Raw genomic sequence first — 111397 nt, 5'->3', positions numbered from 1 at the left:
CACATGAAGCAGTGCCGGCCAGCTGGCGCCTGTGCGTCGCATGCATGTTGCGCTCAATCTCTCGAGCGCTCGCAGCAGCCGCCCGCGCATAGTCAACGGAGCTGTCGCCTGCCTCTGGAACCGCCACGCGCCACCACAGCAGGGCTGCCGGGCGCTCGACTTTGCGCGACCTGACTTCGCTTCCTCCTTTACATCTGTCGTGGTAGCCTTTGGCCTAGAAGGAGAAGCACCGTCCTCGATGTGTCCCGGATTCCCTGTGCCCGGCGTTGGCACCGAAGAAAAGTGGTTAGTGCATTTTGATTTATTTTTTTACGTTGCACGTTGCAAACGGTGGTTCTACATGCCGCCTTCACCATCTTCTTCTTCTTGCAACATCGCCGGCCTGGCCTCGCAGCACCGAAGGTCACCGCCTCCAACAACGATGGTCCCCGCTCGCAGCACCACCACCTTTGCCTTACAGTACCGCCGGTCAGTCCTCGTAGCATCACTGCCTGCCACTCGCAACATCGCCGCCTTCTCCTTCCAGCATCTCCGGCCTGGCCTCGCAACACCGGCGGCCACAACTTGCAACACCAAAGGTGACCACTCGTAGCACCACCACCTTCTCCTTGCAGCGACATTGGTCTGGCCTCACAGCATCACCGCCTACCGCTCGTAGCACCGCCGCCTTCTCCTTGTAGCATTGCCGGCCTAGCCTAGCGGCACCGGCGGCCACCGCTGGCAACACAGACGGACCCCGCTCGCAGCATCGCCGCCTTCTCCTTGCAGCACTCTCGGTCTAGCCTTGCAGCATCTCCGCCTACCGCTCGCAACACCAACAGCCACCACTCGCAACAACACCGGTGGTAGCCATGGCAGCTGGATCGAGAGAAGGCCTGAACGGTTGGATCCGAACAGGTTTGTTTCTCGAAGAGAAAAAAGTGGAGGAGAGTGGTGTCACACAGGGGGATAAAAGGATAATAATGTGGGTCTTTTTTGTCGCAAAAGGCCACACATTGAGCGTAGGAGGCCCAGACGCGTTCGATCCATCGGTGAGCAACAATCATTTTCCCCATTGTTTTGTAAGAAATCCTCAACAATTCTAATAAATCTTGAGAAAATGAGTTACAAATATGTTATGTCCGATCGTTGCGACATCAAACACCCACATGCAACATTTTTCTATATGGTTGCAACATAATTGTGACACGGGTCTTTCAAAAAACATCCCAAATCTTGAAACATTTTAGCAGTGCCCGTGTAGCAAAGAATTATATGCGACAAATTCTGATTCATTGACAAAAAAAATTAGCCATGCCCATGTGGCAAAAGAATCAAAAGAAAAACAGGTGATGTGGTCACGACGGCGACGGGCAGGTGTGGCTACAGCAACGTTCCTCCTTCCAGCCTACTCCCTTCGATCTAGATTAGTTGTCTCAAATTTCCCCAAATATTGATGTATCTATATCTAAAAAGCATCTAAATACATGTGATATTTTGACAATTAATATGGATTGGAGGGCTATTTAATTTCACTTTGCCGTCAGTAAAACTCAATGCACTAGCACCAGTTTCATTCATAGCATCATCCCTCCAATGCATGGCGGCAGTGTTGGTTTCCTTTCTTCACAACATCAGCGATTTCTTTTCTCAAAGCCATCTACTAGGGTAGGGACTAGATTATCCTAACGTACCATGTCGATGCGAAAAACATGGTTATCTTTGTGACAACTATTCGGATCATCGGCGTACAAGGCATTGCAAAGAATGGGCGTCCAAAGATAAATGGCGCAAAATCAATAGATTTCAAAAGTACTAGGGAACAATGGTTGTTCTGGCAATTGGTGGTGGATTGTTATACATCCAAACATGAGATGGAGAAAGAACGCCTCCGGCCAACAACAGAATCCATGCATGATATTGTAGTTGCCAAGAATGGGTGTCCAAAGAGAACCGAGCGATAGCTCGGGTGGCCAGCTTTACCGCCCAGGTTCGATCCCCGGTTGGGGCGTTCCTGGGTGTCTCACCGGGATTTACAATCCCTTATGCTTTCGCCTCCCCACGCCTGTACCTTAGTGGTAGTGCAACGTACCTGTTGCCGACAGAGACTGGTGACTCTGGGAATCTAGTAGCATGTAATAGGTTGGAAAGTCTGCCTTGCGCACTAGGGGTAGGGTGTGTGCGTGTGGTGTTCGTGTAGTGTGTTAGTGCGTGAGTTCAGATACTACAACTGTATTGTAAGAAAGGCGTCAAAGAAAGAAAGAAAGAATGGGCATTCAAAGATAAATGGCGCAAAATCAATAGATTTTAAAAGTAGTAAGGAACAATGGTTGTTCTGGCGGTTGGTGGTGAATTTTTATACATCCAAACACGAGATTGAGATAGAACACCTCCGGCCAGCAACATAATCCATGCATGATAGTGTAGTTGTTTGTAGCCGATAGGCTGGTAAGGGTGAGGGAGAAGATGGAAATTACAATGTGTAGCAACTTAGATCGTAGTTTAAATCACATATAAAAATGGGTTTTTTATTTCTGTGTCCCTCGTTTCTTACCTGTACTAAATTATACCCGAGGCCAGAAACAGTGCTTGCCGCAACACTTGTTCGTTTCCCGATTCCTCGCAAATGCCCTCACGGAGCACCTGCTAATGGTCAAGCCCCTTTGACCGTTTGCTTCCGACGGGTGGGCAGCGGGGAGTGCTGACAGGTGGGGCCGGAGCCGCATTTCTGGCGTGTGGGGCTGCGAGGAGACAGTGCAAGCGGGCCACGTCCTGACAGGTGGGGTCGGTCCACTTAACTTACATGTGGGGCTCTGAAAAAAGTGACAGGTGGGTCCATCACCTATCTCTCCTTTCCCAAATACGCCGCCGTCCCCGCCAAATACACCTCCGTGCTCGCCCTGGCTACGCCACCGCCAGATACGCCTCCGTGGGCTCGCCGACGAGACTTGCGAAGGGAAGTCTATCTCCCTCATCCCTTTCCCAAATACCCTGTCGCCCCCGCAAAATACGCCTCCGTGCTCGCCCTGGCAACGGCGCCGCCAGATACGCCTCCGTGAGCTCACCGGTGAGACTTGCGAAGGGAAGCCTATCTCTCTCATCCCTTTCCCAAATACGCCGCCGCCCTTGCCAAATACGCCTCCGTGCTCGCACTGGCAAAGGGACCGCCTGATATGCCTCCGTGGGCTTGTTGGCGAGACTTGCGAAGGGAAGCGGTGTCTACATAGCCTAATCGAAGAAAGCAAATTCTACCCGAGGCTACACTTGTTCGTTTTGCACAGAAATAAACTTTACAATCACAATTATGGAAGCGATCACATCACAGGCAGTTCAATAAAGCTGTTCATCATTATAGAACAATTCATCATCATAGAACATGCAGTGCAAATTCTATCAATTAACGGCATTCATATAAAACGACGCGGCCGATCACTCCTGGCCGCCGGCTTCCTCCTCCGCTGCCACGCCAAGCTCGGCAGGCCCCTCCATAGGCGCCACCTCCGGCACGACGTACGGGATGCCGTGCATCTGGCCGGCGTGGGGGAACGTGTTCGCCGTGTTGGTGTACACGTTGTACAGCATGAATGCGATAAACTCGCATCCACACCAGTACACGCGGCCAAGGAGGTACTCGGCGTCGTGGCTGTTGGTGAGGAGCACTATGATGGCCGTGTCGACGCCATCCTCTCGGAGCTGCTCCACGCGGTACATTGGAGGGCCTACGGCCTCCCGGTGTAAGAAACCGGTGTGGAGGAAGTCTCTGACTAGCGCCATCGGGCTCCTGCTGCGCGACATCGCCCACACCTGGAGCGTACGCTCCACAAGCATGCTCGATGGGAACAAGCACAGAAGAAGTGGAAAGAGGTCAAGATGTGTAGAAGAAGGAGAAGAATAGAAAAAAATAGTTAAATAGCGATGGTAAGGGGAAGGGGAGTGGTTTCCGGTGATGAGTGTTGGGTGGTGGGCTTTGAAAGCGGTTTGCATGAAGGCTCGGGGACTCTACGCCGAAGCGTTTTGACTTGCAGAGGCGTGCACGGCGGCCTTGCATGGGAAACCGGCGTGCGTGGGCAGTTGCAGGGACTTGCATGGGACACTGATGTGTTCCGGTGCGCCCTCTAGCCTTCAATATTCCTTAATTAATAGGAAGCTTGACTTGCGGAGGCGTGCGGAAGTCTCTCAAAAGAGCTCTGTGCCTATATTTTCCGTGCCATCATTACGGCCTTTCATCTAGCCTTCTTCCCTCATACCAAAGATTCATCGACATGGCACGGTGGTATGGGGACTCCTTCCAGTGCTCCTCCATTGAAGCACTGAATAGGGAGCTCGACGTAGAGAGTCTGTACTGACGGACGGCATTCTTGACTTTATCGGACGAAGATGAAGTTCGTAGTAGGCGGCGCTGCACTGGCCGCCGTGGTCGTGGACGCCGCCGGTCTCCACCACGGCGTCGAACTGCAACGCCGCCTCCGCCTCCGCCAACGTCTGGCATCAAGCGAAGCGCCCGTAAAAGGAAGGCCGTGTCTCCATCGCCGGCCCAGCCTGCTCCTCCGCCAGTGGTACGTCAACCTGCCCCGCAACTTGCACATCCACCGCCTCCTCCACCGCCGGCGCCTCCAGCAGCTCCTACGGCCCCGCCGTCGCGCCGTGCGTCGCCGCCACCGATGTTGCCAACGCCGCCTCCGCCGCCACCGCCGACGGTACAAGTCTTCGTGGAAGTGCTCCGATCGTTAACCGGTACTCTGGAGACATGTACCAAGGCTTTGGAGAAGATCACCAGGAGAGTGGAATACAATTCCATATGTATTTTTCCTTTTTTATATATTTCTATATGTAATGCTGGAGAGATGAAATATATATGTATGTATGTATGTATGTATGTATATGTATGTATGTATGTATGTATGTATGTATGTATGTATGTATGTATGTATGTATGTATGTATGTATGTATGTATTTTCAAGGTCCATTCGAATTTCTATATGACCCGCAGGAATCGTTGATAATGCAAAAACACTGAAAATAATAATGCAAAAACACTGAAAATATAATAATGCAACAAACACTGAAAATAAGAATGCGAAAACATTGAAAATAATAATGCGAAAACACTGAAAATAATGATGCAACAAACACTGAAAACAAGTGAGTTTGATTACAGAACCGGAAGGAGTTTGATTACAACATAGAGTCACTGACATGTGGGGTTGTTAGGCATGAGGCCCACTTGCCAGTGACCAAACTGCAGGGTAACGTACGACAGGGGATCCATGTCCGAACCGGCCATAATTATCAGTGGCGGGTGGCGGGCTTACATCAATGGCGGGCTTTTCTTGACCCGCCACTGATAGAGTTTCATCCAATTTTCAAGTGTTGGGTCCAAAACGTTTGTAAATAAAGGTTTAGCGCATATAAGAATTTTTGTTTGGTAACCTTACATGTTACTTGTTCTTCTCAAAGAATTTCAGAATTTCTGGAGCAATTTTACTATATTTCGTAAATATTTTGGATTTTTTCAATACATTTACGACAAGAAATTAATTTAAGAAAGGTCCATTGGACCCATTGTAACCTATTAGAACGCAAACACATAGGTTTCAATGAAAATTAAATGTTTTATACCTTGATTACTGTGATTTGTACTTAACTCAATAGTATAATAATGTTAATAATATGAAATATTTGTCCGAAAATTATGATTTTCTGCAAGTGTCAATATTTAGTGATACATTCATCACGTAAAAAAAACCAGAGCTTTATCTAAATTTCGCGATATACTTCATGTACATTGCACCACATCTCCCTGAGGTGTTTCTGAAACACCCAGGGGGATGTTGGAGAAATGAACTCATTTTGACATTTGGATTTAAAACTCTGTCCAAATCTTGTAAAATTTGGCACACTAAGCACATTTGGTATTTATTGCATGTATGCAAAAGCATTTTCAATTTTGACGTGTTTTCATATTTTTTTGAATTTCAAATTCAGTTATATTTGTTGTGTTTGGGCCAAAATGATACGGCATACATGATTTTAAGTTGTGGAACAGCTATTGGAAGTATGCAAACATTGTTAATACTTGACTCCTTGAAGAAAAGTTCAAAAAAACTCTTTACTTTTGCAGATTTGAATGAATTTGAGTGGATTTAAATCCTGGTCAACGCTAAGTCAATTTTCTCAAATGGGTTTGAAATTTCACCAGTGTTCTTAACTTTTGATGTATTTTCTATTGGTGCAATCAGAAAATAATTTGGAGAAGGTCGAATCTTGAGGGGTTTTCCATCTGCAGCCATTTTGGTGTGTTAGGACAGCCAAATGTGGCTATTTTCCATTTGTGCAGTCTGAAATCAATTTGGAGCAAGTTCACTTTCTAAGCTTTCTCCAAAATTGCCCATTTGGGTGGGCTGGGACAGCCAAATGTCGCTATAAATTTCCTGGTCAAAAAAAGTCAACATTGTCAAAACATATTGAAATTTGGAGGAAGTAAAATTGCGAAAGAAATTCATAAAAAATGATTAGTGCCGATAACAGTACATGCCCAGATTCAGATAAAGAGCAACAACCTGCTCTTGATCAGTACAAATAGGTAGTTTTTGAACAACATACATCAAAATCAACATGGATTAAACAGAACACAACATCAACATGGATTAACCCCTCCTTTTGGAGGACCTGAGCCATCTACAGCACCAGCAAAACAGGGGAACTCATGGAGGCGAGTGAGATCTCCTCGCGGTATTCCAGAACCACCATAGTCCAGATAAGCTTCATCATCTGAAGAAGAATCAGAGTAGTTCCTGTTGTTGTGGTCAGAACCATCAGTAAGAAGATGAAACCTATCGACCACTTCATGGACGTGGACGATGACCCCCGAACGACACATTACGTCTGGTTTCTGGTTCTGCCCCCGCTGCAATTGAATCATCAATGAGCTCATCAGCATATTCAGGAGCTGGTTGTGTGGCCGAACAAGGCACTCTCATCAGCAACTGCTTCGGGATGGCACAAGAATCACGGATCCATGCCCTGAGCTTCACGCAGCGCGGATCAGTCGTACACAGAATTACCACGAACTCGCCTCCTAGCTGATTAATCAACTTCTTCACAAGTTTAAGCTCTTGCGCATCCTCCATCAGTCCATCCAAGCTAAGAACACAGCTAAAAGACAGTTTTGATTCCTCTCCACGGAAGATGGAGCTCCAGGGACGAAACGAGATGTCGCCGGCAGGGCACCTGATGCGCATCGATTGCATCATCGCTGCCGTGCAATCATCACTCGAATCAAAGCGAATCAGAAAGTTGTCGGGCGCAAGACATACCGTGATGTGCACTCCCCTTTTGTAGTTGCAACGCTGCTTCAGAGCTACCATGACCTCTTCAGCCGAAGTGGCCGGCGGATTGAGCGCTGATCCTGTATGGATGGTAGCAACAATGGCTTTACCTCGCAGCCTCAACGCCTTCTCTTCCATTCCGGAGGTGCAGGAAATCACTATCTCGGCACATCAGACCGGATATCAGGCTCCCCGCGGCAAAATATCTCCTCCTCGAATCGGCGGCAGCTACCGACGTTGTGGTACGGAGGTGGGTAAGTGCTCGCCATCGCCGCCTCCGTCCTCCGCCGATTTACGGTTCTGGTCAGGATTTGGGTGAGAGTAAAGGAGAGCAAGTAGGCTCCACATGTAAGGAAAGATGACATTGGCCCCGCCTGTCATCTGAAGCCTCGTCCCACATTTCATCCTTTGGCTCGGCCCACCTGTCATCCTATGGCTCGGCCCCAGCGGTCCGCCTTTCCTCGGTCCACCCGTCATTAACGATGACCACCCCACCTGTTAGGACGCACGGACGTGGCCCGCATGTAAGGTAACCAAACCCGTTAAGACCTGCCCGCTTGCACTGTCTCCTTGCAGCCCCACACGCCAGACACACGGCTCCGGCCCCACCTGTCAGCACTGCCCGCGGCCCACCCGTCGGAAGCAAACGGTCAAAGGGGCTTGACCGTTAGCAGGTGCTCCGTGAGGGCATTTGCAAGGAAGCAGAAAGCGAACAAGTCTGGAAGCGAGAACAGTTTTGAGGCCTGAGTATTCTTGAGTACAGCTAAGGGATGAGAGGCACAGAAATAAAAAAACCCTATAAAATCTTGCCAATTAAGGAGAATCCATACAAGGCGTAACAACAGAATCCATAACAAAAAGTAAATTGTGACAACCATAGAGCCCATGGGTGGATCACAAAATAGATGAAATATGAGACCACTCCTAACTTAATCTGCCAATTAAGGAGAATTTGTTTTTGCTACACTTAGTCTCCTGCCGAAACTTAGTACTCCGTACTTGTTCAAGTGATCATCGTAAGTGCCGAGGAATCACCCAGTCATAGATATGATCATACTGAAACCCTGTAGATAGAAAAAAAAACGCTCAATCGATATTTTGTTTGTCCATCTGTACTCCATCTTTTTTTGCACCATTAAGCCATAGGAGCGATGTTTAGGGCTTTAAGTCCGAAGCATGCAGAAAACATAAGTAAAACTGAAACCCAACCTTTAAGAATAAAAAGGTCCCTGAAGATTCTCCTAAGATAGAGATAGTCAGGCTCATCTTCGAATCCCAGTGAGCGGCAGTAATTGAGGTAAGTTGCAAATTCAGTAGGATGCGTGCCGCAAAGGTCCTGAAATCGAGAGGAAAATATTGGGAGAAGAAAACAATCATGTCTCGAATTGAAGCTAGCAAATACGGATTGAAGGAACGCAAAAAATGTTTACCTCAGGTGAAGTAGAAACTTTCATATCCTTGATTGCCTCATGAGTCTGTCTCTGGTTCCCAGCTTCTAGATCCTGCCATGGAAGGCTGATAGTGTGGTAGCAAACAACACCATGCGTTAATTAATTGAAAAAAAAAGGTAAAGGGGATAAATGCAAAGAGGATTAGGTCGAACAACCTTCCTCGTAGCAAGTACAACAGCACATATCCAATAGATTCCAGGTCATCCCTCCGGCTTTGTTCTACATTTGGAGAGGTTGGAAATCAGACTAGGCTACACCGAAAAGAAAAACATATGGAAAGGCAAGAGAAGTTTACTACTCTCTACGTGTAACAAAAGATGTCTCAAGTTTATCAAAATTTGAATGTATTTAAACATGATTTAGTGTATAGTCAAAGTTGAGACATTTTTTGTTGGACGGAAGAAGTATGAAAACAAAACACTAATCAAGATGCCAATCTAGGAACTGTTGCTGAATAAATAAAGGATTTCATGTCAGAACTTACCAATACCAAGATGGTTGTTTATGCTTGCATACCTTGGTGTCCCTACCAAGTTCAGGTCGTTTCTGTGATGAAACAGACAGGCGTCATACGTTCTATTGTGAAGATATTTGTTTACTATATTGTACAACAGAATAAGAATACATTGTCCACCAATTTTAATGTCTATTGACTGATGGCATAGACTTCAAGCATGAACAGTAAAATATATAATGCCATCCACATCCATTGTGGCAGCATCAGAGAAAGAAGTAGAGTGATAAGTCTTGATAATATTAATTACTGGGTCACTCGATTCTCGTAAATGTGCATGGGTAAATAAACAACTGAAACGTCACAGCACAGCTACAAGTTCAAGTAAATATACATCAACAATGAAAGCTTTACCTAGATGGAATGTGCTGCCAATTGCGTGTTGACGTATCCCTGTACTTCTTTGCACATCCAAAATCTATAAGATGAACCTGTGTCGAGAGATTGAGAGACGTGAAGAGAAACAAAATCTGCAACGGATACGATCAGAGCAAGGGAATTTAAAGCCATTACCAGATGTGAAGTTTTGGCAAGACCCATGAGAAAATTCTCTGGCTTGATATCTCTGTGTAGGTAGGACTTGGAATGGACGTGCTCGACCAGTTTGATCTAGCAAAAACAGAAGAAACTGCAGCTGCAACAATGCTAGTACGTACGTAACGGTTTTCAGAGACAGCTGCCTGTCGCGGGAATGGAAAAGATCCCCGAGGTTTGGGCCCAGCAAGTCCATGACCAGAACACTGTAATCGCCTTCTATACCAAACCACCTGACCTTTGGGAGTCCAGCTGCAGAAGAAGCAACAGAGAAGGAAAGAAAAATGTCGATCATTACATGCTTGAAATAAAATACTCCATTGCATAGGAGATTGGTGATAAAGAGTATTATTGTTATTACTGTGTCCCTGAAGCTTCCTGTATATCTGGGCCTCGAAGAGCAGCAGAGGAAACCGTGCCTTGACATGTTCCTGCGGTTAAGAAGAAATTGCTTGTGACGAACACAAGAGCATGCATTGATTTGCAGTGTTGAGAGTATGGACAGAAGATGATAAAAGGGAGGAATTAACCCACGAGCTTGATCGCGACCTCCTCTGTGGTCTTGACATTGGTGCCTGCAGCAGTGTGGAAGGAAATCAGTCCCTAAAAAGCAGAGATTACAGCCAGATCGAGTATGGATCATCGGCCGGCCGGAGATGGTGACGAACCGTGGTGGATCTCGCCGAAGGCGCCGGTGCCGATGATGCAGCCGAGGCGGAAGCCGGCGCCGTCGTCGCCCGTGGAGATGGTCTCCGGGACCGCCTGGAACTTGCGAACGTGGGAGGAGCTAGGGCTCGCGTTGGGGAAGGCGGCGGTCATGGCGAACGTCGATCAAGCACTTGTGAGCTTTCCCGACTAGACTCCTTCCTAGAGGAAGTATTGCTCGGCAGAAGAAGGCCCGGATAGTATTTATCGCCAGCCCACTGGACCAAATATGGCCCGATTAGATTAGTGGTCTCATTGTCTCGTGATAGCAAAATGTGGCCCAGCAGCTAATCCTCCAAGTATAAAGGATCTCATTTTTTTTTATCTAGACATGATGCAGTGTATATTAATCAAAATTGAGACATCTCTTTTGTTGCACGAAAAAATATCATAGTTTAAGATAAAAGTCATGAACATGGAGGACCGCCACAATGACTTGTCGAAACACACACATCACGAGTTTTGCGAGCAACTCATGTTGGACTTTTTCGTTGACCAACTCCAACTGCATTAGCTGGGAAGCCAAAACTTTGGCTATTTAGGAAAAAAAAATCTCCATCAAAACGTTCTACAGATGACAACGACACAACGGTAACCATAGGTCTCTAATCTGCACCGCTTGCTCGTTCCTGACACACTGGGCAGGTATACATAATGCTGCTGATGGTGGCATGCTACGCTCAGGTTCGACAGGACTGCAACAGGGAGCCCTTCGTGTCCATCGAGCCTATATTCCATTATCGTTCTGATAGTGGAATTCGATCCGTTGATTGCATGGAAAAAAAATGTGGATATACTCAGACATCTTGCCCCCTTTTTTTTGGCCCCCTTTTTTGCTGGGGCGGAGCGGTGAAGAAGAGAGAACAAGAAGAAAGCACGAGGAAAGAAAATACAAGAAAGAAGAAGGGAAAATCGAGAAAGCGCGATGATAATAATAAAACAAAAAAGAAAATGAGCGCAGCCGAGCCGAGGGTGTTGTTGTGTGGATGAGAACGCCCCCCCCCCCCCCCCCCCCCCGCCCCCCAGCTAGGGTAGGCCAGCCAGTCAAAAACCAAACCGAAATCCCTTTCTTTGCGTTTGCTTTCCCCTCCATCCGTTCCCCAATCCCAGCTGCGAGCTGCTGATATCTCTCCCTCCCTCCCAGCAGCGGCAGATCCGAGTTCCGCTTCTCCCGTGCTCCTCCTCCTGCTCCTCGCCAGGGCAGCGGGGGATCGATCGGATTTTTGTTTCCTTGTGGATTTGGAGTTCCGGATTCGTGGATCTTCCTTCACCCTCCCTCTGTTTCTCCTGTATATTTATCTGCTCGCGGCCGCGGAGCCTAGACATGCTCGCGGGGTTGCGGCTCTAGGGAGAGGGAGAGATGAGGAGGGGCGGCGGCGGGCCGGCGCCGGCGGGGAAGGAGGACAAGGTGATGGGCCCTCTCTTCCCCAGGCTCCACGTCAACGACACCCTCAAGGGCGGGCCTCGCGCGCCGCCCAGGAACAAGATGGCGCTCTACGAGCAGTTCAGCGTCCCTTCACAGCGCTTCACGCCGCACCGCGCATCCAGCTCCGCTCTCTCCTCCGCTTCCCCCGGACAGGTTCCATTCTTTCTTTCTTTCTGTGCCTCTAACCTCCCTCTATCTATATTATCTCTTGGAATTTATTACTCCTAGCTAGCTGGATTGCAATTTCACATGCCCATCCGTATGCTAGTGGATTACTAGGTGTATCTATTAGTATTATTTTTGTTATTATGCGCTGAGTGCTACATTTATTGTGGGTGAAGCAAATCCTGCTGTTTGTTTGATTCCGAGTGCCGCCAGATGCTTACCTAGTGTTGGCCCTCGACCGAAAGAAATGCTCCTTATGTTCGGTAGATACTTTATCTTTACGTACTAAAATTCAAAGCTAATTGGACCAGTAACTAGGAATTAATAATTTAGCTATGTCTCTGTTTATCTAAAGTCCTCACTTGAAAGATTATATCTTTCTTCCCCGCAAAAAGAAGAAGAAGAAAGATTATAACTTCTATGTACACACGGACACGGCAAAGATAATGAGGTGGAGGTAGCAGAGGATTCCCCTTGGCTACATATTACAGTTCAACAAACCCTTCCATTTTTTTTGGGCCGAAAGAAATGTTCATGGCGGAGGAGTTTTTAGTTGGATATGGCTTGGCAAAGTTTTTGTTTATAATATTCTGTTGCATCTTTCAAAATATTAACTTGCACCTTTTCTTGTAGATTGGTGGGAGCGACAGACCTCTCTTTCCATCATTTTGTGTGCCCTCAAATGAACCTGCACGCTCGTCTGAACATATCAATACCAACTCGAATGGGCGGGATGGCAATGCTACAAGGGTAGAGTCTGGGAGGCATTCCACCCAGCTTAAGAGCAAGGATACCTATGCTGCAGGATCAACCGCCGAATGTAGTTCACAACGTAGAGAGAACAGCGTGAAGAATTCTTCTGGGAAGAAATTGACTAATGATGATGATTTCACGGTTCCTTCTGTCTTCTGTTCTGGAGTGCCTCCTCATTCCACTCAAGAAGTAGTGAGGATCCAAGAGAAATCCACAGCCTTCCCTAGTACAAGTCCATATAAGAGTGGGCCCACAATGTCCAAATCATCTGCAAAGTGTTCCAACACCGACAAGAGATACTTGGAAGGAACGAATGTGTCAGACATGAGATCAAGGGATTCTCCAAGTATTAAGGACAAAGCACCACTAAAGACAATGACAAACCTCGATGTTGAAGAGAGAAGCTCATCATTTCAAATATCTAAAGAGAAGGCTGGGAAAGCAGACGATAAAATATCTTCACACAGGGACAAGTTGAGTGATCTAAATGTTTTCGATAAGCAACATGCTAGAACCGAGGTGCATCAGGCTAGAAGAACGAATGAGAATGCCGCCGAGTCTCAGAATGCTCCAAAAGCTGGAAATGGACCATCCTCTACTAATGTCGAACGCAATGGTGCTTCTAATCTGTTGGAAAAAGGCTTAAGGGTGACTGGTGAAAAGAGAAAAAGGTCAGAAGGACATCACAATGTGCAAAAGGATGATTCCTCAGATTTGTCTGTAGAGTCTCTTCCTGGATTGGAGATTTCTCCGGATGATGTTGTTGGTGCTATTGGTCCAAAGCATTTCTGGAAAGCAAGAAGAGCTATCGTCAAGTAAGTATTCTCGACTTAGATCTTTGTGTTCTTGAAAGGTCTCTGAGCACATATTGTTGTTCAACATCTTAGTGGCCCCTGTACCAGATTTTTATTTTTGCTGCCTAGGCCAGTTAATCTGGAGTGTATTCATGTTTCTGCCTTCCTGCAATGTTCCCAGATTGCTGCTTGAAAACAGAATGTTGATGTTGTCAAGCTTAATACTCGGCAAACGATTTGCTCAGCTGCGTAGATTATTAGACGTTCCCTTTTCTACATACTGCCTCATCTCAAAACACCCCGCCACACAAGCACGTTAGACTTCGCACACAAAATTTTCATACATTGTGGATGTCTCTTTTCTTTTTCATTAGACTGATGCTAAGCGTATTATCTCTTAATCACTATAATTTCGTTGTTCTAAATCACTTTTCTTTGAACTCTATACAGTCAGCAGCGGGTTTTTGCGGTCCAAGTATTCGAGCTGCATAGGTTGATCAAAGTGAGTCTGCGGCAAATAAATAAATTTGCTTGTGATTCTTACTAACAAGCATGTGGTTATTTTATGGATATATTTTGTGTTGGGACGCTGGTATAACCATGTTCTGCATTGGGTTGCAACCAGGTGCAGAAGTTGATTGCGGCATCTCCACACCTACTTATTGAAGGAGATCCGTGCCTTGGCAGTGCCCTGGCGACAAGCAAGAAGAAGCTGGCTGCAGGAAATGTGGAAAAACAGCCTCCATCAGCCAAAAACAAGGATGATGCACAGCTAACCCTTCAGCAGGTAGAGTACTCGAAAGATAATATTGAAGGAAACCAGGCATCACCATCTCAAGATGATGTAGTTGTGGTTCAACACAACAATCAAGCTGCATCAAATGGTGGGGATACCAGTAACCCTCCTGCAATTCCTGCTGCTCCTGACAACAAGCAGAGCAATTGGTGCACTCCTCCTCAAAATCAGTGGCTTGTCCCAGTTATGTCTCCGTCTGAAGGACTTGTCTACAAACCTTATACAGGGCCTTGCCCTCCAGCAGGAAGCTTCTTAGCCCCATTTTATGCAAGCTGTGCTCCTCTAAGTCTCCCATCTACAGCTGGCGATTTCATGAACTCTCCATATGGAATCCATATGCCTCATCAGCCACAACATATGGGACTTGGTGGCCCTCCACCCATGCCTCCAATGTACTTCCCACCTTTTAGCATGCCAGTGATGAATCCGGTGGTTTCAGCTTCTGCAGTTGAACAAGTGAGCCGTATCGCTCCGGCACGGCCTAATGCACACGTTGAACATTATTCAAGAAACTCGTGTAACATGAGGAACGAAGCCATGTCAGCCGGCATCTGGAGATTCCACGCATCTAGGGACAGCGAGCTGCAAGCCAGCAGCGCAGCTAGCAGTCCTTTCGACAGGCAGCAGGGTGAAGCGAGGGGTCCTGCTGCACCACCACCCATCCCTACATCGTCAGCTGGAAACGGCCAGCCTCAGCCCTCCACCGGCAGCAAGGAGAACCCAGCAGGCGTCATCCGGGTCGTCCCACACACCGCGCGGACCGCATCAGAATCAGCGGCGCGGATCTTCCGGTCCATACAGATGGAGAGGCAACAGAATGATCCGTAATCCGCGAGTGTACCTTACTCGATTACTAGAATTTACATCTGGTTTGGTTAGCCAAAAAGCTTAGCCAATTAGTGCTAGCTTCTGAGTATGTTATTTTTGAGGAGTAATAGCAGTTACATATACTATCAGCGAAAGTAAACCGGCTGTATTTTGCCACTGTAAATATGCAAGTCAGGAGTATGTTGTCCGATGCTGGGAAGCCCAGGCCTTATATGATGTATAGCTAGCTATGTTGTTGGGTTACAGGAAAGTGGAATGCAGGTGTATGTCTCAGAATGATGGCCTGGCCTGGCCTCTGTATGATGTGCAGCTATCTATGCTGGATTATATATATATGCTGCATACAGAATCTGCAATTTGCTACCCTTGCCTGCCAAAAGAATGGCATATGTATAAATTTTACTCACCATGTGTGTGCTGCAAAATTAAATGTTCCATCTCAGGCAAGTACTCTGAATAGTAGTATAAGACTAGCTAGGCAAGTACTTGGCTTTGGCTGAATAGTAGTATAAGACTATCTACAAATTACTCTTTCTGATCTGCATGCCAGTATAGGCAATTGAATGCAATAACAAACATGTGGATGATCAGAATATACGATACATACACATATTCCAAATGCCTCCTTATTCCCCTTCCGTTAGTTAGATGGATAGATGGTGCTCAAAAGACTTTCAATCACAACAAAGAGCAAATATAAGATACTCTCCTTATCAACATCTAGAGAGGACATGTACAACAAACATACAGGGTCAAGGAGCAGAGCAGAGCTGCTGCCGAAACCCATCCTGTCTCAGCAGATCATCCCCCCTCTCAGAACCGACAGATACGCCCCCCAGCTCATTTAGCTGAATAACTTAACGCCTCGTTGATCCTGCTGAAGACAACACGGAGCGGAATGCATGCGACGGCTGTCCCGCAGAACTTCCCCACCAGAGTCTTCCTGTCTTCACCTCCTCTCTGGCTTGTGGCGAAAGACGAAAGCCTCCGCATTTTCCTCGGAGAAGACACTGGATTCTTATTATGCGGTCGCCATGACTTGTCCATGTCATCCTCCGAGGTCTTCCTGCGGCTTCTCGCTTTTGCTCGCCCCTTGTGTGAAGACGGCATTGCACACTGTGGGACTGCAGTTTCCTGCTCCTTCACTAGTCCATTAGCGCTGCTTGTTGAGGGATGGTCATCATCTATACTCGACGCTGGAGGGCAATACACGACATCTAATACCTCCACGGAGACTGGATACCCCACAACGGGTCTTCTACTGGATCTACTCATAAGGGAAACAAGAGGTACATGACGCCCCTTGTTGTTGCTGCTGCTGCTGCTGCCCTGCACACTTAACTCCACATCATAAAGTGCAGAATTCAATTGCAGGGTCTTAGTTGCCTTCACTGCATGGCAACTTGCAACCGCAGGGTCCGTGTGTTGGGGCGGCAACTCAAAGGCCACAGATGAAACTGAAACATTCTCACAGTATGAATTGTTGCTTGTGGTTTCAGATGGTTCTTCATGTTTGTGCTTGCTTTCAGAACATTGCTGCAGAACTGCATCAACACGATCCAAATCATTAGGAAGTATTGCAAGGTCCTTATCATCATCAGGTGCAGCAGTCTTGTCGACAGTACTCCTCTCCAACCTTTCTTCTAAGAGGACACCCTCATTACTTGGTGCTTTATACTTCACTACCCTTGATTTGCAGTGTTCACGCTCTAACACACTCTTGGCCCTATTACTGCCCTCCTGATCAACAGAGCTTATGGTTTTCTTCTTATGATTTCTGCCATCACATTGGGAAGACAGGTCTGCTTTGCTGCTATCCGGATCTTGCTTACTACATTCCCAGGAAGGATCCTTCATCAAGGCGCCAGGTTGGTCCACGTGCAAACGATCTGGCAGAAATTAGTTGATAAGTAATGCATTCCTTGGAAGTACGACAAAATATTGCAGGATGTCAAGCAGTATTTACGAAGGTATAAAACACGTCGGACCACAGTTTAAAAATCTTTGTAATAGATAATTTCAGTATTCCCAAAAGGTTGTCGAACATTTGAGATTATATGCCAGAACTGTGAGTGGTCCATACTTGTCAACAGATAACATCAGGTCAGGATAACTTGAAGGCTAAGTGACAGTGAGTCATGGTATCCCCATACTAAGTTCAATAAGTTTTCCGATACAAGAGAAGTGAGAAAAGGTTACCATGGCTCTCCTTTCACACATTATAGCGTAGTGCCATGCATATTCAAGAAGCTGTAGTTGCAGCTCAGAAACAACTAATGAAACAGTGTGTCTATATCTAGTCAGTGAACTGAATGATGGAATCATTGTTGAAAGTGGAACACGTGGCATTACAAGAGAAGTGCCACAAAGTTACCATCACAATACTCTCAGACATTATAGCGTAACTATCTATAGTGCCATTTATACTCAAGAAGCTGTAGTTGTGGCTCAGAGCCAACTAAGCAAACAGTGTTTCAATATATGGTCGGCGAATTAAATTATGAGTGGCATTATTCAAAATGAAACACATAACGTTACATAAGGATGTTGCACCTGGAAAAAAAAAGAGAGGAGATAGTACTGCAGTTCACCTGCTTTAAAGATACTTCCCAGTTCATCGCCACGGGGTAAGTCATCATTGGGTAACCTTGTGATGCCCTTTGCTTGATCCGTCTTGAATAGAGCGGTGGGATGAGAGCTGGACTTATCCGCTAGTGTATCCAAGCTTGAAGAGGCGGAGGAGCTTCCAGAACAGGTGCCCATGCGCATCAATTGCTGATCATGATCAGCCCTTTGAGCATTTGGTTTGAACCCATTCCACATGTCTCCATTGCATAGCTCCGAGAGAGGACGGGACCTATCCTTCTTTCTTAACATCCCGCAAGGTTGGTCCTGGTCCAAAGTAGGGTGCTTCCTCTTCCCAGAATCATGATGAGATTGCCTACTCCTTTTCATTTGACTAGCACTAGCTGGCAGACAACAAGTCGAATCAGGAAACACAGCTGCATCGGATCCGATTTCGGTGAGGTCCCTCATACGGCGGAACCCCTGCGGCACATCGTCCTCGGAGTCATTGGGCGTCCTGCGCTTCCTCTTTGGCAACGGCGGCGGGTTGGCAGCAGCGGGAAGAGAAGAGGGCTTCCTGCTGGACTTGGCCCCCTGACGGTTGTTGGTGGCTCTCTCGATCTGGAGGGCCTGTAGAACGGCGTCCTCCTTGCGGGCATACCTGGCGCCATTGGCCGTGTTGCAAACCCTCCTCCTGTTGGTGCTAGTGCTGCCGCGGCGGCGTGCGGCCTGCTGTTGTTGCGCCTTGCGGATGCAGTCATCCAAGTCCAAGTCCCCGCATCGGAAGGGCTTCACCCGTTTGCTCCTCTCCAGGTTACACCAATCGCTGTTGCAAAGGGAAGGGAAGCAAAGAAATCATTCATCAATTCCTCCGTTTGCCTTGTGCAGAAGGAATTGAACCGAAAGCGAAATCAGTTCTAGGGTAGAAGAAGAAGGAGGATGAGGAGGGCATGCGCACGTACACGAATGCCGGGCCGTCGCGGCGGCCGAGGAGCATGATTGGGGTAGCGGGTGACCTCGGTGGCGCGGGGCAGCCGTCGGGGACGTCGGCGCGGGACAGGACCTGGCCTGGCCACCACGACCCGTTGGGGCGGCGGACCCAGACCAGGGTCCCGGCCGCCGACACATCCACCACCTCCGGAGCCGCCTGGGCCTCCAAGCCCCCCATCAATTCGGTCTCAGGCGCCGGCGCCAGCCGCCGGCGAACTAAAGCGAGCAGCAGCGGGGGGGGGGGGGGGAAGAGAAGAGAAGAGAGGAGAAGAGAGCCGTCGGGGGATTTTGGGAGAGACCGAGAGACAAAGGCAAAGCTACTCTCTCTTGTTGGGTCTATCTTCTTGGGCTCTACTGGGCTGTGAAGCCCACTCGTCCCAACAGGGTAACACTCGATCGCAGGCTTGGAAGTGTGTGAGGCCACTGTGTCAGTCAGGCCGTGAGTGTTTTAAGCAAGGTTTAAAGAGCCCCTTTCTTTTGGGCTTCCACGACGGGCTTTTCTAAAAAGCTGCTCTCCCGTCTCCACTGGTTTTCTCGACGTGAGATTTTGCTATGCTTTCCAAACTACTCCCTCCGTCTCATATTAAGTGACTCACTATTACATGTATCTACGTTTTTTTTTAGGCATAGATACATTCATATTTGGACAAATTTGAGTCACTTAATATGAGACTGAGGGAGTATTTGGAATCGTCCTAGCTAGCAACCCCCAGTTAACTAACGTTGTCCACAATAGGGTTTGTTGAGTAGGTACATATGAAGAACGATGGAAGCAGGAGAGCTCACGGGCCTCCTGTGGGTGTCGTCAAGATAAATTCAGATGGGGCTATTCAGGAGGAGAACTGTCGGGCAACGAGTGGGCTAGTTGCGAGGGATTGCCATGGCTTCATTATTGCAGCTCGCTGCAGAATATATCACGGGATCTCAGACCCGTTGATCATCGAAGAGCTTGCGCTAAGAGATACTTGTTTGTTTGCCGGGGAGAAGGGCTTCACAAGAATTACCTTTGAGACGGATTGTGAAGATCTGGTGCGCCTGTGGGACAAACGGAAGAGTCATCGAGCATCCATTGCTCCTATCATCCATGAGATTTCAAAGTTATGTCAAGGTTTTCTTAGTTTTGTCATTTCTTTTGTTAGGCGTGAGGCCAACAATCTATATGCCGGTTTATTGCGTGATGGAAGTAGCAGAACCCACGAGCCGATGTAGAGGGGGGGAATGAGTCTCCCTCCGCTACCCACGGCAGACCAATTAATCCTTAATTTAGGTTGCAGGAGCCGCAGCAATGGAATCTTCCAACAGCTAAACCATCATATATAGCTAATCAGACCTCTTCTCATGGCAAGTCATGTGTGCAGAGCTCCACGCACTGGCATCATACGGAGTATCAATTATCAAGAGTACACTGTCATGCTAGAAACATGCCTAATCTGTGGACATTAAACCACACTATTGAAGTTGACCGAATGACTCGCCAAATTTTTGGACATAAACAGCTCTATCAATGATTGGCCGATGATCAGAAGTATGCATTGATCGTCCAAACTTTGCTATCCATATTCAAGTCTTTGATCAATCCATAAAATTAAATTACTGTTCGGTCATTCTGCTAATTAAGACATAATATCTCCTTTCAAAATACATCTAGATAGATATAGATACAGTTTCGTGTAGACTGCGTGTCAAGACGTACGGCAACAGTCTGCCTGTCGTTTGGAAAATCTATAATGCTGGCTATTGATTCTATCTACGAATAAACTTCATTAATCTTCGTATGCCCACGCTAAAAAGACATGGAACGAAAAAGCATCGCAGCAGGAATTAAGACGTACGTAATCCTCACCTTGGTATATCCTAGTAACAAATTACAACGATTTGAGATCTGTGTTGCGCGTTACTTACGTCTTTGGATGACATGCGAATTGAAACTGGGGATCACCCACGGGCAGGCGTCGCATGCAAAGCGTACTGCGTACGCAGGTGCTCCGGTTAGTCGATCAGGACAACTGTGTGTGGGGGCCACGCTGGCTGGGTGATTAATAGCGCCTCGCTGAGCTACGGAGGATACCGTTGCGATGTCGGGCGCCGAGTAAAAGGATTACATATGTGAAATAGTTTTGCGCCAAGCTCATTTTGTGAAATAGTTTCACCTCAAAGTCTATTTTGTCGAAATCGACTATGGCGTACGGAAGTACATATGATGGGATTGGTACAATGGAATCATTATTCAGTGACTGTGCTCGTTAGCAAGGACGAGTGTACGAACGCGTTATTCAGACCGACGTGGAGGGAAACTGGTTCCCGTGAAAAATGGCCCATGTCCACAGTATTTGAAATTATAATCGACGTGGTGAGAGTAGTACATGATGCGACCGAAATAAGTACTCCCTCTGATCCTAAATTCTTGACTCAAATTTGCTCAAATATGGATGTATCTATTCTTAAAAAGCGTTTAAATACATGTAATATTTCGACAACAATTTAGAATCGGAGTGAGCCAGGAGTAATAACCAATCTTTGTACAGTACAACGAACCTAATCCTCGCAGGCAGGGGTAGGCAGCTATTTAGCCTTGATTGCACTAAGCTCGGCGAGAAATTCAGGATTACTCAATTCATCAAACACGTTTCTTTAACGAGCTCAATACCGAACTCAACTCTTGAGTTGTGAGTTAAATTTCCAGCCCTAATCCTAGCTAGGGGATCTCAAACAAATTTTCTAAAATTCCCTCCTAATATGTTGGTTTTGCTCAAGTTCTCTGTTCGAGCCATGCATGGAGGAAGAAGGTAAGGTATATTTATTTTTGTCCATTGAGAAACAGGAACCACGACGCAGCAATGAAGTGGACAGCCCTAATTAAGATTGAACATAGTCTATTTCTTTAGATACAACACTTAGAACACGAGAGGAAATTAAGTTGTGTATATAAAGCCATGAAGAAAGAAACAACACCAAGATCTAGATCTTGTAAGAAAGAAAAGGAAAGCTAGGCGATGGATTGGAAGGAGACGGTGCTGTTTGGCGGGTTGTAGAAGGCGACGGAGCGGCCGTTGAGCGGCTGCGCCGGGCGGTTGTCCTTCCCCGGCAGCGCGCCGGTGAGGAGCTGCAGCTGCTCGGCGCTGATCTCCCTGACCTTGCCGAGGATGTTCCACGTCACCTTCTCCGTGCACGGCGGCGTGGTTAGCGAGCCTGAGTAGCGAAAGTAGCTCCCCGTCCGCTTCTGCAACGACCGAAGCTCCACCATGCCAGCTGCCACCACGCCGTGGGACTCGGACCTCCTCAGCTCCCGGAGCTTGTCGGCGATCTGGTCGTAGAACGAGTCCGGCTCGCCGAGACTGTAGAGGATCCCGATGACGGCGATGTCGCCGTTGTCGCTGACGTGGACCAGGTGGAGCTCCAGAGGGAACCGCCGCCCGTCGATGGTGTGCTCCGACGGCGAGTGCCAGTGGATCACCTTGAAGGTGAAGACCTTCTTGGAGCCGTCGGCGGCGCTGGTGATGTTGATGGTGCCGACCTAGTGGCATGCATGGTTTTTCAATTTCGGTTTCAGAATTATTTCGGCCACAACTAAAATTCAGTGAATTTCGATTTTCATTTTGACCAAATGGCCAAATGAAATTGAATAAAATTCCAACCATTGAAATGTATTTTGAATTTATCTGTATTTCTGAAATATTTTGACCGAAATTGAAACGGCAAGAAAAGCGAGAACGGTGCCTGTTGATTGTCTGGGAAGGTCATGGTGATATCCTTGCCGGTGTTGATGAGGGTGGCGTTGGAGGCGGCGTAGACGCGGGCGAGCGTATCCAAGTTAGGGTTTGGGATGGCCTGGGCCGTCACGATGTTGATCGGGGACTGCTTCTTGCCCTCGCCGCAAAGCCTGTATTTCGGGCTCAGCTTGCCCCAGTTCTCTGGGCCGTCCCAGCTCCCAGGCGTGTACCCGTAGCCCGGCCCACTCCAATGGTCATCCACTGCAATTAAACCAAATCACAAAAAACCTCTCTATTTTTCATCAAACCAAACCAAACCAATCCATCCACCAGAATTAAACATTAACACTACCTCTGTTAAACATTAACACCACGTTCTAACTCGAATTTCTTAAGTAACTAATTTCAAGTTGCACATGCTACTAGTAACAGACTTGGTTAACAAATTTGATCCAAGACCAAGCTAGAACATCGATTATGTCAGATGTAGAAACGGAGGGAGTACTTACGTACAATGAGAGAGAGCAACGGCGAGAAAGGAGGCAGCAGCGACCACCAGGATCAAGGGAGACGGCGCCATTTTTCAACTAGAAAGAAATTCGATCTGGAAGATGGTTGCATCCATTGCACACACACACACACACACACATATATAGCAGATGTTGGAGTGGGCAGGAGCGGCTCACGCCTAGACTTGCGCTCATCCTCCTCTTCTGAATACTATATAAATTGCATGCTATGCTTGTCATCCACACATCTGCTAGCAATTCATGCTAATAGTGATTCGTGAATAATTTCATCACAAGAGACTTGGATACATTTCCAATATATCAGTTGTCTGAGTCGTGACAGCTAACAACAATACCCCTAGAACAAAAATGCCTGCTCTGCCCCAGCAACAACAAGAGCAACTGCAGTGCAGCCAGCAGATCAACAGTAGCTGACTAGCCTAATTCATCCATAATTTCAGGGCCCTATCTTTACCACCAGACACAACCTTTTCGCCATCCGGGCTCCAATCCACTGCGTAAACCTGACATGTGGCAAACAAACAATATATCATCTTATTATCTCTAGCCTTGCTTATTTTCCTCTTTAAACAAACCAAATTACTACTTATTATGTGCTACCTCGTCTGCATGGCCTGGCAGGTCCTGTTTCAACTTGCGTGTCCTAATATCCCAAACCTGAAGAGATTTTATACCAAAATGAGAGCGGCATATGCCAACAAAAACATGAGGAAAGCAATTCGAGTTATAGAAATACCTTTAGGGTGGAATCCTTGCTTCCACTCAGCAGAAGCCTACTGTCCGCAGACCAACTAAAGAAGAAAAAATGTTATAATGGATGGATGATGATCTAGTGTGGACAAGTGCTGGGAATGCCACTGACCTGATCTGGTAGACATCCGCGACATGCCCTCTGAAAGCTGCGATGAATTTGCCCGTGATACCGTTCCATAGCTTAACGGATTTGTCAAAGGAGGCACTCGCCAACCACTGCCCATCAGGGGAGAAGTAGACGTGGTTTACCAGCTGCACACAGTAAAACAAACGAAAAAATATATGTGCATTATTACGCATAAAAGAATGGAAATTTGTACTATAACAAAGGAGGAGGATTGCCTAAAGAACCAACAATTGATCATACCTTCTGATGACCAGTCATGCGAGCTTTCGGCTGTTTACTAATTGCTGGTTCCCAAAGAAACATAGTAAAATCATCAGAACCAGAGACGAGTCTCTCAGGAGCATTACCCCTCATCTTCTCATATCTTGCCAGAGCTGCCTAAATATGCAAAATTCTCACGCATAAAGAGTCACTTCCAGACTTCATCACAACAATTATCTCATGAATTACGAAAAAACTAATTTATCATCGGCGAGTAATAAAATCAGAGCAACAAGTTTTATTCCATATGGGAACGTACCTCTTTCATTTCCTCCGCACTTGAATATGTCTTGCCGGTATGGTCATATGCCCCAGTGCGGAGAACATATTCTGTGCTCAAGGCAAGCGAATTTACCCAGTGCCCATGACCCTGAATACATAAAACAAAATTATGTCAAAACAATAATAGGAATAGATAACATGCAATGGTTTCAACACAAAAAAAAACATTGCAAGATAAAAAAAAATTGTGTTGAATTAGCAACCATGGTGTGAAATCAATTCCAAGATAAAATCACAATGAAATCAGATGAAAAACATTCCACAAACTCGACACACCCTGGATAGAGCTCACAGCTCACAACTGAAGGATGTTTACTTGGTATTTGCTAATCTATTGATCACAATTTATATATTGAACAATAAACTACAAATAAAAAGCAGAGTCAAGAAATGAGAAAAAGATCTACTGATAGCATGCAGGTACATTAGCTTTTATAGTCCAAAATGAATAGCAGACAAGGGGAAACAGCCATGGTCGGTAGATAAGTTGTCAAGATTAGCATACAGAGACCGTAGAGATGAGCTTATTATGTCGACGACAAAGATGAGATAGAATCTGATATTCTAGATTCTAGTGCACTATGGTCAATCTCCTGAGTGTTCCACTTGGCCAAGGAAACCAGGCAGTTTGGCAGGATCAATCAAGTAGATATTTGAGTTGAGACCATATACCTCAAGGTGGCAGTCTATGGGGACCTAATCCCAGTGATGTCCTAAATTTTCACTAGCACACTCCTGAACATGAATGCTATATGCTCAACCAAACACATGCTTTGCAAAGGACAAGACATTTTTACAAATTGTTCACTTCCATAACTTTGTCATACTCATATATCTTTATATGAAGAAACCAAAACTTGCTTCAACACTATTTTTTAAATGTAACAACAAGTTGGCCAGTGGGATGAGAGAATGGTTAAGCAGATTCAGCAACCACTACAAGTACAAGACAGCACTATATTAATTTTCATCTACAGAACAATCTTCCAAGTAGAATGCTCAAGAAACAGTTGCAAAGCAGTCACTGTAGCTCCTTGAGGAACATCCCTACGTGCTTTGAATGTAAGTTCTATACTCTGTAATATCTAGGCAATATGGGAACATAATTAGCAATAAAATAAATTAGAATATGACCGATTATTTAGATAACAAAGCAAACATGAAAGGAAATTTCTGACCAAACTTAATACTGAAGTTACATGCATAAACAATCAACAAAAAAGGGTGGATTTGTATTGATTAATCAGACAATTGACGAGATAGTGTTAATGGCCCTTAATGCAGTTACACAAGTTGGTGATATTTTATGTAGAAAGCAACAACATTACATAACTTCAAAGGCCATACGGACAACGGGTTACTGAAAAAAATGACCCATTTCCTTTGGAACTAAGCATTTGCAGAAGAGTGCACTTTGAATTGTAAATACATTACCTGCAACGTTTTGACCAGCTTTCCCTGAGAAGTTTCCCATACTTTGATTGAACAATCTTCTGAACTGCAGTAAGAAGACATTATTTTCAGAATTGTATATATAAAATATGAAGTGCCGGGTGCATCAGTGCATCACTTCGCCGAAACTTGTTGCCTTAACGATTTAAGAACAAAAAAAAGAAATAACAAGGAGCTGATGAACCAGAGAAGCAACCAGAACCCGTAGCTAGATCAAGGTCGACCCTCAACAACATAAATGTGTGCTCGTACATATAGTTACAACATTAAGTCGATGCCAGTAAATCTAGGAATTGACTGGCTGAAGCTGGGGTTTGGGAGGGATACAGGGCTGAGAGATATCTTAATTGTTCTTGTTCGCAATTCTTCAAAGAAAATAAACTAAGTATTGTTGTACAGCTAAGACTCCCCCTCATCTCCCACACATCACATATCAGAAAGTCTAATAGTGATTCACAATGCAGTTTCCTTTTTTGGAAAGAAGAAAAGGACTAGTTAGCAATAAATAATCTTACCCTGTGTATATCAAACCGTCTCCACCCCACTTGACGCAGGTCACAGCATTGGTGTGACCTGCGAGGGAAATAACACACTTCCTTGTGGTAATGTCCCAAATACGCGCATCGCCATCTTTACTTGCACTTACAAAACGGCGGGAAGGAGATTGCAAATGAACTGGCTCCCAGGATACAGCAGTAATCCACTTTCTGTGTCCCTATTGTAAAAGGCCACAATGAATGATCAAAGATAGCAAGAATAAAACATCTGCAAGACCTAAGTTATATGGATATCTTCTTGCTAGCAAACTGCATATCGAATTCAATCTACTATGAAACAAACAAACACGCATCTATTTCCAAGAAAATGGTTTACAGAAAGAAAAAATCGCTCGTGATAATCGGCACATGATACAGCGTGATATGTACATGAATAGATAAGGTAACTTTGTATTTCATCATACGGTAGAGTCTAGATGCAACAAATAAAGAACGTGCAGTCTTACCGTAAGAGGAGTGCCCAATTGCTTGCCTGTTTTTGGGTCCCATAATATAAGTTCTCCTGACTTGCTTCCACTAACAAGATGTTTCCCATCAGGTGACCATGCAATGCAGAGAACCCAATTTTTGTGGCCTGGAAAATACAGGGTCATTTCGTAACTTTCAAAGTACCGACAATATCACCCAAAAGCGTGCAGATGAGCAGACAAAACTACCTAAAGAGCCCTAAAAATCCCAGAAGACATGCCAAAGATACACAAATTTATTATAAAGTTTCAAGAGAAACTATATGCAAAGATGAATTTTCCACTAGGTTTGCAAAAATAACTAATGGTTAATGTAATGCATGAATTACAAGAAATGTGTTCTGTCATCCTTTACAAGTTTCAAAGCCTATAGGTCACAGCTTTGCCACAAGAAAACTAATCCAAAAAGATCATGTATATGGCTATCATATCAAGCCTTGCTTATCCATACATGTTCCATTCTATTAGAAATTTGTTTGCCTGCTATTAGGCGTTCATTCGAAACAGTATTTCACATATTTGCATTATCAAAGTATAACCTGGCCTACCAACTTGATTGTGAACAAACCTATGTAAAGATGGCTAGTTGACTGCAGAATTGCCAACCCCATTGTTGATTCACAGTTCTAAGATCTCTATAATAAAGACACAGTGAATAGAAAACGTTGGTAAGCACTTAGTTTTCATGGAAGGGTAACCATGTCAAGACCACAAAAACCAGTATTACTGAAGGACCACAATTTGTGCTATAAGCACCATGGCTACAAATTAACAAAAGGCAAGATTCTGAACATTCATTCACCTTTGCATGTGAACAACGGGGTCTGCGTGTTCAGGTCCCAGAACCGAACAGTGGTGTCACCTGAACCACTAGCCAAACATCTTCCGTCAGGGCTGAAAGAAACAGCCAGCACAGCTTCTGTATGACCTGCAGACAGTAAGATAGCGTATAGATCATTCAGTGGCACTATGGCAGTATAACAACCTAAAAGTCAACATAAAGGGAAGTCGGATATAATTGGACATCTTGGGTCTGAAATCCTGTGTTACTTTTCTTCACCTAGTCTAAATCCTATCTCCTAGCTCTAGTGTTTTTTTTATTTTCAGTGTTCCTTATCTGTACTTCTCCTGGTTGGATTCTTACATTTACTAATCCAGACTTGTGTTCTTTACCTTAGAGGATGCTCTTGGATGCAGCAAAGAACAATAAAGGGTATAGCTATTTATCCCAGAGCATAATTATTTCGTTCTAATATTGTCCAAATAAGCAAAGGATAGTAAACAAATGATTTAAAGCTTGTAATCTTAGACATGACCAATGCATAGAGGTTTTCCTCAGAGAAGATGGGAGGGTGGAGGAGGGCTACTGGCAGAGGACAGTGCTCCATTTAAAACACAACAAGGATGATACTGTAGAATAGAAGAAGTACCGGCAATTGTAGCGGAGCATCGGTTGACAGGCCTGATCCTGAAAACTGCTTGTGGCTGATATACTATGCGCAGAGTGACCTCGACATTGGCTTCATTTATCAAAAGAAAGTAGAGGATAAAAACATTTGATTCCAGAACTAGTGCAGTAGTCAGATGAATGAAAAACAAAAAGGCTCAAGTTGTAGCTAGATGACCATTTTTTTGTTGCATGTAAGCACCAAGCTGAAGAGAGAGCTCCTCATCTCCGATGTAGAAGGCGTAAGGCAGTTTCTCCTCCTGGAGTAAAAAAAAAAAAAAGAAGCAAAAGTTTAGCTGGGATGGCATGTAGGTTTGCTTTGTATGACTAGAAACGAGGAGGAAGGAGGAGGCTGTGGCTTGGCTTGATTTCCTTCCTGCCGGTGTAGCGTAGGCGGCGGAAACAAGAAGTTGCAGCAAGACTATGATTTGACGGATCGATTTCAGATTAAAGAGTATGGTTCGATTGACAGGCGGAAGAAAAAGCAGCAGCAGGAGCAGGAGCTCACGTTGTGGAGGAGTTTGTTGACGATATCCTGGAGCTGCGGCGGGCCGACGTTGTGCGGCAGGTAGACCGGCGCTTCGAGATGCTCCCCCTCGGGGCTCACGAGCTGGCAAAGCACGCTGCCATGGCTGCCGTTCTCCATCTCTCTCTCTCTCTATCTATCCCTTGCCGGCGGCGGCGGCGGCGGAGGAGGAGGAAGAGGAGAGGAGAGGATGTGTTTGCTTTGGTTTCGTCGGGCCTTAAAGAATCGCTTAAGCTGCGGCGGCCCAACAAGAGAGAGGCCCATACCAGCCCTTTCCAGCCCAACAGGAGAGAGGCCCAGCCCAGGTTCCAAAGAGAAAGGAAACGAAACGAAACGAAGAACCCTAGCTAGCCTGGGCGGAAGAAGGAGGAGGAGGTGGGCGGCCGCCTTTCGCTTTGCCTTGAATCCCTTGTCCGGTTGTCCCCTCCGCCTCCGGCAAGCAGAGAAGAGCATGGCATCCGCCGGCCCGACGCTCGAATCCCTCGTCGACCGTGAGTAATCGAATCTTGTCGAGTCTCCATGACTTGCATATCGAGTTTCTATTACACTCCACTGCTGCTGCTGCTCATCTCATCTTGTCGTGTGTTTTTGTCGTCCCGAATCAACAGAGGTGATATCCGTCATCACCAACGACGGCCGCAACATCGTGGTAACCGCTTGCTCTTGTTGCTGTAAATCGTTAAAAAAAAATTTTGATAAGGGGGCTGTAAATCGTTAATTAATTGATTGATTACCTCTCGGCCTTGGACCGAATCAGCTGCTAACTTGCTGGTTTTGGTTTGGTGTAATTCTTCTTGTTCTTTTTTTCAGGGGACTTTGAGGGGATTCGACCAAGCCACCAACATCATTCTCGACGAGTCCCATGAGAGGGTCTACTCTACCAAGGTTACCACCACCACCTGCCCTGTGCTTCTTATTCTTACCCAAACCCAGTTTACATTGTGACCCAATCGCTTGCGGAATGCGTCGAATTTACACCAAACTACTGCCTTAGTTAGTCAGTTTTTTCTCATCATTCTGACCCACAATTTTTCTCGGGTCTCTCAGCGGTACAAAGTGCAGACCGCAATAATGATCTCACTCTGCGCCTCCTAGAAATTCATCGGGTCGTTGCCTTCCTTAATGGCTTTTAGGGTTTAGCCAGGCGTCTTCAAATAAGTTAACTTGTAGTAGAATTTATCATTTGGTCTTAGAATTTATCACACATTTATTTTATTTTCACGGTATAGAGCGTTGTTTATGTATGAATGGCATTCTTGGTGAAGATAAATGCTCTTCTTTTTTGCTGTTTTGAGGAGAGAAAGGAGGTTGTGTCAATTCCCTAGCTTCCGTGATAAACTTTTGACATTGGTTTGCTTTGGAAGTTGAGCTAATTTGGTTCAGCAGGGCAGAATTCTGGAAATGGAAATAGGCTTCTCTTGATGCCTGAAATCCCTTACTTTAATAGTAGGCCTTACCCTGCCTTTAGGGAGGCTGGATAAAACTACTAAGGTAACTGTTTGTCAATGTCAAGGAATGTTAACTGTTTGTCAATGTCAAGGAACTCTACTGATGATTGCGCATCGTCGTGTGCCAATTGCTGAAGTGATATTGAGTACTACTTGTTCTATATTGTGTAAGATCTTAGGTCCAAGGATCTCTTCTCTTGTATCTGTGTATCACCAAACGCAAAATGCCAAGTGTTCATGTAATGCTGGTTGTGTTGTGCCTGTACAACATGTTCTTTCGGCCGGCATAGTCCAGTTTTATCAAAGCACCTTTGGAGCCCAGTCCTTTGTTTGTGTCATATATGTATGTGATTAATTTTGCAGTTTAGGGTATGCTTCCTTATTGTCTGGCCCTGCTGCTTGTAAAGAAGATCTTGCACCGGGATTCTACAGAGCTTGTTCTCTTTCGGCTAAAACAAAAACTTTAAATGGTGTCAAGTTGTATAGTGGTCTGTGCTCTGTGTGTGTCAGTATTTTACGCTTTTTCGGCCACTGACTGTTATCGCGCTTGCAGGAGGGAGTACAACAGCTTGTCCTTGGTCTGTACATCATCAGGGGCGACAACATGTGCGTAATATCATCTCCTTTTTTGAGTTTGTCTGATTTGCTGCCTTGTGTGTAACTGAAGCTGTTTGTGATGATGATGCAGAGGTGTGGTGGGTGAGGTCGATGAGGAGCTCGATGCGGCGCTGGACATGTCCAAGCTGAGAGCGCAGCCGCTCAAGCCTGTGATCCACTGAAGATGCAGACTCTGTTGTCTGTCTTTGTCTCTCTGTGTGTGTTTCTTGGTTGATTGTTTTGTAGGGTGTAAGCTTATTACTAGCTGCTACGTAGGGTTCCCTTTGGTTTGGTTTGGTTTGGTTGGTTTGAATGGACTGATCGTTGAACGTCCTGATTGCTGGAGGTGAATTAAGCTTGATGATGTACCGCGCCTATTAAGAATTATGAGACGGAGGTAGTAGCATCTAAAAAAAATAGAGTAAAATCATAAATTATCATCAAAAACGGTTTAGTCGATCTTAATCTTATGATGATTGTAGTACTCTGTTTGGACAGAGAAGAGTAGTAGTAGAAAAGAAGCCTATGCATGTGTGTGTCTGTAGTGTATGATCCATCCATTGGTTGGTGGCTGGCTGGCTGTTGAAAGAAGGGAGGTAAGCAGAAGGTGGGTAGCGAGGACGCCGGGCGACCTTAGGTCCAATTAAGAAGCTCGCTCCTCCTTGCCTGAATACATTGATTGATATAGCTGCATGCATGCTTCCATACAGCTAAATAAGCTATTTCCAGACTGCGCCGGCGTTGCTGCATTGAGAACAAGGCCGGCCGGCCATCGGAGCTAGACAGTCGATCAATTAAGGGAATGGCGCCGCGGAGGATCCTCATCATCAACGGCGCTCTACTGCTGCTCCTCCTGCCCGCACTCATCGTCGCCGATGCCGATGCCAATGCCGTCCCTTCTTCCTCCTCCGAAGTCGACACCAACACCCTCCAGATCCCCAACACCAGCAGCAATGCCGCCGCCCCATCATCATCATCTAGCGCAGCAGGGGCGGAGTTGATCAACGGCAGCAGCAAGACGATCAAGGCCGGCGGGGGGTTCTACCGGGGCATGTCGCGGGAGTTCGTGGCGGAGCACAACAAGGTGCGCGCCAGGTACGGCGCGCCGCCCCTGGCGTGGGACAAGACACTGGCGATGTACGCGCGGCGGTGGGCCAACACGGTGCGGCGGGACTGCGGCGACCCGCGGCACTCGGGGGGGAAATACGGCGAGAGCTTCTTCCTGGGCGCCAATGGCACCGCCAAGGACGCGCTCTTCAACTGGGAGAAGGAGGAGTTCGTCTACGATAAGGCCACCCACGGCTGCACCGCCGACCACAGCTTCCAGGACTGCGGCCACTTCGCCATCATGGTCAACCCGGAGTTCCGCTGGGTCGGCTGTGGCCGCGCGCTCTGCCTCAAGGGGGATTATCCCGACCAGTTCTTCATCACCTGCAACTATAACCCCACGCCGCCCTGACTGATGTCCTTCTTTCATTCATTTTAATTAACACATCTCAATCTCACTGGATCGATCTAGCTCCTCCTCCTCCCTCCTCATTGATTCCACACAAGCACTTCATTTCATGTTTCATGCAAGTCTGCGCATCTTAATTTCCCCCCTTCATTGATCTTCTGATTCTTTATTAACGAGCTTTTTAATTGTGCCACTGCTAATTCTTGGTCGAATTAAGTTTTGGGAAAGAATTCTCTAGCATATGGCCGGTTTTTATACATTTGGGCGGAGGAACATTGTTCCTCGATCTCTCTTCATCCGTTCCTTTTGACCTCTTTGTTCCTGGTCACAGTTTGCCATAGATTAATTAGTTTTCATGTGACGTCTATCGTGTCAAACCAAATTAATACTGGCAAAAGAAAAGCCCGCCTAGAGTGGCCGGACAAGATTACTCCCCCTTTCCTGGCTGTCTCCAACTTCAGTCAACTTCGACACACTCTTTGTAGAAAAATAAAAACTCCAACGTACATAACATCAACAAATGCAATACGAAAAATACATTTCGTAATAGTCCTAAGATACTAGTACCTGGTTTAGGAGACAGCTCTCGCCCCTGCGTCGCCTTCCCATGGCGACACGGGGGAACCCTAGCGACGTCGGGCCCAAAGCCCCCCTCCGCTCTCCCTCCGCCGCATCCCCACCGCCGCAGGGATGCCGGCGAAGCCGGGCACGCGGCGGCGGAGCGGTTTTCCCCCTTCTTTGATGTCACGAGGCGCATGGCGGGCCAGCCTGCGAGGGCGGCTGTCCTAAGGGGCCGCCAACGGGGGGCGGTGCCGGCCTGGTGGCACTGGCCTGTGGGCGTGGTGGGGCGTGCTAACCGACGGAGGAGCGGCATGTGGTGGCCGGCTGCGGTGCGGGCCAGATCTAGGCCCGGCTTGGATGGCTGGCTCGGCTCTGCGGGCTGGGATGCGAATCGGCGTGGCGCGTGTGTGGTCGGCGCTGCCGGCGTGCGATGGAGTGGTGCCGGCTTGGTGGCGGGCTATGGGCGGGCCCGACCTAGGCCATGTTTGGGCCTGAGGGCCATGGGAGGCCTTCTACAACTGCTTCGTCATGGGGGCGTCCGACCCGGTGCTTAGGGCAGTTGCGGCGCCCTGGCTGGTGGTGGTTTGGGCCGTGTGGCGCCGACTGTCCTACGTCAGGACTCACGGTGGTTCGGCGGCCTCTGGCCAGTCCTTAGGCTCGCCGCGAAGCAGCTGTGCGTGGGCTGCGGGTGAAAACCATGCAACGTCTTGGTGCCGGCGACGACGACGTCCGAGGACGTCACGCCTTCTTGAAGGCATCGTCGTGCAGCCCTACTACATGCTCGGGCTACGTGAGCTTGCCGATGCGCGTGCCGTTCCTGTCGGGGCATCCTTTTCCTGATTACGGTCGTCGAAAAAGCCCAATTCTGCCTACCTTCTTCTGACGCAAGGAGCTACTTCCTGTTCGGCGTCATTGGAGCGGGAGGGGTTTCGTCTTCGCCGTAGCGGCTTGTGTATTCGGTCTTGTCGTGTGTATGCTCTTTGTCAGGGTATTTCCCACGGCTTTCCTGGAATAAGTCGTGCTTTGTATCGGTTTTCAGATTCTTTCTTCTAATCGAATCGCGGGGATCGACTATTTGCGTCCTCAAAAAGTAGCTAGTTTGGTGTTGTACATGTTGGGTGTCTTTTTTTTCTTTCTAAAAGCTTGTGGTAAAAGTTTGATTTAACTAATCAGAACAAATCTAAAATTTCGAGAGGGATGACGAGGGGAGTGAAAATTAGGACAGCCAGCAACGGGGAGGATATTCCGAGAATAAATAGCAGAGATCAAGGCATTGATTAATCCACCGAATCGAACTATTTATTACTCTTTCTGATCCTAAATTGTTGACTCAAATTTATCCAAATATGGATGTATCTATTCTTAAAAAGTGTCTAGATACATGTAATATTTCGACAACAATTTAAGATCGGAGGAAGTAATTAGCTAAGAGCCTGACTCGAGTCTCTGGTATTTCTGTTCTCTCTATCTTAGCAAATCTCAAATAAAAGTCAGCCAAGATTGCATGTTGATAAACTTGTTGGATGAGCTGGATCCAAGCAGTGGATCATTAATTCTCCGGACCGGATCGATAACAAGGAAAACGATGGATGGATACGATAACAACAGGAATTTGGATGCATGGTCGGTGGATAAATTAGGAGCTGTCAGTCTGGCTAGGGGCAGCCGCGTGCCTACGTGAATTAATATGCTTCTTGTAAAAGGATCCATCCGACGGCAATATATTCCATATTACTGTCTACTCCCTTCGTTTCATAATTTTTGTCGAAATATTACATTATTTAAAAAAAATGGACACTATTTAAAAATAAATAAAATTATGAAACTGACGGAGTAATTGCTGAATGATCCGGCCATATACAGGAGTGCATCTTTATACGTGCCTAGCGCACGTACAGCTTTCTTGCAGCTTAATTAATTAGCTAGGTCAACAAGTTGACTTGATCGATCGTCTTGTTTTGACCGGCCAATTAAGCAACGCCATGCATGGCGTAATTAGTGGTTATCACTCTGACCCTCCCTCGATGGATGGATCTGTACGTGTTGTCGTTTTTCTTATACAAACACACGTCGCTCGTTTCGAAAAAGGAGCCATCATGCTTAATCCATACGTGTCAGGTATATATTACCGGCCGGTACAACGCGTCGCTGTTATTAATCAATTCCTTCCTTGTGCACGAAACGAATCAGTTATAAGACCAACTGACCGACCAACTGATCAAGACGCGCGCCACAGTTGACCAGAGCTTCATCAGTAAAGAAAAAAGACAAGAATTAATCCTACGTGGGTATCTATTGCATCACATTTTACTCGCTACTCTATGACTATGTATTTTTTATTTATTTTCGGACGCCGTTAAATACAAGTGAACAGAATCCCGTCTTGTTTAGCGGGTTTTCCCTCGCCTTTTTTAAACTATAGATCGATATAGAAACGATTTTTACTTAATTTACGAGCTGCTGCTAGCTCTTGTTTAATTGACTTTGGAGAACGGAAATCGATTTGGTCGGCCCGCACATTGCCAACCATCTGTAAGTTGCTAACCAGATCGACAACGTGTACGTGTGTTAATTTGTTTTCTCTTCTCTTTTGACAGAGACAAGATTTTAGATCGGAAAGAGTATATCAATCAAACCGCGCCTGCACCGTGCGCCCGGCCTGCCGGCCGGTTCAAAGTTAGTATATTGGTCATAATCCAGTTATTCCTTAAAAGACTATACGGAGTGCATGTACACTTTTACATGTTCAACCAAGCTCCCGAGATGAACACCACTCCTTCCGGTCAGAATTACTTGTCGAAATATTACATATAGCTAGACGTTTTTTACATATAGATACGTCCGTATCTGGACAAATTTGAGACAAGTAATACCGATCGGAAGAGTAGTAAATCCAGAATTGTATTTAAACTTTTTATATGAATTCTCTTCTCTTTAATTTATTTCCCATGTGAGCATGTACGTACGTCTTTATGCACGTGTTGATTAATTTGCATCGTCGAACCAGGAGCTCTAAAAACATAAATTTTGTAGTATGCCCTTACAAAAACTATGTCTGTTGGGCACAAAGGCAACAAATATAGGTCGTACATGTGTAGTCTTTTTCAAAAAATAACATTTAGAATATCTTGCTAGAGAAGCATATATATGCGTGCAGCGTGCTTGGTCCGTGATAATAGTACGTACATGGGATTATTGTAGAGAGAAAGAATTGGACGTACGGTACGTGAATTACTCCAAACCTGACCTGCACGAATCATCAATTGGTAAATTAAAAAAAATTAATGTGTAAAGATCTCTGGAAATCAAACCCTTAAATGAGCTCTCTCTATATAACATTCATATTTTTTTTACATAAATGGGAAACAAGTCATCAATTGCAAATCTCCTAGTATTATCGATCCGTGCAAGAAAAAAAAATAGAGGGGTTTTCTTAGCTTTTGAGGGGTAAAATATAACAAATTCACAGAGAAATGTTTGTTTTGTTTGTACGATTGAGAAGAAGAGATAATAGAAAGATGACGTACGCGTCGGTTATCGGGAATGGATTGGAAGGGACACGTGGACGGCTGGGACGGGACTGACGTGGCGGTTATCCCCGTTGGTTAAAGCGGGTCGTGGCGTGTGGAAAGCAAAAGGATGGGTTGCGGGCCCAAGCAAGCCCAAGTAGGCCTGGCCCGGCCCGGCCCAGGCGAGTATATAAGAAGACGCGAGCGGCTGCCCAAGGAGGAGAAGGAGAACTCAAACCCCGATTGATCGAGAAGAGAAGCGAAGGAAGAAGAAGAGAGATCATGGTGTCTGCTGTGGTGCGGGCGATCCTGGTGACGGGGGGCGCGGGGTACATCGGGAGCCACACGGTGCTGCAGCTGCTCCAGCAAGGGTTCCGCGTCGTCGTCGTCGACAGCCTCGACAACGCCTCCGAGGCGGCGCTCCACCGGGTCCGACAACTCGCCGCCGCCAACGCCAAGAACCTCGACTTCCGCAAGGTTTTTGTTTTTTGTTTTCGGTTCCCGTTTCAATTCTCCCCTGTGTTGTTGCTCGTGATCAATCGGTCGATTTGTTTCTCCGCTAGAACTAGATTGGGATTGGGGATTCATTACTGGGTTTGTTTGTTCGACTCAGGCAAGGCCCTTGAATCGCTCGCCCAGAATTTGTTTGTTTTCGGTTTTATTTCTGCGGTTACTCGATCGGTTTGTTCTTGTTTCTACTAGCGGGGGGGATTAAAACCCGGTATGTTTCCATTTCGTCGGGACAGGGACAAAAAAAGAAGGAAGGGACGAATTCGTACTAGTACTCCTCGCCCGAGTCTAGAACAAGGAAGAAGATTCGTCGTTGCTGCCATGGCCGTCGACATCGCCATCGCTCTTTTGCGTGTGTTTGGCCGGCGGGTCACGCCCTCGTCGTGACCGGACCGCGTTAGTTAATCTCTTAATTTCCCTTTTGCGTTGGCATGGGATGGGACTCACGCGTCGTTCCCTGACGCGCGTCTCCGTCTCCTTTGGCAGGAAGGATTGAATTGGTCACTGGTTATGTGCCTAACTCGGGCGTGATTGATTCATCAATCGAGTATCTATTTTCAGCAGATTAAACGTTTTTGCTCGGCAGTACAATACAGTTCGTATATACGGATTAGTTCATCCATTGTGGTTTGATTTATTTTTCTGAATTGTGAACGGTACGGTGTGCTGCAGGCTGACCTTCGTGACAAGGGAGCACTGGAGGACATCTTCTCTGCCCAAAGGTACTCTACTCGTCTCGTCAATCTCCATCTCTTGCTGTTGCTAGGATAGCAGGCACTATGCGTATGCTCCATCGTCGTCAGAAACAGAGCTTATTAGCGCTGCTGCCGCGTTTTTGCTAAACTAGGACCGGCATCTGTCGTCCCAACTCTTGGGACCTACAGTACCTAGCTGTCTGTCTTCTTCTTGGCAGCAGTAATCAGTTTAATCTATTCCAAATACTAGTATTTGTGGCTTGCTTACACGCGTTAGGTGTCACCGGCGCCTAGGCTACCTCCTGGACGGCGATTCCTTTCATATACATTCATTCATTGGTTTCTCCACGACGAGCTGGAAAGGAGCAACTGTCTCTAGTCCCAGCGAGCTGGATGGAACCTGGCGGTTGTGCTCATGCATATTCGTCTCTATATATACTCCTCCAACAATTGATAATGATAAGTGTTAGCATTTTTTTTCCTCCAACACGCCAAGCGACGTGTCATTTCCATTAAGAAGAAAGCACAGTTAGCATTACAAAGCCTTATTGATTAAACTAGTAGTACCCTGCTAGCTAGCCAGCCAGCCGCCCTCTGGAAGAGGAGTTTGCCTTGTTTATTTGGAGTATTTGTATATGTTGCTCAAATATCAGGTCGGGCCCAAGTAATGAATCGTGTGTGCGTACGTGCTTGCAGGTTTGAGGCTGTGATTCACTTTGCCGGCCTGAAAGCTGTTGGCGAGAGCGTCCAGAAGCCCCTGCTTTACTATGACAACAACCTCATTGGCACAATCACTCTTCTCCAAGTCATGGCTGCACATGCTTGCAAGAAGGTATAAATATATATTTCCTTTCTTTCTTCCTTCCTTCCTTCCTTCCTTCCTTTCTTTTTTGCATTGCATTGCATTGCTAGCTGGGCTCACAGGATACCTGTGAATGAGTGAGTGAGCGCTGCCTGGTTGGCTGCTTGGACCTCATAATTTCTGTCACGTACACCACTCATCTTGAATGAATGTGCTGCTAGCCGGTCCCAGCTTCTGCTGCTTCCCGTTGTAGCCTAGTACTCTACTGGCATTTTCTACTGCACTGCACTGCAGGCTCTGCTTGTAGGAAGGTTCTAGTTTCTGGTAAAAATTTGCAGATTAAAACATCACTGTAACTCTCAACAAGGTTATGTTAAGGAAGGATGGACGGTGGTAGTGTAGGCTCAAGTCCTCCCTGCACCAATTAATGAACCAAGGAATCAGCAATTATCAGCTGGAAGGAGGCCATTATTGCTGAACTACTCTCTGCTTTGATCTCTGCAGCTAGTGTTCTCATCATCAGCCACTGTCTACGGGTGGCCCAAGGAAGTGCCCTGCACTGAAGAATTCCCACTTTCAGCAATGAACCCCTATGGGCGAACAAAGGTACTTGCTTGTCTTGTTAAACTCAAGGAAATCATACTCATGGGCTAGTTAATTGCTCATTTTCTGTCTCACATGCATCATGTCTGATGCCGGCCTGTCAATCACTGTGTGCAGCTTGTTATTGAGGACATCTGCCGCGACCTCCAGCAATCAGACCCTGATTGGAAGATTATACTACTTAGGTACTTCAACCCAGTTGGCGCTCATCCAAGTGGATACATCGGTGAAGACCCACTTGGAATCCCAAACAACCTGATGCCGTTTGTCCAGCAAGTAGCGGTTGGGAGGCGGCCCGCGCTTACAGTTTATGGGACCGACTACAATACAAAAGACGGAACAGGGGTATGTGTAGTAGTATATATGGTTGTTAAGGAATGACAGTCATCTAACCCAATCGATGGATCGAATCAATCATATCATTCCAGCATACAAGCATTTAAATTAAGCTAGCTAGAATCTTGGTTTGCCGTTTGTGTCTTTCTGCCACTTAACTAAATAAATTATGCGAAACACATGATGGCAGGTACGTGACTATATCCATGTCGTCGATCTGGCTGACGGCCACATAGCAGCCTTGAGGAAGCTGTACGAAGATTCTGATAGAATAGGTACGTACCGACCATGACAGCATGATTCTGAATGAACTGAAGAAGCGGCGTTGTCATCTGAAGGAAAAATGAATGGATTGCAGGGTGTGAAGTGTACAACCTTGGCACTGGAAAGGGAACATCTGTGCTGGAGATGGTTGCTGCGTTCGAAAAGGCCAGTGGAAAGGTAGTTAACTAGCATTGAATCATCATTATGCATACTTGCACTGGCATATATATATTTTTAAATGAGGGTGATTAATACTAATAAGAGGATATAACGTTTGGACAGAAAATCCCGCTGGTTTATGCCGGGAGAAGACCTGGAGATGCTGAGATTGTGTATGCTGCAACTAGCAAAGCTGAGAAGGAGCTGAAATGGAAGTAAGTGCCTCCCAAGTCCCATCATATATGCATGCATGGTTTGTACTTTGTGATTTTGCACTGCAGTAACTAAAGATGGACCCAAAAAAAAACAGGGCAAAGTATGGCGTGGAGGAGATGTGCAGAGACCTGTGGAACTGGGCGAGCAACAACCCTTACGGATATGGATCCGGCGACAAGTGATGAGCAAGAAAATAACAGACCCAGCCAGCGCTAGTATGTAATATAGTTTTAGTCGTGGTCATCTATATATCTAGAGGAGCTAATTAATTAAATTATTAATATCCAGCGTACGTGGAGTAGAAGAAATAATAAACATACATAGTATGTAGAAAGTGATATTGTTTTGTTGAGTCATGGAATAACTAGTATGTGTATAATTATGTTGGTTTGGGTTTGTTTGATTCATTTGTGTCTCGGGCATTCGTTTTCTGTCGCTGAAGATAGTATTTTCAATTGTAAAGAAAGGAATCCTGCAAGCAACAATGTACATCATGGAACGGAACGGAACGGAATGTATATATAGATAGAAGCAGCCGGACAAGAAGTAAAGGACAATCGTAGTACAAGAGAAGAAAGAGAAGAAAGAAAGAAAGAAAGAAAAGAAGGATTGGAGTCAGGTGAGTGGCGCTTCTCCTTTCCAGTTCCCGCCGGGCTCATACTCGCAGGTGATGAATACCCCACCGAAGAAGCACTCGGCCCGGCCACAGCCCACGAGCTGTGTGTCGTTCCAGACGAGCTGCGTGAAGTGGCCGCAGACGTGGCCCGGGTAGCAGGCCTGGGCCTTCCAGTCGAAGTAGGAGGCCTCGCTGGCCCATCCACGGACGGCGTCGGCGGCCTTCCAGTCCCAGCCGGTGCCACGGAAGACGTTCTCGCCGTAGGGGGAGGCGAAAGAGTGCATGAGCAGGCAGTCGATCCGGCGCTTGGAGCTCCAACGCCGCGCGTACTTGGCAAGCTTGTTGCTCCAACGCAATGGCGGCACCCCGTACCTGCGTTTTGCTTTGTTGGTTTCAAGTTTCTCTCAACTAATATAATTAAGGAGCTTCGATCGATCGAGAGCTCGATACCTGGCTCGGATGGCGTTGTGTGCGGCGAGGAACTCGCTGGGCATGGACTTGTAGCCGCCGCGGCCGTGGGTGAAGGACCTCAGCCCCGTCTTCTTGCTCGTCGCCGCGTAGTACTCCAGCTCCTGCGGGCTCTGGCTTTCTTGATCCTCGTTGTTGTTCTTGTTGTTCTTGTTGTTGGAGTGGATGCCGAAGAAGCCGCCGGCGGCCAAGGGGACCAAGATCAGGAATAACACGGCGACGATCAGCCCGGCGGCGGCCATCTCTCTGTTCCAGGATGCCCAAGAAGCTAGGTTAACGCGCTTTTAAGATCGACGATCGATATATGCATGTCTGAAAACGGACCTGTCTGCCTTTAATTAGCGAGCTAGCTAGGATTTTGGATGGATGGCTCAAATTAGCCCCGTTTCTCAGGCCGGGAAAGCAGCAAGGGCCCTCCCTCCAATTAAACCAACCAACAAACCACAGGCCGGCAGCAACTGATTCAGTTTTCAGTTGAGTCGAAATTTTGATCGTTGAGATCGTTGAATTGATATACTAGTATGTTAATTTGTCTTAAAATACAGGGTTGACTGCAAACACTGATTCAGTTTTCAGTTTAGTCGAAATTTTGGTCTCATCTCCAGCCTGCTAGCTGCTGCTATTAATATTTGCCTTGCAGGTTAATTCTTCCCTAGTGGTCTTGATTTCTCTTCTCTCAGCCGCCTTTGCAAACCAATAAAACGTACGTGTTGATGTTATTGTTCAACAGAAAATGTACCTAGTGGTCACTTGCTGGTGGCACAAGAAAATGAATTAAGCATGCAACCAGATATATACCTCTTGTTCCTGAAACCGTCGCGCTTGGTCAGGGAATGCAGCACTGACGAGCCGGATATCTTCCTCGGTCACAACAAACATGCTGCCATCATCGTCGTCCCCGGCCCTCTTCGTCATCCATCTGACGAGGTAACAAGGGCGGCCATGGCGGACCTTGATCCGTTGAATCGAGTGGAATCCATACCGGTCACACAGAAGCAATTTTTGACATGGAGGAGACGAAGCCGCCAGCCGGCGTAGATATATATATGGTTGATCTCCGGACGTAAGATGGCGCCCAGTTGTGCGTGTAGCCCAAGAAATCCACCACGGCATCGACATCAGAGCCGGGACACCATTTTCTGCGTCCAGATCGTGATGGCTGCACAAGTAGAGCTTGATTATCTCGTCGTTGGGGAAGTTGGGCTCGGCGGCTAGTCTCTTGCAGACGTTGGCTTGCCAGTCGTCCCCGTTCCTTGGGTACGTATTTGCCTCTACCGATTTCATGCAATCTGAATTAAGAACAGTGTGCGTGTATATAACAGCTAGCTAGCACGCAGATTAATATATATATAATGGCGATATTGCAAAAAAGAAGTCCAAGACATTGTGTTGGTGGAAGGAGTTGAGGAAGCGGAGCGCGGCCGATGCCGCGCACGCCGGGGCGGTCCGACGAGCAGCGCCATGGCCACCATGTGGTTGCGCGTGAGGCCGAGCGTGGACTGGATGTCGGCCATGTGGTAGCACTCGAAGGGCTCCTTTGCGCCCTGATGACGGTGGTGGCGCCGAAGAGGAAGGCGTCGCTGTCGGCGGTGAGGCAGGCGTGGACGTGGACGTCGCGGTTCCTCGCCGGACGCGCACAGCACCGGCATCCCCAGGTGGCGGAGGAGGTCCACGCACTCGGAGATGTACTTGGTGAAGGCGGCGTTTCTGCTGTTGGGCGGCGCCGGAGACGAGGAAGAAGAGAAGAAGCGCGACTTGAGGGGCGAGGGCGGGCCGTCGAGGACGAAGACGGGGGAGGGAGAGCGTGCGGAAGAAGGTGGTGCGGAGGTGGGGGCGGTGCGCGGGGACTCTGAGGGAGGAGATGACCCCCACGGCCCGCGGAGGTAGTCGGCGCCCTCGTGACGCGCGCACGGCTTCACAACGTCCCAGAACCTACCCCCAACGCCCATCTTCATCTTCCTCCAGTCTACATACATGCGTGCGCGCGTATGTATGTGCGTTACATGCTCCCCCAGTCAAAACTCTTGTCTGTTAAAAAAAATTAACTTTTGACGACCGGATTGAGCATTATGTATGCATGTACATCAACCATCGGTACGTCAAACTGTTATTTCTGCCTTTTTTATCGGCGGAATTTGGAAACTGCGGTTCACCTCTTCTTCGAGTGCCCCTTCGCCCGCTTCAATTGGTGTGAGGTTGCGGGCTGGCGCAACTGTTCCGGCTTGGGCTCGGCGCTGTGCGGGGAGGCCACCTCCTTCGGGTCCTTCTACGACCTCGCGATCGAAAACTCGCCGATTGGCTATTGCAAGGGAGCAAACTCCCTTTTCATCTTTGTTTGCTGGTCCATTTGGCGGGAGAGAAACTCCCGGATCTTTCACGACAAGGAAACTTCAGCTCGCTAGATCGTCTGCTTCATCAAGAACGAAGCCCAGGAATTGGCCTTCGAAAACTCCTATGGGAACCACCTTGAGTTTCCTAGTTCCCTAGTTTCTTTTTTTCTTTTCTTTTTCTTTTGCCTTCGGGCGGCTCTGTACATATTTCCCCTCCACGAATGGACCTTTCAAAAAAAAAAATCATTCGTACGTCTCGCGCGCATGCATGTGGTCAAGGGCATGCGTTTGTGTTTGTTTGAGTGACATATGGAGATGTGAAGGAGAGATGGAAGAATTTACATGATATATGTGCGTCTAATTAAGTGTATATATGCTTTGCATTTGTGTACGTACGTGCTGACAGAGGAGCTAACAGATCGAGCAACGTACGTACATACGTGGCAGGCAGCCAGACAAATAATGGGCGGGCATGCATGCAGTGGTTGAGATAACGTCCTTTGCTCGTAAATGTGAAGACACGATAGGCAGGCAGGCAGGGGTAAGTAGATATACGTCAGGCGATGCAGCACGTAAGTAGCAAGTGACAATTCCGGCATGTTCACTGTACGCACTTGTCCAGGTGGCATACACATGTGATCCATGGATTGAAGCATCGATGGATCAAATAATCCATGGGCGAAACGCAACAAACAAATTTTAACCCCAATAGGAAGTGCTACGTGTTGAGCGGGAAACGGTCGGGCTGGCTGTCCTTGTCCTTTGATCGAGCTTTGCAATTGCTACTTCAAGTACTACTCTACTGTATATGTTGCTGCTGCCCATTGCCCCACTATGTACGTATCTACATCTCTACGTATATATGTACTCGATCGAGATTCCTTCGTTCGAGCTTCACTCATACTGGACTATTATCATCTCTTCTCTGGTCCTCTAGCTAGCTTGTGTAGCATGCATGCATGTGACATTCGACACGTGTCTACTTAATTGGATTGCATCGACCTCGATCCCCCTAACAATCTTCGTAAGATCGAAAATGACCTGACATACACGCATGCAGGCAAATGCGGCTAGCTCTACCATATACCCATCATATCGCTAGTAGGACTACTTTGTAACCAAGCATATTTGGTGCTGGCCGGACAGACCGACACACCAACTTGGTTTACTTCCCTAGCTTCGACGGCTTAATTAATTTGCTGGCACTTAACTAAATGATCGAGGGAGAATTAAAGAGACCGGCTGGCCTTGCTAGTATATACTGTGTGCATATATACATGCATGCTAGATTTTCATTTGTCTCTTGTTAATTTCCATATCTCTCCCTATAGCTATATACTATATAGCCACATATGAGGCCCAGGAAAGGTCAGCGATCGAGAGCGCTATACGTACGGCTATAGAGCTAGCGGACAAGCAAGAAGCAGGGGACCCACTCAGTACGTTCTGCCAATGGATCCATCGTATCAATCAATCAGTCATGCATCGTCAAGCAGCCTCAATTATAATTCTAAAAATCTTGCTTTGTTGTCACCTTGTTGTTGGATCCATGCCTCAATTACGCCTCAGCTCCTCGATCGCTTCCTACTAAATTCGAATACCTAAGGTATATATATACACAGTTTTTATCAGCCTTTGTGCTTGTAGCTACTCCTATATATACTTTGTACCATGCATGTATTTTGCTACATAAATGATAGAGGCCTTCCAAAAGAAGAAGAGAAAGTGTTAGCATATATAGCAACTAACTGGTTAATTAATCAGTACTACGTGGTTAACAGTGCCGACCGATGTGATGGATGAAGCTAGCTAGCTAGGGGAATAAAAAGAAGAAGAAAGAAAAGCCTTGCCGGCTAAGAAACTATCGATCGATTCAACTGTACGTCAGTGTGTTGGATCGGAGAAAAGCTAGGTCTGTTTATAGCACAAATGGGTGGCTAGCTCCATCGATCCATCTCCACTGACCACTGAAGAAAACCATCTTTTTTGCTTTCTCCGACATTTTTCTTTTCTTTTCTTTATGCCACTTTTAACATTGTGTGTGTGTATATATTTGTAGAGACTGGACTGGATACTAAACCTATATTATACCAAGCCAGTTAATAAATATATCCACATAGCTAGCGACGACTTCATGTATATATGCTCATCGCGCGACATCGATGCATGCGCGCATACATGGGTGCAGATGCAAGTTGCACGAAAATGCATGCATCTAGAATCAAATGGTACGTACTAGCTAGTAAGTAGCACAGTAGTAATTATCTAAGCTGTCATATCACTAACTAATCAATCACCTCTAGTATAACTAAGTATGTAGCAGCTGTAAAAAGAGAGAGCTTAGCTACCAGTAAAAAAGAAAGAGAGAGAGAGAACGACACAATATAATGATCGATTGTAATGACATGTGGGCCACCGATAGATGCATCTTTCTTCTGGTACCAGCATGCACCCAGCTGAGGCCGGGCGTCAGCAGCTAGTTGGCATGTGGGAAAAGGCCATGCATGACAGCAGCTTCCATCACAGTCACAAATTGACAAGCTGGGAGCGATGATCCAGCACAGACACTACTGTTGCTAGCTAAGCTAAGCTAGCTTTGTATATAGAGTGAATGAAGGTGCCATTGCCACTAGGTGGTAGAGTTTGGAGAGGTCCACAGGCCACCACACAAGATTCCCACTCACTCACTCTCATGCATGCACTACATTAGCTAGCTTGCACCTAGCTAGCTCTCTCTCAATTCCGATCGATCCCCGGCCTGCTGCATGCTACTAATACGTACATAGAATCCAACTTGTACATCATGCATGCATGCCACACAAAAAAACCTACTCAAGAGACCACTAATACGTCTACATATGTGTTGCCTTAATTTGCTCAGGAGAGAATGATGATCCAGATACTATAGCTGTCCTTAATTCCATTCACGTACCATACTTCCTCCGTTTCCTAAGAGAGATCGTCTTAGTTTTGTCCCGAATTAATCATCCACTTTCAAGTTTGACCCATGCTTAGTTATTGATAAAATTATCGGCATATACAATACCAAATTAATATACATCATGGGAAATATATTTCATGGTCAACATATGGGTGTTTATTTGAGATTGTATACGTTGATGTTTCGATTATTAGGTGTAATCAAACTTCAAAAAGTTTGAATTTCAGCAAAACAAAATCGAGCGTGTCCTCCTCTAGCAAACGGATGGAATTTGCATCTTTTCAGCAAGGAATGATATATGCAAAACAGTGTGACTATATCTCAGGCGCTTGATTTTTAAGCAGAAAGCTTTTATCGTAGTTGACGAATCAGAGCCGTTGGATCAATATATGAACGTCATTCCATTCTTTTATTTCCATCCATCGTCCGGTCCAAATCTTAAAGCACATACATGCTTATCCAACAGTTGAAGAATTAACTTATCTCTAAACAAAAATCAAACGATTTAGACATAGCAAAACCGTATATTCCTCCGTCCAACAAAAAATGTCTCAAGTTTGTCAAAATTTGGATGTATCTAGACATGATTTAGTGTATTGATGCATTCAAATTTGGTAAAAGTTGAGACATCCTTCGTTGGACGGAAGGAGTACAAAAATTTGACTTTATTAATTTGCATGCATGGGTCATCGTTTTTGCCATATTCATGGTTGTGGCCAGCCGGGTAGTTCTAAGCTTGTTAGTGACCGATGTATATGTATATAAAGGAATCTGAAAAAAATAGCAAACCGCGTGATGGATGAATTGAAATGGAGGACAGACAGGATATTCGAAATGAATAACTTTGCAAGCTGTAGATGCGCACATGTTGTTATATGCATAATTTCCAAACTAGCTAGTAGATGCTACGTCTGTACTTTCATCGCCTTTTTGCAAGACAAAATTAAAAACCATCCGATGCATCCATCGTAGCTTGCTTGCTTGCATGGATGTGCCTTTCAAGAATCCAGTTCGTTCGAACATCGATCCACTCACTCACGGCCGGCCGCCGCCGCGGGCGAATCAAGACAGAATGAAATTCTAACTAGCTAGTAATTCACAATAATCGATTAACTACGACTTCATGCAAAGAGTAGAGTTCATTGCAAACGGATGAAATTTGTTGAAAACTACTTCCTCCGTCCAGAAATAAGTGACTCGGATTTGTCGATTTGCATGTATTTTATACACTAAAACATGTCTAAATACATACGATCTAGACAAATTCGAGTTACTTAATTTTAGAAGGATTTTTTTTTGCGATCACTTATTTGAGGAGGAAGAGAGTATTTATGAATTCTTTCCAGGTAAACCGACCCGGCCACAGCATCAGCTTTGTTTGGCATGCATAATATGCCAAAGACTCCGACCATGCATCGATCATCAGCCTGTTTGAAAATAGTATAGCTAGCCATCCCAGAAATTGATCATACTGTGTGTCTCCACCAATCATTAATTCCCAATCATATACATACTTTATTTTTAAAATTAAAATACATCTGTGGTCACTTCAACCAGGTGACATATGCATGCTATTTTGGCCAACCACGTGATGATTATCTAGAATATTAGTAATATATGCTTACACAAACTTAACAGTGCATTGGATATGGATGGATGTAAGGCATGATGCATAAACAGTGGAATGACGTTCTGTTACATCTATATATATTATCATGATCAGATAAATTAGGAAGGAACTGAGCTCAAGCTTCTAGCCCACGGTTTACTTTTGTTTGTTGTTGGTAATTTAATTTCCACCATGCCGATCGACCGATAGAGTGGTAAATAAAGGAATAAAGGAGCCATGCATGCATCTACATGATGCATTGCATTCATCCACCTTAATTCGAGACGATATATATATGAACAGACATAGAGTGATGTTGATTAGTAAGAAAAATATAAATTTAACTCGCACGCTGACATGATCACTATAGCTAGTGGCTATATCGAATGAGAGTCATCTAATGGTAATTAATTAGCTAGTTGTTCATTTAAAAACTAATTGGATTAGCTAGCTAGAGAGACAGTATGATATATAACAAAATTAATGCCATTGGTGCAGCAGTCCTTGTCAGTGTGATGACGGCGCAAATCGATTCTCATGTGTCCCTATCTATCTTCTGATGGAACTGATCGATAGATTAAACTCATTTCATTCGCAAAAAAAAAGATTAAGCTCATTTCAGCCAGGATAAATGTATGTATGAATTTCTTTCAATTAATTTGATATTGTCCTGAGTGCTGAGATATTTTTTCATGGCTTGCCACATCTGCAAAAAAATAGTGGTAGTATACTTGAAATGGGTCAACTACGTACTCAACCTTGAATAGCAAAAGGAAGATGCCCCGGAACAAGCAACAATGATCGGTGACCCAATACAAGATTAATCATTCACCGCTGTCAATTGATTAAGCTGATTGATATAACAACCCAAGACAAGTAGCTCCAGTAGTACATTGTAAATCATGTAGTATGATCAGTCGGCAGGGATTAAGAGGACTATTCGATCATGTCACAGCTTCATTTTTTTTTAAGAAAATGCAGCAGCATTACTTAAGAAGGAAAGAGTTAATTACGGAGCAGTCAGGAAGTAAAAATCTACAGCTAGGCAATTACAAGGTCAAACACCATAGCTTCATATATAAGCTGAATCTCGAAGTACATGGACACTACAGTCCATAAATTTGATCGATTTACATGTGACGAGAAGTCGTGAGACAAGCAATTAGCTAGGATGGCCCGAAAGAAAACGCAGAATAAGAAGGAGAAGGTTCTAACTGGTGATGTGCTAACTAGTGGAAAGACAGGTAATGCAATAAAATAACAATAGAAGTAAAAGAACAAAAATCGTTGGAGGATGCATTGCTCACTGATGATGCTTTTTGTTGGTTTCTTGTGTAGCAATGACAGCAGAGGAGGAGAGACTGGGAGAGAAACGAATGCGCGCGTGTTTGTTGCTTTGTTACTGAATGAATGCCCGTCCATGTGAGTTTTTTGGCTCATTCACTCGCTCCGTCAAAGACAACGGACAGAGGCAGGCAGTGTGTGGCTGGCAGTAACTTATTAGTTTGTGCGTGGTTGGTTGCCGTTGCAGCAAGTAAAATGTGGGGTTCTAGGCTGGCAGTAAGAGTTACTCAGCAGATGCAGACATGGCTGGTGGCCTCAGCATCAGCATCAGCAGAGCAAAGCCAGCTGCTGAGCCTGAGCTTTGCTTTGTTTGTGAACTTGGCTTACCAATGAGTGAGTCCAGGTCCAGGCTAGTACTACTTATTACTGTGTGCGAGGGCAAGCACGCAGTGATAGAATAGAAGGCGATGTGATTGAAAGCTACACCACGGCACGGCACGAGGCCTTTTGTCCCATTCGCTCCTCCTCCTCTGCTCTTCTCTTCTTCCTCTGCTCTGCTCTCCCCAATACTCCTCCACAAGGGCCTGGCTATAAATCAAGGGAGCTCCATCTTCTCGGCTGCTGCCTCAAATTCTTTCATTCATTCTTCACCCTTACACTGCTGGCTTCCTCTGTCTGTCAGTTACTACTAGAGTGGGGGGAAGGAAAAACAGAGCCTTTGCTGGCTGCCACCGCGCAGAAGCTACTCTGCCTACAGCCAACAACCTCTCACACACATACCAAGAAGCAGAAGCAGAGGCAGAAGGAGAAGATGTATGCGGACGCGGGCTTCGGCGGCTTCTCGGTCTACTCCCCACCGGCGCCGGGATCCTCCTGCTTCTTCTCCACCCACCCGGACCTCTCCTACTCCTGCTTCTCCTCCTCACCCGCTCCGGCTCCGGCTCCGGCGCCGGCGGCTGCTGCTGCTGCTGCTGCTCCGCCGCTTCTCCTGCCTGCCGATGCGCCCCTCGACGCCGCCATCTTCGACAACCTCGTCAGTACCTCTGCCTTTCTTCTTGATTTCTTCTTAATTTCTTCTTCCTGCCTCCACCCCTCTTTAATTTACTTCCCATCACCATACATGCATACATGATGCTAGTATAGAGTTGCTCTCCTCTCATGGGAATCATGGATGCTGCTGGACTGATTAATTTGCTTTCTTTCTTCCTGTTACATCGAAAGAAAAATGACATGATTTTCCTCTAAAAAAACACATGATTAAGCAAGCACAGGAAAGAAAGAGGGACCACTTGTCTGCCTCACTGTTTTGTCTTTGTCTGACCCTTGCTATGTGTGCTTCGTGCAATTTGGGAATTAAAGTTGCTCACAAATTGGCCAACTAGCCACCCCAAGCCGTCATTTCAATTCTTCACACAAATTTATACACGTCCCTTTCGCACTTTTCATATGCACTTGATGAGAACTTGTCGGGGAGGGGCGAATATATATAAATGCAAAGTCATGTTACTGTTGTATTTATATAGTATATGGAGCGGAGGTGCATGTCAACTACAGCCTCCCATTTCTCTCCTCTTTGCCTTAAAATAGCTAACACTTACTCTAATCTACTCCACTCCACTAGACAGCAAGCATACATGACATCTTTCTCTAACATACTGTAGCCTCATTGGCTCTTCCTCCCTTCCCTTTCCTTGTTGCAAATATGATACTACTACTAGTAGTATTCATCAACATCAATCACACACACATAAGCAAAAGCTGACATCTTTAAGAGCCTACTGCCAAAAATGACTGCTATCAATCACCCACATAATACCTGATTAAACAATCTTAAATCCCCCAACATGCTCTCCTCTCCTCTTAGATACTTACAAGCATCTGAGATGACTGATGATGCCAGTGCCACCACAACCTTAGAATCACAACACTCATGCATGGTGCCTAGCTTGCTGCTGGTTTCTTCAGATGCTGTTTTGCTTTGCTCTGCCTTGCCTTACATACGCCTACTCAGAAAAGAAAACTGATGATCATCCCTTTCAAGAAGAAACAAACAGACCCCACTCATGATTTATCACATCAGAATTGACGTCACAATTAACCCTTGTTAATATGTATATTTTAATTCAAGAACCAATCCTAATTAAATATGATAGTTGGTCATGTTGGCCCCAAACTTTTCACTGCCTTGAATCTTCCCCACTTGACATCTTTTCTCTTTCTAGTAGGGCCAGGAGGCCACAGATATTTCATTTGCTGCCAAAGGGGTCAATTTTGGCCAGGATTTGTGATGCCTGAGCAAATGCCCTTGTCCATGGTGATGGTCTGAGATAAAAATGCCCTTGTCCGTCACTAGAATATGCTCTGCTCTCTTACTTTGGTGGTAGCAGCATGATAGGGACTTGCTGCTGTAAGTTGACATGTGCGTGAACAGAACAGCTACACTACACTACACTACATGCCGCCATAGGTACCTTACCTAGCTAGCTAGCTTTTACACGTCTCCACAGTCCCCACTCATCAAGACACTACTCTATTGCTTGGCTTTACTCAGCTCTCCCTTACCTTTTTTACTGAATGACCGACTAACTGAATTGGCCTAGTAAGTTCAGTTCATACTTCGTAATACTTGTGGGTAAACTGCCAGAAATTCAGTATTGGCTTGCTTCATTCTAACTGCCAGAAATTCAGCATTTTCTTGATCATTCTAACTGCCAGAAATTCAGTATTTGTCTTTTTAGCCAATAATTCTCAACTCAGTTTTGTTTGTTCATGATGATGACAAAAACAGGGGGACATGGGGCAGCCATCTCTGATATCAGAGTATGACCTTGGAGCAGAAGGTGACCTGTTCAAGGCTCCAGAGCCCATAATTGAGGAGCCGCTGCTTAGCCTGGACCCGGTTGCGGCCGCAATCTCCATGATGTCCGGTGGTGCTGCTGAGAATGCAATGGATGAAACCATCAAGGCTGCAGCTGCAGACATGGGGCTGAGTGAGGTGCTGTACGAGTGCGAGAAGGAGCTCATGGAGAAGTCGGCGATCGAGGAGACCATCTCCGAGCTGCTGGACGTCAAGATCCCCATGCTGCAGGTTGAGCAGGAAGCATCTGCAGCAGCCGGTGAATGCTCACTCCACAAGAGTGTCAGCTCTGGATGCCTCAACTCTGCAGATTGGATGAATGGCACTGCTGCTGCTGCTAATGCTACTGTCAGGCCAAACTTCCTGGACTTCCAAGGCTTGGACTTCGAGGCAGCGTTTGGGATGAGGAGAGCTTTCAGCGAAGGAGACATTCAGGTACCAACCTTTCCTTTTTCTTTCATGAACTGCACCTATAACACAACACGCAGATATAGGAATTATTGTGACAAGCACTGGCTTTACTGAGCAAACAGCTGTCGAGCAAAGAGACGATGAGTACACAAAACCAAAGCCAAAAGGCGTTACTTTTCTTGCTTTTTTTTTCTCCCCTGGCACTGCCTTTGCATTTCATTGCTTACTGTAGATGTAGATGTGGTTCAGTGCTTTACTCAAGTCAAGAAAGAGGTCGTTAACAGTGTTTTGATTTCACATGTTACTGTTTCTGCCCAAAGCCGGCTTTCCCTTGATGATCTGCTCATTGCTTTAGCTGCGTTCCACACTGATTGCTAAACGACATGTCCTCCTGATATGTGCAAGTTCCTTTTTTTAGATTGCTTATCATGATTTCGGCTTTTCGACAGAATCTTGGTGCCAATACTCCTCGAACTGGGAACTCAGGAAATGTTCAGGCATCCTGTGAGAGGCTTGTAACCATTGCTGACCTGAAAACTGAAGAAAGGAAGCAGAAGCTCTCCAGGTACAGGAAGAAGAAAGTCAAGAGAAACTTTGGCAGAAAGATCAAGGTATATACAAATCTCTTCTCTCAAACTATATTATTCTATATAAGTAGCAGAAAAGGGATACTTAGCATGTAAGATTAGAGACGCTAATTATGCTGATAAATGTTTTGCAATGTGTATTTTTGCAGTATGCTTGCAGGAAGGCTCTGGCAGACAGCCAGCCAAGAGTGCGAGGGAGGTTTGCCAAGATGGACGATGGCGACATGCTCAAGCCCAGGAAGTAGAGATCACCATGGATGATGGCTGCCAGAGGTTGCTCCAAAAGCTTGCAAGAAGGAAGACAAAGGTTGCAAGGAAATTAATCAAGCTACTGCTGAGCTGCCAGTGGTGGCTTGACGGCTTCTAGAAGCTTCTAGGTGAGGCGCACTGCCTTCTAGTAGGGATGGCCGCTGCGCTGCGCTGCCCGTCGGAATTAAAATTTACTTGTTCCATCAATCCGTTTCCGTCGGATGGCATTCTGTTTCATCTGTGTAATAATAATATGGTCCTCTTGCTGCAAGGGAGTGAAGAAGAGCTCTAGCTTAGCTAGGCTCCTCTGTGTACAAAGTCTTGAAGATGGTAATAATAAAACTCAGCTCCTCTCTTGCTTGCCATGTAATAATCTTATTAGTTATTACTAGTTCTGTTATTATCAGCACTCTTTTCCCTTTTCTTTTCATAAACTGTTTTGGCTGCCAAGAAGAGACTTTGCTCTTCCATCTTCAACCACAACAAATTTTACCTATCAGTTTCAAGGCACAAACTTCCAGCGACCTCCTTGTTCTTTCGAAAGTTATTGGTAAATAGACTTAAAACTATCTAGACTGGCCATAAACAAAAGATAGCCTCTTAATATTATAATTCTACTAGTACATAACGATATAAATTGTAGTTGTCAAAATAGCATCTACAAAGACTTTGAGAAGTCAAAAAGGTAGAAAAGAGGCGATGTAATAAGCTATTTGGCCCGTCCTCTAGTTCCCAGAAAGCATCTCACACTCAGACATCCAGGAACGAAAGCGAAAGGAAAATGGACATTTGTGCTATAACGACAGCAGCATAAGTGCAGAGAATATAGCCGTGAATTGGAGGAGAAAACAAATTAAAGACCATCCATCCAAATGACATGGCCGAAGTTGATAGTTTGACACAAACATCACGATTGCTCGGTGCACGCTCTACATTACAAGGTACAATCTTTTTCTTCAGGCCTTATTACATCAGACCAGATGGGCACAACCCAGCTCAAAGGTCACCGGGTTGCGACGTTATTACACTCTGCCATGGAGTAGAGCCGATTATGGAAAGGGACTGGAGAATAAATTGATTTTTCTTTAAGATGATTCGCCAGTTAGTTCACCCCGTAGACCCACTTCTCCTCGTTGCTGGTGTAAGAGACAAGCTCCTTGGGCTGAAACCAGAGAGCAATCTCATCCTTCGCTGTCTCAGGGCCATCGCTTCCATGAATGATGTTTCTGATGTTCAAGGGATGGGATGTCAGTACAAAGGAATTCTAAGAGAAGCATCATGAAGTTCAAGAAACGAAGAATCGGATTTACAGATACTCCATATAGATGGCAAATGAGTGTTGGTAATATAGCACATCAGGTGGGTGTTTTTTCCAGCTTTCTAATCAACAAGACTACAACTAAGCAGTGATGACAGAACAAAAAACCTGATGATTGGATGCATGGGCCCTGATGATTATGATGGGCATACGAGATTGATGCGGCGGTCTTTATCTATACTATATAATTGCTAGGCCTACTGAACACATAATGAGGTGTACCTTCCAACAACAACAGCAAGATCACCCCTGATGGTTCCTGGTTCAGATTTCTGTGGGTCTGTAGCGCCAATAAGTTTCCTCCCGTACTTGATAACACCCTCTCCTTCCCAAACCTTCAGAATGTGGAACAGATAAATTAATATATTACCAATTGGCACTAAAACAAGGGGGCATGATTTATCTGCGGAGATGGAGGATTTGATTACCATGGCAAGTACGGGGCCAGAGCTAAGGAAGTCGCACAATCCACTGAAGAAAGGTCTTTCTTTGAGATCATGATAGTGCTTCTGGGCAAATTCCTTGGATGGAACCACCAGCTTGATGGCAACGAGCTTGAATCCTTTTCTCTCAAACCGGGACACTATCTCAGAAATCTGTCCCCGTAGAGAAAAGAGAGAACATCCATCATGATCCTATAGGCAATTACCAACATAGATATGGAGACAAGACTAAACAGTACAAACTTTTAATGGGCTGCATGGTTGAAAAGGATTTGCAAATTGGCCTGCCTAGGTAGATGCCAAGCATAACGGGCCAGAGCATGCACTACTCAATTAAGGAAGAGGCCCAATCCAAAAAAGAAAAACCCCTAAGTTTGTGGTAGCCAGGGGGCTTCATATATTAGTTGTTAACGGTAGTGATCTGAAGGTAAATGTCGGTGCCTAAATAGAAAATGTGAACATGTCCTAGTCCGACAGCGTTGATCTATGTGAGCAGTTGATATATGTTTACATGTAGATATATAATAACATATCTAAGAAGACAGCACAGGGCCTAAAAGGACTGTCCTGAATGAACTGTGTAGCAACCACGACGACGGCAGTAGATAGAGGAACTAAATCGATGAGCACGCAATACGTGTATACAGTAGCAACTGATTGCTTGACAAAAATGATAAGAGAGCAGAGGTGCAGGCAGGTGTGGTACTCACGAGGCCTCTTTGGACGCCGTCAGGCTTGATGGCGATGAAGGTGCGCTCCATCTGCGTGAAGAGGGGCAGATCGGGGCTGTTATTAATTGACTAAGGCAAAATGACGAGATTTCGAGCCGTGAAGGGATGTTGTTGGGCCGTACCTCTGCCGCATGCGCCTCCTGATCCTGGAGCATGTACGCTGAAACGACAAGAGGGATCGGCCGATTCGATCAGTACATGTGGAATGATGGAAATGTTGGAAGGGAGGAGAGAGAGAGAGATCGAATGGTGGGTGAGTAGGTACCGGCGGCGGGTACGGCGGCAAGCCATTGGTACCCGTGGGTGGAGGAGGCGGCTGCAGCACCGCCGGCCTTGTGGTAGGAGTATGCGGCGGGGAGTTTGCTCCTGCCGAGATTCGTCAGCGTGGCGAGGGCGGCGTTCCTCCCGTCTGCAGCAGCGGCGAAATCGAATCCAAAAGTGAATTGCCCGGATCTGGTCGTAGGAAATGGAATGGCGAAGAGAGGAGGAGGCGTACCTGCGAGGACGGAGGAGCGCGGGGCGGAGGCGGAGGAGAGGAGCGACCTTGCGGCCTTGCACGCCGACTGGCAGAGCTTGGAGGAGGCGCTCATGGCGGCGGCGAACGGGGGAGGCGACTCTGCGGTGGAGCGGAGGCAGAAGCAGAGGAGAGGAAGGAATGCGGTTCTTGTTTGCCGTCCGGCTTGATGATATACAGGAGCCGCGAAATGATGCCTTGATCTGAATCTGATCCTCTGCTGTGGCCTCACTTCAACAACCGATGCTCGACCCGATTTTACGCTTTTGCCCCCGCTCCCGCATCACACGCCACATATGCAAGAGACCCGTTCCTCCTTCCTTCCATTCATCCGTCAAAAACTAAACCAAGCCAAAGCAAAATTTCAGATCTACCAGCACTTAAACAGCGACAAGTATTTAGAAACGGAAAAAATACAATGTTTACTTTTTTACGGCGCATCACCAGCATTTGCAGCAGCAATGACAAAAGATAGTTTTGTTTTGCTCCCAAACAAAGCAAGCAAGGGATTGTTGCTTTAATTCCTACAGTGGAGTAACATAAAACACAGTTGGTCTCTACTTCTCGCAAAACACACAGTTGATGAGACTCCGATAAAGAGAAGCTGCATTTTTTTTTACTTAGCTAGCTAACATACTTTATCACTACAACAACGAATACATTCCTCTGTTCCTCATGTACAAACTCTGAATCCCATGTTTTTACAACATGTATGTATGTACTACAGATACAGCGTTCACCATGACCCGCCTGTCTTGACCTCGCCACCCTCCAATCTGCAGTCGCTTCCTACTGCTCTTGCCCACGAATCCACCTGTATTGCCAAATTCGTCCCATCAGTCAATCAGCACATAAAGGAAGTCCCCCTTCATTCCAAAACAATCATCGGTTTCACTAAGGACATTACCTGAATCTCGCAGTTGCTCGAGCACTCGAACCTCAAGCCTTGCCGGGTCAGCATGTAGAACGCGTGCCTAGTTTTCCCGTCTTCCGGCACGAAGTTGGGGAGCCGCCCTACTTCCACGATGTCACATAGCAATGTGGATTCTTGTGGACTCAAATCTGAAAATGCAAGCCTTAGATTCAACTTTCTCAGTGTATACACACCATGATGCCCCAACAGACTACACAGATCCAACTTTTGTTTACCTGTAGACTTCAGATAGTAGTATATACACTGCCCTTGTAGGACAACAAAGCGAGGAAGCCAGTCGTCGACATCGGCATCATCTATGATAGGTGGCTCTCCAGGGAGTTGAGTCCATCTCTGTAAGCAACAACACATCATAGCCATAAGTTCATTTCAACAGTTTCCACACCACAGGAATGAAGCAGTTTGACAGGTGGGGCGCTGGTATCTTACGCTTCTAATATGGAGATACCCAGAGAGGCGTGCATATCTCAAAACCTCATCGATGTTTTCCAACCTGGAAAGCCAAACTATATTAATCACATCTGACAAAAGAAGAAAAAAACACTGAATTATAGACACTTTGGTTCAGGTTTAAAATCAGGCATGTTTCCTAATCATACCGAGCTTTTAACTGGGACTCCCTCTCATCAGCGTCGGCAATTTCGCTTCGTAGTGATTCTACTTCAGCTCTGGTTAATTCAATCTGATAACAGTTTAAAAAAAAAGCTAGTTCGTGTTACAAGACAGAATTCATGATACAGAACAGAAAGAAGACATGGTATGTCTGTACTGATAACTTGGTAACCTTGTCATCATCCTCATTGCTGGAAGACCACCTAATGCGAGGAATAGACAGTAGCTGCAAAAGCGATGCAGCTCCCTTGACTCGTTTCGGGGTCCAAGAACGTCTGCGCGAACTGTTTAGTTATACAGCAACAACATGTCAATACATAGACCAAGAAAAGCTAAAAGTTGACAGCCACAGTTCCTTTTGCCATCAGTATCACCTTGGTGAAGGATCCAGGTTATTCTTACTTGTGGACATAACATCAGCAGCCTCCATGGATTCTTTGGGTGGCAAGAAGTGTTGCGGGAAGATGTCTATTCTTCCGTAAACATCATCCATCCAACAATGCAAGTGCTAGAAGAGATGCATAGTCTGTTTTAACAGTAAGTATAGAATGTAAAATTAAGAAAAAAAATAAGCAGAGTAGTTTAAGTGCTTTACTGCATTAGACTAGTCACTGGTATTTGATACTCAGCGCGCAAAGGGAGGCCTCATGGACTAGTATTAAGATTCCAAAAAAAGTGGCAGAAACAGACTACCAAGAAGCGGCAGCCTAAAATTACTCGATTGGAATAAACGCCACCAGAAACCAAGTTGACTTGTTCATTTCTTACAGTTTCGTGAGAAGCGTGGCTAGAGCGGGGCTCTGAAGGAAGGATGTACAATATGTTGGACGTATACAATATCTGTGCACATCATTTAGAGGCACTTAAAAGATGGCCCTTGTCTGTGTCTCTCTATTGACCCCCGGCAAGTCTTTGAGCATACAGTATCTCTGTGTCTGTCAGGAGGTAATTAGGAGTTGGCATTTTGGCATGCAAGAGTTAACGCAAAGCAATTTTATTTATCTTGGCAGCAATCATATGCTAAGAAGCTTCATGTTCTTGTCGTTGTTGAAGTTAGCACCTAACCTGACATGACATGACATCCCTGAGGGCTGAGGGTGAGTGCTAAACGAACAAACAAACAATTCCTCTGGCCTGGCCATACTAGATATTAGCATGGAGGGATGGTGTAACGAATTGAGGTGATTGTAAAGGGAACCTAGGTTGAGTAATGGAGGAAGAAGCTAGGTCTAGTTTGCGGAGCAGGATGGAATCGAAGACGGTGATTACGTAGAGTCGAGTAGTGCGTGCGAGCCATGGCTGGAATCAAAGAGGAGGAGAAGAACTAAAAAAACGAGTGGTGGCATCCGTAGCGGAGATGCAGAGTAGAGCAGTGGACATGAGCTTGTGGTAGGTAGCTATGTGGAGTAGAAATCAAATCAATCGAGGAGGGCGAGGGAGCGAGCGACGAACCTGATGGATGGATCGAGGAACCCCTCGGTGGTGCGGTGCGGCGACTGGATTTGCGGCGAGAGATGGAGGGAGAGGGAGGAAGGCAGAGCAATGAAAGAGGAATCTATGGTTGAATCACGGGGAGGGAGGAAGGGGAAGGGAAAGGGAAAGGCAAAGGCGAGAAGGAAGCCAGGTCGGATCGGATCGGAGACAAGAAGACAGCTAGGTTGCTTGGCGTCGCGTCGCGTGTGGAAGAAGATTCATGCGTCCAGCCAGACCACGTTTCCAACGAATTTGGGCTCCGTTTCTTGGTGGGCTCACTTGACTTGTCTTGTCCCAGTTAAGGTCCGCCCTTCCTGGGCCTGAATTTTCCGCGCGCGTACAGTGACGATGCATGAGCCCAGGGGCCTGTCCTGCTGAGCCATGCATATGAAATTATGAGATTGGGGAGGAGCATGTACGCTCCTGCACGCACATGCAGCATCCCAACCATGTGAAGGAGATCCTGATAAGCAGCAGCCCGTAGCAGGGATTGGAGCGCCATATATGGGAGCAACCACCCACCAAAGGATGCTCTGGCTTTCTCTTCTTTTCGATCTAGTTGCAAGGCCAACGCGGATTGCCAGTGTGGCCATTGATCGGCGTCCTCGCACTAACAATAGCGATCTCCTCGTCTGGCCATGGACCTGCGTCCTTGCCACCGAAAACGACGACGGCTCCGCCGCCCTGGCTGCCGACACGCGGAAGCTCCCAGACTTGCCTGCCCGCTGGGAGCCCGTCGAGCACCGCCATCGGGAGGAGGAAGCCGACGCATGCCCGAGCGCCAGCCCCACGGCCTTTTTCTCCAAGTCCGGCCGAGCTATCTGCGTTCCGATCCGCCCGATTCCGTGGACGAGCCCTCCACGTTCCGACCCAACCTCGCGCACTCCGTCCTTGACGGCGGCATGGAGATCCGGACTCAAGGAAGAAGGGGTCGAGTCCGGTGCTGGGAAGCTCGCCTCATGCGCGCAACGGGGATCCGGCGCTGGGGATGGCTCCCGACAGCGAGGTCGCGGGGCGGCAGCGGTTCGCTCATCACGACGCGGGGGCGCTCCAGGACGAATCACTCGATCTTCTTCCCCACGACGCACGCCTCCTCCCTCGCGCATTGCGATGCGACGCTGCAACGCTCCTGCGCTCCTCCCAGCCAGTCAATCTGCACGAACAAGACGAGGGGGCGGCGAGCGCCCGCGTTGACTAGGCCGTGCAGAGGACAAGGGATCCGCATGGCAGAGGCACTCCTCCCCCCTGCCTCCGTTGGATCTAGTCAAACACTGGACCTCCCGGCGTCTGCGCACGCACACGATAGCAGTAGGTGGCGGCGCCACACATGGAGGAGCTTCGATTCATGGAGTCATGGTGATTGATTAAATGAGATTGATTAAATGGAGCTTCAATTGCTGCGAGCGGCTGGCGTACTTGTACAACTTCAATTCAAGAACAGGCCCGCGGGAGAGGCGCCGGTCAACTTCTCAAGTGATGTCAGTGGCACGCCATGTTGGCCTGACACGTGACCCATCTCGTCAGTTTTGAGGTTCTTCGCTAACAACTGAACGTTTACTATAATCCCGTGGATTTTAGTAAATAAAACGTAAACTGGTACCGAAATGAAATCCTACCCACTGATGTGGTGGTTTTTTTGTAATTTACTCTATGTACAGCACTGCCACTTGAACCTCTAGTCACGTGCTACTCATGTTCTTCAGCCTGCCCGACCTGTTTTCTTTCTCCCTGCTAAATTGCTCACGTTTCTTTAAATTTGGTCCCTCAACATATATATAGCTCAACAAGGAGACGTCCTCGTGTTTCAACACGGCTTCTTAATTCTTCTCTGGTTAGTCTGTCAGTGACAACAAATTAAATTTTGGCACCAACACAGTCCGATACACCTACTAGCTACTGCTGGCTGCTTTGCCTTTTCGCTTTCTACAGTAAGTACCACGCTTCATTTGGATTCTATCTAAAATAGTACGTATACACTAGCACTTCATACGCATTGGACGCATGAGGAAGAACGAGGACATATACCTGTCAAATGTTTGACGTTTTCGCAAAGCGCAACAACTCGAGTACAAGAGCTTCCTGCAGGACATCAGTTTATCCTGGGCTCAAGAGTGTTGTTCAGGTGGGCTGGGCTGGGCTCAACAGATCTGGGCTAAGGCGTAAAACTCTACCAAATGAGAACAAGATTTGACTTGCCAATTTTTTGACAAATGATTTCTCAACCCTCGCTTTGACAACTATTTGACCATATCATGTGAGAGAGATGGATATGTGCATGTTGGCAACCAAGCATCAAACCAAACAAGCCTTAAATCCTTCCTCTTTCCTCCTGCCTGATCTGGTCTGGCTCTGAAATCCACGCGCAGCGCGTGCTGCTCTACTCTGGTACTAACCGAAATTACCAGCAAGCCCTCGCCCTCCTCCTCACTCTTACACAGTACGCTTCTCCTCCTCTTCTTCTTCTTCCTCTGCTCTCTTCTGCTCTGCTGCGAGATCCCATGTCGTCCTCCTCCTCCTCCGCGCTCGCCAAGGGCAAGTTCAAATTCGAGGTAACCTCTTCTTCTCTTCCCCCTCCTCTAGCTCTCTACCACGCACGCCAATTCCCCACCAAAATACATCCTCCGATCCTCTCGCTTTACTTTATTCCCCTGCTGCATCCTTCGATCTGCTTTCCAAACCACCCTGTAGCTTTACTAAGCTAGACAAGATTTCCGATCTGCTTCCTACCAATTCAACTATTAGCTTCCCTGCTCAAATTGGCTTGCAATCTTTTCGGTCTCCTCATATGCAATTTACTTATGTGATGCGTTCCCCCCCACCTAATTAACTAACCGCAGGCGAAAGGAGGAGGGGCTCGGTCCTCCATATCGCTAGCTTCATCCAAGGCCAAGATCGCCAGCACCAAGCGAGCAGCGCCCACCCGAGGGAAGGCGGCCAAGAAGGTCTTCTCCCTGCCCGGACAGAAGTTTGATCCTCCCGAGGAGGTGATTAATTCAGCTACCGATGATGTTAAATCGAGTCTGCTTCTTAGTCATAGGTAGTTCTATCTGTGTTAATCTCCCTTGATTTTGATCTTGTTTGATTTATTGCAGAGGGAACCGCTCAGGATATTCTACGAATCGCTGTCCAAGCAGATCCCTTCCAGTGAGATGGCTGAATTCTGGTACAAGCATTTCCAGTTGCTAGTTACTTCTCCACGAGTACTAATTAAGATTGCAACCTTAGCCTATATAACTGATGATCCACTTGCTGCTACTAGTATGTTAGGGTAATTTAGGATAGATATATGGTTGACTATAAGCGAAATGTAGAGTTTTCTTGCTTTTGTGGGTATATATATATGATTCACACACCGAAGCTGTGTACATTACTGGTGGTAGGATATGTTAGCACCACCAATGCTCACATACAGAACATAAGACTCTAGCTACAACTTCATGCAGGTTAATGGAGCATGGGCTGTTATCTCCCGAGAAAGCAAGGAAAGCCTATGACAGGAAACAGAAACGGCAACAGCAGATACGATCGGGGACCCCTATCAAGTCCACCAGCACTGTCACCAAACATAAGCCTGAAACTTGGAAGAAACCAATCACATCGCACAATGTGGACTCTTCCAGTTCAAAGGCCAAGAGAAGAGTCGATTACAGCGATGACGACGACGACTTCATTGTAAAACTGAAGAGGTCCAATTCCAGGGGGTGATGATAATGATGATACATTGGTTGGATTCGGCGTAGTTTTCGGTCAACAATATATCCTACAAGAAGCTAATTCTCAGATAAATGAAATTCCCACCTACAGGCTAGAGCAACAATGGATGTGCTATAGATAGAGTGCTCAGGAAGAGTTGTGCAGAGCGAACTGTCTCTGTTTACTGTTACTCTGGTGCGTCTGTATTACATATTTGTGTTTAAAAGAGGAAATAGACAAGATTTGTTGGTAAACAAGTAATGCATGGTGAGCGAATCCCATTGATAAAAGGTCATATTGATTCACTAGCAGCATTCTGTCAGTTAATCGAGTATGCTGTAGATAGATACTTGGTCACGTTTGGATTTGGTCTTACCCTTGCGTGAAGATACCCAGTTACCATTACTTGGACACAGGAGTGTTTTTGTTTTTCCATTGCAGTTTGAGGTTGAGAAACCAACATGAAGCATGTTCTTCAGGCACATCCATAGACGTATACAAAATTAGCTTGGTAGTAGCAATTAGTTAGCAATGGTGATGGCCGCTTGTGTAATAGTATATTGACAGAGGGAGCATGGATCATGGAGGAAATCAGTAGGACTAGTGCTAATTAATTTGCAGGAGGAGAAGAAGAAGAAGAAGAAGAAGAAGAAGAAGAAGAAGGAGAAGGAGGGGGCTGTCCGCCATGGTTTGTGCACTTGTCCTTCCTGAACCTGAGCTTCCCTGCCATGTGGTCGAACTCCCAGACGTGCTCCTGCATATGGACATTGCCGAGGACGGAGGGGCCAACCTCCCTCCGCCGGAACCCCAGGCAGGCCACCCCCGGCACCACCTCCGGCAAGACGATCCCCCTGGCCACCGGCTCCAGCCTGGCGCCGCCCTCGAACTCGAAGGCCACCTTGGGCACCGTCACGTTGTGCGCCGGGTCGACCCCTTCGTCTCCGGCGCCGGCGCCGAAGGCCCACTTGTAGCAGATGTCGAAGCCGGCCACGTCCTCCTTCTGCAGGTGTCCCAGGCGCCGGTCCACGGCCGCCCTGACGGCCTCGAACGCCGGTTCTACGAGCCCCGTGAGCGAGGTGCCGGTGTCGAGGTTGAGCGCGCCACCGAGCACGGCGGGGTCCCACACCTCGGGCGGGATGCCGGCGAGGCGCTCGCCGTCGACGAAGACGCCGGTGACTCCCGCGCCGAACGCCGGCTCGCCGTCGGGGCTGTAGACGAGGTTCGTCTCCTCCATGGCGCCGCCATTCAATGCGGGGTTGGGGCCGAAGGTGAGGTAGCTGAAGGTGTCGCGGCCGCTCATGGTGTGGAGGAGGCAGAAGGAGAAGCGGCCGCCGAAGCGCGCGGCGGCGACGGTGCCGAAGGACACGGCGTGGTTGCCGAGCGTGAGCACGCCGTCGTGCGCGTCCACGGTGGCGCCGGCCTCGAAGGTGGAGCAGCCCAGCACCAGCCCCGGCAGCAGCACCGCCGTCTGCCCTTCGCCGGCGCCGGACACGGAGACAGGCACGGTGGCCGTCTCCCGGCCGTAGATGCCGCGCGTCACCGTGCCGTCCTCGTACATCTGCTCGTAGCTGCACGACTCGTTGTGGTTGGGGCTCCTGCACGTGTTGTGCGGGAAGGAGCCGCAGGCGTCCTTCTGCGAGCACCGGTAGCGACGCCATGAGGAGGAGAGCGAAGGCCTGTACCAGGTCTTCTTCACCACCGGCGCGTCCATCTCCGGCTCCATTGCCGCCGACATGGTGGTCGTGGTGGCCGTCGAGGAAGGGCGGCCGTGGTGCTTGCCCTTGCGGCGGCGGAGGCGGCAGTTGAGCCAGGTGAGGTCGTTGGCGGTGTCGAGCACCATGCTGAATGCCACGGGCGGCGTGCCGATGCGCACCGTGACGAGGTACATGCCCACGTTCACGACGCCCATGCCGCTCTGCACCGGCATCTCCAGCGTCTCGGCCACCACGAGCTGTCTCCTCTTTCTGCTGCTGCGCTCCGCCATCTGCCGGTGCCTGGCGAGGTCCTTGGCCGCCATGGCGCGGAAGTGCGACCGCCGCTCGTCCTCCGGCTCCGGCACCGTCGGCGGGGTCACCGGCAGGCTGATGCTGCTGCCGTCGTCCACGTTGTCCACTTCCACCACGTCGATCTTCTCGCCATGGACGGGCAGGAGCAACACAACGATGACGACCACGACCACGCCGGAGCGGCGGCCGTGCATCATCTCGATCGATCGGTTGATTGATCTTAATTTCTTCTTCTTTTTTCCTTATCTCCTAGCTCTAGCTAATGGTCCGGCCGCACCAGCACGCATGCCCGCCCCGCCATTGTCGTCGATCGACCGATCCAACAATCTCAAGCTTGCATTTTGCATGCGGCGTTATCAAAAGAGGAGGGTGTGAGGTCGCCGGCCGGCCGGGGCCATTGTTGCCTTGTTTTGCTCGAGCGGCCATGAGCTCTTTCAGGCCCTCTTGGTGCGCTATTATAAGCTCTAGCTACAATCAGTTGTAAACGAACAAAACATAACAGACGCGACGCTCTGTCTTTCTCTCTTTGCCCCAAAACAACTGCTAACTTTGTCTCAGAACTTCGTTGCGACACTAGTCTCCGCCATCAAATTTATCGTGACAGAATTCCATACTACAACACACAGACACATTTCCCAGTGATGCAACTCCAGGGCCCCACATACTGATTGAGTACTAGCATGAGTCTTGTCGTATGAAATTGTATGGTACGTGTAGCACTTCTCTATGTTGATTTTTCATGTCTTGCAAGGTTGCGATCCCTCAAGCCGTAATGCATTCAATAATCTTAGATCGGCTACATATTAAAAACCTATAAGATTGGGCGTGGCTGTTTCTAAGTCGTCCGTTTTTCAAGAAATGAGCCTTAAATATCAGCCCACGTTTCAAATCCGTTGGATTAAAATCTGAGAGTCATCCTCCGTTTTCTTATCTCTCACTTGATATCATTGGATTAAGAACCGATGGTTAACATGTCGATTGATTTCTAACTAAAAAACAGTATAAGATTGATTAGTCCAACTCGTGCAGGCCAGAATTTTTTTTTGACTGAAATAAAGCCAGATGGCAATGCAAAGAAAAGGAGAAAAAAAAAGGAATTTGTCACCGTGGAAATAAGAAGAAATTGTAGTAGGAGCGTGACATGGCATGAATGCAATGGATTTGAACCCAGCGAGGGATCAGAGAGCAAGTCGATGTATGTCATCTTGGGCACATATCTGATGATATAATCAAACACGCGCGCGCGCAGAGATAAGACAAGCTGCTATCCTACGTCCAAATTAAACCAAAAGAAAAACACACCCACTTGACACCGTGATTCCATTCAATACTTAGCTTCGACCTAGCCTGCTAACCACTACATTTCAGTCTCAGCCGGTTAATCCAAAAGCTAGCCAGAGCCAGAGGGGGTGCTTGGGTGCCCATTCCATTCCATTCCATCGTCTCAAAATTCATTCGTCCCATCGGGCAGCTCCACCTTAATTAGCTTGGAGATCGAGGTGACCGACCATCCATGGCGTTGCACTTGTTGGCTTCCTTGATCGTCTCCCACAGCTGCATAAGAAGCCCACTGCAGCACCGGCGACACTGATCGATTAATTGGTCGATCGGTCGGCCGGTGTTAATTTGGCCATGGCGGACGGCCTGCTCTTCGTGATCCCTTTGGTGCTGCTAGCGATGTCGGCGCAGCTGGTGCAGGGGCAGCAGCCGGAGCCGGAGACGCCGCCGGGGGCTGGGATCAAGGTGGCGTTCCGGCCGAGCATCGCGATCGTGGTGGGCATCTTCACCATGATCTTCTCCCTCACCTTCCTCCTCCTCATGTACGCCAAGTTCTGCCATCCCTCCACTCCGCCCTCCGCCGCCACCGACACCGGCAGCACCCTCCCGCCGGCGCCGGGGACGACGACCGGAGGCGGCGTGGCGAAGGCGGTGGTGGAGTCGCTGCCCTTCTTCCGGTTCGCGGCCCTGCGAGGCGCCAGGCAGGGGCTGGAGTGCGCGGTGTGCCTGGCCCGGTTCGACGACGCCGACCTGCTCCGGCTCCTTCCCCGGTGCCGGCACGCCTTCCACCTGGACTGCGTCGACCGCTGGCTTCATTCCAACGCCAGCTGCCCGCTCTGCCGCGCCCGAGTGGACGCCGACGACGCCGCGGAGCTCGGGCTCAAGTTCGCCACCGCCAGCGCGCGCTTCGTCTTCGCCGGCAGCGGAGACGACGACGACGCCGCCGCTGCTGCTTCAGAGGAACGCGACGACGCGCTGCAGACGGGCATCTTCGTGGAGCGGGTGCGGTCGGCGAGGTTCAATCTTGATGAGCCGCCGGAGCCTGAGCCTGAGCTGGACCGGCACGAGCACCGGATCGTGGTGTCGGACGCCTTGTTCAAGAGCCGCTGGAGCGACCTCAACACGGCGGACCTCGCCGTGCTCGACAACCGGATGAAGCTCATGCTCCGCTCCACCTCCAGCGGCCTCGACGACGACATCTCCGCCTTGTTTCAGCATCATCCTCATCACCAAGACAAAGAGGAGGAAGACGAAGACGGCATATTATACATCGACGTGGTGTCGCCGCCGTCGGAGGGCCGGACGGTGGAGAAGAAGCGGCTGCTGGTAGATGGTCAACACCACGAGAAGAAGTCCAAAAGATCAGGCATCTGCGGCGGCAGCTCCGACGGCGTCGTGGAACCAACAACGACGACAGTAGGAGGACTGGCTGCGTCAAGCTCAAGGCTGATAACTTCCGGGGTTCGCTCCATGTCGGAGATCGTGAGGCTGCCCAGGAGGATGAACGAAACAAGGACGGAGGAGGAAGAGATGCGGCGGTGGGTGCCCATCGCCCGCCGGACGGCTCGCTGGTTCGCCACAAGGCCGCACCACGCTTCAGCCTCGTCCTCCCCACCTCTGTAAAATTGAACACCAAACCATCCATAGATTGATTTGCACACAAAGTTTCTCTCTCGATCGTGCATGTATGTACTGATCCCTAGGGAATTATTTACTACTAGTAGCAAAGTAAACTGAAACGCCTTGCATACAAATTTTACAGATTTCTTTCCTTTCCTTTGTTTTCCCCTTCCACCCGTCTTCTCTTTTGGTCTTCTCAAATCTGCAGGTTTCTTCTTCTTCGTTTTCATGCTCACTGGAGAAATATCAAGCTCGAATTTACCTACGTACGTCTTGGACTGGACTGATTCGGTTCCAAAACTACGGCAAATTAATCAAGCTTCACATGTACATGTATACTAGTGTATATATCTAGTACAATAACTGGGAATTATTTCGATGCACCTTGCAATCATCCATCACATATAGATATACAAGCCCATCAGCCGACCTAACATGCTCTTCTCAACTAGCTCTGGAAACCATAGTTGACATGCATGTTCTTGGCTGCTAGTGTATATAATATACATGAAATACTACATATATCTATGTATGCACACACATGAGTAATATAAATGGAACAGCTAGGCAAGGAAAAAATTGCAACTGCTGATTCCATTTTGGTGTTAAGATCAGTATTGGTATTAACTAATCGGTTCATGCTCATGCATGCCAACCTGCTTCCAAATCATTGGAGCTATTCTATCTGACAAAACAAACCCATTGCAGCTGATCAAATTATTAATACATTCTAGTATTAGATATCCTGACGAACGGATGGATGGAATTTTAGCCTGGCCGCCACGCCCACATGCATATATAATTCGACAAGTATTGGACTAATTTCTGGTCAGGTCAACCAAATTAAGCACTGTGCAAATATATCTTAGCCTTCCTTTTAGTGACGTACGCATCTGCCGGCCGAACGACCGCTAATGGGAGTAGATAGATCAATGCTATAACAAATTAATCGCAAACTGGATATATGAATGATATTTCTACTCGAGATTTGTTGAGCAAGGAACCAACACACGCAAAAATAAAAGCTCAAGGCCAAAGATGAACAAGTTATCTTTTGCTTTGAATTACCGACCGCCATCTGTTTCTTGATGAGGTCAGCGATAAGCGAGCTACGTTGAAAATGAGCTTTTGATTAATTAGCTTGTCCTACCTGCCAGCCATTGTCTAGCTAGAGCTACCGGCACACAACTGCTCCCCCTCTTTCTGGATTTAGGAGTGGCTGTCAGTCGTTGACGTCTGCCTAATAAACAAACAAAACAGGCTAACAATTTGTCATGACGAATGACAAACAGACAAGCCAAAATATGACGAATTCCTACTAGCAAGTGGTTCAATCCAATGCTAGCATAGAAAAAGTCAAGTCAAATTAAAACTAATTGGTTCAAAAGATAGTCAATCGTATGCATCATCACCCCCTAGGTTCGCTATTCACAAAATGGTTTTTGGTCACACTGAACTCCTTGCCAACTAAATAGTTGCTTCAGCTTCTGCTTCAGCTTCAGGAGTGGATAATGAATAGAGCAAAGCAATCATCTTAGCTTGACTCTTATCCACTCCTAACCTAGCTATATTTACAGCATATAGAGATGGTTAAATTAATGGCCGGGCACGCTCATGACCGTTCTCCAACAATCACCTGCTCTCCAAGCTGCAACCATCGTAGTACAGCACATCAGCTATATATCCGGCCGGGATCGATAAGTCAGGTAATAAAAGTTTGTCACTAACCTTGGGCTGGCTTCTCAATCCAGGGGCCGTTCATGATGTTCAAGATGCTGCACGCATCGCTATATTCCAGATCAGGCAGCAACTTGGGTGTCAGCAGGAAGCACCTGCAGACACATTAACAAACAAACAGGTGACGGGGTTAGCACGCACACCCCAGGACATCTCCAGGTGAAATTGTTTCGAGTTGAGCCACTCACTGGGGTGTGTTTGGTTGGCTCGCCGCCCTCACAATTTGCTGGAACATCTTCCTCTCATTTATGGGATCCATTCCTGCAATTTATATTTCCAGGGAATTGATCAATGCGCACAAGCTACTACATCATTTTGCTGACTCTTACTGCACATGGGAACACAGGCAGCGTACCTTGATTTATTTCGTCAACCACCCGGAAGGGGCAGTTGGTAAGATCTTGAAGCGATACAAGATACAGGATGGTAGAAACTGATCGCTCCTATAATAATGACAAGAAAAATGATTTTAATTGTAAGCACTCGTAAAAAAATGTAGACATAATATATCCGGCAACTTTTTATCCATACCCCTCCAGATTGGTGATGAGCACTTAGCACCTGCAACTGGCCAGTTTGCCTGAGGAAAACAATAGTACAAATTCATTTTACAAGAAAGAAAATAGTGCCACAAAATAAGGTCCAACCGAAACATGCATGGTTGAGCTCCATAAATTTCAGATTCTTTTGTGTTACAACTTTCTCTCCATGTTGTGAGTCATTACACTGATTCAACAAATGTTCATCAAGTGGTTCTTACTCACAGAATCGTTGTCTTTTATTTAACTTAAGATTAAGACTCAATCATCATGGCTATAAAGTTCTTTTTTCCGGGTAATCATGAGTATAAGATTTTAACTCAACTGAACCATAGTGACCGGAACAACATAATTTCTATCGAAAACTGCTAACGAAATTACTTATTTATTTAACAGTAAAACAAGAGCAAATCTGCATTAAGAAAAAAAAGATAGGGGAGAGAAAAGTCAAGACTAAAGAGACCTCTAATGACCAACATAGGGAAAGAAAGAAAGGAAGACATAGATCATTTTCTTCACTGTATACATACAGTTTGCTTTTTTTTTGTGTACTGAATTGCTTCTATTCTACCCTACTTCATTGTGGTACAAAAGGCATGCACTAGTACCATAAGATAAAAGGCCACAGGTTGGCTCCACTAAGCAAATTACTAAGACCTCCGGTGTTACAAAACACACTAGAAAGGTGATCATAAAACAAAAGAACACAATGGCAAAAGACATTGCGTAGAAGACAACTCTGAACACCACGAGCTGTTCTGATGGTTGTTCCAGAGTTCCTGACTGAGGCCAGATGAAACACTAAATGCAAGAAAGTGGAGACTTGGTCGTGCAAAGCTGTTCAGATGGTTGCCTAGTTTTGAAAACCGGACCGGCAACCTAACCGGCGAGGCTCTCGGTTCAGGTTTTTCCGGTCGAACCGCCGGTTCACCGGTTGAACCGGTTTGGTTTTTAAGATATAAACATACCAGGCCCAAGTCGGCCCAAGTCAGCCCAGGCTCACGTATGCAAGCAAGTGCTCCCATTTAAGTTTTAGTCCAAGCCCAATATGCATCCACTGGGCCAGCCACGATACATCGTACATAACCCTAGCCGCCAGTTGATTGATCTCTTTCTCCGTCTCTCTCTTGATTGATCTCTTTCTCCGTCTCTCTCTCTCTCTCTGGGCGGCGCCATCTCCTCTCTCTCTTTCCCGGCCGCCGCCGCCATCTCCTCCTCTCTCTCTTTCCGGCCGGCGCCGCATCTCCTCCTCCTGTCTCTTTCCTGGCGGTCTGGCCCGTTGGCCGTCACCATCTCTTGCTCTCTCTCTACGAACCCTTGGTATCTTCCGAACAGGAGTCAAACAGGGCGGCCCAAGCCAAACCGGCCGGTTCACCGGTTTTCCACAAAACCGCCCGGTTCAGTTTGTTTTTACCATTCCGGTGGCCCGTCCGGTCCAGTGCGCTTAACAGACCGCGAAAGCTGCCGGTTCTGGTTTTTTCCGGTTCAACCGCTGGTCCGGTCTGGTTTTCAAAACTAGGGATGGTTGTTCCTGACCAAGGACAAGATGAATATGAAAATTAAGAGTGAACTGGAGATGTAATAGAGTGGAGACTTTCACAAAAAGGATGGAACCATTAACTAGAATTATCTTCTTTTTTGAATTTGCAGTAGTGAACGACTCTTGAAGATTACTGTGCCTAACCCAAGGATCCCCCTAATGTACATATCTCTATGGGGAATGGTGCTTTAATTTGTCAAAGCATTAAATATCTTGAATTGAAAAAAAGGAAATTTGCTCTGATAGAGTATAACCTGACTATCTTGACCCACTCAAGTGAAATTAAAATATACGAAAAGCAGGGATATGTGGAAGGAGGATAGCTAGATTGGCATGTATTTGTAAACCCAGATGAACAAACTGCTTCTCTAATGCTTCAGTTCAACACTTTACATATTAACAGAAAAAAACTGAAGACTGTTTATCACACGATTATGCATACACATCCTAGAATCAACTGAAGTAACTATAATGGCTCGCAATTACAAAAAACCCAGTACTCATTCATAGGACTAAGCTTGGCTACAGCATCCCACTCCAGGCTAAGTTAACTATGCATGCAGTACGTACCGGCATGGTTAAAATTTAAAATCAGGAATCAGTACTATTTTCGGGTATGTGCAGTTATGCCAGTTATTATTTACCCAATTTCAAGAAATAACAAAATAATGCATCTGGGAAAAGAAACTCACCTAAACTTCACCTTTATAAGAATACCATATTGACTAAAATCAAGACCATGCTCATCTGCCAAGAAATTTTGGTACAGCAATTGGTATGTTATACAGAAGTGCACAAATAATGACATAGAGCAGATCCAAAATACATACCGAGTGAAACTTCTCCAGCAACAGCCATTTCTTGAAAGTTGCGACTAAAGGTGTCATTTATTTTTGAAACAAGACTCCGCAAAGTTGGGAGCCACTTACCCTAGAAAATCAGCAAAATCAAGTCAAGAATGACAATATCATAAAAAGGTTGAAAAATTGATGGCGATGTAGGTCACCAGGGGAAATGTCCGAACCTTTGTGGTTTCTATGTCCGAGTGGCATCTCTCAAAATCTACTTTATCGTCTTCTAGTTTTGTTAATATTGATTCTATCTACATGGTGGAAATAGAGAAAATGTCTTGGTGAGCAGGAATTATTCCATGTAGAAGTAGCTGATTGATGAGTAGCTCAAAAGGAACATATTATGGTTTGGACATGAAGAGGTTTTCTCTGTCGTGAATATATCAGCTCGAACTTGGTCTTCTGAAAAGTTCAAGGTGCCAACCTCTTATGATCTACATATGCTACCCCATGAGGATAGTATTTCGCGAATACCTAGAAGAAATAGTGAAGGGAGTTTGTTTTCCTGCAATCAAATAGTGGCATATTCTGTCTACAAAGGAAAGCATTCCCTTCAAGGAAGATAACTGAAGCGTAACCAAGCTCCACAGGTTTCAATGCCCCTTTCATACGGCCACCATTGATTCGTAGAGTTATGCTCTAGAGCATCATTTAAGAAACATCCTTTAATATTTCTATCGCAAGGCTACTCCTGTGTCGTGAAGAGGCAAATCTATCAGCGACGCTACCAAAATTAATAAAAAGAAGAAATATCCCTCCTAAATGGTCAGCACTCTGACCAGCTAGATTCTATTTGTTTCTAAACCTGCTGAAAACTTCATATTCCTGATATGACATGTAGATGCTGAACAGCTAAGTATGAGGCAACTATGCAAGCAAAGCTAAATGCATTCATCACATATCATCATTACACCTGTAAAATTGCTGTACCTCACGTTGGCGGTTTTGATACTCCTGCAGAACATTTTGGTTAAGAAACAGCATAGAATTTGCTTCAGATTCAGTATCTTGTATTGCACCTTCCAGTTCTTCTATGGTAGTAGGCATCTGCATTAACAAAGGAGATGGAACCATAAAAAAAATGGGTGCTAGGTGCTGAATTATCATGACATCAAGTTCTTTATTTGGTCCAAGAAGCCAGCTCATTGGATAGTGTAGACTCACAGAAAGTACAGGAAACTGGATGGGCTAGACAAGGAAAGAGCATAAGGAATCAAGATGTGCTAACAATAATCCCATTTAAACAATCTATCCATTTGAGTTCATAGACGTTGAACTTTTACTACAAAGTATTCAAATCCTGAAATACTTTCAAAGCAGATTTTGTTAAAATCAATACAAGCTATACCTTAAGAAACATTGCCGCAAGCTCTTCCGTGATCATAGATATTGACTCTGCATGCTGTTTTGCTTTAAGCAGCTGATGTCTATGCTCTTGAGTGATTTGTTTACCTGATGGATGATTAAAACCGTTCAGCGTGATTAATAAATTTTCCATAAATTACTGCACTGATGATACAAAATATCATTCATAACATGGCAAAATCTCGATGCAACAGAAGAAACAAGTCAGTCGCTTTCCAATACTGCCCGACTGCCAACTAAGAACATTTCGATTTCAATATACTAGTTAGAAGCAGCAACACAGATGATTGTAGAGCCAACTCACGGATTTCATATTCTCTGGCAGCTTGAAGAGCATCCTTTTCATGTTTCTTGACATCCTTTTCCATTTCCGATATCTATGAGATACCAATGAAAGTTAATGCAGAGAACATGCACAAAATTTGGGTACAAGAAGCTTTTCAAAATTCTTGTGATGATACGAGGCAAGATAATTGTATGTTGTGAGATGTTTAGAGATGGAACAGCATTAGACAAAGGTTGTTGTTGACTGACTCAGCTCACCATTTTTTATGACTGCACAAATGTGCCATGTGTGTGCATTGTGAAAGTTGCACCAAACTAATAGCATGAACTATTATCCTAGAGAAGCATTCTACAATAGTGGTGATTAATTACCTGTAAACTGAAAAGGTCTTAAACAGTATTATTTACTTTTGAAGATGTGACTGCTTTCTTGAAGAGCATACCTTTATATCAAGCTCAATAGAAGCCATGTTCTTTTCTGTAGAAGAATATCTGAGAGCAACAGCTTCAACAAGCAAATTCTGAGAGAACAAAAATCAAGTTGAAGTGAGTACACATATAGTCTTGATGATAATCTTCAAGATAAGCAAAATAGTGTTGGTTAGCTTAAGAATGTAGTAACCTTGAGTTTTATCACTGCTCGAAACCGATTATCATTTAAATTTGCCAGCTGATCAATAAGCTTTCTTGTGCTAAATTCCACATCTTCCTCTTTATATATGTCCTCCAGAGTCCTTCTTCTAATATCTGGAGAGAAGAGCGACATATTATACAAGCTGCATGTGGAATAAAAGCTAAAAATCACCATATCCATACCGACACGCCTTTGCATTTCTTCTCGTCTCTTCTTTTGGGACCTCATCATGTCAATAATCCCTTCCTGAAATTATGACGATCAAAAGATAAGCATTATCAGAAACAACCGGGCTCTACTTATTCGATCAAAAAAACAGGGCTCTACTTGAATGGGATGAAGAGAAGAATATGAACATATATGGAACCTTTTGCTTGCGGATTGTTGCCTCTTTGTCTTCTAGTTCCCTCTGATTTTTGTGAAGCTTCTTTAGGTCTTCCTCCATGCCTTCAACAATTTTCATATGGTCATCATTTTCAGATCGAAGTCTTTCAATGTCACTAACATCCAAGTCTGAAAGAAGGCTGGCAAGCATTAGGCATAGGCAAACCATATAATCAACAAATGTACCAACGTTGAGATGATAGCACATACGGCACATGAAAAGACGAGAAGGGTACACTGGATCTACAGATCCTGACAAATGACCGCCATATCTTGACTTGGACCAGCGATAATGGTTACTTGGAGTCCACAGGTCAAGAACACCTAGATCTGCCACCTCATCTGCTCTTTTATCTGCTTGGTCTGTACCTATATACTGCATGGACATACAAAGGAGACCAACTCTTTGAAGTCATGACCAGTGCAACTTCAGTACAGATTAATAAACTAAACATAAGCAGTGTTATACTGAATTATCCACTGAAGCCTGAGTAATCAAAACATTTTTCACAGCAGGAGGAGCATCGAATTCTTGATCAAGTCGTGATTTGATACCAAGTTGCTTCATCTGTCAATAGGACAATAAATAGAGCACTCAAAAGTACTGCCTCGATTCATTCATTGAACATTGATTGGGCGCAAAAATACAGAAAGACCAAGATTGATAGTCAAAGTAAATAAATAATCACAAAAATGGCCAGAGCTCTGCCTTTCCATTAGTAAGTTAGAATTGATAATTTCAGGTGTATGGAATTCTTTTTGAGTGGAACAAGTCAAACAGGACTACTAAATTGCCCTTACATTAAGTGTAGTTAAGATGAGAGATGATGATTTGTGTGGGCGAATTGTTTGTGCATAACAATTAGGAAAGAGGATGATCCAAACACAAAAGAGAGTACTGGCATGAAATCTGCATGCACACATTATGTAACATGGAACAAGATTGCAAAACAAAACAGCCCTAATGAAACAAAAGGGAGTGATGATAAATAACACACATCGTTGTCCTCAAATTCTATTATGATTGGTCCATCTACTGACCTCCGGGGTTATCTCAAATGGCCTACTCATGATACTGTTGTCCCCTGTGTAGTTCAGAACAGGAATATTATATTGCTTCAGTTGTCTAACCAAGAGGTCACGGTCGGAAGCATCCTGAGTAACAAATGACTGGCACAAACAGCAAAATGGCAATTAATTTGTTTGCAGATATAATGTTTTCATCTCATAGGTACCAATGAAGATGATAAGCAAGATTTGCAACAAAAAAAACAGTTAGCAAGGGATCTTAATCTAGAAGAACAGGGCACTGCACATTAATGAAGCTTAAGACAAGGGCAAAATGTGCAAGCCCATAACAATGGGAGACCTGCACTCCTGCAGCCACTGGTAGACCTACACCAGTCTGATTAAAGGCTCCTTGCTCTAGACTCCATTAAACAATATCTGTCCAGCATGTATACCTAGGAGCCACGAAATTCAACATTTGATGGAATATGATCAACTTGAGCAATCATGGCCAATACTATCAAATAGTACTTCAATTTTGTGCCTCCTAGGTATGCCCAGCAAACATAAATGAAATGGAGGAAATATGTTCAGTGGAAATGCTAAAATAAAAGGAAACAGTAGGTAGTATGCACAGCAGAATTTAGCAACAAAACATCAAACCTTATCATAGTATTAGTACCTTCCATACATAGTTCGGAACATGGTTTTCCAAGTAAGAAGCATGAGTCTTATTCTGAACATTAATCTGGGAAAGTATAATGATAAGTATCTTGCATGCAAAAAAAATGCCTTCATTATAAAAGGCATGCAACTAAACAAACCTCAAGGAGAACAGGCCCATAGACTTCTCCCCTGAACACATTTTTGTTATCTTGCACCCAGTTGTATGCTTCATTGATTCTCTCAGCACCAATATTTCTCAATGCTTGGAGTAACTTATTGGTCTTAGTTTCCATTTGCTTCAACCTGTAGTAAGTAAATATGTGTTAAGTAGACAAGTCATGGGTGGATAGAAAGAAATTGGCATAATGGATACCTATCAGAACATTTTCTGAGAATTTCCTTCTGTTGACCTAACTGAGACTCCTTGGCCTTTCGTCTCAATTTGAGTTCGTTTATTTCACAACTTAGTGTGGCAATTTGCTCTGTTAGTTGTGCCTGTGCAAACAGAAATTTTTAGCCCCAGGCGTAAATACCACAACTCATGAATACCGTGTTACTGTGAGCACATAAACTGCATAGATACCAGTCGGTTATAGATGCAAACAAAACATATATAAATAGAAAGCAAAAGATCGTGGAAGCAAAAAATAGATAAACAAACCATTTCGGCTCTAGGTGGTTCGTATGGTTGTACATCTTGAAATTCCCTTTCAGCTGCAGCAAGATCTTCCTTAGCCTTCGACATCCTTTGTTGCCGAGATTTTTCTTGCCTTTTCAGCTCTTCTATGCTATCAAACGTGGTTTTCAATCGTGTAGCCTGATACCACGAAAGGTGTCAAAGATAAGAAACAAAACCGTCATGTGAGTCTGATTTGTGCAAAGACAAGTCCATCACCAGCTTTAGCTCCTCCTCGGTAATTTCCCGACGCTTGCTCGCATTTTGATTTATCTGATTGGTTATCTTCTTTGTACTTGAAACATGAGTAGTTTTCTCTTTCTTGAGCCCTCTACAGAAATTGCAAAACCAGAAAACGTTATAAGTGGATTTGGTTGAGATGGATTCAGAAGGATTTGATTGAAGAACATGAAAAGATCCATGATAAAAGTTAAGTAGAGATGTGAATCGAGGAACTTGCCACGAAACTTATTACTAGCTTGAGGTTGCAAGCATGGCCAAGGAAGCACAAAAGCACTCTACTTAAACTAGCTTGGGCTTTTTGAGGGGAGCATTTCATATAAAGTGACTGAATTCAATTCAAAGGTTGCTTAGTTCTATTGCAAAACAAAAGTGACCACCTCTTAGAAGTGATGGTGATCAGGAATTGAGTTCCAGTAAAGTTCCTTGTGTGAAAGAATAACAGCTCAAAAGTGTTTGAAAAATATTAGTTCAAGAGTGATAGATAAACAAAATTGCGTCCATATAGCTTGAAGGTCTCGGAAAGGGAACCTTATATCAGATGCAGAACACCAGAACAAACAATAGATCATGTAGTGCGAGGAACTTTAAGAAGCACGTAGAAAATGATTTTTCCGAGTCAAGAGAATTAATTACTGGGATGAATCCTTGTGAATATGATACGTACTCAATAGGGGCTTTTGCATCCTCCCAGATTTTGGCTGCTTCTTCCATTATCTTCTTCTTACTCTTCTCCTCCTCCTGTACTTGTATGAATTCCCTCTTCTTCATGTCGTATTTCAGCCATGGCAATTTCTTCTTCATTACCTCAGCCTATGCCACAGTCAGCAAGCAGTATTATAGTATCATGGAAAATTACTGTCCATAACATTCATAACCAGCCAAGAAACAGACCTTTTTCAGCAGTTTATCTCTTTGCCGGACACGTTCGACGTCCTTTTCTTGTTCGGCGTTGAGGGCCTTTAGATTATTCAAGGTGTGCTCCTTTGACTTTACAGTCTAAAATCAAACATAAAATTGGTGGTGAACTGGCGAGACTGAGGTTATCTAAGGAACCGTGTGTGTGAAGCCAGACAAACGAGCTTCGCAAGTTAAGGCAAACATAAAGGAAATAAAGAGCATTGATCTTTACCACTTCTAGATCCCTCAACTCTCTGCTCCTTTGTATAAGCTGGCGATGCTGAATAGGTAATTGAGGATCACCGACGGCCTTCTCGGTCTCTTCTAGGAGCTGGATAGGACTGAGCTTTGCAAATTCGCAGACCCGATCTTGCGGCAAGAACTGAAGGGAGTGTTGAACAACACAAATCAGGTATAGTTGCTTCCATGAATGAATTCGTATGGGATTAATAACATGAAAGACAAACCTGGGTTAAGTTGTTGACTTGGATATTGAATTTCTTGATAACGTCAATGACTTCCTTTTTGGGGACAGATGCACCTGCAGGCAGGAGCATACATTTTTTTTTCCTTCAGCAAACAGAATTGCATAGTACTCCGTACTACAAGTCGGTGTTGATAGGAGGAAGACTGAAAGTGTAAGTTTACCGTCGAGCAGCCATTCAGACTTGTTATCGCTGTCGATCTTCCTGGTGATGCAGATGTTGTGGTCGGGGGTGTCCCCGCGGAGGGTGAGCTTGACGTGGCCGGAGTCCTCCCCCCTCTTGACGAAGGCCTTGACGCTGGCGGCCCGGCCGAGGATGGCCGGGTCGGCGGCGAGGGCGAGGGCGATGGCGCAGACGAGGGAGCTCTTGCCGGAGCCGTTGGGGCCGACGACGAGGTTGAGGCGCGGGCCGGGGCGGCAGACGAGGCGGTCGTAGGTCATGAAGTTGCAGAGCTCGATCTCGACGATGTTGCCCGGCACGTAGTCGTCGTCCCCTCGCAGGGGCGCGGCGGCGGAGGAGGAGGGGGCGATCTTGGGGCGCTTGGCGGAGCGGGAGGCCGCCATGGGTGGGGTGGGGTGGGGTGGGGAGCGGCGGCCGAATGGCTAGGGCTTTGAGTGGGGTGGGCGGGATTGATTGGGGAATTTGGAGGGAAAACTGCCGGTGCGACCGGCCGGACGATGCATCGATCCTCGCGCCCGCCGGCCATTGTCATCATTGTCCGCCACGCCACGGGCCTTCTCTTCTTTTTCAGGCCCAACCAAAGGCCTTTCTTCTACCGTAGGCCCATCACAGTAGACTGTAGTCGACCCATTTGTTAGTTTGGTACCGTAGGCCCATTTTCTTTACCTTGGAGTTCGTCCATAGGGCACAGAAGGGGGGACGGCACAGAAGGGGGAACTCCTGTCAATTTTCCAGCTATCGCCATAAATTTGCAATTACTCTCGTAGATACGCAAATATTTTAATAAATATGTGATATTTTTCAGCTATTGCTAAAACTTTACATTTACTCCCATAAATACGTAATTATGACCGGATATTTTTCAGATATCGCCATAAAGTTGCAATTATTCTCATAAATGTGCTACTACTCATGTATATTTTCTAGCTATTGCCAAAAATTTGCATTTACTCCCACAAATATGTAATTACGACCGTATATTTTTCAGATGTCGCCAGAAAGTTGCAATTATTCCCATAAATACGCCACTACTCATGTATATTTTCTAGATATTGCCAGAAATTCGCGTTACTCCTGTAAATACGCAATTACACACGTATATTTCCAGATATCGTCAGAAATTTGCAGTTTATCCCAAAAATACACAATTACACACGTATATTTTCACATATCGCCATAAATTTGCAATTACTCCCATAAATCGCAAATATTTCATAAATACACAATTACTCCTGTAAATATTTCATTTACAACCAACAAATTTTCTACGTGGAAACAGAGAGGGACTCGGAAGGCCCAACAACCAAATGCGTTCCAATCATTTTAATGCCGATTTTTTTTCTACGTGAATACCAACTCATATGCCCATCGCATCCAACACCAAACAATGTTCAGATCACGAAGTCAAAACAGCTTATGAGCATGTTGGCCTAAGAGTGTTCTTAGACAATCCAGTTCTATGTCCTAACCGAATTTAATAAAAAAACACATGTTGACTGAAGTTTTGTTCTATAAAATACTTGAAAAATGACATGCCGTCCTCAGATTTTGCAGGGTTTTTTCAATCAAAGAGGCATTAACTAAAGTGACAAGCCAAATTTTTGTTTCGGTTATGCACCGATCCATCTTTCATGTATTAGAGTGCGGCTAAGGTTTTTTCTTTCTTCGCAAAATTTGTAGCAGCAGAATGTGGTTTAGCCTCCCACCCTTCTTGGACTAGAGGGCATATAGGTTTTTTCATGGTTACAATGCGATTTAGCCTCCCATCCATTTCGTAGTACTCCAACTTCGTACGTATGCAAAAAAAACTAACGGTTCTTGCTTTTGACCAGTTAACTTGAGCATGTAACAATCATGTTGATTAATTACCCATCCCTGCACGTGCGTGAAAAGAGAGCGCAAGCAAGCAATCACGGCAACAAGTCGATTGAGTGCGCGATAAGCCCTTCCAATCGAACGCGCACCGCAATTAAAGGTAACAAAGAATAAGGGGATGACTGACGCGTCCATGCTAAAACCCAATTGTAAACTAGCGCGGGAACGCCCATATTTGTTTCTTAACCGTTTTCCAAACCCTAACCAAGTAAAGGAGGGAGCAAATGTTCGCGCGTTTCTTTCGGCCAAACCCTAACCCAATAAAGGAGGGACGGAGGGAGCAAATGTTCCTGCGTTTCTTTCTTAACCGCTCACCAAACCCTAACCCAGTAAAAAAAGAAAAGAAGGGAGCAAATGTTTCCGCGTTTCTTTCTTAACCACTCACCAACCCGAACCCAGTAAAAGAAAGGAAGGGATGGAGCAAACGTTCTCGTGTTTCTTTCTTGACCGCTCACCAAGCCCTAACCAATAAAAAAAAGAAAGGATGAAGCAAATGTTCCTCGTTTATTTCTTAACCGCTCTCCAAACCTTAACCCAACCCCACGAAAGAGGAAGGGAGTATTCTCTCTGTCTCATAACATGAGGCACGCACGCATCTCTAGATCCTCAATTTAAATAATTAAATATGTATTTTTCTTAACAAAAAATATACCATTTGATTCGTTATCAAAATAACTTTCTAATGATAATTTTTATTATTTAATTTATATTTATTTAGCTAAATTGACGATCTAGGGATGCGTGCGTGTCTCGTATTATGAGACGGAACGACTACATGTATGCACCTTCTTCATGTGTGTGTGGAGCAGAGTAGCCCGAGCTGACTTCATTTCGACCACGACGGCACTGCTGAGAAGGTTGCATATGCCTTTTTGACCAGGGGACGTGTGACTGACGCGTGGGGCTCCCCGACCAACAGTCGCTAGCAAAACTAAACCAACCGTCGGACGGACGGACGGATGATGGAAGCGACGAGCTCGAGGTAGGATCAGAGCCGTCCACTTGCCGCTCGCGAAAGCAATCCACAGGCTTGGTACAGCAGGCCGCAGAGGCATTTGGGCTCCGATGTGAGACTGACAGCCGCCACCCACGCTTTGACCCCTTCTCCATCCTCCGCTCTTCTTCTTCTATACATAGAGGCAGAGAAAGAGCCAGTTCAGCCATTACTGCCCCAGCTCACCACCCCAGGCCCCAGCCCTCCTCTGTTTAAATACCCCCCCTCTCCTCCTCCTCCTCCCCCGAGCAGCAACCGACCGCCGGGGAACGAGACGGACGCCCTCGACTCGCCTAGCCGGTAATGACCATTCTCCGTTGCCTCCCAAACCCCTTCGAGATAAGAGTTTTTTTTGGGGGGTTTTCTTCTGTATGCAATCATATGCGATGGATTCCGGGAGGTTTTGCTTTGCAGATTTCTTCATCGCCTCCCAAAATCCCACCGGGATAGATAGAGGCTAAAAGCTTTTGCGGGTTTCTTCTACCTAGGTTTCTGGGGTTTCCTTTTTTGCTGGCTGCCTTTTCCCCACTTCATATGCAATCATCTTCATCTTCTGCTGCTTAAACCTACCCGTTTCCATGCTTGGATTCTGGGAGGTTTGCTAGCTCTGCAGATTTCTGTCCGAGGGTTTTGTTTTCTCGGGCTTTTCCATCTGTTTTTATGTCGGACGCGGTTTATTTCGAGTTTCTTCGTTTCCCATTTTTCCTATGTTTTTCTTTTGGGGTTAACAGTATTCTTGCAAAAATGGTTTTGCTAGGATTTTTTTGGATTCAATGTCAAGTGTTTGGCTGTTTCAAAAGATAATTTTATTTTTTTTACAGGAAATATTTATTTATTTGTTTATTTTGGCAGCAAAAAACATTTTATCTATCTATTTATTTATTTTGACAGCAAAGATCATTTATCTATTTATTTTTGTCAGGAAAGATCCTTTTATCTATTTATTTTGACAGGAAAGATCATCATCTTTTTGACAGGAGAGATCTTTTATATTATTTTTTTCTCCTCTCCGACGCATGCATCTCTCAATTTCTAGCCATTCTTTTCAAAATATTCAGTGTTTGTTTGTGTTTTCGTTTCAGAAAAAGATGTCCGTTTGTTTGTGAACAAGTGGGCGCCATGCCTCTCCGTGCTTGTGTGATATGATATCATCAACGCGTTTTATTTGCTTCACGTATCACGCAGGCAGCAGGGATTCTAATTTACGCATGTTGTTTGTAAATCTACCCACTCTTCATGTAAAACTAAGTTGCCACTCCTGTTTGACTGGCCCATTCATGACGTTTTATTCTGTCTATTTGCGAAGTAATCATGCTTTCTGTACTAATCATTGTTCGCATTTGCAGACAACTCCGCTTGTTCTCTCGTGATGGGCTCTGATGATGGAGGGGCTGAGGAGTTGCCACCACCACCTCCTCTGCCTCCAAATGTGGTGCCCATCAAAGCTGATGATGTCGTCAAGGAATCGCCACCGGACCAGCCAATGAAGCCCAAGAGGTCCCTGGTGGCCAGGCCTGGTTTAGGAAGGATCGGGCAGCCCATCCAGCTCCTCTCTAATCACTTTAAAGTCTCCGTGAAGAGTTCACAGGACTTCTTCCATCACTACGATGTAAGTATGCCGTCCTGATTATTTACCACCTACTATTTCAAAAGACAGAGGATGTGTGACTTTGGTTCACACACACATATATATTATATCACACACACACACACACACACACACACACACACACACACATATGTCCATCTTGATTTGATACTTGTGTTATGGTTTGTTGAGTAGGTTAGTTTGAAGTATGAGGATGATACACCAGTTGATAGGCTGAAAGGGATAGGCAGAAAGGTGATTGATAAACTACAGCATACATACCTCTCCGAACTTGCAAACAAGGACTTCGCTTATGATGGTGAAAAGAGCCTTTTTACTATCGGCGCTCTTCCTCAAGTCACCAATGAATTCATCGTGATCTTGGAGGATCTTGGAACTGGAAAGTTAGTAATCTGCTTCTGTGCTATCTGTCTAATAATATCACAGCTCTTGGTATTTCGTATTAACTCTTACTTGGTCGTAGGACTGCTGCCAATGGGAGCCCTGGAGGTAATGGCAGTCCTGGAGGGAGTGACAAGAAGAGAGTCAGGAGGCCGTACCAGACAAAGACTTTCAAAGTGGAGCTGCGCTTTGCAGCAAAAATACCCATGGGTGCAATTGCTGATGCCATCAGAGGTCAAGAATCAGAGAACTCCCTGGAGGCTATCCGAGTTCTTGATATCATACTGAGGCAGCATGCTGCAAAACAGTATGTGTCTTTCTGAATGTCTTCCTCGTAGAATTCCAAAGCATTCCTCTGTGCTTAGGCTTCTACTATATGCCTTTCATGTCATGACTAGTTAATTTTTCTGACTCTCCACAGGGGCTGCCTTTTAGTCCGCCAGTCATTTTTCCACAACAATCCTCGTAATTTTGTTGACCTGGGCGGTGGTGTGTTGGGGTGCCGAGGATTTCACTCAAGTTTCCGTGGTACACAGAGTGGACTCTCCCTGAACATTGGTATGCCTCTCATCATTTACTATCGTTGTCTAACTGCTTCGTTCATTTTGCAATGGCTACACCCTACTATATATGTCATGTCAAACTTGTATTAACTTGCAGATGTTTCCACTACAATGATTGTTCAACCTGGTCCTGTTATTGATTTCCTTAAAGCTAACCAGAAAGTTGATCAGCCTGCCAGAATTGACTGGTCAAAAGTAAGTCACCGCCATGTTGTTGATGGTATTTCTTGAAAAGTAATCCAGCCATATTTATTTTGATAACTATAATTTGGATGTTTGCCTAACAGGCCAAGCGTGCTCTTAAGAACTTGAGGATAAAAACAATTCCCGCAAATACAGAATTCAAAATTGTTGGTTTGAGTGACAGAAATTGCAATGAACAGACGTGAGAGTTCCTTCTGACTGTTTTATTCATTTTTACCTGTGTTATTGTTTGTTGCTAGCATGTTCTACAGTTTATTTTTCTGTACACTCTACTGCTGTTTATGTATTTGCTTTCTAATTGCCATGTTTAACTAGGTTTGAATGGAGGCAGAGGAATGGTAGTGGAGGTATCGATACTGTTGAAATAACAGTCTATGAGTACTTCGTTAAGATTAGAGGCATAGAACTGCAGTATGGTAGTCTTCCCTGTATCAATGTAGGGAGGCCAAAGCGTCCAACGTATTTTCCTGCGGAGGTGTGTTTTTATTGTGCTATTCTACATCGTTAATTCTCTTCCCCTTCTGAAATTTCATCCATTATCTCAATTCCTGGCCCGACCTTTTATGTATGACCAGCTTTGCATGCTTCTTCCACTGGAAAGATACACCAAAGCTCTGTCTACTCTGCAAAGGTCCTCGCTTGTTGAGAAATCCAGACAGAAGCCTCAGGAAAGAATGTCAACCCTTGATGAGGTGAGTTATCATCTCGATTTTAGCTTGCTACAACCATATCGAACTTGCTATTTTTATGACCAATACTAACTGACAGTTCATGTTACCCTAAATGCAAGGCACTTAAACGTAGCAACTATGAATCTGACCCCATGCTGAGGGCATGTGGCATTTCAATTGCGCGGAATTTTACTCAAATTGAAGGGAGGGTCCTGCAAGCGCCCAGGGTTAGTGAGAATTCTCCAAACTTAAGTTGACATGCTTGTGCTCGATGTTCTTCCAAATGTATGTAAGACATCTATATCTATCATGTAGCTGAGAGTTGGCAACAATGAAGATATCTTAACACATAAGGGACGTTGGAGTTTGAAACACAAGGTCAGCATGTTTTCTCTCTATCATGCCTGTATTACTTGTTGATCACCAAGGAACCTTTTGGATAATTTTCTGATTCCTCTTTTTTTTTTCCTGTACAGAAGCTGTATCAGACCTGCTCTGTCGAGAGGTGGGCGGTTGTTAATTTCTCTGCGCGATGTGATGTTCGGGGTCTTGTCCGAGACCTCAAAAGGAATGGAATTGCGAAGGGACTTGTACGTTTTATTGTCTACAACATCATTACTTCACTCTTTTTTTCTTCTGTTGCTGAACTCCCATGTGGTTGCAGAAAATACAGGACCCTTTTGATCATGTATTTGAAGAGAGCCCGTCGATGAGACGAGCGCCTGCGGCACAAAGAGTGGATGCTATGCTTGCTCAGTTAGAAAAGAAACTACCTGATAAACCCAATTTCCTTCTGTGCCTTCTCCCTGATAGGAAAAACTGCGAAGTTTATGGTTGGCTCATGTCTTTGTCTGTCACTGTTTGTTACCCAAGCATGATTACCTGTTGCAGATTCAAATATATATTCTTTCCTTCAACCAGGCCCTTGGAAGAAGAAGTGTCTTGCTGATCTTGGTATTGTTACACAATGTCTAGCTCCTCCAGCAAGAGTAAATGATCAGTACATAGATAATGTGCTGTTGAAGATAAATGCTAAGGTTTTTGACATGGCCCTGTTTTCTTTTTACTGTATTTATTCACTACCGTATGCTTATTGGTATGCTCTTTCACCTGTTGTTTCCCAGCTTGGTGGGCTGAACTCATTGCTGAGAATTGAAGTAGAACGCACAATACCTCTTGTGTCAAAGGTGCCTACTATCATCTTGGGCATCGACGTGTCACATGGTCCACCTGGGCAATCTGATAGACCTTCCATTGCCGCGGTAAGAGTGATGCCGTTTTGTGCTTTGCATAGTAGCTTGCATGCCATCTGAATGATTGTAACTTTGTTAATTGATTGTGTGTGTTCTGCGCTCGGGCGTGTTCATGTTAATATTATAACTATGGTTTTGGCTTTTGTTTAGGTGGTTAGCTCTCGAGAGTGGCCTTACATCTCTAAATATAGAGCAACAGTGAACACTCAGTCACCCAAACTAGAGATGGTGTCCTCCTTGTTTAAACCACAGGGGCCTGAAGATGATGATGGCCTCATTCGGTAAGAGATAAAATTTTATCCAATCTTGTTTTCACTTGATTGTCAAATGATATATCTACATGTCCTTGATGTATGTTATGCTTTCTTGCGTGCCTTCGGCCTTCCTAATGGGATGATTATCATTGCACTTGGGACTTCCAGGGTATCACTTATTGACTTCTACAACACTAGTGGGAAGCGCAAACCAGATCACGTTATTATTTTCAGGTTTGAAGTTCTGAAATTACTGCTTGTAAATACCATTGAATTTCTGTAGTGTCTTTTTTTTTTTTACTGAAAATGGATAGTTGGTGATGTCTTAATTAACAAGTCATAACTCGTGCTGATTTCAGGGATGGAGTTAGTGAAAGCCAATTTACTCAGGTCATAAACATCGAGCTTGAAAAGATCATTGAGGTAGCACGTTAATTTGATTTTCAATATGCTTATTACAGATCTAAGACCTGTACCGATGTATGAGTAGTTATCCCCCTTTGTTCACTGTTATTTCATCTCCCTTTAAAATGCAGGCATGCAAGTTCCTCGATGAGAAGTGGTCGCCTAAGTTCACAGTCATTGTTGCTCAGAAGAACCATCATACCAAATTTTTCCAGACTGGATCCCCGGATAATGTTCCTCCCGGTACACTTCATTTTAGCCCATGTACAAAGTTCTTTGAATTTGTGATCTTCTGTGAAATGCTGGTAAAAAAAAAGTGTTGATGTCATTCTGTAGGCACTGTGGTGGACAAACAAGTGTGTCATCCCAAGAATTTCGACTTCTACATGTGTGCACATGCTGGCATGATCGTAAGCAATCTGTGCTTTGTGCTCTGTTTTTTTTGTTACCAATACTAAGATGGTTTGCAATTGCTTTCAAGTTGCTGGGCATCTATCTACGTGGAACTAATTGTTGGGTGTTTGTTGTCTGTACCAGGGAACATCAAGGCCAACACATTATCATGTTCTGCACGATGAGATCGGCTTCACAGCTGACGAACTTGAGGAATTTGTGCATTCACTCTCCTATGTGTACGTAGTACTACATTTTAAATCTGTTAAGTTGCTGCCAAGCCATTTCTGAAAATTGTTGCCATGGGCCTTTTTCAGGTACCAGAGGAGCACAACGGCGGTATCAGTCGGTACGTGACTCTGTTTGACAGCATTTTCACGGTTTTGTGTTGGCTACTAATAATAGTAAGCTGGGCCTGCTATTGCCTATAATGTGTTTTGTTTTGGTATGCAGTTGCTCCAATTTGCTATGCGCATCTGGCGGCTGCCCAGGTCGGCACATTCCTGAAGTTTGAAGACATGTCGGACGCTTCGTCAAGCCAGGGAAGAGGCCATACATCTGCGGGCAGCGCTGCGGTGCAGCCGCTGCCTGGGCTCCATGAGAGAGTGAGGAACACCATGTTCTTCTGCTGATTCGCCGTTGGATATTTGCTGAACTGTGCTGGGTCTGTCTTGTTTTGGTTGCACCTTGAAACTAGTCAGTGGTTGTTGGAACGGTACCTTTTGTGTCTGAAGTGTTGAACCCTTGAATCGTTTAATTTATCAGACTTGTTGGTTTTACATCCATCATGTTGGTATTCCTGAGCATGCATGCGTGTGGTGGATGTGAATGTGATGGTTGGTGATTCTGTGTGAATGTGAAGAAGAAGAAGCTCCTGTGTTGGGCTAAGTAAAATTTTGCAGGTGAAGGCTGTCTCATTCAGTACAAAAACTGGACTGTATTGGATTGGAATGGAGTTTCCAGCTTTCATTACGTACAAGAGCAAACCAAGAAGAATCATATACAAAATGGAGCAATCTAGCAAGGTTTCAGCGCTGACAAAACAGGGCATGGGCATCAAATCAATCAATCAAATCAAAGAGAAGCAGTGGAAGGCAAAATCAAGTCCAAAACACGATCGACAGGAGCAGATGATACTAACTAGTGTAGGAGTGTATCATCAATTGTTTCTTGTTGAGCAGCAGCAGGCGGTGGTCGTCTTCTTCCTCGTGGTCGTCAAGCATGATCCAGTCCCTGGCGGTCCGGAAGCACGCGAGGGAGAATCTCTGGTAGAGCAGCTCGTACCTGTAGAGGTTGAGGGAGGCGAGGCGGAGGTAGGCATCCATGTCCCACCTGACGTACAAGGGCGGGAGGGTGAGAGCGGCGACGACGGCGGGGTAGCGGAAGGCGGGGGAGCCGGCGAGGAAGGAGAGGAGGGAGAGGGCGAGGAAGGCGCGGGCGAGGAGGCGGTTGGAAGAGGGGGAGCCGCCGGCGATGTGGTTGAAGGCGTCGGCGGCGTCGGCGAGGGCTGAGCGGAGGAGGGAGGCGAGGCGGTCGGCGGCTGGCTGCAGGTCCGGGACCGGCGGCGGCGGCCTGCCGAGGAGGCGCGCGGCCTTGGCCCAGAGGAAGAGCAGCGCGAGGAGGAGGAGGAGCGCGTTGGATGCGAGGGAGAGCAGGCTGTAGGAAGAAGAAGCGGAGGCGAGGAGCCATGAGCAGAGGGTCGCCGCCAGCAGGCACGAGCTCACCGGGGCCTTGCCTCCCCGCCATAGCACCACGTCCAGAGCTGCATCGGGATTCAAATTTATCCATTACTTACTAGTAGGAGGACTGACGCGGTGGATGGATCAATGAATCGATTAACAGACAGAGACAGAGACAGGAGGAAGACGATGGAGATGAATTGAGGAAGAGATTACTCACCGAATTCAGCGACATCCATGGATGTGAAGCGATGAATCAGGAAGGAAACTCGTAGTGATGATTCTCTTGCGATAAAAGCTTTGTGTTTGCGAGTGATTGAATTTGAAGGATGGATCATGGGAGCGACTACTTTCCCTTGCCCATCCCTTCCCTTCCCTTGGCAAAGACAAGAGAAGCGAGGAATGAGCTGGGTTTGTCTGTGGGTGGGCCCATCATTTGTTCCAACTACCAGCAATCAACTGCTTTTAGTTGGGCTTCCGGGTCTTCTTTTTGGGCTGCATCTTATTTAGTTGGGCCTTTTGGGTCCTCTCCTTAACCAGCCCACTGAACACAACTAATCCAAGCCCAGCGTTGTTGCCATCTCCTTTTTTCAAGTTTCCCTCCAAAACCATCTTTTTTTTTTCCAAAGTCATTCTTCTAAGCATTCAACACCAAGGAAGGACGAGTCTGATCTCTTTTGGCACTCAATTGGGGTATGTACTGCAGGAAACATCTGGAAGTTGAGACGTGTCAAAAAAAAACATCTGGAAGTTGAGTAAAAGTGTAGAACTAGTGTACCAACTCACACAAAAGCTAGCCTAGCCTCTCTGTGGAAGCTGATGGCTTTGCACGTTCACGGATCTGGAACACCACGTCCATGTACCCACCCGGTAGTTGTGTGTGTGTGTCAAAGTTGCATACCAGTACTTGTAAGACCGGAGATTACATTTCGTGGCCAAAAGTTGGTTCATGCGCAACAGGAATTGAGCGAATAGAGAGGGGCCGCAGCGCAAAACGACCAGAGCCTTGGCTTACCACGGAAGGAAGCCTCTTCCTCTTCTCCCTCCGTACGGTTCCATCTCTCTCTCTCTCACACACACAGGAGAGAAGAGAGAAGAGAGAAGAGAGAAGAGAGAAGAGAGAAGAGGGAATCCAAAACCCCAGAAAAGCAAGCACGGGAGCCCTACGCTAGGGTTTCCTCCTGCTCCCCACGCCGCCGCCGCCGCCGCCATGATCGGAGGAGGCGGTGGTGCCGCCGAGGAGCACGACGAGGAGGATCAAGCCGCCGCCACCACCCGCACCCCGCCTTCGTCTCCCTCGCCACCCACGATCGTGCCCGCTTCTTCGCCTCACGGCCTCGGGAGGAGGCTGCTCGGCTCCCTCATCCGCGGCATCGGCCCCTCCTCCTCGCCCCCGCCTTCGCCTGTCCCCAAGGTCGGCCTCAGCTTGCTGCTCCATCTCAAGCCCAACCCCAACACCAAAAGCCCTCCTCCTCCTCGCCACCATACACCCTCCTCCTCCTCCGACCACCACCCAACTCAGCCGGCTGCGGCCCCAGGCGAGTTGCTGGCTGCCCAAGGGCTGCTGCACTTGGCCCTGGACCCAAAACACAGCTGCAGCACACGCAAGCTCACCGATCAAGGCACAGCAGCCTGTCAACTGGGAGCAGCCGATGCTGTTGCCCTGCCGGAAGATCGGGACCAGCCCCTGGTGGATGAGCAGGAAAGCGTCGTCCACAGCCACAGGCAAGGTGGTCCAGCCAGGGACGCCAATACTGTGGTGGATCCATCTGGAACTGACACATCAGCAGCACCACAAGGTGAGGAGACCCCTGTACAGGAACAGGACAAGCTGGCGCCACATCAACAGCAACAGGATACGTGTACCTGGGATGGAAATGCTGCGGAATACAAGGAGGAGGTAGTGGAGCAAGGTGTCACTGATGCGCACACTGCAATCAAGGATGATGTCGCTCAAGATTGTCAAGAGAAGGTGCTGCAGCAGTGCTCCGGTGAACAGTTGAGAGCCACCAGGGGTGATCAGGAGCTGGTGGTGGTGGAGCAAGACGCCACCGACCAATCAGATGAAACCACACATGACATTTCTGTTGAGAATCAAGAGGAGGTGGAGTGGTGCACCGCTCACGATGATGCTGTGGAAGACCAGGAGGCGGTGGGGCAAGATGCCATGGACAAAAGATGCGAACGCACAGATGGTATTGCTGCCAAGGATCAAGAGGAGGCATTGGAGCAATGGGCCACTTATGAACTGCAAACAACTGAGAATGAAGATGCTAAGGATGATGAACAGGATGTGGTGGAGCAAGGTGTTGTCCATGGAGGGGTTGCAACCATGGATAGTGTTGCTGTCAGAGATCACGAGGTGGTGCTGCAAACTGTCACTGATGAAATGTGCACTGCCATGGATGACACTGCTGTCGAGAATCAAGAGAAGGTAGGGGAGCAATGCACCGCTTTTGAATTGGGAATCACCGAAAATGATGATGTTGTGGATGAACTATCAAGAGCAACCGACGGTGAGAACCTTGTAGTACAAGAAAAGGACAAGTTGGTGGCCATCGGCAAACAAGATATCTTCTCAGATGGAAATGGTCCGGGATACCTTGAGGAGGTATTGGTTGTCATTGACCGACAAAGCACACTCAAGGATGTTCAAGAGAAGGTGCTGCAGCAATGCACCACCAGTGATCAGTTGGGAGCTACCAGGGATGATCAGGAGGGTCTGAAGCAAACAGATGAAACCACATATGACATTGCTGTTCAGAATCAAGAGAGGGTGGAGTGGCACACTGCTCAGGATGATACTGTGGAAGATCAGGAGGTGGTGGAGCAAGATGCCATCGACCAAAGGGGCGAAAGCATAGATGCCATTGCCGTCAAGGATCAAGAGAAGGCTGTGGAGCAATGTCCCACTTATGAATTTGGAACAACTGAGAATGATGATGCTAAGGATTACCAGAAGGTGGTGGAGCAAAGTGTCATCGACAAAGGGGGTGCAACCATGGATGATACTGCTATCAACCATCAAGAGGAGGCAGTAGAGAAATGTGTCACTTATGAGGGAACAACCAGGAATGATGATGTTAACACTGAACAGGAGGTGGTTGAGCAAGGTATCATCGACGAAGAGGGTCCAACCATGGATGATATTGCTGTCAAGGATCACGAGGTGGTGGTGCAAAGTGTCATTGGAATGCGTGCTAGCATAGATAACAGTGTTGTCGAAAATCAAGGGAAGGAATTGGAGCAATGCACCACCTATCACTTGGGAACAACCGAAATTGATGATGTTGTGGAAAGTCAGGAGGTGGCGGATCAAGGTGTTGTCAACGAAGGGGGTTCAACCATGGAAGATAATGCTCTCAAAGATCACGAGGTGGTGGAGCAAAGTATCATTGACGGAATGCGTGCTGCCACGGATGACATTGCTGTTGAAGATCAAGAAAAAGTGTTGGAGCAATGTGCAGTTGACGAATCAAGAGCACCTATGGATGAGTATACTGTTGGAGAAAAGGAGAAGGTGGTGGAGCAAGGTGTCACCAACAAACAGGGTGCAATGAACATGGATGTTGCTGTGAAAGATCAGGAGAAGGTGATGAAGCAAGGAGTCATAGGCAATCATGGTACAGTGCCCATCGATGATATCGCGGTGACAGATGGGGAGAAGGCAGTGGGACAATTTGTGAGTGGTGCAATTATAACAAGCAAGGATGAGGAGGAACATAACACGGCGAGGAACCAAGGTGTCATCGACGGAAATGGCAGAACCAAGGATGATATTGATGTGGAGGAACATGTCATCACTGATAAATGCACTACAGCAAGTGATGGTATTGCTCTGGAAGATCAGAAGAATGAGTCTGAGCTATGCATCAGTGATGAACATATCGCAAGCAAGGATGTGGTTGCTGTTTACATTCAGGGGGACGTGTTGGAGCAAAGGATCGGCGATGAACAAGGAGCAACGAAGTTTACTGTTGAAAAGCAAAATGATGTACAGGAACGTGTCTGTCATGAATGGGGTGCGACCGAGGATGATCTTGTTATGAATGCGGCAGCTTCTGAAGGTATTAGTGGAATTTCATCTTCTCAATCGGTTTCTGTCACGGTAAATGGAAGTGATGGGGGTATATGGAAGGAGAAGGTTAAGCTCTGTGTTAATTATCCACAAAGGCCTGGGAAACTGAACTGTCCTTCTTACATGTCAAAAGGGAGCTGCTCAAACGGGTTATCATGCCACTTCAATCATCCATCGGTAAAAACTGGCATCACTTCGCGGTCATTCCATATCTTATTCTTTATGTTTCGGCGACAAAACTTTGTTGGTTTTCTTAAATTGCATGGCAATTATTTCTGTCCATCTCCATGACATCTTTCTTTCAGGTGGGTAGAAATGCTATAACCTATATTTCAATACATTAAGCACACATCTGCAGCCCCTGTATACTTGCTCTACATATACATGTTCTTTAATGGTACCTTTTTTTGGTCTAAAAATGTAGTCTGTCACACCCTTTGTGGTCCCAAAACAAGAGATGATGATGTAGCGATTTTAATGTTGCATCTGCAGATGAATGTACTGTACATTGAAAGCCTGATTATACCTCATTTGCTAGTTTGTTCATGACCTATCTAGTAATTTATTTTCTCTTTTATTGTAATGTGTTGTCGTCTCTACAGCTTAAAGCCAAGCCAGATGTTTCCTGGTTTCCCTCTGAACAAGATAACCATGGAGTTGCAGAAATTTTGGAACTGAACCGTGTCGGCCTCCCAATTCGAGAAGTATGGTTTACTGCCTTTTCATCTAGTGAAGTTGGTACTTATGATTTATATTAGAAAACGACGAGACTGAATTTTTGCCGCATGCACTTGTCAGGGAGCAAGAAATTGTGTCTATTATATGCGGAATGGTGCTTGCAGATATGGCAAAAGATGCCATTTTAATCATCCAGAGCACGTCATTGATGCTCACTTCTCTTCGCCAACAGGGTGGGAGGATGCTTCGCCGGCTTCACGGCACATGAAATATTCTAACCATGCAACCTTAGATGACACATCATACTCAAAGAAGTCTTTTGAGGGGGCAACCTTGGATGACACAGCACACTTGAAGAAATCTCCTGAGGGTGCAACCTCAGATGACACAACACACTTGAAGAAATCTCCTGAGGATGCAACCTCAGATGACACATCATACTCAAAGAGGTCTTTTGACCACGCAACCTTGGATGACAAATTATCTAGCTCAGAGGTCCTGCCAGCAAACATACTAAGAATGCTTTTACCTCCCCAAAAAGTACCTCCTAGTACAGAAAGAAAGGTGATGAAGGTGAAAAAGGTACATGTTCTATCTTTTCTATATTAGGTGATGTTCAAATCTGTATTTATACATATCTCTTGGAAGTTACTACTGAATTGTGACGCCATACTGTGTACTTTCCTAGATCATGACTGTGAACTATGCCTTTTTGACAAATTTCTTATTTTATTTGCTTCATGTAGAGTTCAAATTGGTCATCTACTTCAGATGATTCCGATGGGTGCTGTTCAGCAGATAGTTCAGATGGACCTTTGTGCAAGCAGGAGCATGTGGACTACCCTGAGAGGCCTGGCAGATCAGATGGCCCTTTGTACAAGCAGGAGCATGTGGATTACTCCGAAAGGCCTCACAAGCGAGAATGTCCCTTCATTAAGAGATTTGGTGATTGTAAATTTGAATCATTGTGCAAATATCAGCACTCGAAAGACAGATACCCAAGTAGATACCATCGGAAAGATCCATCGCAGGGAGGAGAAGTGGTAGAATATCCCACGAGACCTGGTGAACCAGAATGCCCCTTCTATATGAAGAACAGGTATTGTAAATTTGGGGCACATTGTAATTTTGATCACCCAAAGGATTTAAATCCAACCACTTATAGCCCAACAAATGAAAAAAAATCAGTTGCCGGCAGTGATCATCATGCATCTACCAGAATCACACTAAAAGACCCTGCACCCCAACAACAGCAGTATCCTGAGAGGCCTGGTCAGCCAGACTGCCGGTATTACATGCAATTCGGGAAATGTAAATATCTATTTGCATGCATATTTCATCACCCAAAAGATAGACTTCCAAGTGGGTGGCATCCCTCGGATCCAGCTCAGTCTGATCAGTATGATACTTGGCAGCCCACAAATGCTAGCAGAATAGAGAACTTTTGCCAACAGGAGCAGATTGGAGCTGAAATACATGGCATGCCAGAATGCCCATTCTATATGAAAACTGGGAAATGCCAATTTGGGTCAGCATGTGAATTTCGTCATCTAAAAGATACACGATCAACTACAGAGGTATGTGTTTTTACTGTTGATGTTCAAGTAATACTGTTGGCACAGTCATAACTAGTTTTTCATTTCTTCCCTTCTGTCTGGCTGGTGCCTGATGCATTTTTAGGCACGAGATCAGAGTATAGCACTACTGATCAACTAAGTACTCTTTAATGGAAGGTAACTAAAAAAGGGGAAGAAAGCCGCGTTTTTTTTTTGGTCTTTCTAGTGGACGCAGAGCTTGCTTTGGCATTCAAGCATATAGAAACATGATTTGTTACTGAATGACTTATGTGTGTTTATATTTTTGTTCTATTCCCAGTGACTGTTACCATTGCCCTGCTTGTATTTGAATGAGACACTTCTGTTGTGCAACAGACCACCACCTTGCACAAATGGGCTCTATTTTGAACTTCCCTTCCTGTTGTACAACTGGACTGCGTAGCCTGACATATTCGTTACAAAAATGTTTACTGAGAAGAAGTTACTGTACTATCTATAGACTAGAGTTTTAGGAAATGCTAAATATCAATTAGATGCAGGTCACTTTTTGTTTGACCTTTAGTCTGCAACATCATCATGGTCCGGTTGAATTTCCTTCATTGGTCAGAACTATTTTGTGTTACTGTATTGAAATAAAATGCATGCTCAATTTTCCTTCATTTTTTCGGTTTTTTTTTAACCTGTAGTGCTCATGAGTCTTATGTTTTTTCAGGTAGAGGAACATGCAATGTATCCTGAAAGGCCTGGTGAACCTGAATGTTCCCACTATATGAAGCATGGCTATTGTAACTTTCAGATGAACTGCAAATTCCATCATCCAGGAGATCGGCTTTGTAAGAAACCGGTATGCAATAGACATCAAGTTTAGACGCTTAATTTTGATGCATTGTACTGTCTCTAGATGCTATCCGTAATGTTGCGGATGAATGACAGGTCGACTCGACATACCACTGAACTCATTCACATCTACCACGAGAGCAGAACAACGATACATTGTTTCCCATTCGGATGCTATCAACAGGTACCTCGTCTATTCCTTCCAATCTCTTGGACGGTGATCTTTCTGGTACGGTTTGCTATTACTTTGTAAATTACATTAACCCTTGATGTGTTTATTTTACAGCATCGTTTTGCTTCCAGGTGTTAGAGCTGACTCGAGCCGGTATGACTGAGTGACAAGTGAAGAGAGGAGGACCTGATGAAAATAAATGAGTGACAACTGAAGAGAGGAGGACCTGATGAACAGAAATCTTTGGCTCTAGTGTTTTTTTTTTGGATCATGGAACACCAGTCACGATTGTTCTTATGTTAAAGAACTCATTGGTTAGCTGCTACAGCAGTTAGTTGTCTGGTTGCGGCAATCACTTCAAACTGATACATTAGCATGATTTGCTGTTGTTGCTCTCTGTCTACTTGTTAGCATGCATCTAGTTGTTAGCATACATGTTATATGATTATCAACAAATATCTGCTAGTTTAAGATCGATCTTCCAGCATGAATATCGTGCGTGCAGTTCCAGCATGACCCTCTTTTAGGCCGTTTACTTAGTCCACTCATCCATTCATTCTCAATTAATCGAATTACTGCATGTACAATCCTTTACCGTCCGACGTTTGTATGAAGGTGTATCTACGGCTGGAGCACGTCAGACTGCAGCAAATCTACGACTGGCAACTTATATTTGTTCCAAGCTACTAGGATTTTGGACAATCTTGTTATTACTTATGAGAAGCAAAGAAAACAAACTCGGCATCCTTGCTAGGTTACATGCGATGGCTTATGTTGGGGCAGATGGACGAAGGAAGAGCCGGAGGAGGGAGGACGTGATTAGAACCACGCACAACACAAGAACACACACGGTTTATCCAGGTTCGGAGCCCTCTTGGTGAGGTAAAACTCCTACTCCTGCTTTCTAGTATTATCCGAGAAGGGGAAATCTTAGATGACTAAGTGAAGGACCTCTGTCTCAGGAGGGGTGGTGCTCTTATTTATAGGCTGCCGATGTCACACTGACATATGGACCAAAAGCAAACCCTAACTTCTACGGGGCCTGCCGGGTACACCCCATGGTTCCCTTCGGGTTGCACGGCAGGGGACAAAACAGCTTTACTTTTCGTAGCGCCAGGCGGCGCGCATTGTAACCACGCGCCGGCCTTCGTCATCGGTCCTTCTTCGGCGCGTCACTATGCAGTCGCCTGGCACCGCGACGTGAGCAACGACTGCTTTCCCGTGATAAAGGGGACGCTGCTTTACTTCGCACCATGTGCTCAGGATAAGACCGTTGAGGCATCTCGGCATTGGCTGAGATCAGACTGCTTGTGCTTATCCTGCAATCACATAAGACAAGATAGATATGCTGGCATACCCTTGATATGCCGACCTGTTAACAATTCGGATTAAGGATGCCGGCGTATTTGCCTGTGCCGGCTTTACCCTCGTTATCTCGGCTAATATGTGTCGTCATGACCCTACCCGGGGTCATCCTCCCGACGCTCCAGGTTGTTAGTCTCCAACCCAAAAATGCAAGATCCCATTTCTTTTGAATTTGGATGATGCACCTGCTGGGTTACAATTCTCTGGCTTGTTAGACCATCCGCATACCGATGTTTGTCTTACCTTGTACTACTACACAAATGCAAGCTCACCGTTTCATATCTAAGACCAAAACATTGCCTCAAATTTACTGAAAAAAAGAAGTTAGACCATCCTTAGAATGGAGCTCCTCAACAAAAAGGTCTCCATGAACAACTCCTCTTCATCAAATGGCATCATGGGTGGTGGTGGATAATACCAACATGGTTCGGTCACAGGCCATCTGTTCTTGAGCAATTTGTTTTTTAAAAAGAATAATAACAAGTCATCGAATAATAAAGTTTATGTGAAACAATGCATATAAATAGCATTAACATGTGTAAAAAAAAAGAGTACCTGTTTTCACCACCGATAACAGGCACAGTATCTTTTGCGCTACAAAATATTTTAAATACCGAGTCAGCTAAATCAACCAGATATGTGGCTTAACACAAGTCTGCCATCAGAAAATGTTTAGCCTTAATTACAAGGATAAGCCAATATAGATGCAACAGACGTACCAGATTAGACAAATATACTCGGATAGAAAATCCTTCAGAAGTGCCAGAATTAAATCACTCGGTAGGAACGGAGTACATTCTTCATGATAGAAGTTCATACCAACAAAATTCCCACGCATGTCAATAAGAGGGCCCCCGATTCCAGCCTACAAGCAAAAAGGTGACACCAGCAAAGGGTTGCGTACAAGAAGATATTTACAAAAACGTGCAGAGGTGGTACGATTCATCTATACCTTAGAGATTTTACAAGTGGAGAAGCTAAGTTCTTTGCAATCGAGTTGGCACTGTTTAACAGTGTTTTTATCAGTCAATACGCCCTCCATGGCCATTGATTTGCGCTCGTAGAAGAGACACCCTATAGCCACTAGATCTGTTCCACTGCTAGCAGGCATATGCTCCTCTAGTTTCACGCTACGAGGACCGCAGGACCCCATGATGTCAACAGGAGCAATATTGTAACATAAATTACAATATATCAATATCCCTTTCACTCGACGATTATTTGAAAGGCGCACTTCAATCAATGAAAAGGTTATGGTTAGCCAATTCTTCAATGAAAAAACAGAAGAATTAAATAGTGGTTATCCATAACAACCCTCAAGTTATGATTAATCTCGTGACATCATCACCAGAATTTCTAACCAAACTTGCTGAAGTCAGAATTCTTGATTGTTCATTGCTGCCTACAAATACTCCTGTGCAAACAAAAAAACCTCGTCTTTCCTACATGTAGCACCGTTTCAATTATTAATACTAATTGAAAAGGCATAGATAAGATAAGCCATGACCGTGTAACAGTACAGTCCCATTGAATGAAGCAAGTACAACACTTTCAGACACTGTTAAAGCAAGACTTGTACTTAGAATACTCGAGATATCTCCTCCAAATTCCTCTTCAAAAGAATAATTAAGATACATCCCCTCTGTTCAATCAAACACAATACATAAGTTTGAAAATGTTAGCATAAAGCTGTCAAAATGTGCAACATAAGGGGACACTGAGAAAAACGACAGCAATGACTCACCACATGCTTGATCTGGATCTGCTAAGGGATAACCATATGACTTTGCAGTTTTGTTTACATCATCAAATTCACCTTGTACTACAAGGTGAAGCATTGCCGGCCATATTTTAGTAAGAACAATATATTTAGTTCTTGTTTGGTCAGGTTTAAATGTGGCTGAAAGAGAAACCTTGACCCTGTATGAGTTTTGATGAATGGTGACAATATGGTTGAGGAACTAATGAGTTACACGGAGTGTTTCAGGTTTTAGTTCCTCAGAAGAGTTGGTTTAACCAGCATCGATGACTCCTAAAAATTGAAGTACAGGTACTGGCGTGAAATATGAATAACTCAGTGAAGAACGGTGAAAAACGTGAAGCATAGCATTCTTCATAGATCTTTCCGTAGCTTTTTCTTCACTTGAATATAGGAATGCCGTATTATTAAGGGGGGTTTGAAGTGTGGAGCTGGTTTAGGTGAAACCTTATTCTTCATGTTCAGCCTAGACGAAAACCATTTTCTGTGTGTGTTTTTCATCGGAGTGAAGAATGAAGCATTTCAGGCTTCACAGAAACTTCCGCGTGAAGTCACTCTGAGTTCAAATGTGTTTGAAAATCTGTCGCTTTCGTGCTTGACTACCTAATCTAACCGTTGTGAGACGAAGTTATAAAGTGTGAGCTGGAGACTCAAAGTTCACTTTATCCAACGGGTCACAACGGCTAGATCAGCCGTGGCCAAGGCTATATAAGACGACTCACCCCGAAGGAATTCGGTGGTGATCCCGAGTGAGTTGTTTTGAAGAACACTTGATAAAACCCTTACAGCTGAACTGAGCGTGAAGAATGGGATCCCCTCTGTAGCCGAGCACTTGAAGCTTGTTACTCTTGGTGATTGGCATCACCTAGACGGCTAGGAGTCAGTGTTGAAGAGCAATTGAAGATTGTGATTTGCCATCAACCAGTCTATGAAGGTCCGGAGATCACCTCAAGATCTACCACGAGTAACTGGGCGAGACTTTGGTCTTAGCTCAGGAAGATTGAGTGGACTTGTGTGTCCGCGAGTCTTGTGTGACTCAGCCCCCTCAACGAAGACGTAGGATTGTGCCAACAATCTAAACTTCGGAAACAAATCCCCGTGTCTTCAGTCTTGGTGATTTCGTTCCTCAACTTTTACTCTGTGAAGTATAACTGATTCATTGCGTTCTGTCTTCATTGCTACTGCTAAATCTGTTCATCTTTCTTCTTTCCGCTGCAACTCTAAAATTGGTGTAATCTAAATTGTTGAAGTACTCTGACCGTCTTCAGTCTTTAGTCTTCATTTTGAAGAAAGAATTAAAACGGGTCACATTCACCCCCCCTCTGTGACATACTCGATCTTTCACTTGGTATCAGAGCAAGGCTTTCTTGTTTTGGTTTAACCACCTGAGAAAGAAGTATGTCTAAGGAAGGAAAGTTACCTATTCTTAGCGGTACCAATTATGACTTTTGGAAAAATCGCATTAAGACTCACATCATATCTACTGACCCTTGTGCTTGGGAAGCAGTTACAAATGGCCTTGTTGTTCCTCAGGGACCCATCTTTGATATGACTCCATCTCTCTGAAGAATTATCAAGCAAATGCCAAAGCTTGTGATATCATTTTCTCAACTGTCAGTGATGGTGAGTTCAACAAGATTAGCAATCTTACTGACGCAAAGAAGATTTGGGATCTTCTCGCTGAAGTCCATGAAGGGACAACCACTGTCAAAGATTTTAGAGTTACTTGCCTTATCAGTCAGTTTGATCGTCTTATGCTTGAGCCCAATGAGACCGTTTCTTCACTCTACGATCGCATGAGCACCATCGTGAACGAGCTGAATACTCTCGATGATCACAATATCACTGACTTGATGCAAAACAGAAGGTTTTTTCGAGCTCTCCCCATAGAGTACACTACTGTCTATGAGCTGATCAAGCATAGATCAGATTTCAAGGAATTAACTCCCACCTGGGTTCTTGTAAGAATCGTGTCCTATGAACTTGACCAAGAAGAGAAGAGATTGATCCATGGTTCGGGATCCAGTTCGAAGAGGAACAATGCTGCACTCAAGGCCAAGAAATCGTCCAAGAAAATTGTCAACTCCAGTGAAGAATCTGAAGAATCGTCTTCGTCTGATGAAGAATCCAATGATGAGCTTGCTCTTTTTGTGAAGAGGTTCAATAAGAAGTTTGGAAGTAAGTTTGGAAACAAACTGAAGTATCAAGGTGAATCCAGCTCCTCCAAGTTTCAGAAATCAGCTCATCGAAAAAAGTCTGATATGGCCAAGAGAGCTTGCTTCAACTGTGGCAAGAAAGGCCACTTCATTGCTGAGTGCCCCGAGAAAGCGGATGAAGACAAGGAGAAGAAAGGATTCAAGAAGCACTCTCACAAGAAGAACCATGATCGTCACAAGAAGAAGGATTGGAAAAAGGACTCTGCTCACAAGAAGAAGGGCAAGTACTACTCTAGAGCACATGTTGGTGAATGGAACTCAGATTCTTCATCATCTGAAGAATCATCTGACTCTGAGTCTGAAGACGGTGTCGCCGGATTGGCCATAGCTATTACATGTGCCAGAGAGAACACCTCACTGTTTGACTCTGCAGATTCATCAGAAGATGCCTCCGGAGACGATCGTTCCTCACCATCATGCTTCATGGCAAAATCCTCTAAGGTATCATCTCCTAGTGAAGAAGTAAACTCTAGTGATAATGATGAAACTGATAATGAAGAATCTGAACCCATGACATATGAAAGACTTCAGTTTATCCTTGAGAAGAAAGAAGACCTGCTTATCACTGAGATCAAGAAGAACACTAACAAGGCTAATGAACTCAAAATACTCAAGTCTATGTTTCAGGCCATGTAAGAGGTTCAGAAGGATCTGAAGAAAACTCATGCTGAGAATAGTCTCAACTATGTTTTGATTAAAATCGAGCATGAAAATCTGAAGATTTCTCATGAGGACCTCAAAACTGAGAATCTTGATCTCAATGCTAAGCTAGTTGACTTACTTCAACACGGTGATTCCTCTGAAGTATGCCCTAAATGCAATTCTTCATTGAACAACATTCCTCAAATCACTACTTCACATGCTGTGACTCAAACTGATTTTCCTGATTCACCCGATATTGCTTCTAGCTTTACTACTATTGGTGAATCTTGCTCTGTTGTCACTAACCCTTCACCTAGTGATCTTTCACTGGCTGAAGAAAATGCTAAGTTGAAGAAGCAGATTGAGACCGGTATCCTCAAGTGTCACCAAGGGACTGAAACCTTGAACCAGATTCTTGGTCTTCAAATTCCTCGCCGACGCAAGTATGGTATCGGTTTTGAGAGGAAGTACAATGTTAATGGTGATGCTTGGCTCCCTGAGCAATATCCCCCTACAAAGTTTGTCCAGGGAAGAGGGAAGTATACCGAGGTTCCTCCATTTGTGGGAAATCTGAATTCCCGCAAGGATGCTTCAAAGTGTCCCAATACTTCACGTGCTTACCCGATATTCCATGTTAATGAATCTTACATTCTGAAGATGGGTAAGAATAATAAAGTGAGAGTTAATTTCACTGGAACCATAATGCGTGGAGAACATGCAAAACCTCAAATCTGGGTGCCAAAATCTGTCATTACATTTTTCCGTAATGCCTTGTGTTCTTCAAGTTCTACTAACGTGCAGGAACCCATGAAGACATGGGTGCCTAAACGAGCCTAACTTTCTTCGTAGGCATATGCATCCGGAGGAAGAGAATGGGTCATGGACTCCGGATGTACGAATCACATGACCGGTGAGAAGAAAATGTTTAGCTCTTTAGAACTTGGTCCTCAACATCATGAGAACATCACTTTTGGTGACAATGGTAAGGGAAAGGTAATCGGTCTCGGCAAAATTGCTATTTCCAAAGAAAATGACCTGTCTATCAATAAAGTACTTCTTGTTGAATCATTTGGATATAATCTTCTATCAGTTGCTCAACTATGTGATAATGGACTAATCGTTTGCTTCACAAGACCATATGTGTATGTTACTTCAGAAAAGGATAACTCTTTTGTCTTCAGAGGGCGAAGAAAGGGTAACCTCTATCTTGTAAATTTTGAAGACTCTTCATACTCACCCCCTACGTGTCTAGTTGCAAAATCCTCACTAGGATGGCTCTGGCATAGAAGACTCGGTCATGTGGGCATGAAGAATTTGAACAAGCTTGTCAAAGCCGACCACATCCGAGGCTTGAAGAACGTTTCCTTTGAAAAAGATCGTTTATGCAGTGCGTGCCAAGCTCGGAAGCAAATCGGAGCGTCTCATCCCGTGACGAACGTCATGTCTACTTCAAGACTTCTCGAGCTGTTTCACATGGATCTTTTTGGTCCTACAACTTACATGAGTATAGGAGGTAACTCATATGGCTTTGTGATTGTTGATGATTATTCACGTTTCACTTGGGTGTTCTTTTTGGATTATAAGAGCACAGTAGTTGAGATCTTCAAGAAGTTTGCACGAAGAGCCCAAAATGAGTTTGAAGTATCCATCAAGGGCGTGCGAAGTGACAATGGAACAGAATTCAAGAACCTTCAAATGGAAGAATTCCTCGATGAGTACGGCGTGAAGCACGAGTTCTCTGCACCTCATGTTCCTCAACAAAATGGGGTGGTAGAGAGGAAGAACCGTCCGTTGATCGAAATGGCCCGGACGATGCTGAACGAGTACAAGACTCCTAACTGCTTCTGGGCTGAAGCCATCAACACCGCTTTTCATGCTTCAAATCGCCTGTATCTTCATCGACTTTTGAAGAAAACTCCATACGAGCTCATCTCCAACCGCAAGCCCGATGTATCATACTTCAGAGTCTTCGGAAGCAAATGCTACATCCTCAACAAGAAGAATAGACGAGCTAAGTTTGATTCTAAATGTGACGAAGGTTTCTTCTTGGGTTATCCCTCGAATGCACACTACCAAAGTTGTTGAAATTGCTAAGGATGTGCAGTTCGATGAAGCTAACGGCTCCCAAGAAGAGCAATTGCCAATGTCTGTAGATATTGAAAAAAATTCAGGAAATATCCAAAAGATGGCCATTGGTGATATTCGTCCAGAAGATATCAAGCAAAGTGAATCCGGAAACAACAATGAAGAAGGCGTTTCACAAGCTGAAGAACCTAACCAAACCGGAACTTCCACCCTAGCTGAAGAACGACCCGCTGCTTCAAATGAAGCACAACCTAGCACTGCTGGTGGTGATGTACCTCATCCGAAGATCTGCAAAAGAATCCAGAAGGATCATCCCGTCGATCAAATTCTTGGAGACATCAGAAGAGGTACTCAAACTCGCTCACGTCTTTCAAATTTTTGTGAGCACTTCTCTTTTGTGTCTTCAGTTGAGCCGAAGACGACGGATGAAGTATTGTCGGATCCGGATTGGGTAATGGTTATGCATGAAGAACTAAACAACTTCAAGAGAAATGAAGTCTGGACCCTTGTGGAAAGGCCAAGACAAAATGTCATCGGCACCAAGTGGGTCTTCAGGAATAAGCAAGATGAAGATGGAATCGTTGTGAAGAACAAAGCACGATTGGTTGCATAGGGCTTCACTCAGGTTGAAGGTTTGGATTTCGGTGAAACCTATGCCCCTGTTGCACGTCTTGAATCCATTAGAATACTTCTTGCATATGCTAATCATCATGACATAACTTTATATCAAATGGATGTGAAAAGTGCATTCTTAAATGGTAAAATTGAAGAACTTGTCTATGTTGAACAACCTCTTGGTTTTGAAGATCCAGAACATCCTAATCATGTTTATAAACTTGATAAGGCACTCTACAACTTGAAGTAAGCACCTCGAGCCTGGTATGAATGTCTCAGAAAGTTCTTAGTCAAAAAGGGTTTCAAAATTGGTAAAATTGACCCAACACTTTTTATAAAGAAATTGAACGATGATCTCTTTGTGTGTTAAATATATGTGGACGATATTGTGTTTGGTTTCACTAACCCTGATTTTAGCGAAGAATTTGGAAAGATGATGACGGAGAAGTTTGAGATGTCTATGATGGGAGAATTGAAGTTTTTCCTCGGTCTTCAAATCAAGCAAATAAAGAATGGAATCTTCATCTCTCAAACGAAGTACATCAGAGACATGCTGAAGAAATTTGGGATGGAATCTGCTAAGGAAATTGAAACTCCAATGCCCACAAATGGTCATCTAGACCTCAACACCACTGGTAAACCTGTAGACCAAAAGGTTTTTCGTTCCATGATTGGCTCATTGCTTTATCTTTGTGCATCTAGACCAGATATCATGTTGAGTGTTTGCATGTGTGCAAGGTTTCAAGCAGATCCCCGAGACTGTCATCTTATGGCTGTGAAGAGAATCCTCAGATATTTAGTTCACACCCCATTCTTCGGTCTCTGGTATCCCAAAGGAGCTTCTATTGATCTTGTTGGCTATTCTGACTCAGATTATGCCGGTTGCAAAGTTGACAGAAAATCCACTTCCAGCACTTGCCAATTCCTCAGAAGATCCTTAGTTAGTTGGTCTTCAAAGAAGCAGAACTCTGTTGTTTTATTGACGGCTGAAGCAGAATTTGTTTCAGCAGGTAGTTGTTGTGCCCAACTTCTCTGGATGAGACAAACTCTCAAAGACTTCGGTATCTCAGTGGATGCCGTTCCTCTTCTATGTGACAATGAGAGCGCCATAAAAATTATCAACAATCCTGTCCAACATTCTCGCACGAAGCACATTGACATTCGACACCATTTCCTCAGAGATCATGTGTCCAAAGGAGAAATTAGCCTAAACCATATGAGGACAGACAAACAACTCGCAGATATCTTCACCAAACCACTTAACAAAATCAGATTCTGTGAGCTGAGGAGTGAATTAAACATCTTGGATTCCCGGAATGTCTCTTGAAGACTTGCATACTTGTGAATACTCTTCCATTCACGTTTACTTCACCTGCATTGTCTTCAGTTTTCTTATTCCTCAGTTGTGCTATCTGTTCTTCGTTTCTCGTTTGTCTTAAGTAGGTTTAGAAGCCTGTTATTTGTCTCTTTCTTCAAATTCATCGGCACAGTTGTTCTTCACTGCTGTTGCCTCTTGCTGACAGATGAAAATGAAACTTAAGGACACTTTAGAACCTATCTATCTTATCTATTTCTTGTCTGTACACAAAGTCTGTTCATCTTAATTCAAGTATCGTCGAAATCTTTGTCGGTGATGCAAGAATTTTCATTCTTCAAAAATGAGTTTTGTTTTCTGTAAAACCGACAGTCTTCTAAGTTCTGAAGAATACAACTTCAACGGAATCTCTGTTTTAGCCGTAGTCTTCACGAATCTTTCCGAACGGTAAAATCTTATCCCTAAGGAAATTTAAACCGTACGGGGAAATCCTAACGGAAATTTTGGGATAAAAGAATACCGGTAAGATCCTCCTTTTTCACCTCCCTATATAAGGAGTTCCACCCCTCCTCGGAAAAATCACCTCAGCCCCCAAAATCCACCGCTCTCGCGCTCGAAGCTCTCGCGACCTCCGCCTCGCCGCGAACGCCCGGACGCATTCTTCAAGCTCGGATCTTCAGCACCGTCGCTGTTCTACATCGATTCAAGTCGGGAATTCCAGGCAAGCGTCGTTTTTCCCTTCTTAGATCGATTCCGCGTAGCAAACGCATCTAAAATCCCCGTTTGCTGCAGTAGATTAATCGCTCTCGCCGAGTTAGGGCTTTGCGGTTAGGGTTTTGGTGATTCCTCTGTTCTTCACCAAGCTCATCCTAGGTACACTTCAAATCTTCATTAGATGAATTCTCACTCCTGTAGATCGCTATGTTTGCGTAGATTGATGTGCTTCTTATTTCCGAAGTTCTAGCTAAACAGATCTAAATTGAAGCTTTAATAGTTTTACAGTTTAGATCTGTGTAGTTGTCTTCGTTGAAGAACAGAGCTGTCATTCTTCACAAACGTAGTAAATCTGCTTCGACTAAAAACTCTTTGTCAAAATCGTTTTGTTACTGAGAATTTGTGTACTTCTTGCCTATTCTTTGTATCCTTTACTTCACAGGTGTCACCATGTCTGACTCAACCCGCTCCAGCAATGACTCTGACAGAGAAGAACGGTACCAGTTTGACTCAACGCCTGAGCCCTCACCGCCGGTTTCTCCTAGAGTAAACATTGAAGACTCAGATGAAGAAATTGAGTACCCTGTGCCTCTGAGAGTGACACCCTCTCCTAGTGTGTGCCTGAAATATGCCATCAACTTCCCAAGGCTTGGTGAAGTATTGCCCAGTCGTGGAAAGAAAGTGGCGTCTAAGCCCAAGGCAGAGAAGAAGGAGAAGGTGAAGAAGTTCAAGGACGTGCTTGCTCCCACTGCTGAAGAAATCCTTGTCTTCTATTTTTCAGAAGAAGATGTGGAAGAGGAGACTAGAATGAAGAAAAAGCACCGTCTTCAGCACATAATCCGCAAGCACTCTCGTGTGTTGGCCGCTGAGATTCGGAGAAGAACGAAGGAAGCGGAGAGTGCCAACCTGTATTTTCCGGCTTCCAAGCTGGGAAACTTCAAGATTGCCCGCAAGGAAGGCGGACCTCACCGTGAGGAATTCAACAGAAGAGCTCTGCAGATCATCAGAGATATCAACTATGTTGACCTCTTAAAGAAGCCCAAGTCCAAGAAGGCTTCAGACACTGAAGACAACGATGTGTTCCTGTCTGAACCTACTGTTGAATTGCGCGGTCCTGCCAGAGCATCCAGGATCAGAGGTTCTTCACTGCCTCCTCTTGCGCCTCGCAACAAACCCAGTGAAGAATCGAAGTGCAAGGCCAAGATGCCTGAGAAGAGGAAAGCCGCTGAAGACGCAGAGAAACAGTTCAAGAAGGATCTGAAGAAAGCTAGGAAAGCCCCTGCCGTTGGACCCGGTTCCTCATCCAAGGATGCTGCTGCTGTTACTGCTGCCGCCATGGCCTCTGGAGAAATTCCATATCCTCCTCAAGTTGTTCACATTGATCCAGTTCTACTTGCTGCTTTCAATGAAGGAACGCTCCCGGATTCCCTCATGAGCCATGTTGAAGGCTTGATTGTTGCCAAGAATCGGGCTGAAGAATGGGAGCAGAACCGCAGTTTGCGTGTTGCCAGGCGGTTAGAAAAAGAAGACCGTGCTGAGAAGAAACGTGTTGAGAAGGAGAAGGCAGAAGCTGCCTTGAAGGAGAAGAAAGCTGTTGAATTGCAGAAGAAGAAGGCTGAGAAGGAAGCCAAAGAGAAGAAAAGGGCTGACCTCATCGCCCTGAAGAAAGAGAAGGAACTTGCGTTGAAAACTCAAGCTGAGCTTGAGAAGAAGAAGAAGAAAGCTCTGCTCGGTGAGCAGATGAAACAAGCAGCCGAAAGCCTGAAGGCTGATAAGCCTAAGAGTGAAGGAAGGAAGAAAGCTGCCGAGAAAACGCCTGAAGTACAGGGCGGAAATGAAGAAGTTGATCGGGAGAAGACTGAATATGAGAAGACGAGGGATGCAGCTCCTGAGATCCGTCATGAGATTGGTCTCAAGGCCAGACATGATTCAGTTGCCCCCTCTGACACTGAAGAAAGTCAGGATTTACCTCAGACCGTCCCATCAAAGAAGATCACTATGACTCGTCAGGCGTCACAGATCGCTGAAGTGAAGAAGACTGCCAAGGAGTTTGGTCTGAAGATCAAAGTTCCTGCCGGAAGAAGTTCCTCCACTTCATCATTTGTGGCCGTTCCTCTGAAGAAAGCTATTGACACACTTGTGCCAGATACATCAACAGTCAAGCTTACTTCACTTGCTGAGGAACAAGAACAAGCTGCTTCATCCCCCACAGTACTGTCTGAGCACACCGCTCAACAGAAAGAAGGAGATGAGGTGCTGGGGAAGAATCAAGAAGACATCACCCATCCTGAGGAACCCCCCAGCAGCAGCTCGTTGCCTCGCACTGAATCAGTGGATGCCTCTGCTGAAGAAGGAAGAACCTGTGACTTCGAAGCTGAAGCCACTCGTGATTTGCATGCCAATGACGCAGAAACTGATTCAGATGCCCCAGTGCCAACGCCGGAAGTTCGTGTGAAGAAAGTTGTTAAGAAGAAGAAGATTGTTGCCCCGTCTGACCCGTCAGACCCAGATTCCTCAAGTGATGAGGAGAAAGAAGAAGAGAAGGAAGAAGAGAAAAAGGAAGAAGAGAGAGACCCCGCGCAAGCCTCTGATGATCTAATGGAGATTGACCGTCTGCCAGAAGATCTGCTCAAGCCTGTGCCGAAGAAGAAACGATCCGGACTCGCTAAGGATCGTGAAGACAGTAGACTCTCACGGATGCTTGTGAGATCTCAAACTATGTCTGAAGACAACCGCGAGCTGTTGTCTCCCAAGCCAAAGATGCCTATATCCTCTGACCGAGAGAAGGTTTACTTCAAGGCCCTGAAGAACGCTGAGCTTCGCCTCGTGAGGCTGGAGAATGGACTGAAGTACAAGGAGGAGAGATCAGCTGAAGACCGGAGGTTTTGGTCTTTTGAGCAGCAGGACTACTATGCGCAGATTCTTCTGCCACGGACCCACTTTGCCAAGATGAAGTACATCAATGATGAATGGTTTGCCAATCAATCGTCAGAGTGGAGTCATGACTGCTACCAATGCTCTTAATAATATGCATCTGCTCAAGTTTGTTCAGACCTGCCAGAATTGGAATGATGAGCTGATTCTTCAGTTATATGCTACTTTCGGCAGAAAGGTCTGCAGATTTGAAGACAACTCAAAGGGCTACAACATCTACTGGATGACAGATGGTGACAGGCACAGCTGCACCTCCAAGCATTTCAAGGATTTCCTTGGTCTCGTTGAGTTCGATGGTCAACCCAAGATCCATGATGAACAGGCTGCCTCAGATGAAGACATTGCCATTCTCTATGAAGAAGGATTTTCTGGCGCCTATGGAGGACTGGCTGGGTTGAAGCCTGAAGTGAAGATTCTCAATGACATTCTCCGTTTCACTCTCTCCCAAGCAAGGCAGCTCTAGTGAGATAGCCGGTATTCACTGCAATCTGCTGCTTGCCATCTTCAAGGGTGAGAAGAAAGATTTTGGAGACTATATTCTTCAGACCATCACCCATGCCTCAGCAGATCGTGTGCGTGCTTTGCCCTA

The 111397-nt window shown here is 45.7% G+C and overlaps 17 protein-coding genes across 24 annotated transcripts; 9 read left to right on the top strand and 8 right to left on the bottom strand.

Annotated features, from left to right (window-relative positions):
* Positions 1–8139: 8139 nt before the first annotated feature.
* LOC100844663 (casein kinase 1-like protein 5) lies at positions 8140–10655 on the bottom strand. Its single transcript, XM_010234793.2, has 11 exons — positions 10476–10655; positions 10342–10382; positions 10169–10238; positions 9920–10059; positions 9787–9882; positions 9628–9704; positions 9244–9305; positions 8915–8978; positions 8739–8823; positions 8518–8644; positions 8140–8372 (listed from the first exon to the last, which is right to left on the bottom strand). Exons 1-11 carry the CDS (start codon positions 10624–10626, stop codon positions 8320–8322), a joined length of 966 nt encoding a protein of 321 aa, XP_010233095.1. The 5' UTR covers positions 10627–10655; the 3' UTR covers positions 8140–8319.
* Positions 10656–11540: 885 nt separating this feature from the next.
* LOC100838991 (ELF3-like protein 2) lies at positions 11541–15680 on the top strand. Its single transcript, XM_003567731.4, has 4 exons — positions 11541–12091; positions 12737–13671; positions 14101–14152; positions 14276–15680. The coding sequence occupies exons 1-4, from the start codon at positions 11873–11875 to the stop codon at positions 15272–15274; spliced, it is 2205 nt and encodes a 734-aa protein (XP_003567779.1). The 5' UTR covers positions 11541–11872; the 3' UTR covers positions 15275–15680.
* A 153-nt stretch (positions 15681–15833) lies between these two features.
* Positions 15834–19075, bottom strand: LOC100844359. The gene is made up of 3 exons (XM_003565756.3): positions 18802–19075; positions 17866–18665; positions 15834–17163 (listed from the first exon to the last, which is right to left on the bottom strand). The coding sequence occupies exons 1-3, from the start codon at positions 19005–19007 to the stop codon at positions 16115–16117; spliced, it is 2055 nt and encodes a 684-aa protein (XP_003565804.1). The 5' UTR covers positions 19008–19075; the 3' UTR covers positions 15834–16114.
* Positions 19076–21605: 2530 nt separating this feature from the next.
* LOC100844060 (alpha carbonic anhydrase 7) lies at positions 21606–23181 on the bottom strand. Its single transcript, XM_003565755.4, has 3 exons — positions 23053–23181; positions 22547–22800; positions 21606–22343 (listed from the first exon to the last, which is right to left on the bottom strand). The coding sequence occupies exons 1-3, from the start codon at positions 23117–23119 to the stop codon at positions 21816–21818; spliced, it is 849 nt and encodes a 282-aa protein (XP_003565803.1). The 5' UTR covers positions 23120–23181; the 3' UTR covers positions 21606–21815.
* Positions 23182–23287: 106 nt separating this feature from the next.
* Positions 23288–29141, bottom strand: LOC100838384 (notchless protein homolog). The gene is made up of 13 exons (XM_003567729.4): positions 28924–29141; positions 28594–28675; positions 28399–28488; positions 27771–27896; positions 26948–27075; positions 26460–26659; positions 25927–25990; positions 24470–24580; positions 24190–24327; positions 23932–24074; positions 23806–23860; positions 23670–23726; positions 23288–23572 (listed from the first exon to the last, which is right to left on the bottom strand). The coding sequence occupies exons 1-13, from the start codon at positions 29059–29061 to the stop codon at positions 23489–23491; spliced, it is 1416 nt and encodes a 471-aa protein (XP_003567777.1). The 5' UTR covers positions 29062–29141; the 3' UTR covers positions 23288–23488.
* Positions 29142–29270: 129 nt separating this feature from the next.
* LOC100838688 (sm-like protein LSM8) lies at positions 29271–31423 on the top strand. Its single transcript, XM_003567730.4, has 5 exons — positions 29271–29432; positions 29550–29590; positions 29752–29826; positions 30943–30995; positions 31078–31423. Exons 1-5 carry the CDS (start codon positions 29393–29395, stop codon positions 31166–31168), a joined length of 300 nt encoding a protein of 99 aa, XP_003567778.1. The 5' UTR covers positions 29271–29392; the 3' UTR covers positions 31169–31423.
* A 146-nt stretch (positions 31424–31569) lies between these two features.
* On the top strand, positions 31570–32669 carry LOC104582574 (pathogenesis-related protein PRB1-3-like). The gene has a single exon (XM_010232645.3). It carries the CDS (start codon positions 31789–31791, stop codon positions 32443–32445), a length of 657 nt encoding a protein of 218 aa, XP_010230947.3. The 5' UTR covers positions 31570–31788; the 3' UTR covers positions 32446–32669.
* A 4053-nt stretch (positions 32670–36722) lies between these two features.
* On the top strand, positions 36723–40513 carry LOC100838089 (UDP-glucose 4-epimerase 1). The gene is made up of 9 exons (XM_003567728.4): positions 36723–36989; positions 37695–37744; positions 38414–38549; positions 39024–39125; positions 39240–39467; positions 39649–39733; positions 39817–39899; positions 40005–40096; positions 40192–40513. The coding sequence occupies exons 1-9, from the start codon at positions 36795–36797 to the stop codon at positions 40277–40279; spliced, it is 1059 nt and encodes a 352-aa protein (XP_003567776.1). The 5' UTR covers positions 36723–36794; the 3' UTR covers positions 40280–40513.
* A 9295-nt stretch (positions 40514–49808) lies between these two features.
* LOC100837783 (zinc finger protein CONSTANS-LIKE 2) lies at positions 49809–53814 on the top strand. Of its 2 annotated transcripts, none has more exons than XM_003567727.4 (4): positions 49809–50378; positions 52134–52637; positions 53063–53224; positions 53350–53814. In XM_003567727.4, the coding sequence occupies exons 1-4, from the start codon at positions 50157–50159 to the stop codon at positions 53443–53445; spliced, it is 984 nt and encodes a 327-aa protein (XP_003567775.1). In that variant the 5' UTR covers positions 49809–50156; the 3' UTR covers positions 53446–53814. The 2 variants fall into 2 exon arrangements, with proteins under 2 accessions (XP_003567775.1, XP_024314391.1); XM_024458623.1 differs by lacking the exon at positions 49809–50378 and adding an exon at positions 51803–51944.
* A 446-nt stretch (positions 53815–54260) lies between these two features.
* NDPK4 lies at positions 54261–59653 on the bottom strand. The gene is made up of 15 exons (XM_024458738.1): positions 59454–59653; positions 58376–58527; positions 58174–58285; positions 57989–58071; positions 57819–57882; positions 57605–57722; positions 57363–57517; positions 57196–57269; positions 56438–56736; positions 56207–56350; positions 56064–56101; positions 55921–55971; positions 55196–55363; positions 54990–55102; positions 54261–54675 (listed from the first exon to the last, which is right to left on the bottom strand). Exons 2-15 carry the CDS (start codon positions 58492–58494, stop codon positions 54552–54554), a joined length of 1662 nt encoding a protein of 553 aa, XP_024314506.1. The 5' UTR covers positions 58495–58527; positions 59454–59653; the 3' UTR covers positions 54261–54551.
* A 2197-nt stretch (positions 59654–61850) lies between these two features.
* LOC100836865 lies at positions 61851–63462 on the top strand. The gene is made up of 4 exons (XM_003567724.4): positions 61851–62023; positions 62312–62458; positions 62567–62637; positions 62918–63462. The coding sequence occupies exons 1-4, from the start codon at positions 61973–61975 to the stop codon at positions 63177–63179; spliced, it is 531 nt and encodes a 176-aa protein (XP_003567772.1). The 5' UTR covers positions 61851–61972; the 3' UTR covers positions 63180–63462.
* A 124-nt stretch (positions 63463–63586) lies between these two features.
* On the bottom strand, positions 63587–65721 carry LOC100843757 (aspartic proteinase NANA, chloroplast). The gene has a single exon (XM_003565754.4). The coding sequence runs from the start codon at positions 65368–65370 to the stop codon at positions 63778–63780; it is 1593 nt and encodes a 530-aa protein (XP_003565802.1). The 5' UTR covers positions 65371–65721; the 3' UTR covers positions 63587–63777.
* Positions 65722–66448: 727 nt separating this feature from the next.
* Positions 66449–68245, top strand: LOC100843451 (putative RING-H2 finger protein ATL12). The gene has a single exon (XM_014898825.2). It carries the CDS (start codon positions 66806–66808, stop codon positions 68072–68074), a length of 1269 nt encoding a protein of 422 aa, XP_014754311.1. The 5' UTR covers positions 66449–66805; the 3' UTR covers positions 68075–68245.
* Positions 68246–69413: 1168 nt separating this feature from the next.
* Positions 69414–79970, bottom strand: LOC100836248 (structural maintenance of chromosomes protein 5). 4 transcript variants are annotated; one of them, XM_003567722.4, is made up of 28 exons: positions 79545–79970; positions 79364–79437; positions 79129–79278; positions 78891–78995; positions 78664–78809; positions 77976–78087; positions 77742–77897; positions 77454–77575; positions 77239–77383; positions 77097–77162; positions 76448–76576; positions 75876–75974; positions 75617–75782; positions 75390–75535; positions 75205–75268; positions 75011–75135; positions 74832–74909; positions 74408–74480; positions 74087–74190; positions 73669–73785; positions 72912–72989; positions 72718–72817; positions 72580–72634; positions 70340–70388; positions 70164–70251; positions 69997–70069; positions 69800–69903; positions 69414–69719 (listed from the first exon to the last, which is right to left on the bottom strand). In XM_003567722.4, exons 1-28 carry the CDS (start codon positions 79942–79944, stop codon positions 69667–69669), a joined length of 3177 nt encoding a protein of 1058 aa, XP_003567770.1. In that variant the 5' UTR covers positions 79945–79970; the 3' UTR covers positions 69414–69666. The 4 variants fall into 4 exon arrangements, with proteins under 4 accessions (XP_003567770.1, XP_024315529.1, XP_010230945.1 ...); XM_024459761.1 differs by lacking the exon at positions 72912–72989; XM_010232643.3 differs by lacking the exon at positions 77097–77162.
* Positions 79971–82571: 2601 nt separating this feature from the next.
* Positions 82572–88942, top strand: LOC100835941 (protein argonaute 4B). 2 transcript variants are annotated; one of them, XM_024460187.1, is made up of 23 exons: positions 82572–82730; positions 83777–84039; positions 84214–84422; positions 84503–84727; positions 84842–84978; positions 85081–85178; positions 85271–85368; positions 85503–85662; positions 85763–85879; positions 85978–86085; positions 86174–86236; positions 86335–86448; positions 86523–86691; positions 86780–86895; positions 86983–87120; positions 87262–87392; positions 87534–87593; positions 87719–87788; positions 87902–88013; positions 88107–88180; positions 88308–88402; positions 88481–88512; positions 88617–88942. In XM_024460187.1, exons 2-23 carry the CDS (start codon positions 83800–83802, stop codon positions 88793–88795), a joined length of 2745 nt encoding a protein of 914 aa, XP_024315955.1. In that variant the 5' UTR covers positions 82572–82730; positions 83777–83799; the 3' UTR covers positions 88796–88942. The 2 variants fall into 2 exon arrangements, with proteins under 2 accessions (XP_024315955.1, XP_003567769.1); XM_003567721.4 differs by having other exon boundaries at positions 87534–87599; positions 87725–87788.
* A 161-nt stretch (positions 88943–89103) lies between these two features.
* On the bottom strand, positions 89104–90273 carry LOC100843146 (reticulon-like protein B12). Its single transcript, XM_003565752.3, has 2 exons — positions 90063–90273; positions 89104–89925 (listed from the first exon to the last, which is right to left on the bottom strand). Exons 1-2 carry the CDS (start codon positions 90178–90180, stop codon positions 89300–89302), a joined length of 744 nt encoding a protein of 247 aa, XP_003565800.2. The 5' UTR covers positions 90181–90273; the 3' UTR covers positions 89104–89299.
* Positions 90274–90871: 598 nt separating this feature from the next.
* Positions 90872–97598, top strand: LOC100842536. 3 transcript variants are annotated; one of them, XM_010232642.3, is made up of 7 exons: positions 90872–94097; positions 94523–94624; positions 94719–95180; positions 95345–96175; positions 96867–96998; positions 97088–97175; positions 97295–97598. In XM_010232642.3, exons 1-6 carry the CDS (start codon positions 91053–91055, stop codon positions 97106–97108), a joined length of 4593 nt encoding a protein of 1530 aa, XP_010230944.2. In that variant the 5' UTR covers positions 90872–91052; the 3' UTR covers positions 97109–97175; positions 97295–97598. The 3 variants fall into 3 exon arrangements, with proteins under 3 accessions (XP_010230944.2, XP_014753624.1, XP_014753625.1); XM_014898138.2 differs by having other exon boundaries at positions 97278–97598; XM_014898139.2 differs by having other exon boundaries at positions 97088–97220.
* The last annotated feature ends 13799 nt before the right edge of the window (positions 97599–111397 follow it).

Source organism: Brachypodium distachyon, chromosome 2 (assembly GCF_000005505.3).
Source record: "Brachypodium distachyon strain Bd21 chromosome 2, Brachypodium_distachyon_v3.0, whole genome shotgun sequence".
Lineage (NCBI taxonomy): Eukaryota > Viridiplantae > Streptophyta > Magnoliopsida > Poales > Poaceae > Brachypodium > Brachypodium distachyon.
This window is presented reverse-complemented; position numbering and strand designations above follow the sequence as displayed.

Coding starts and splice junctions, on each gene's coding strand:
- LOC100838688 (XM_003567730.4), top strand. CDS start 29,393: ATGGCATCCGCCGGCCCGACGCTCGAATCCCTCGTCGACC. Junction 29,827..30,942: donor AGAGGGTCTACTCTACCAAG/GTTACCACCACC, acceptor TCGCGCTTGCAG/GAGGGAGTACAACAGCTTGT. Junction 30,996..31,077: donor ATCATCAGGGGCGACAACAT/GTGCGTAATATC, acceptor ATGATGATGCAG/AGGTGTGGTGGGTGAGGTCG.
- LOC100844663 (XM_010234793.2), bottom strand. CDS start 10,626: ATGACCGCCGCCTTCCCCAACGCGAGCCCTAGCTCCTCCCACGTTCGC. Junction 9,306..9,627: donor TGGCAGCACATTCCATCTAG/GTAAAGCTTTCA, acceptor GTTTCATCACAG/AAACGACCTGAACTTGGTAG. Junction 8,645..8,738: donor AAGTTTCTACTTCACCTGAG/GTAAACATTTTT, acceptor TCTCGATTTCAG/GACCTTTGCGGCACGCATCC.
- LOC100838089 (XM_003567728.4), top strand. CDS start 36,795: ATGGTGTCTGCTGTGGTGCGGGCGATCCTGGTGACGGGGGGCGCGGGG. Junction 36,990..37,694: donor AGAACCTCGACTTCCGCAAG/GTTTTTGTTTTT, acceptor GGTGTGCTGCAG/GCTGACCTTCGTGACAAGGG. Junction 39,900..40,004: donor TCGAAAAGGCCAGTGGAAAG/GTAGTTAACTAG, acceptor ACGTTTGGACAG/AAAATCCCGCTGGTTTATGC.
- LOC100844359 (XM_003565756.3), bottom strand. CDS start 19,007: ATGGGGGGCTTGGAGGCCCAGGCGGCTCCGGAGGTGGTGGATGTGTCG. Junction 18,666..18,801: donor CGCGACGGCCCGGCATTCGT/GTACGTGCGCAT, acceptor CCTTTGCAACAG/CGATTGGTGTAACCTGGAGA. Junction 17,164..17,865: donor GGGAAGTATCTTTAAAGCAG/GTGAACTGCAGT, acceptor AATTTCTGCCAG/ATCGTTTGCACGTGGACCAA.
- NDPK4 (XM_024458738.1), bottom strand. CDS start 58,494: ATGGATGATGTTTACGGAAGAATAGACATCTTCCCGCAACACTTCTTG. Junction 57,883..57,988: donor GAGTCCCAGTTAAAAGCTCG/GTATGATTAGGA, acceptor TTGGCTTTCCAG/GTTGGAAAACATCGATGAGG. Junction 57,518..57,604: donor CTACTATCTGAAGTCTACAG/GTAAACAAAAGT, acceptor TTGCATTTTCAG/ATTTGAGTCCACAAGAATCC.
- LOC100837783 (XM_003567727.4), top strand. CDS start 50,157: ATGTATGCGGACGCGGGCTTCGGCGGCTTCTCGGTCTACTCCCCACCG. Junction 50,379..52,133: donor CCGCCATCTTCGACAACCTC/GTCAGTACCTCT, acceptor TGACAAAAACAG/GGGGACATGGGGCAGCCATC. Junction 53,225..53,349: donor ACTTTGGCAGAAAGATCAAG/GTATATACAAAT, acceptor GTATTTTTGCAG/TATGCTTGCAGGAAGGCTCT.
- LOC100838991 (XM_003567731.4), top strand. CDS start 11,873: ATGAGGAGGGGCGGCGGCGGGCCGGCGCCGGCGGGGAAGGAGGACAAG. Junction 12,092..12,736: donor CCTCCGCTTCCCCCGGACAG/GTTCCATTCTTT, acceptor CTTTTCTTGTAG/ATTGGTGGGAGCGACAGACC. Junction 13,672..14,100: donor GCAAGAAGAGCTATCGTCAA/GTAAGTATTCTC, acceptor AACTCTATACAG/TCAGCAGCGGGTTTTTGCGG.
- LOC100843757 (XM_003565754.4), bottom strand. CDS start 65,370: ATGATGCACGGCCGCCGCTCCGGCGTGGTCGTGGTCGTCATCGTTGTG.
- LOC100836248 (XM_003567722.4), bottom strand. CDS start 79,944: ATGGCGGCCTCCCGCTCCGCCAAGCGCCCCAAGATCGCCCCCTCCTCC. Junction 79,438..79,544: donor GTCTGAATGGCTGCTCGACG/GTAAACTTACAC, acceptor TCCTGCCTGCAG/GTGCATCTGTCCCCAAAAAG. Junction 75,975..76,447: donor CATTTGAGATAACCCCGGAG/GTCAGTAGATGG, acceptor TCCTATTGACAG/ATGAAGCAACTTGGTATCAA.
- LOC100835941 (XM_024460187.1), top strand. CDS start 83,800: ATGGGCTCTGATGATGGAGGGGCTGAGGAGTTGCCACCACCACCTCCT. Junction 88,181..88,307: donor GTGCACATGCTGGCATGATC/GTAAGCAATCTG, acceptor TGTCTGTACCAG/GGAACATCAAGGCCAACACA. Junction 88,403..88,480: donor GTGCATTCACTCTCCTATGT/GTACGTAGTACT, acceptor GGCCTTTTTCAG/GTACCAGAGGAGCACAACGG.
- LOC104582574 (XM_010232645.3), top strand. CDS start 31,789: ATGGCGCCGCGGAGGATCCTCATCATCAACGGCGCTCTACTGCTGCTC.
- LOC100842536 (XM_010232642.3), top strand. CDS start 91,053: ATGATCGGAGGAGGCGGTGGTGCCGCCGAGGAGCACGACGAGGAGGAT. Junction 94,098..94,522: donor GCCACTTCAATCATCCATCG/GTAAAAACTGGC, acceptor TCGTCTCTACAG/CTTAAAGCCAAGCCAGATGT. Junction 95,181..95,344: donor AGGTGATGAAGGTGAAAAAG/GTACATGTTCTA, acceptor TGCTTCATGTAG/AGTTCAAATTGGTCATCTAC.
- LOC100843146 (XM_003565752.3), bottom strand. CDS start 90,180: ATGATCCATCCTTCAAATTCAATCACTCGCAAACACAAAGCTTTTATC. Junction 89,926..90,062: donor CATGGATGTCGCTGAATTCG/GTGAGTAATCTC, acceptor ATCCCGATGCAG/CTCTGGACGTGGTGCTATGG.
- LOC100844060 (XM_003565755.4), bottom strand. CDS start 23,119: ATGGCGCCGTCTCCCTTGATCCTGGTGGTCGCTGCTGCCTCCTTTCTC. Junction 22,801..23,052: donor CGCCGTTGCTCTCTCTCATT/GTACGTAAGTAC, acceptor GTTTAATTGCAG/TGGATGACCATTGGAGTGGG. Junction 22,344..22,546: donor CCTTCCCAGACAATCAACAG/GCACCGTTCTCG, acceptor GCATGCCACTAG/GTCGGCACCATCAACATCAC.
- LOC100843451 (XM_014898825.2), top strand. CDS start 66,806: ATGGCGGACGGCCTGCTCTTCGTGATCCCTTTGGTGCTGCTAGCGATG.
- LOC100836865 (XM_003567724.4), top strand. CDS start 61,973: ATGTCGTCCTCCTCCTCCTCCGCGCTCGCCAAGGGCAAGTTCAAATTC. Junction 62,459..62,566: donor AGTTTGATCCTCCCGAGGAG/GTGATTAATTCA, acceptor GATTTATTGCAG/AGGGAACCGCTCAGGATATT. Junction 62,638..62,917: donor AGTGAGATGGCTGAATTCTG/GTACAAGCATTT, acceptor AACTTCATGCAG/GTTAATGGAGCATGGGCTGT.
- LOC100838384 (XM_003567729.4), bottom strand. CDS start 29,061: ATGGAGAACGGCAGCCATGGCAGCGTGCTTTGCCAGCTCGTGAGCCCC. Junction 28,676..28,923: donor TCAACAAACTCCTCCACAAC/GTGAGCTCCTGC, acceptor TTTTTACTCCAG/GAGGAGAAACTGCCTTACGC. Junction 23,861..23,931: donor GCGGATGTCTACCAGATCAG/GTCAGTGGCATT, acceptor TTTCTTCTTTAG/TTGGTCTGCGGACAGTAGGC.